Source organism: Apodemus sylvaticus, chromosome X (assembly GCF_947179515.1).
Source record: "Apodemus sylvaticus chromosome X, mApoSyl1.1, whole genome shotgun sequence".
NCBI classification, from domain to species: domain Eukaryota; kingdom Metazoa; phylum Chordata; class Mammalia; order Rodentia; family Muridae; genus Apodemus; species Apodemus sylvaticus.
Window position 1 is genome coordinate 132,572,214 of NC_067495.1, and position 144,179 is coordinate 132,716,392.

Sequence of the window (144,179 nt, forward strand, 5' to 3'; positions counted from 1 at the left end):
TTGTTTTCTTATAACTTCTATCTATCACCAGGCCAATGGACCTGACCTTCTTTGTAACCCCAAGAGCCACCAGAGCTCTTTGGGTACATCTTTGAGGGAAGAAATAAACATATAAGGAGAGTGCTTTAATGAAGGGAAAAGCACAGAGTGGGAACAAGATGGTACATGAGAGAGAAAGAAATATTGAAAGTGAAGGAGAAAAGTCATTATTGTTGGAAGTGGGCTTCCTAATGGCAATGCCCGGGAGCTCTCAGCTGAAGCACTGGAGCACAGGGGCTCCTGGAACGGACCTTAGGAAGAAGCTCTTCTCCAGTGCCCAGAGCTGGACTGTGTGAAACACTTCAGCAGTCCACTTGGAAACGATACCCAAAGCACCCAATTCTCCATGATTTCCTTCCCACAGATGTTCTGCTCCAATCCCAGGTTCCTTACAGATAGGTACTGTTCACAGGGTTCAAACAAGCTCTTTCCCAGGATGAGATGACTCCCCCTTGCCTGGAATCAAGTGGGAAAATCTCAAATTTCCAGCCCCAGTGGGCCCAGGTACCAAGAGAGAAGAGTTGCATCTGCTCCCTTCCCCACCCACTTTGGGAAGGACAAATTGTGCAGTGACCAGACAGATCCTGGAGCAAAGGCCCAAACATTCTCTGGGAAAGTTCCACCCCAATCCTGTTCCCACTGACCTTTCCAAAATTCATTTGGCTTTGTCTTGTGCTCCACAAGTTATGAAAGTAGCTTCCAAGGGAGCTGGAGAGAGGCATTCCCAATGTGGGATTTAGAATTTTTCTTTTCCACTCAAGTGCCACAGTAGAGTTTAAGGCTGTTTCTCCCTCATATTTAGACAATGACGCAAAACCTGTTGATTTGTTTAGATACAATTGTCTCTCAGCAGGACAGATGGTTTCCGACAGAATGGAATAATTAGGAAATTTAAAAGAAATAATTATGTGGAAAATATGGTTGGAGTCAAGGAAGCCTAATAATCTATATGAAGAATTCAGGTTAAAACTGCATAAAAATTGTCATTGTAAATTTATTGCCTTGCTATCCCAAAGTAAGATAGCTCCATCAAGAAGACATGTTTTATATTGTACTTTTAAAGACAAACTTTAAAAAAAGTATTCATGGGAATAGCAACACAAAATGTTCAGTTTTTAAATTTCTTCCTGTGGAAACTAAAGTTCCTGGTGACAAAATTATGTGAAGCAATGACTTCATTCCACCAAATCGTTTTTTAAGAAATAACACAGTAGGGTGTGGGAAAGTTATTTTATTAAATTATTTTGTTGTTGTTGTTGTTTCCCAACTTTGAGCTGCTTTTTTGGCTCTTTAAAGCTCAGGGTCCAAAAGATGGGTTGTTTCTTTCTTTAAATGAAAGCGTTCAGGCTCTGGAGGTGGAGCTCGGTGGTAGAGTGCTTGTCTACCATGTGTGAGGTCCTGGGTACCATTTCCAGAACCACATAAATAAACAAATAAATTCTTCATGCATAATACTCCTTTGCTCTCACAAGTGAGGGCGAGAGCTTGCCTGAAACACTTAATCCTGAGCCAGTTGACTCTTCCAGCAAACAAAAGGCCTAAATGTAGGGAAGAAGTGATTTGGCCTTCCTTACACACTTGTTCACATAGTGTACTTCTTGCCTTCCCACACCCCATGACATTGAGCTCTCTTTCAATTCTATGGTCTGTTAAGGACTATACAGCATGAATTTGGCCCAGTGTGTTGATAAAATACTTGAGCCAGAACAACAATCTGTAATTCTTTAACGTTATCTAAGCTGAATATACATACATTTAGGACCCATAAATTGCATTCCTAGGTAAACCCAATGGAAAAGTATGCCTGGGTTTCCAAGAAATAAATACAGAAAATGCTCCTAACAGCATTAGTCATAAGAGCCATAACTGAAAATAATCTAAAAGTCGTATCAAGAACAGAAAGGGCAACAGTGATAAAACACAACACAAAACATCCAGTGGAAGACGATACAGAAACAAGAATGGTGAACAGCTAAAAACAGTCCTCTACATTAAGTTTACAAGCATGATGTGGAGCAAAAAAAGCCATCCAACAAAAGAGCATATCTTATAGGATTCCATTTGTACAAAGTTCAACTTTAGAAAAATAACTAATCTGTTAGTGGCCAGGCCAATGGTGACATCTGAAAGGGGAGTGACTACGAGGACAGATGAGGACTGTAGTAGACTGATCTGTGTCTCCAAAAAAGATGACCTTGTTTAATGATGGATATTTTTAAATACAGATTCCCCAGTTGGTCTTTAACACTATGCAGACTGAGCTGGCCTTGAACTCACAGAGATCCACCTGCCTCTACCTCCGGAGGACAAAAATAAAGGTGTGTTTCACCCCACCCTAGGAAAGTTAATTGTATGTAACTAATTTATGGATCTCAGGATGAGATCATCCTGGGTCACCTGAGTAGGGCCCTTAGCTCAAACATTCAGTGTCCTTATGGGAGACAGAAGAAGGAAAGGCACAACAGTGGAAGAAGACAAAGGCAGAGAAGTCTAGAATGATATAGCCACAAGCTAAGGCATACTGAAAACCATGAGAGCTGCAGATTTTTTCCCCCTAAAGTCCCAGAAGAAAGCAAAGTAAGTCTTTCTGGAAAGTTGATTTCAATTGCTGGCTTCTAGAACCATGATAGAGTCAATATATTTTCTTTTCTTCTTTTTAGTAGTATGCACGTGTTTGTGTGTGTGTGTGTGTGTGTGTGTGTGTGTGTGTGTGTGAGTGAGAGAGAGAGACAGAGACAGAAAGAGAGACAGAGACAAAGAGGCAGAGACAGAGATAGAGACAGAGACAGAGACAGAGAGAATGTGTAGAAGTCAGAGAACAACTTTTGAGAGTCAGATTTCCCTTTGTACTATGGGAAGTACATAAGCCCAAGGCAAGCTTCCTCCCTCCCAAGTCGCCTACCCATCTGTTTTTATGGTTATTGTTGTTGTTGTTGTTTTTGTTGTTTTTTAGGGGGACATATATTGTTCAGACCAGTCCCAAACTCTTTAAGTAGCATAGCAGGCCTTGAACTCCTGGTCATTCTGCCTTGGCCTCACATGATCTGGGATTACTGGTGTGTACCACACACCCAGCTTAATTTCTGTTGTTTCAAGCCACTAAATGATAGGCATTTGGCTGAAGTCACAGCATATTAGTACAGGAAAGTTAATCCTATGTCTTGTTCTGGTCAAATGTTCTGATCATATGAGTACCTTGATTTTTAAAATTCAACATGTTAGGCAAAAACATGTTAAGCAAAATAAGCCAGACTAAAAGAGACAAATGTTGCATGTTTTCTCTAATACGGAGGATCTAGATGTAAACATAAACAATATGGTATGAGGGTAGAGGGGAGAGGAAGAAATTGCAGGGAGGGGAGAAAAAGGAATAGGAAACACAATATCATGTTTTTTTTTTTTTTACTATACACATGTGATATGAAAGCAAGTGGGGACAAGTAGGGAGGGGGAAGTATGGGACCATTAGTCGGGGAGGGTCTGGGTAGCAGAGGCATGAATAAAAGCAAGTTACCATGCCTGAAATGCCATAATGAAACTCATTATTTGGTACACCAATTTCAAAAAGGAATACACCAAGATCTTTACACTTACAAACAGTCCTTCCAGAAATGAATAGAATATTTAAAGACAAGCTGAAGAATAAGGCACAGTGCTCTGTGCCTGCAGTGCCAACTACTTGGGAGACTGGGCAGGGAGATATCCTGAGCCAGAAGGCGGAAGCAAGCCTGCACAGCATAGGGGCATTTAATGTAAAGCAAAGAAAAGTTCAAGTTGTACACTGATGATTCGCGTTCCTTTTTCTGTGTATACTATACTTCAGTGAAGATATATTTTAAAAGATGATGATTCTGTAATCTATTTTCCAAGCACTCACCACTTTGAATAAACAGAGGCTGGCTTTACGAGGTTTTTCCTTTTTCCTTTGAATTATATGAGGTTCTGTTGTTTGTGTTTGAGCCTTGCTCTACAATAGGAGGCACCCACACCCCATTTTTTTAAAGACAGGATTTCATGTATTCTGGGGGTGGGGGTGGGGGGTCACTATGTTGCCAAGTCTAGCCTTAGATTCTTGATCCTTTTACTTCTACCTCCAGTTTGTCGAGATACATAGGTTTGAACCATCATGTTCAGTTTATGTGGTGCTGATAATTGAATCCAACTTTGTGCTTGCTAGGCAAACAATCTACCAACTGAGCTGCAGCCTCAGCCTCAGCAACTCCTTGTTATCAAATAAAAAATAGAGCAAGCACATACACACACACAAACACCACACATACACACCACACACATCCACACACACACCACACCACATACATATGCACATATCACAGACACAGATATCACATTACACCATACATACAATATACCATACACATACACAGTGTACCACAGACACACACACCACAGACACACACACACACACACACACACTTACCAAATACACCACAGACACACCATACACAGTCACCCCAACACACACACACACACACACACACACACACACACGCACACCATACATTGGACTAGGGATCCAGCTTAGCAGCAGAATGTTTACTTAGCATATTTGAGGTCCTAAGTTTTACCTGAAGCCAGCTTTTCCACACAGCAGTACACCTCTCCCTCTTTAGTACAGTGAAACCAAAATGCCAGAGGCAACATGCAAACATCCCATTTATATGGGCTTTTCTCTTTCTGAAGTAGGTAACAGAATACTGAAGAGACAACACTTGTCTGGATGTCTTGGGTTGGGAATAGACATGTTCAATCAGAGAGCACTGTCAGAGTGGCCAACACTTTACTTTTGCTCAAAGTGGACCAGTTGTGAGCCAATTATGATGAACAAGTTTTTTTTTCCAAATCTAATTCTACCTAACTTCATCTTGTCTGACAGTTCTACAGTGTGTTGGAGCAAGAAGCCTTCCATAATGTTCTTAAGAATGAGATTCAAAGATTCAAAGACAGTTTCCTTATCCTGAAGAGGGGAAAAGAACACACTTGGCAGCCTGTAAACAATAAACCAGTGGAGGTTTCTTATTTTTCCAAAAGAATGAAATGCCTCCAAACTGAGCCTGTTTTCCGTCTTCACTCTCTCCAAGCCCAGGCAGATGATTCTGAACACACACTCTCCTCTCACTGGCTCTGAAGAAGTTAGCACTTGCCAGAACTGTGGACTCAAGGCGAAAGCCAAGTGCAGATGGAAGTGGCTGCGCAGAGCAGGCCCAAATTCCCTCAGCAGGGATTACTGTGGAACAAAGCTGGCGGGTGCAGATTTCAAACAGTCACAGGTGCAGAGAGGCCCAGGGTGGAAGCTCCAAGATGGGGTTTTGGGAAAGAGTGTTTTCCCACCCTTCAGGCAGCTCTCATGCGTGTCCGTTTAAAGGGGGCCATTGCTGCCTGAGTACAAGGACCAAATGTGAAAGTCCACATCACTGAGGACGAGCACACAGCTCTACTCCGGCTTTCGTAAGAAGGTTGGCCCTCCCTCCCTCACTGCTCTTGTTCTGGCACTGAGAACACAGAATGTGAGCACCCTGACTGGGACATTGAAGAGAAATGAAAGAATACAGTTCAGGCTTTAGTTTTCAACTCGGAGAGGACTTTGGAAGGCCAAAGAAGGACCAGACCAGGTGTGGTAATCCCTATAATCCCAGCACTCTGGAGGTTGAGGCAGGAGAATTGCTGCCTGTTTGAGGCCAACCCTGGCTACACAGTGAAACCTTGCCTTAGAACACTAAACAAATTAGTAAATGAAATGAAATCAAATTAAAATAAAACTGGAAAAAACTAAGAAAAATGACCAAGTAGGGGTAAGACAACCTTTGTCAGTGACTTGGGCGCTAACTTCCTTAAGAAGCTAAATTAGGTTCAAATTGATGAGTTCTCTAAGTTCTCTTGACGCCAAACTCCCCAAGTGTGTGTGTGTGTCTTGTTCTGAACAAATGTCCTGTCTTTTCCCTCTTTGAGTACGAGCAACAAAGACCACAAGGGCTGGGCCTCCTATTTCTGTTGTCACCTTTGAGCTCTTGTCATCTACGTACAGCTGTTAATATTTAAAAAAAAAAAAAGACACAAGAAAAAAATGAAGGCAAGTGAAGACAGAAGTGAAAGACCGCATGTTCCAAATTAAGTCACACTTAGATGGCCAGGACGGCGACTTCTTCAGCAAGAGGAAAAGCTGTGTTAGAGGGTGTGTGTGTGTGTGAGAGAGAGAGAGAGAGAGAGAGAGAGAGAGAGAGAGAGAGAGAGAGAGAGAGAAGTGGGGGAGGAAGAGAGAGAGGAGAGAGAGGGGGGGGGGAGGGAGGGAGGGAAGGAGGAAGGGAGGGAAAGACACAGAGACAGAGACAGAGAAGGGTGGGATAAGAGTGAAAAGTGAAAAAAAACCCTCCTCCATAGAGGGTAGGGAAAGAATAGCAATGCTTGTGAATGCAGATAATAAGTAACCAACTTGACAAGATGTCAGAATATTAGATGATGTGAAATGTTCAGCCTGAAACCTTGACTCCAGCATGTATCGCATATTTTCCCCTTAATTCGGTTTTGTCTGTGTGGCCTTCCAGCCAAATGTTCTAACTGAAAGCCCTTGAGGAAAGCCGGAACATGAGACAATGGTTCATAATTCCATTCTATCAGCATCCACTGACTGCGGACTACGTGCTCACTCTGCTTGGTGCTGTGCTGAAAGTGTACAAAGCAAAAGGCACAGTCAGGTCATGCAAGAAGCTTACCATGTGGCGAGTGCACAGTCCAACATAAACAATGAAAACTATCTGATAGGAAAAGAAAGACACTGGGCTGCGACGATGACTTAGTGGGCAAAGGCACTTGCCCTCAAGCCTAATGATCTGACTTCAATTTTCAGAACCCACAGGGGCGCTGGGCAGTGGTGGTACATGCCTGTAATCCCAGCACCTGGGAGACAGAGGCAGGCAGATTTCTGAGTTTGAGGCCAGCCTGGTCTACAGAGTGAGTTCCAGGACAGCCAGCCAGGGTTACACAGAGACAACCTGTCTCCAAAGACCAAAAAAAAAAAAAAGAAGAAGAACCCACAGGGGTAGCAGATGTGTGCACAGATTTATTAAAACACACATACATAGATGATTTATATATCGTACATAAATACACACATAAATACATGTAGTTTCTTTTTTTTTTTTTAAGAAAAGGAAGACATAGGGCCAGCAAGATGGCTCAGCATATAGAGATGCCTGTAGCCAACCCTGATGAATTCAGTTTGATACCTGGAACCCACATGGTGGAAGGAGAGAATTATATTTATTTGTTTATTATTTTCATATGAATGTGTGTGTGTGTGTGTGTTTACGTGTGCATGTGCACACACACGCACTAGCGCCTGAATCAGGTTAGTGTACCACATCATGTCTATGTAACAACCTTTGTAGGCTAGAAGAGGATGTTGGATTCCCAGGACCTAAAGTTACAGGTGATTGTGAGTAACCAGGTGGATGCTGGGAACTGAACCTAAGTCTTCTGCAGCAGCAGCGAGCACTTTAACCACTGAGCCATAGCTCCAGTTCTTTGTTGCTGTTGGTGTGGTTTTTTTTCTAATCACAAAACCTTTTCAAATGCCACCAAGGTTTAGACAAGTCCACAGTTATGAGTCTCTATGTAGGACTCAAATCAGTCTACCACTGTTCAATTAAGACATTCAGTGCTTTGCCCTTTGTTAGATCTGTGTTCTCGATATTTTATAACGTTTTAGATTTCTTTATTTGGTTTTTATGTGTATGAGTGGTTGGACTACATTTATGCATGTGCAACATGTGAATACCTGGCTCCTGTGGAAGCAAGAAGAGAGTGTTCATTTCCATAGAACTGAAGTTACAGAGAGTTATGAGCAACCATGTGAGTGCTGGCAATGGAACCTGGGTCCTTTGCATGGCCAACAAGTACTGTTATATACTGAGCCATCTCTCCAGCTTCTGTCCCTACTACCCTCCCAACCCCCAGTTTTCGAGACGGGGATTCTCTATGTAGCACTTGTTGTCCTAGAACTCACTCTGTAGACCAGGTGGCCTTGAATTCAGAGATACACTTGCCTCTGCCTCCTAAGTGCTGAGATTAAAGTGTATGCCTCCACTGCCCAGCCTTGTATGTTTTCTTAAAGACAGACTCTACGTATGTAACCCAGGCTGCCCTGCCACTCTTGAAGCTCCTCCCTCAGTCTCCCTAAAGTTAAGATTAGACTTGTACCATCAGCTCTTTCCTCCTTTGTTTTTCTTTAAAAAATATTTTTGCATGTGATGAAAGGTCTTTCCTTAGAGGCCCACAACAAATTTTCCTTTAGCTTTAAATGCTATGCACTAGGTCATATACCCATTTCTAAACTGAACCTTAGAACCAGGTAGGTCTGAAGTATCCCAGGAGCATACAATTACCAAGAATGACTCAGGCCAATTAGACTCCATCTGCAGGAGCTGGGAGCAATAGCCAAAACTATTTTGCTAAACAATGTTGAAGAGGTAAAATGGATGGAAAGTTATCAGACCACAATGGCCACCATCGTAAGCATACTGTAGCTGAGTTCCTTAGTTCTAGAGATAATGAAAAAATAGCCCTGCTACAAGCAATTGGCCTCTCCCTGAGAGCCAGCTGAAGTTAAGGTCTACCCCAGTGACCTCTTTGAAACTATAGTCATATCCGGAGTAACAGGAATGCCACTGCCTGGAAAAACAGGCTCCTTTCTAAAATGGGCTTTCCCTTCTGGCCAGACTGCTTGGTCCATAACTTCAATTGATAGGATCTTTGGGAGAGGTTTCCTTGGCCTTTTGTTCGAATGTTTGTGCCCCCTTTATGATTCTATACATGAATAGGAAACCAGCCCTTTCCAGCTATGTCAGGACCCTGATTAATGCCTCTGTAGCAAGCACGACCCAGGCCATAGGGAGCTGGGTTCCTTCCTTTCCCAGAAGGAAACTAACCCACTCTCCTTTTGTTTGAAGGTGCTGGGCTAAAAAACACCAGCATCAATTTCAGAGGGAGGTGGGGGTGAGGGACAATAACCTGCTCCCCTCTCTGCTCCTCTGTTCTTTTCGTTAACTTGAAAATAAATCAGCTTTGAGAAGGGAAGATTCATCCAAGACAATGTACAAAGGCAAAGTTGCAAAACTCAGTCACAGGCAAGGCTGCAGAACTCATTGTGACCCCTGGTTCTAGGGGATGTACAACCAAGGAAAGGCCTGTGGGCCTCAGGGTGCAACTCTCATCATCTACTTTTTCCTTGACCTGTTTCTAAATTTCCAGATTCCCACACCTCCCTCAGAACAGTTTCAGCTCCTTGTCTGCTCTCTGCCTTGTCTTTCCCGGGCAGGGTGACCTCCTCTTTCTCCTCTAGCCTGTCTGGCTAACTGCCTAGTCATCCCAATAGACAGGAAGGTACCCTTTACATCTCTGCTTTGGGTCCATTTTCACTACTTTTCTGGAGTTCACATCAACGACTTTAAAAACATTTTGGTAAATGGAGATATAGAAGCTAGATAGGATTGTGGTCATTTTGGCCCTCATTTTTCTTGCTGCTTACAGAGAAGGAAAATTCAGTGCTGTTTTTGGATTTGACCCAATACCGTTTCAGTCCAGAATGCCAATAATTCACTCTCCAAGTGACTTGTTTGGCTCCACTGACCATATCATATACCATATATTACAGATAATTTATCACAGTCATTGGCAAAGCTGACCACTGCCCAAACTCCACTCATGGGCCTCAGCGTCAATACTGGCTGAAGCAAGCATCCGCTCACATTAGGGAGATGTGGTGGGCTGTTAACCCAATCTATATTATTTGACGCAAAGGAGTGGAAGCAAAGAAACTTCCAGGGCTCTTGGATAAGTATCAGTACAATTGCTTTTGGACCGCAAATACTTTAAAAAAATTACATTTTCAACATGATTTAGAATTTGTTTTTCAGATCATGTGAAATGTTGTGTACAGACCATTTTGCTCAGTGTTGAGGGAGCTACAGGGTTGGAGTAGTAACGGGTACATGCCATATACTCTGAAGTAATGTTGAACAAGAAGTGACTATATCACAGAAGTAGGGGACTTTATTCTTCATTGATGTAGAACTTTCTAAGCATTGCCATTTGGCATTTTCATTTAGGACAATGACATAGACAGGGAGAGTTGGGGTGGAACACCACTGGTCATCTAGAGTTAAGCGAAACCTCTCATTAACCTATAGCTACTCTATACCCAAAAGTTCAGTTACTGGCTTGCTGTAGCTAGAGTTGAACCATCCAAGAGGCCAAAATAGTGTGGGCCCAGTGATTTACATGACAGCTTTCTTTTTGCTGGGAAGGGAAGATAGATGTGTACAGGGGTGGGAAGAATATGGATCAGATCTCCCTGGGAAACACCCTGCTATATTCTGAGTTCCCTGGTCACTGAACTTAAGTTTAAAAGAAGACATTATTTTGTTTGGTGACCTGTGGTGAAGCTTGCACTCTGCCAAAGAAGAGAAAATAAATGTCTGGGGAGGATAGTGGGGCCTTCCTTAAGAAAGTCTCTGCTGGTCGTGCAGCTTATTAACTCTTAAAAGAGACATTATGGGGTCAAAGGGGAACCTGAAAGTCAGGAAATTTGCTATAAGCAGATGTAGGGAGAACACTAACTTCAGGAAACCTACCAGAGACATTAATAATAACAATAGTGGTATGAGTGTTTTGTGTAATTCAACTTAACTCTTCTTCAAATCACTTTCATATTTTCTACCATAAAAACATTGCACCCCTAGCATAGGGTAGAACAGTAGAAATGATCTAATATAGTAGCATAGAGTTGTGATCAGTCTAGCACTCAAGAAACAGAGGCCAGCCTGTGCTGTAGGGAGAGAGAGTGTCTCACAGAGGAAGAATGAGATGGAGGTAAAGAAGAAAGGAAAGGGGGAAGAGAGCTATAGAAGAAACTAGCCAATGTAATCTCTAGTAAATGCTGCTCTTCCAGAGGACACAGGTTCAATTCTAGAACCTTTGAAGTGGTTCATAACCATCTGTAAGTCCAGTTCCAGAGATTCAATGTCCTCTTCTGGCCTCATTGGCCACTACATGCACGTGGTGCACAAACATGTGTGGAAAGGGGGCACTCAGGACACATAAAATAAATAAAGCCTAAAAATATATACTGAGAAGCTTGTATGTATGTACTTAGGATAGGTAATATATGCATATAACAAGTACTAGAAAAAGAGACCATGAATTTGAAAGAGAGCAAGGAGGGGTACACAGGAAAGTTTGGAAAGAGGAAAGGGAAGAGAAAAATAAAATAAAATTTAAAAATAAGGATTTAAAAATACATTCATTTTTATTTTGTGTCTGCATTTATGTCTGCATACCATTTACACACAGCACCTGCTGAGGCCAAAAAAGGTCATTGAATTCCTGAAATTGAAGTTGCAGATGTTTGTGAGCTACTGTGTTGGTGCTGAAAATTGAACGTGGATCCTTTGAAAGAGCAGGCAGTGTTCTTAGTCACTGAGCCATCTCTCCAGTCCCTTTCTCTTTTTAAAGATTTATTTTTATTTGTCTGTATGTGTGACTCTGTGTGTAATGTGCACATGAGTGTAGTGCCTGTGGAGTCCTGAAGAGGGCATCAGATGTCTGGAGATGAAGTTGTAGGAAGGTTGTTGTTAACACCTGACTAAGGGAATTTTTGCTGGTAAGGAAAATATAAATCAAACAAAACATATGTCGAGCCATAATGATCCCCAAAGCTACACTTTAGAATGAACTCTTGTACACATTAAATGAGGTTCAAATTAAATGAAAATATTAAAAGTCCACTGATATGTTAAAATCTAACAGTTGTTCAAATGTAATATGGAATCTCATGTTCTTTAAATCTATTCCAAGAAGAGCAAATTGACTTCAGAGATTATATATTCAAAAAGTTACTTTTTGTGTGTGAACTTGCTGGTCTATTCTGCCCAGTTTTATACAGGAAGAAGACTCCAATGAGATAATGGGGAGTGGCCTCTGAACAACTGAAACAGTTTTGCCTTTTAGATGAAAGAGTTTTATTCTTTATACATTAGGAACATGCTGAGTTCTACTCTTAGAAATTTTAACTTCATCTTTGAAAACTTCATTTACTTGTGGCCCCTGTAGTTACTAAGACTGCTTGACTTCTTTTTTTTCCATTATCAGGGCTTAAATGGAGAATCTTGGATAGTTTATAGCAGGTTGCTTTTCTTATCCTTTCAAATTATTGTTTTATTATTTTGTGTGTATACACATGCTTGTGTGTGTTAGTGACTTTTCTATTACTGTGACCAATACAACATATAGAAGAAAGAATTTATCAGGCTTACGGCTTCAGAGGGTTAATCTATGACCATAATGATGGGGAGTGAGACAGAGGACAGGGAGGCATGGTGCTGGAGCAGTACTAAGAGCTATATCCTGATTCATAAGTACTAGGCATAGAGAGGGCTAGCTGAGAATGGCCTAGGTGTTTGAAATCTTGAAGCCCACCCCTTAGTGACATAACAAGGACATACATCCTCTAATCCTTCCTAAACAGTTCCATCAACTAGGGATCAAACATTCAAATATATGAGTCTATAAGGGTCATTATCATGCAAACCACCATAGCATGTGTATGTATGGGCAGACACGCATGTGCAGACAGCACATGCAGAGATTAGACTTTGGAGAGAGTTTGTTCCTTCCACTGAGGGATCTAAGGTTTGAATTGAAGTCAAGCTGTCAATCTTGTATAGCAAGCACTTTTTACCAATGCAGCCATCCTGTTGCCCTGGACTGCTTTTTTTATGCATAAAATGACTGGCGAGAAAGGAAATGACTTAGGTCTGATATTGGCAAGTTAAGGAGCCAACATCTGTTTTATTTCCCTTAAAGCCTTGGCTGGAATGATAAAGAATGGAGAGGCCATGATGTCTTTTCTAACCACCAGGATATAATAAATGAGATGTGTGCTCAGTTTTAATCTTATATTGGAGGAAATGTTCTAATAAGGATTACTCATAATGGGCTTTTGACACATTTTTGCCACTTCCAAGAGTATGAGGATGCAAAGAAAATGAGAAGCAAAGACTAACAGGAAAGCCTAATTAAAAGACTTTTTTCCTGTATTTAAAAATACGAAATTGAGTCAGGCTTAGTGGTATAGACACAAATCCCACATACTCAGAAGGGTGAGACAGGAGGACTGAAACTCATGGACGACATAGACAACACAGAATGAATTCAAGACCGGCTTGATCAGTTTAGTGAGATCCTGTCTCGAGCTCAGAAGAGAGCTGGGGATGTAGCCAGTGATAGTGCACTTGCCTAGCATGTGTGTGACACTAAGTAGAGAAAACAAGAGGAAGACTGAAGAAATGCTTTTGTTTTTAAAAGAGTAAGTGTTTTAAACTTCTGTATAATTCTCAGGCTTCAAAAGAAACCCTTTAGTTCATAATTTTTAGAAAGATACAGAAAAATCTATCTAATCAGTTTCTATATGCTCATCATTTTATTTGTCTTCTTCTGTACAAAATATCCATATTGTAAAAAGTTTCTCTTGACCCTGTTTCCCACCCCAAGAACATCTACAAAAGGTATTTGTTAAATAGAAATGGATTTGCACCACACTATACTATAGTAGTATACTTCTTATGTCTATGTGGAAACCCCTGCCAGCTCTAATCCTATCACCAGAGATGGGTGGTGAGCAGCCCTAAAGCTTTGAGGAAAAGAGGAATCTGCTTAGATTTATCAGAAAAGAAAATAGCTAGGAAATGTTTAAATTATGAAACACAGCTTTTGGAATGCACTTGACCATAACTTTCTAAGATTGAACTACAGAACAACCCCCACTATATATCCTTATTTTTTAATTTTTTCTTATTTTGTAAGAAACTTTCTCTGGAATAAACACCCAATTGGCCTCATATAAATTTGAGTCATGTTGGGCCATTTCAACCACCAGTTCATGCTGCCAACTTAATGTTTACTTCCATCACTGTCCTGCCATTCTTTATATTGTGAATAGTCTAATTTTCCTCCTCAGCCCCCACTCAGTCCTCTTCCTCACAACTTGACATTAGATTGATGCAAATTTGAAACTGTGGTCAGGATCCCCCATCTCCCAGCAAGTCTTTGAGCACACCTCATCAGGTGAGGACTTTTAAAAACTTATATTGCTTGTGTATGGTTAGAAGAAAATGCATGTGTCATGGTATACATGGGGAGATCAGAGGAAAATTTAATAGGGTCTTTTCTGTCTTACCTTTATGTAAGTTCCAGGGACCTAAATTGGGTCATGAAACTTTCATTGCAAGTGCTTTGCCCACTGGTCTTGCTGGTGTCAGATGATTTTTTTCCTCTGAACATTGTTACCTCCCAGTCTGTTCTAGAATCTCTCTGTTCCCACTTTCTTGCTTCCATTTTTATTCTTTCTTTCATTTATCCTATATGGTAGTAACTTTATGCAGTTATTTAAGTGGAAGGAAATTCAAATGAATCCAATATATAAGTTCATTTTTGTTATTGTGTTAGCCACATTTTAAGTTTTCAGTAACCCCGGCTACTGAATGGGATATCATAAACTTAGCACACTATTATCACCACAGAAAATTCTACTAAACAAGTTTGCTTGGTAGGGTTCTCTGATTTCTTTCTTTTGTCATAGTCTACTGATCTCAGGAAGGCAGCATTTTTTTTATCCAACAGCGTGAGAATTCTCCTACCCTCCTAGCCACCAGATCCACGGGATGCCACCAAAGCTTTAGAATAAGTGCTACTTTCCTTTTTTGGTCTTGCAAGATCTGTCTAGTCTGCAAAAATGAATCTTACTAAGACTTCCATAGCATCCTACATGATGTTTTCAATCATCACCCTCCTAAAATGTCTCTTCTCTGGTCTGTTCCTCCCATCACATCACCAATGCTAAAAAAGTACAGGTTAAACAAGGCAGTGTACTTGCTTCCCAGGCCACCCACTCCGCTTGGAGCTTCCCTCCTACCTTTCCTCCATCTTCATGGTCTAGACTTCTGCTCTTCAGCCAACCCTCTTCTTGTGAGCTCACCTTCGCTCCATTGACTTTATCTGCTCATGAATATGGGTTATTGCTGCCCTATTCAGCAGAGGCAAGATATGAAAGCAGCCTAGATAGCCGCAAACACATGGAAGGCTAACAAAAAATTGTATATATAATATATTATTATTATGATATATGATATATGACAATATATATTAGTATATAATATATATTATATGTGTGGTGAAATTTTAGGCAGCCATAAAGAAAAAATTAAACTGATTTTCTTTTTTCTCCATAGGATCTGATGCCTTCTGATCCCCGCAGTCACCAGGCACACATGCACATATGGTGTGGTGCACACACATACGTACAGGCAAATATAAGCATAAAAATGTTGAAAATCTTTTCTAAGAATTAAAACAATTGAATAAATCTTTAAAAACAAACATACAAAACTGAGTCTCCATCTTCCCATTTAAGTGACTAATTCTCACTTAAATGACTGACGTTAGAAAAAAAGTGCCATGAGTAAATGTTTATGTCATCCATGACTGGCACCTGTGATACAGTGAGCTCTGCCGTTGCACCACCATGGGGGACATCCAACTCTAAGAAGTAGTCTGTCCTTTCTTTGGAAGCTGTGTGGAGAACTGAGACTATGGAGTGACTGAAAGAAACCCTGCAAACTGAAAGATGGAAGGAAGAGAGCTATGTTGCTTTGCTATAGTCCTTTCTTCAGACTAATCTCTCACGACAGCATGGAAATTCCTGCCCCTTTCCTTGTTTCTTCCTTTTTGAAGGAATGGGGGAAATGGTCAACAGCTTCTCTGTTGCTTCTTTCTAGAGACCCCCACTATTGCTGCAGATCGTAATGGAACACAGGTCACTTCTACCAGGGCAATACTGCGCCTGAAGCCTGAAGCAAATTAGATGTGGGTGTTAGGTGAAGAAAGCTGACAGGGCAGTGCTAGTCCCCTTCTCAAAATGCACACAGAAAGTACACGGCAGCCTTTCACAGCGCTCAATGCCGAGAACTAGCTGATAGAGAAGACAGCTGCCTTTCTCTGTCTTTGCCTCCCTGCTGCTTTCAGTATGCCTATCGCTGTGCTGATTACAAAGCTAAGCACATGGGGAGTTAGAAATACACAGCTCATTCGGCTTCATGAAAATAAAAGAAACGCTGACAATGTGGGATAAGATTCTTGGTTTTTTTACATGTAACTAAAAGACCAGCAGTCCCTGGCCAATGTTCTTAAAGTGCAAATTCAATATTCAAACCCGTAAGTGACATTAAGAGTGCTGGAGGAAAGAAAAAAACAACGGGAGAAATTTACATTGGACACATGTGGGATGTCCCAATACTTTGTGATCTTTTATAGATGTAAGGTCAAGGTAGTTTTTCACAGTGATTTGTACAGTTTGCTTATAAAAGAAAAATAGATTTAAGAGACCATTCAGCTATGTACAAAATAATCAAAGTAATAAAAATAACTCCCCAAATGAACCCTGACCGGACAGTTTAGATTAAAATTCTATAAAAGGCAGATTGCTTGGGTCAGCGACATACCTTTTGTTGTATTGGAAGAAAATCAGTAGATGAAGAGACTTCTTTTACAAATATAAAAGGAAGAAAAAGAGGGGAAAGGAAGGGAGGAAGACTTCCTGCTTCATACCTATAACGCCAGCATTTGGAAGGCAGGGTGATCATCATGAGTTCAAGGGCAGCCTGGACTAACTGCATCAGTGTTTGATACCATCCTGGGTTACAAAGTGAGAGACTGTTTCAAAACTAACTAAATTATAAATTAAAACGCTGGAAAATAAAAGTAAAAAAGAAATAGAAAAATCAATGTATTGATTTTTTTTTTAAACTTACTCTTCTAGAAAGGCTTCCTTCTCTCAGCCTTCTACCAAATACATTCTGTTGCTAGGTAAACATAAGCTAGCAGCAACTTATGTACACACCACACACACACACACACACACACACACACACACACACACAGAGGCGCGTATACATATATGTGTCTATTATATATAATTATAGCTAAGAGGAAGCTTATGAGCTTATAAAGCAGATGGTAGATTTGTGTCACAGCCTGAAAATGAATGGTTCTTTTGATCTAAGGAGCCAATGCAAGTGTATCTGACAGTTTCCTAGATAAAGAAATGCTCTGGCCATCCGTGTCTCAAAGATGGATAGAATGGAGAATCCTGCAGGACAGAAGATGAGCCACACGCATTGGCAGCACTGAGATTCTTTTACAGTGGGGATTTGAATTTTCAGCTTTGTGCTTAAACATGTTTTACCAGCAGAAAGTAAACGAAACTGGCTCATAATGCAACATTGGGCTGGCCATCTGGTTTGGAGTCAAGTTTAATAAACCCAGAGACATTAACTCTACTTGTCTAGCACTACAACTAATCAAAGAAAGGCTGGTCAAAGCAACAGGGGTGGGAACAAGAGAACATAATTTGTGAATTGTGTAACTAGAGTTTCCATTCCTGTTTAAATTTTGAGGGGGAGAGGGAGAGGGAGATGAAGATGGAGAGGGAAAGGGAGAGGGAGAGAGAGAGAGGCGCAGGGAAGGGGGGATAGGGGGAGAGGTTGATTGATTTCAGGCACATAAAGGCCCTTGCAGCTCATATTTCTCATCCACAAGGAACTGGTGTTTGTTTTATAAGCAACTGGTTCACAACTGGGCTTCAACTGTCTGACCACATCCTGGAACATGCTGTTGAATCACACTCAGACCCACACTGACATCTGCAGGTAATTGAAACAGGGCTTTCCAGGACTGGATTCGAGACTCTGGATCCTCACTCAGCCTTTTAGCTTATCACAGTAGGGTGCTACCCCATAAAACTTCAATATCCTGGATGGCAATGAGTTCCTTTCAAACATATTCTCAATGTTTAAGTGCTTTCATACAACAAATTAATTCAGCGTATAGACAATGTGCTTGCTTTCGCTGCAAAGACCACAGACAAAGCGGTTTCCAGCACTTTTTATTTTCACTTTACACATCTCCCCGCTTTTCACATAGTCTCCAAGTGGTACACAGTGCTTTCTCAGTACCTTATGGAAAGATTACTCCCCAAAATCTAAACTCAATTTTGTAGTTATCCTAACTTAAGTTCACATGCATCAAAGAGTTTAACACACACACACACACACACACACACACAGAGAGAGAGAGAGAGAGAGAGAGAAAGAGAGAGAGAGAGAGAGAGAGAGAGAGAGAGAGAGAGAGAGAGAGAGAGAGCACAGCACAATTTACGGTAATAAATCTCTGCTAATAAGCATGCTTATTTATATATTCCATCAAAACTCTAAACCCAAAATAGGAAGAAAACAGAATTGTGGCAAAAATCAAGCAGCTCCATTCTTCCTAAGTTTTTCTATAATGCCTTTCAACCTGGCAAAAATGACAAAGTAATGTTTTATTGGGTCAATTTATAATTAGCGTGTTGCAACAATAGGATCTGTTAGCAGAGGCTGCTTTTACAGTGACTATCTTAGAGAAAGCCTGTTTTTCCAGGCTTGTAAATTCCAGTGAGTCATTCAACTTCTGAGGGAAAAAAATCAACATATAAAGAAGGCCTTATTCTACACATTAAAAGCACATAATAAAAAAAAATGCATCAAAGATTTCTAGTGGTAAGAAACAAAGAAAACAAGGATGACTGAGTGTGGTTTTGTACACCCGTAATCCCAGCAGTCAGGAGGCAGATGTGGGAAGAGTGTGAGTATAAGGCTATCATTGGCTGTATAAAAACAACAAACCAAGTTAAAAAAAAATATAAAGGGGGAGCATGGCAGTGTACACCTTTAATCCTAGCACTCAAGTGACGCAGTTATCTGTAAGCTTGAGGCCAGCCTGATCTACATAGTGATTCTGGGCTGGCCAGAGTGACACAGAAAGAACTTGTCTTAAAACAACTGATTTTAAAAAGAAAGGAAAAAAGGAAAAGAAAAAGAGGGAGAAGGAAGAAATGAAAAAAAAATCTCAAAACAAAACCTAGGGTAATTACTAGCTTGAGGGCTCATTAATACATTCCATCAATGGGCACTCATAAATAGACAGTTGTCTAATTTGGCAATGTGTTCCATTTTAAACATTTATTGATATTTTTATTTTTGGTGCCCAGAATGTATTTTCTTAAAGAAATGAAGTTATAGTGGTTAGGGTTGCAAGTTAATTAGCGAAAGTTGAGATACCGTATGTCTGCAGTGAGAGGGTGGAAACAGTTGTGGCAGTAAGATAAAACATATGTTGGAACGATTTTTAGCCCTGGTTAGTTCTCAGTGTTCTAGTTTTGCTCCATGAGGACATCATTACAGAAAGATAAGAAGGCAGGGTATTTCAAAGCACTTTCTATGCTAGTGTCTGATTTCACTTGAGAAATTCCAAGCCTTCTTACTTTTGATGACGGCACATGGTTTATGCACATAGGCACTGCTGAAGGTTTTATTTAACAAATGGAAACATAAATTTGGGAAAACAGATACAAGGGAGATACTGGCATGGAAAGAGAGCAAGAACCAAAAGTGGGGAGAGAGGTGGAGAAAATATGGATTTAGATCCCATGCCTTGCCCCCATGTTGTTCATTCTTTTTCTTTTAACTAGCATGTGTTGAGCTGTATTAGTGAGTGTGAGGACCAAGTAGTTCCATCATTTATTCATTTAGTAAATACTAATTGAGTAGATTAACATTATGCATAGAGTAAAGGATACCAGCCCGAACAAGATCGTCTTGGTCACTATCCCCACAGACATGAAACAGATAGCAGATAGCAGATAGTAAGGAGTTCAAGTCTACCCCTGGCTATTTGGGGTTGAAGGCTTCAAAACAACAAAACACTAATAAGGAAAAAGAAAAGCAAGCAAATAAACATAAATTGATACCTGTAATCCTAGGTACTTAAGACGTTGAAGCAGAAGGATCACCACAAAACAAGAGTCAAGGCCAGCAGGGTCTATATAGTGAAATCTAAACCAGCTAGGGCTACACTGTAAAAAATCTGTCTCTCAGTGTCTTTCTGTCTCTGTGTCTCTATGTCTCTGTTTCTGTCTCTCTGCGCCCATGTGTGCATGCGTGTGCGCGCATGTGCACGTGCACGTGTGTGCTTGGGTGCTTGTTTGCGTGTGTGCCTGCGTGTGTGCCTGCGTGCGTGCCTGTGTGCATGCATACATGCATGCGCGTACGTGTGTGCCCGTGTGTGTGTGTGCGCGCGTGTGTGTGGTGTGTGTGTGTGTGTGTGTGTGTGTGTTTAAAAGTTGAGGACAAGTCTGGGCTACAAAGCAAAACTATATTTTTAAAACAAAGAAAAATAAATCAGGGTTGGAGAAGCCAGGCATGGTAGCACAGGTCTGCAATGTAAGCACTTGGGAAGTAGAGGTAAATGGATCAGGGGATCCAGGCCAGCCTTAGCTACATAGTTTGAGGACAATTTGGGCTATATAACATCTTGTCTAAACCTAAACCACACACACACACACACACACACACATGCATGCATACACGCACACACAAGCATGCATGCACGCACACACACGCATGTGAAGAAAAAGGAAAAAGCGAGTAAAAGTGCCATAAATGGCGAAGCCAGGTCTCGGATTGCCTCCTGGTATCGCAATAACTACTTTCCACTAGATGGCTGAAGGTAACAGAGGAGCCTGGTAATACCAGCTGGAGCCAGGACAGACCAACTGGTCTCTAAGTGACTTAACTGCTAAGTTAACTTCAGTCGAGCTGGGCCCAGAACAAAAGAACCATCAGCTTGCACACAGAGCACTGTGGAAAACAAACAATTGTTATTTAAGTCTCTCAGATTTGTAAGGGGCAGGGGGTAATGTAGGCAATTTTATAATTGGTCATACATGCTGTGCATGGTAGATCAGCCCTGAAATCTCAGTGTTTGGAAGGCTGAGACAGCAGGACTTTTTTAATGAATAAAATTTTACTGTGTATCATTTTTAAAATCTATTCTTCCATTATGACCACTTGAAAGATTTGTACTTCTTTTTCCCCCACCAAAATATTTTTATTATTTAGAAACGTCACATAATGTACTCCAATCACACTCACTTCCCAGTCCTTCAGGACGTGACCACCTCTCCTGTGCTCCCTATCCCCAACACCAGAAAAAGAAGAAAAAATACCAAGACCAATTTGTGTTGCCCACATACTCACTGGAGTATGGTCAAATTCCCAGTGGTCAGCCCCTTAAAGAAAACTGAGTCCTTCCCCACCCCCACTCTTCCAGAAACCATCAACCATGAAGAGCTACACAGCCATACCACCACCCTGACTGGTCTTCTGGTCTCGGAAGCTAAATGGGTTAGTGGGCCAGGGTTAGTGCTTGGATGGGAGACAACAGGATATTTTAGAGGCCAGCCTGAGCCACATTGCAGGCAACATGAGGCTACAGAGAGAGATTCTTTTTCAAAAATAATGTTCCCCTCCATGCCGAAATAAATATGCTTATTGTGTAAAATATTGGGGTGAGAAAAAGAATACATAGATACATTTTTTTTGTACATGCAAACTTTCTCTGCCAGTATGCACAAGAAATGGAAAACAATTGCTTCTGGGGGAAAAGGAGCTAAAGTAGATGGGGAACGTGGCAGGGAATTCATTTAGCATTTAGAATTTGGAGGCATCTGAATACATTTACTATGAATGAATGATATCTATTCTTTATACTGGGGTCTTTTTAGAACCCTCGAATAATATCTAGGGGAAACTAGGAAATCATAAACTGGTATAATCTTTGTAGTTTGAAGGCATGGCTTAAGCACTGCTTATAAAAATATGCAAATACATATGCAATTCACAGACTATCCCTGGGAGAATCTGCCAGAAGCTGTTAACATTGGTTGCTTCTGAGGAGAGATATATTATACCCTTTTCCCTATATAGCCTTTTCACAGTTTGATTTTAATTTTAAAATTTAAATATGATGTTTTATTAATTCATTGAGAAGTTCATGCATGCAAACAATGTATCTTGATCATCCTCCCCTTCACTCAGCCCCTTAAACTCCTTTCAAATTTACCTTCCCACTCTACTCACATCCAACTTTGTGCCCTCTTTTTCTTTCCTTTTTGCAACCCACTAAGGTTCAGTTTGTACTGCCCATGTGTCTCTGAGTAGGGGCTCTCAATTGGAGTGCAGTTGACCTATTAGGAGCCACGCCCTTAAAGAAAACCTAGTCTTGCTTCCCTAGAAGCCATCAATTGTCAGTAGCACCTTGGCTAGAGGTGCTGGGGGGGGGGGGAGGAGGGTTCATGACCCCCCCTCCACCATTCTGGAAACTCACTGTTTTTTCTGCAAGTTTTGTGCAGCCAAGCACAGGAATTTTTAAATACGTATTGAACGTGTGCTGGCTTTCTGAAGGCAAACTAAGTGAAAATGCGTGCCTTTTGACATAGCAACTTGTATGCACCTCTAAGAATCTCTCCTAGACATGTTAGTACACAGTTGTAATCTCAGATACTCAGCAGGCTGAGGCAGGAGAATCAGAAGTTGGGAGTCCAGCCTCTGAGACACACGGAGAATCCTTGCCTTCCCCAAATGCTTGTTACAGAAATACAGATAGAAACAAAGATAAAGATGTAAGCTCCTACAGTTATATACACTAATATGTTATTTAACAAACTACCTAATGGGGCAAGTGAGATGGCTCAGTGGGTAAGAAATTTGCCACCAAACCTGATAACTTGAGTACAATCCCCCAAGCCCACATGGTGTAAGGAAAGAACTGACTCCCTCAGGGTGTCCTCTGACCTCTACAGACATTTGGTGTCATTATTTACTATGCATGTACACATTAACAAGTAGGAAATAAATAAATGTAAAGAGAATTAAAGAAACTAAATGGCCATCAATTAAGAATTAATTAAAAATGTAGACTGTTCATAAAAGAAAATACTATATAGATATGAAAAGTGAATCCGTAATAATCCACCACCTTGCTCAACTTATATTTTTGTTTGCTACAGGGTCTCACTGTGTAGCCCTGACTGTTATTGAAATCACTCTATAGATCAGGCTGGCCTAGACCTCACAAAGACCCATCTGCTTCTGCCTCTTAGATTCTGGGCCTAAAGGCATATACGACCACACCTGGCTAACAAAGAATATTCTTGAACTCTCAATGAACACTCCTTCTAGTCATTCATTTTCTTGCCTCAGCTTCCCGCGTGCTGGGATTATAAGCACACAACACTACACATGGCATAAATCCTGCAATTCTTGGACCTTTGCCAACCAACACAGTCCCGTCTCTTTTCCTAACTCCACAGGTCCCTAAGGAAGACAAGTATCTAGAGGGCAGAGTCACCCCACTTAGAGTCAGTGTAGGTATTTTGTCATCAGAAGACTTAGGCTGAAAATTCTTTGGACCCAAAGCACCAGGCCTCAGGAACTTGGCCAGAATCTTCTCTCTCTGAGGAATCCATTCTGTTCTTAGCTTTTCTTTAATCAGAGAGATAAGTAAGTACGGCCCCTATCCCCTAAGGCTCATGTAAGGTCCCTCTTGCCTTTGAAGACAAGATGGGGGTGGTGTTTTAAGAAGGTAAGGGTGAGGTCGAGGCAAGCAGGCCTTTCTTAGCATACTTCACAAAGAGTAGCATTGCCAAAGGAGAATCCAAAGAAAGACCCCCCTAAAAGATCATTCCACAAAGATTAAACAGCTTCTCTTTTCCACACATCAACATGACCCACTGTGTTTCTGTATCAGCGTTCTTACATACATTTATCCCTAAGATCTTGGCCATATTTAAACACTGCTTAGAACCATTACTTCCCCTAGCACGTTTCTTTAGGTCAGCTTTTTCTTTGGTACTTATTTTTAAAACACAGGTCCTTAGAAATATTATTTTCTACATTTAGTTCAATAGAAAACTTCATACTATTCACATAAATGGAAAATGAGGATCAGAATCCAGAGAGAGAGAGAGAATATTAATAAATATTACCTAAGATGGAACTCCTTGACAGAGGCTCCTCATGCAAGTTCTCCTCAGAGATGTCTGAAAGGCGGGCCCCTAATGCTCCTCCTCCTAGAGGTTATAGTGTCTGGGAAATACTTTCCAGGGGATTTTGTTTCAGCTTCTCCTATAGGTTAACAGCCCCCTGTGATTTTCTTTTGGCTCCGCCTATAAGTGAGAGTGACATTCTTTCAGCTCCCTCTATAGGTTAGCCAGGGCTATTAGCCAGCACAGTTTTATTGAGTGACTATTCTTTTTCAGATACAGCGCTAACTGCTTGAGATACAGGAGAAAAAGGAAGATAAGCTGTAATTGAGCCCAGATGGAGGAAGGCGAGCAACAGGGGTGCTATTAGAAGACATAGGACAGACTAAACACACCAATAGTCTCCATCTTCTGAGCCCATCTATTTAAACTATGAGTAAAAGCACACTGTCAGGAATGTCTCAGGGACTTCCAAATGATCAGATACTGTGGGAAACTGTCAGCCCAAATGTTAATTGACCTTGGTAATCACTCCCTCCTTTGCTTCACTGAAGCAGTTGTCTGCAGGGTTTTCTCCTATCTCCTTGTCACCTTCTCTCTTCCTTAACCAGATGCCTAAATGTTGATGCTTGCTACGATTTCTCCCTTCACCGTCTCCTCTTCACCTCCCTGTTGAAGTCTGCACACATTGCTTCTACCTACATAAGCTAGACTCCCAGACTCCAAAAGAACTCAAAAGTTCAGCCTCCCTCTTATCTTAGCCTTCCTCTTAGCCTCATTTTCAGCTTTATAGCATTATTATATTTCTGTAATGGATCTTTATTCGGCCTGTATCCTAGCTCCATCTACCTAATTCCTGTTTCCATCCCATGTTTGTTCAAGGTTCAGTCTCAAGCCACTGAGATACATCAACTGTGAGAGCATTTGGCTGAAGATCCAGCTCTAGTTTTCAGTGTACCTTCTGAGAAGCCTTCTGGAACCACAGCCTTTGCTTTTTATGCCCCAAACAACACACTCTACTCAGTCCCTTTGATTATTATTATTATTATTAATTATATAAGGTCTATGTCTAGGCTTGGGGACGTAAACCTGTAATCCAAGCACCTAGGAGGTTGAGACAGGAAGATTGAATTCTAGGCCAGTTTGGGCTCCAAGGCTAGAAAAAAAATCTGTCCCAAAACAAACAACAGAAAGCAAACTTGAGCTGTAAATAGTTAAATATAAATGAAAAGGAACTTGGAGGCCTATGGGGTTAATCACTGGCACTTAAAATGAGATTTTGTTTTGTTTTAGCCCATTTCCTTCCTTCTGTAGGGACACTGATTCGGGGAGCCACAAGGTCAGTCCTAGGAGAGGGCTCTTGCTGCAGAAGCCCAAAGTGATGGCTGGCAGGACACTGGTTACACATCTTACAAAGAAATGAATTATTTTTCAGATAAAAGAATCAGGTGTCTAACTGTCAGAAAATGGAGTTGCAAATATGTTTAGTGAAAACTAGTATCCTTGATTTCAATTTCCTAGCACAAGTATGAACTCATGCTTCTTTTTCTTTTTCTTTTCTTTTCTTTTTTTTTTTTTTTTGAGTCATGGCCTAAATAGCCTAGGCTATCCTAGAACTCAAAATCCTCCTGCCTTAGCTTTTTGAATGCTGGGATCCCAAGTGTGTGCCATAACAGAACTCATGATTTTCAATTGATATATAGTCTGTACACGAGCATTTATGTGATATACATATGCATGTTCTGAGGATGTTGAACAATTTGCCATGGTGGCAATAGTGATCATACCTAGTGCCTTACCTAGGTCTCAACATCACTCTCTAGTCAAATGAATCAGAGCTCCTTGAAGAAATGGCTGATCTCAGAGGCTAGGATACAGAAAGTATGAATCTGGGATATCTTGGTTTTTTGTTTTCTTGTTTTTTTTTGAGACAGGGTTTCTCTGTGTAGCCCTGGCTGTCCTTGAACTCAGAAATCCACCTGCCTCTGCCTCCCAGAGTGCTGGGATTACAGGCGTGCGCCACCACGCCTGGCTCTGTGATATCTTGTAATCAACACACACACACACACACACACACACACACACACACACACACACACACACTCAAAACCAGCATCTGGCAAAAGGACACAGAAGGGGCTGGAGAGTCTTCAAAGTGCTTGAGAGAAGTTGCTGTTCTTTCAAAGGGCTCAAGTTGTGTTACTAGCACCCTGCCTTGGGCAGCTCATAGCTACTTGTAACTCACATTTCCAGGGGATCCAATGTTTTCCCATGGCCTCAGCAGGCACCCATGCACATTTGGCGTGTACACACACACACACACACACACACACACACACACACACACACACACACAGAGAGAGAGAGAGAGAGAGAGAGAGAGAGAGAGAGAGAGAGAGAGAGAGAGGAGAGTGAGAGTGAGAGGGAGAGGGAGAGGGAGAGAGAGAGAATGCTTAGAGTGTTCTCACTGTCCAAATCAACTACCAAAGTAATGGTGATGTATTAAAACATACCATGTAAATCAGGAGCCAGTGAATCTACACAGATGTTAATATATTGTGGCTGGAAAATTCTTTTTCATAGTAAAATACCAGGTAACAAACATTGTAGGAATGATGGGAATAGAGTCACCTATAGGTAGCCCTATGCCATCAGGCCAGAAAAGACATGAATATTCAAATAGGCAAAATTGAAACAGGTTCTCAGATTTAATGGTCATATTGATAACTGTAACACGGGAGTGGGTGGTAGAGTGTTTTTATATTTAGGAAAGTTACTCTAAAGCATTTCATAGTTATAGAGTATCATGTCTACAACTATTCCTGCATGGCTTAGAAGTTATGCACACAAACACACAAAGGATGGGAGCACATATTAAGAAAGAGTGATCAAACAAATGTGGCTCAGTAGTAAAAACTGGGAACTGAGGTGAACAGTATATGGAAAATCTTTGGGTGTTCTTACAGTTTTTCTAGACTTAAGAAATTATTTCACAATGTGCCCTTTTAAAAGTAAGTTGTTTATTTCTTTAAAAAGTACTGAAAATAAAATCAAGTATTTATAATGTGAAACATGCATTAAAGCCTTTATTTTTTGCCTGTTTATAGAGGCTTATAAAGGTTTTCTTTAAAGATAAACTGAAAGCAAGCAAGAAATATGTCACCATGGCCAAAGCCATCTAAATTGTTGAATGTGACAAAATACTCTTGAAAAATTGACAGATCATGCGGAGAGATTTCTTCTCTGCTGGGTTAGACAGCTTGAACTGGAATAGAGCTGCCTATTAGTTTCCGTGTGCAGGATAATCTTTTACTCAAAACTTGACCTACTCCCAGAAACAGAGAATAAGCTCCTGGGATATGGTGACAGAAAATAATATTATCAACAGGAATGAGAAAGGCAGACTTACGATTCCATCTTTTTATACACGTATATATACTTTATTAAATTCACAATCTTAGGATATACACCAGGTCAACATTTCACAAAACTTTCTATTATTCCAAAAGCAGTTATCATAAAACAGTGATTTATAAGTCAGTCAAGCAAAACCAGTATCTATAGGATTTTATTATGGTTTCATTTTTGTAGTAGTTTTCAAATAGAAGCTGAAAATATATGATATAATATGAGAATAGGAAGAAAGAATTTTACTTTATAACAAGAACTACATTTCAAATATTAGACTTTATATAAAAATAAAGGGGTACTGTCGACAAAGGTGCTCTGTGGATTAGCATATTACCAGTTGTATTTATTTCAAAATAATCCCTGCACAAACTTAGCTTTCTAGTCCGTTTAAACAATATAGAAGACAACAATAACAAAAGGTTAGTTTACAACAGAAAAGACAAGAATGTGGTAAAGGAATCTGTAGGAAGAAGTGGTGACTGATGGTTAAGAGAGAGATGTGGGAGGGTGGGGAGCAAGAGTAAACAGAATACATTTTATACGTGTATGAAATTGGGAAAGAACGAATTTAAAACACTCATTTAGAATCATTAGTAAAAGAGTTGCTCTAAAACAGTAAAGTGAATCCTCCTGCCTCTCTGATCTCATTATACCATTGGGACAGTTTCAATTTTCTGCCTTACCATTGAATTCAATTTACCTTACCATTGAATTAAACACAAGTTTAGATATCATCACATTTCAAAGACTATTTCTTAACAGTCCTAAATTTGGACTCTAAATTTGAACTGCAAAGTGTCCCTTTAAAGCAAATAAGACAGGAGAGTGAAGGCAGACAACTCTCCTGAAAGAAAAACTCATCTCTTATCATTATGAGGGCAAAAGCCTTTGAATATGGTTCATTAACAGAGTGGATACACCAAGTGCTATCAAAGAAATGTTTCTTTAAAATAGCACACAAGTGGGCGATTCTTATAACAGCACATTTATGTTAGGTTTAGAGGATTATGAGCTTTTCACAGGCTAAAGAAACATGGGAACTCAAGCCAGTAATAGCTGTTATGACAGTGATTACAATGTAAACTTAAGACCTGATTCTATAATGGAGCTGCAGCGAGCTAAGTGATGTTCTCTGATAATTAGAAGAAAGGTTTTGCTTCAAGCTCACTAATTTCTAGTCTGTAAATACCTTCAAACTACCTCCAAGGATTTTAGATTTCAAAAGACTTAGGTTTAATCATTTTCTGTTTGTTTCTTACATTCACTTAATATCACGATTCTGGTGGGTAAATGCAAATATTAAACAAATAGTCCATCCACCAGGTTGAACATTAAGAGAAATCTAACAACACAAACATTGCACTATTACTCTCTTACACTATTTCTAGTGTAATACATAATAAATAATGCCACAATAGATCACACTTGGATTTCTTAGATATTTTTAGTCAGGAGTTTTCTTTTGTAAAAATGACAGAGTATATGTTATGTCACACTGCATATACACTGCTTAGAGCTCAAAATACTTCTGGAAGCAGAGGGCACAGTAGCACTGGCCTTTGCAGCTCCTCAAAGCTTCCTAAACTGACACTAAGATATTAAACTGACCTCTATAGGACAACAAGGACAAGAAGAGGGTTCTGACTCTAGCACAGCACAAAAACCTAAAACACCAGGTCACCACATGACAGAACAAACTCAAGGACAAGGAATCAGGAAAAAAATCAAACAAAATAGCACTCACATACAGAAAGCTTCCATGTCCACAAGACCCTACGACACATGTTCCCTACAGGACGGCAATGTACCCCAAGGCACCTAGGGCCTCACAATACTACCCAAGACACTGACAGCTTCATGGACGCTTGCTTGCTTTTGTACAGTGGTTTGTGTAAATAACTATTCGTTCATTTGTAGATGCTCCACACATCTGGTCAAGGCAGGAATTTCTTCTCCTTGATAACACCACCTAGAAATATCAACAATATTTTATATATTCCTTAAGGCACCAGGTTTGGGGAGAGAAACAGCAATTGTGGTAGCAAAGACCTAAGAACCTGAGGTGACTAATGCAGGCATCCTGTAAGTCTAGATCACTCTACATTCTAAAATCAGTCTTCACTGCATACATTCCAGGAGCAGAGAAGCAGGAATGGTGGTGATGGAAGCGACTATGGGTTTCTTCCCCTTGGTGAGAAATGGAAAGGAAGCAGCTCAAACAGGCAAGGGAAACAAAACAATGTACTTTAAAGCTGATGCAGATGAAATGAAAATTTGATATAATCAAAACCAATTTGAATATTACCATGAAATAAAGAGATGGGAAAGTATGTAGTCAACAGAGAATTTTTTAAAATCTCTCAAGCAAGAGAATTTCTGATCAACTCTGTTTTGCCACTGTTAGGGAAAAGAACAATTATAGAGAGTATGCATGAATGCTCCCCTTAAATGTTTCAAATAGGTGCTCTTTGAGGCACTAGGGAAAAAGTCCTCCAAGCAATCAGAAATGTGTATTTGAGATTTAGTTGTCAAACGCAAAATGAGGTCAGCCCAAACAGATGTTAGTAAGGTGACTCTGCTTGCAAAATTGAACTTTAGAGGAGAGATGCCCAGAAATAGGAGCATCATCGGAATGGTTGAGATCTGCCAAACTTTAATCCCCATTGTGGATCAAAGTTCTCCGCATTCCTCACTGAATGTTTTATGTGGGAAGCAGTTAAAACACTCAATCAGAAATGGTTAAGTCACTTGGGTGAGAGATCATCCATCATGAACGAAGAGCATGAATTGGAGCATGCTACTGGAGACTCTGCGGGAGCGCTGCCTGTAGCCAGTGAGTCTGAGGACAAGCCACTGCTGATACTACTGCCATCCAAAATATCTGAACTGAGGACAAAGCAAAAAGAATTATAAGCGAATGCATGTATCAGGGTCAACATAACATGCAATGACATGATTTCAAGGACGCACACATCAGTACAGCACTAGTAAATAATAAGAAGCATAAAGGCCACAGCACTGAAATGCATACTGCATCATGTATGAGACCTGTGAAATTCATAAAACCACAGAAACCCAAAGGGAGACTTGCCACGCTGTCCTGTATAATTTGATTAACCCTCTGGAGCCAGTTGACTAACATATGATAACTGTTCCTCTTGATATGCCAGGTTGCTTGTGAGAGGGTGTTCCTGACCTCTGTCTAAAATATTTCTATCTTCATATTTATCTTCTTACCTTTCAAGCAAGAATAACTTCTGTTATTAATAGTAAGCTATCTGTTCTCAAACTTGCTGAGTGTGCCTTCAGAAATATTACTTCGTTTTTTGAGGAAAGTTTTTCAACTGCCTGAAAACTGACCATTTGGCTTGCCCACTCCCAAGAGGCTTCAAAGCAAATATTTTGAACGATTTCGCCCTTTAACTACATGCCTTTGCTATTCTTCTCGTTTTCCTATTTTCCTTTCAGACCCAAAGATCCCCTGCTATCCATAAAAGCCCCCTTTTCTTCCACCTCTCAGCTCCTCTCCAGCTAAGCTTCTGAAATCCTCTCTACTCACAGTTCCCATCACGTCTTTTTAATCCAAACAACTGGCCTCTGTTCTCATCTTCCCTCTGAGACTGATTTGGACACCAAGGGCCTCCATAAGCCATCCCAGGAATATGCTTCCCACCCAGACCAGATGCTCACTGTTCCCAGAAATGAACCGTGGCCTGCCTTGAAAATCTGCCTTCTTCATACTTTTCATGGACCCAAAACCTCTGCTTGACATCAAGCTGCCTTTGTCGCTTTGGTTCCCAGGGATTGCAGATCTATGCTCTGTGTCTGCCTTGAATGCACTCATTCACTTCCAATATTTACTAAGTGCCTGCCCAGTGTAGGAGGTATGTAGATACCCGAAGGACAATGATGTGAAGGAAGGACAGACAAGGTCCCCAGCCTCACTGAATTTACTCAAGTTCATATGAAAATAATTACACTTTGTGACATGAGTGATAAATGGAGAAGGATCCAGGGGGTATGAGAGTGTGATATATGGGTAACCTGATCTAACCTGGAATAACAGTGAAAAGATTCCCAGAGGTGAGGTGTGTGCTCCAATGGGAAAGACGAGTAGGCGTTAACTCAGGAAGGGTTAGGAAGAAGCAACGATAGTTCTGGGATTAAAAGCAGACAAATACAGAGGCAGGACAGAGTCAAGAGAACACAGTGAGAGACAAACTGAAGGAGTAATCCGGCAGTTTAAGTTTACACAGACACTTTTCTATTTTTTGAAATGGAAGAAAAACAGAACTAGAGAAGGAATTATGACTCAAGGAAATATGGGTGGGTTCTAGTCTGCCACTAGCTCCTTGGCAAAATTCCATTTTGTTCTAATAGGTAGGATCGAAATGTTACAACTTTAATATTATTTGTGTAAGTTTCCAAGTTCATTTCTTTCCATTGTAAAGAATCTTATAGTACATTTATAAGTCTCAGGCATATATTGTCCTCCTGAAAAGCAACCTTTCCTCTCCTGCCTTTCTACTTATGTGAAATATCATCTCTTTCCTTCATGATTTTACCTGCAGTGCTAAGGCTAGGGCCTAGGCTCTAATATATGCTGAGCAAGTATGTTACCACTGAAGCTAAACCACAGTCTTTTTCTGTTGCCTGTGTGTTGTTTTTAGGTGGAGAACCATTACAAAGAGGTTTTGGAAAACTAAAATTAAAAAATAGAAATAGTATCGTCCACATTTCTCCTACAGTATACACACGGCTGTCAAATGAATGCATCATTAATAATATCACTTTTAAGGAAGAAGTCTGGAAAACTAAGTTGGCTCTGATATTTGCTAAACCACACAGCCAAATGGTCCAAAAATATGAATTATTCAACAACTGAAAAAAGTTGCACAGATAATCCAAGACACTGGAAAATCAAAAGGACCTTTCTATTTGCCTTTGGAACATATGTGAATTTTCCTCTGCAGCTTTTTGCCTAGACTAATATTAAAATGAATTGACTTTCATAAAGCACATATTGGCTGAGCAGCACAAGGGCACGCTCTATGCCATTTGGCAGGAAGAAAAAGACTTAGATTAAAATTTGGCCACCATGCAGATAATCTGAAGATAAAGAAAGAATTCCTTATTGTAAGCAGCAGGATGACAGCGAGCCCAGGATGAAAAGATTTTATTTGTACCAAGACCTGTTAGCTTAGGTGACTCCTATATTCATTCCAAAACAAAATAAGACTGTGCAGTGAAATGTTTTTCTTAACATTGTTGATTACTTACTAGAAGAAAGCTGACAGAGACATTACCAACTAGGAAAAAAAACTCTGAATTTTTCAAAATGTCTTCTCCACCACTACACATGAAAGTCTCTATTTTTTCTCACTGTCGGAAAAATGACATAGCTATGCTTTGTGTCCACCACAAGTTAGCTTCAAAAACTGTAAACCTTAAAGCAGATGCTGCCACTGAACTAAGACTGGGGTTCTGTTTTAGTTAACCTGGCACAACAGCACATGGTCATGGAAGCTGAGGCTGAAGGCCACATAACCCCATCGTCAATTAGGTCCATGTAGAGCAGGACTTGTGCAACTGTGTAATCCACAGGGATTGCTGTGTGGAGACAAATTGTGTGGATCGTCATTACATCTTTGACCAGAGCTTCTAAAAGCAATGGAGGCTGGTGCAATTTGAGTTTTTTATTTTCTCTCATAACCTCTGGTGAGAGAGCTAATGGTAATAAGCCTTAATTTTACTAGGGGCTCAAAGCTAGACAATCATAGGAAAGAAAAGATAATTCAGACTAGACATAGGACTCTCTGAATTGAAAGTGAACTAATTCATTCCAGCCAGGACTGGTGTGGTGCTATGGCTCAGTGGGTAGGGGCACTTGCTGCCAAGCCTGATGACCTGAGTTCAAAGGACAGAACTAACTCCTGAGCTCTACACACACACACACACACACACACACACACACACACACGCCCCACATAAATAAATAAGTAGCTAAATAATAAATAAATAAATGTAGAAAATTATCTAGGGATTGTGACACGTCTGTAATCCAAGCATTTCAGAGGCACAAGTAGGAGCACCAGGAGTTAAAGGTCATCATCCTTGGCTACACAGTGAGTTTAAGGCTAGCATTGGATAAAGAGTAAGAATCCTACCTAATTTTTTTTTTAAATACTAATGATAATTAGAGTGTGGTAGCACATGCCTGTAGGCATAGAATTCATGAGGCTGGGGCAGGGAAATCTGAAATTCAAGACTAGACTGGGCAACATATTAAATTTCAGACCAGTTTGGGCTATATAATGAGAAAACTCAAACTATAAATGCAACTCAAAATGTTAATATTAACCACCACATTAAACACTGATGTACTGGGCATGAAAACTCAAGAATTTTCCCTCTTATGGGCAAAACAGGGTACCACTTAATCTTTACCACAGGAGCCTGAAAATACTTTAGTGCTCTGCAGTACTACAGGCACATACAGTCTTATTCCCAGTTGAATGAGGAACAGAAGGGGAATTCTTAATATGAAAAAAAAATCAATCTAAGTACCATACAGGGTATACTTTTAAATTATGCTCAAACTCTTGATGTTCACAAATACTAAATATAAGATGACATAATTTCAGCTTTGTAGTTAGCAATGTTCCCTTCATTCTGTTGACAGTGACTTCAGGATTTTGTATTTTTAGGGAAAATAAGAAAATAAAAAGTATGCCCGAATGGACACAAAGTCCAAATGGATTTATATTCAAAGTTCTAATTTAATTTATACTTCAAAGATGTCAGATTTTAAAGATTATAAGACTATAAAATATATATTTTCCTTCTCTTTGTGGTATGGGACAGGGAATAAAGAAAAGTTTAAAAAGATGAGATCATATCTGCTAGTTATCTGATCTTTGAGATAAACTCTAAAAGAAAGAGTCCTTACTTTCATTATTAAGTATACTGCCATATTTAGCAGCAGAAATAAGGACACAGGTGGTTCCTATCTCTGGCCCCATTTCTAAGAATATGGATGTCTGATTTTGACCAATTGAACTGCATTAAGAGACAGATGTTTCTGAAAATGCAGGATCCAGATTCAATATTAAGAGTAACTCACACAAAATTTATTCACTGTAGACATGAATGTCAGCATCCTTAGTATATAAGGGGCCCCACAGATCTTAACACAATTTTAAGCTTTGAGATCCTTTGAGACTTTACAAATTCGACTAAGAACATTACTTGAAAGTTAATTAACTGCTTTTGCAAGGCTTGTGTATGTATTTGTATGTGTAGTGCATTCATGTGTGTGCACATGAATATTCATGTCCATCACTGCTCATGTAGAGACCAGAGGCCACAGGATGTTGGGTGGGCTGCTTTATTACTGTGTCTTATCCCTGGAGTTTCCAGTTTCTTGGCTATGCTGGCTAATCAGTAAGAACCAGTGATACATCTGTTTCTTCTCTCTCTGCCAAGCACTGGAGTTATAGGTGTGTGTGGCGATGCCTGGCTTTTATGAAAGTGCTACAGATGTATTGTGTGTGTGGGGGGGCATGCATGTGTGTGCACAGAGGAGGCCGTTGGGTGTCATGCTTGCACGACAAGTGTTCTTACCCATCTTTCTAGTGGTTGGCTTTGTTTTGTTTGGGAGAGGTGAGTCTCCCTAGGTAACCCAGTCTAAAATTTCCATGCTCTATGATCCTTTCAACCTAGCTTCCTGAGTACCCAGGGCTCTAGACGTGCCACTAGACATGGCTAGCACTTGACAACTTACTTTTTGTGAATTGTGAAGAATAAGTTTCTTTATTAGTCAATACTTAAGCCACACTTCCACAGTCTATAAATGATCATGAATTAGGCAAATATCTTTTGGGTAATGTTTTTTTCTGTTTTGCTTTTGTTTTGTTTTTGAAACAAGGTAATCACATAACCATAGCCGTTCTCGAACTCACCATGTAGGTGAAGCCAACCATTTACTTTAAGTGTCATTTAACATTAATATCCATGTCTCCAGGACTTGCACAGCCATTAGAGGTTTATTCATGGTTTGCAACACCAGCACTGCCATAGCTAGCTAGCTAAGGCTGTGCTGCTTAAAACATGAATGCCCACACAAGGAGTGAGAACTACAAATAAATACTGTGACTTTTCCTTTTCTTTCTTGTTTCATTTTGGTTTGAATTTTGCTATTGTTGTGGATCAAACTCAGGGCTGCAAGCAAGCTGGAGAAGTGTTCAATTATTGGACTATGCCTTCCTGTTTTTCTTTTGTTTGATATAGTCTTACTATATAGCTGAGGCATTTCACTTCGTAGTTTAGGCTGGCCTCTAACATGGCAGTCTGCCTCAGCCTGCATTGCACTAGGATTACAGGCCTGTGCTACCACAACAAGCTCCCTAGCCTTGCTTTCTAATTTGCATGAACTTCTTTTGCTGTTTTGTGGTAATGTAAAAAAAAAAAGACGTAAAATATAAATATATATAAATCTCACCATGCACTTTTTGCCATGCTGGAGCTAGAACGTAAAGCCTTGCATAAGCTAAACATGCACTCTACCACTGAGTTACACACCCAGCTCCTCATTATCTTTGTTTTGTGCTTGGCAGAATGTTGTGAACTTTCTACTTGATAAGCAACTGGACACACAAATCTATTTATAGTCATGTGCCTATACTCACACTTTACCATAAAAGCCACATGCAGTTTGCAGCAGGTATATAGTTTCATTCGCTAGTCCTCTTGACCAGTTTCACAAATTGCTCTTTGCAATCTCTACATATCTGGGAAGACACTCTGTACCAAAATTAGCACTGAGCTACCAAGGACACATAGAGACAGTGGGAGATACAAATAGGAAGGATTTAGAAGGCATTGCAACAGTACCCGTCAGCAAGCCTTTTGAAAGATAATAAGCTAGGACTTGCTCACCTCGAAGTGCAAGTTATCTTAAATAAAATAATACACATGTAATTTGGGAAAGAAGGAATTGTCAACCCTTACATGAGTGAGTGGCTTTTATACTTTTTCCATTCGGAGAGTACCATTCTATTTTTAATGTGAGTGTCCCCCACAAGTTTTTAAAAGATATTCTGATCTTTAAGACCCAGGGAATAGAAAGTCCTAAAAAGTGTTATGCAATTGTATATAGAATATGGGTACTCAGCAAGTTGACTAGAGTATCCTGAAAGATTACAAAATATTACCTAGAAACTGCTACTATGCCTTCCTCCCAGATGTCTGTCAGCATCCAATTGCTCAACTTCAAGAATAGGAAAAGAAGTCAATTCTCTCATAAAATACTGCAAACCCTTACATTACAGACCTAAACTAGAATGAAGGCAACTATTAGTCATGTGATGTGGACCATAAGAATTAGTAACTGTTATTAAGAAACCTCACATTTAAGCTGGGGTTGATGGTATATGCCCACGGTCCCAGTACTCAGGAGGCTAAGGCAGGAAGGGTATAAGTTCTGGGCCAGCCTTGATTACACAGTGAGCTTGAGGTGGGCCTAGGCTATAGAGTAAGACTGTTTTACAATGCAAAGAGAAACTGCAATCTTAATGGGCATTGTGATTAACTACTATAATTTTTCTAAAAAGATTTTTACCACAATAGATCACATTACTTAGTAAATACCACAGGCATAATGTTTTGAATATGAAATGTCCCACACCAGCTCATGTGTTGAATGCTTGGTTGCCTGGGTACTGGCACTATTTTGGGTGGCAGAAACTTTAGGAGGAGGAAGCTATTTGGAGCAGGGAAGCTACTGGGGGCATGAACATGAAAGTCATCTCATGTCCCCAGTCTCTTCCTTTCCCTCTGCCTCCTGGCTTTTAGAGGGTAGCAGCCCCTGCCAGATGTTCCTAGTGCCATGATGACCTCAGAATCAACAGAGTCTGAGCACATCAGACTGAATCCTCTAAAACCATGAGTGGAAATAAAGCTTTCCTCCCTTGTTATGACAAGGGCTTTGGCACAGTGATCCAAAGTTCAACTGATACACATACTTAACTTAGAGATGAGTAGCATGGGACATGAAATGCAAGCGAAGCAGTGATAATCGATGTACATTCTCTCCACAGTAACCCAGAGGTTCTTTCTCAGAACAGTCAAGTTGATGATGCTACCGCACCCCACCCATCCATTGAGAAAGGCTGACCTAACAGAGGCTAGGAACAAAATTAAAGGTGCAAAAAAGGATACATACACTTCAAAAGAAGTACTTGGGGCTTTCAGAGAACCTGGTCATTCAAAATCACTTACACCTTTGTGGAGACCCCCCCTAAGTGAGCATGGATTATATTTTACATTATCTCAATATTCTTTCAATATGCCTTTTTTTAAATGTGAGTCATACCCTAATATTTTTTTTAATTTCATTTTTACCATGAACTGAAATCAGACAATTGTGCAGGATCTGCAGACAGCATGTTGGCGGCGCCTTGGAAGGGTCGCTTAGGCTGGCTTTCCGTCTCCATTTCCCCTACAACAAAAGAAATATAGCTACCATAAAACAGCTTTACAAACACAGGGCTGCTGCTAAAGGACAGTGATATTTGCTTAGTCGAATGAGACTACTTTTAGCTATTGTGTTAAAGCTCCTGCCTGTGCCAGGAATCCAGAGTTCCAGAGACTAAGGCAGGAAGATCAAGAGTTCAAGCCTGAGCTACATATCTACTTCCAGGTCAGCTCATACCATACAAGATCATCTCTCAAAACAGCCCCCTCCATAACAGTGACTTTCCCGTGTGCTTTAACATAAAAGAAATATACTTCTATATACTTTGGCCAAGTATTAGTAACTTTAATTTTCCTGCATTATGCACATGTACACACACACACACACACACACTTAAAAAAAAAGAACAATGATTTTATCAGACAACTGAAATAAAAACTAAAAACTAACCAATGGTAGAAATAAAATAAGTATTGTCAAACAGTTAAAACTCACAGCAAATATTTTATGACTAGCAAAGAACCTTATTTTATATCTTTTAATATCTTAATATTTCTTGAGTCAGAAACAAAATGTATTTTCTGATAGGGTCAAAAATAGAAGGTGGAGTTGGATGATATACTAAAAATAGAAATATAGTTGAAAGTACAGCTTTGGAAAGCAATGAGAATAATTCAGTCCACACATTTGGAACTCTGTTGGTTTATTCAACCCTATAGATTTTCACAGAACTATAATCATAGAACATAGCATCAATAGGAATAGTGCTTAACATTTGGCTGCTAACTACTGAGGGTTGTTTGCGTCCTCTCTCTGCCCCAAGCTCTGTTTTTATTTCAAATGTGCATATTTTTAAAATTTGATGGTGTTCATCTGAGCTCAAAAATAGAATAATAAAGACAATTTAAGATAAATGTGAATATGTCTATAATCCAGCATTTGCGAGGTAGAGGTAGGAATATAACCATTATCTTTGAGAGTAACTGGGCTACCTAGAGAGCCAGAGCCTGAACTACAGAGTAAAACCCTGTCTCAAAAGAAGCAAGGAAGTAAGCAAAAATGATCGAGCCTAAGCCAGGCAGTGGTGGCACACGTCTGTAATCCCAGCACTTGGGAGGCAGAGGCAGGTGGATTTCTGAGTTCGAGGCCAGCCTTGTCTACAGAGTGAGTTCCAGGACAGCCAGAGCTACACAGAGAAACCCTGTCTCGAAAAGAAAACAAAACAAAAATGATCGAGCCTGTCTAGACCTCAGCAGAACCATGGAACGGAACTGAAAACTATGTGAACTACTTATGTCAGAAAAAGATTCAACAAGAACACATGTAGCCTTCATTTTCCCCTATTACGAATTAAATCATATTATTTTTCTTCTGCAGCTACTATGAAAATTACTAAAGTTCATAAAAGCTATGTTTCTTAACTTGCTTTATTCAGTGCTTTAATACGCAGCTTTGAAACTACAGGGTTTTAAAGTCTAGCAAAGAACCCCTCCACCTACTGGCAAATATCGGAATAGCTACTAAACAAACACGAATTCCATGAACTTTCTGGACAGCTTTTACTTTAATAATAATAACAGTAATAGTTTTAGCTTAAAGTGTACTTTCACCTAATACTCCTGAGAACATTCCTAAGGTTATAAATAATTGCTTGTAAGATTAAATAAAGAAACTTTATTCACTAAATACAATTATTTTCACTCTTGGGTATACTTTCCAAAGCACATCATTTTTAATATTTTTTGAGATTTTATATATGTATAAAATTAAATATGATCATATTCACCCCCAATTTCCCTCTCCTACTCTCCCCGGGTCTTTTCTCCATGTCCCCAGTCCAATTTCATATCTTCCTTATTATTTTATAACCTACTAAGTCCAGTTAGTGTTTTTTTTAATATGTGTATGAGTTTGAGGCTGTCCACTGGAATATGGACAACTTACTACCGCTACAGTGATCCTCCTGCCTCTGAATTCCAAATATGTGCAACAACATGCTGAGTCTATCCTCCCCATACCCCGCCTCTGGGTCTTCGTGTCTCCCCAACCCTCTTTCTTTCATAAACAAGGTTTCATGTATCCATCCTAGGCTGGTTCTGAACTTCCCAGTTAGCAGAGAATGACCTTGACCCCCTGGGTCCCCTGCCTCCATCCACCAAGTGCTGTGATTACAGGTATGCACCAACAAGTTGCTTGTGCCACAGTAGAGAGCAAACTCCGGTTTTTGTACATGCTAGGCAAGTGCTCTACCAATTATGCCTCAGCCCTATTTGATTTTTTTTGAGACTGAGCCTCATGAGGCCGAGTTGACCTCGAATCACGATGAAGAAGAGAAATAATCTTGAATTCTTCATCTTCCTGTCTCCACTACCCAAGTGCTATGATTACATAGTTGTGTGGCACCATACAATTGTTTGGTGCCTTTAATTCTAAGTTGTCTTAAATATGGTACTTCTGAATTTGTGTGTGTGCTAGGACTAGAAAGACTTCACCAACACCATTTTCCTAGTATTACTTTATTGGTCCTGAAGGTGATCTGAATTGCTTATTTTTGAGGGTTTATAAAACAGATTTGCTTATTTTTATGTGTGTGAATGTTTTATCTCTGTATATGCATACACACAAGTGTGTCTGGTGCCTGCAGAAGGTACAAGGTACAAGGGAAGCTATCAGATCCTGTGGAACTAGGATTGAAACCAGGTCTTGTAAGAGTAGTAGTTGTTCCAACCACTGAGCCATCTCTTTAGCCTCCCATCCCCCACTTTTTGGTTTCTTGACAGTTTCACAGTGTCCAGGTTGGCCTGGAACTCACAATGCCCAGGACAGCCCAAGCCCTGGTAGTCCTATTGTCTTAGCCTTCCAAGTACAGGATTCCAGGCATAAATCTTCACACAAAGCTGAACTACTTTTTAAAAAAATTAAAGATTTACTTTTGTTATTTTTAACTATGCATGTGTGTCTGCATTCGTGTTGGCACATGCATGAGTGGAGGAGCCTTTGGAGTCCAGTGGTATCAGATTCCCCCTGGATCTGAAGTTGCAGGTGGCTGTAAGCTACTGAATGTGGGTGCTAGAAACAGAACTCAGGTCCTTTACAAGAGCAGTATGCTCCCTTAACCGCTGAACCAACTGTTCAGACCCTGCATTGCTTTTTTTTCTTAAGACAATTGTTAAAACTCTTCTTTAAAATAGCATCTGCTTATACCTGTAGCTTTAAGTGCTTTCCTCTAGCAATTCTGGTATTTCAGGTTTTATATTAAGGTCTTTGATCAATTTTGAATTGCTTTTTTTGTGCAGGACATCTCGTTACATTCTTCTGCATAGAGATGTCCAGTTTTCCCAGTAACACTTGCTAAAGAGGCTGTTATTTTTTCTCCAATGTATGTTTGGGACACCTTCAAATAATGAGGTAGACAGTGGGCTGGAGAGATGGTCTGCCCTTGCAGCACCAGCAAAAGACCCGGATTCGGTTCTTAGCATCCAGTGGTAGCTCACAGCCATTTGTTCAAACTCCAGTCCCAGAGGATCCAATGCCCTCTCTGCTCTGCACAGGCACTTCATGCATGTGATGCACATATATGCAGGCAAAAATATTTTAAAAATTATATATAAGTAACTATGTGAGTCTATGAAACCTGGAGATCCCAAATTAAATTTTTATATATGTGCATTTATGTGTAAGTGTGGGTGTGAATATAGAATATAAAACTAGGAAAGGTCTAAGAAGAAAAAAAGAGGTCTTCAGTGGAGAGCAGAAAAAGGAGGTCAAAGATACAAATAAGAAAAGCACCGAGAGAGGGCACTAGGGGAAGAAAGGGATGAGGTCGGAAACCATTACTTTCTATGTTGATCCAGAAAAGAAAAAGAAAACTAGGTGGATGTGGTTAGCACCCACATAGAATCACAAGTGGGTGGTAGAAGGCAAAGGACCAAGAGTTCAAGGCCAGTCTTGGCTATGTAGCGAGTTCATTGCCAGCCTGAGGGACATTAAGACTATGTATCAAAAACAAAACAAACCACTAATAACAAAAAGTGAAATAAAATGGTGCCTGGCCCTTCTAATCATACAGTCAAATTGCCAGGAATAATACTAAACCAGTATCAAATATCTCAGCCATGTTTAAAGAAACAGATACTATCAAGGGCCTTACATAAGCATCTAAAACTACTGTTGACTAAGAAAACTTTAGTGCTTTGGGGTTCAAAATAAGTTATTGAGACAGCACTAATATACATTAAAAACTTTACAGAATATTTGAAAACTTTACTTTGCTGATGCATACTTTTCTGATAGGGAGGTGAATCCCACCTGAGCAAATTCCATGTCTACAGATCTATCTGCTATGCCAGGGTAGGGTAGATTTCTGCACACAAGTCAAATTGTGCATCTCTTAGACTCAGATCACTGAAAGCAATTATTTTTGAAATATATAGCAATAATATGAATGTAAGAATATGATTCATAAATGAATTATAAAATGTAGACAACATAAAATGGCTAATTTATCTACCTTAGAACCCATAGAACATGTTGAAAATATTTAACATTTCTTTAGAAAAAAAGTAATTCTGTGAATTCATTTCAGACCAGAATTCTAGTTTGAAATACAAGCTTGGCTGAATTCAATGCCAGAAGCGTTAAGGGTCCTTTCCCCCAATATTACTAATATGAATGTATACAGACTTAGTAAGGTGTGCAGTGTCAGGATCTGGTGCATATATGAACACCTCTATTACCACACGTACTTTGCCCTTTTCCTGGAGGATGATAAGAACATTTAGAATCTACTCCTGTAGCAGTTTTAAACTATGTAATATATATAATACATCACCCATAGTTGCCACATACCTTTTCTCTTAATTGGACCAAGAACACTGGGCCTAATACACTTGACTGGGCTCTGACTCCTCCTGCTTTGACAAATAAACAAACATGATGATATGAAGTGCCTCCAAGATGAAAGACCAACTGCATTATAGCTCAAGTAAGTAACACGGACAGTCATATACACAGAAATACAAAGTGCTTGTATTGTGGGGTTATTTGAGTTGGCATATGGTGATATGAAAAGACATGGCATTTTAAAGCCATTTAAAAAATATTCCATAAGACAAAATACACACAATTGCTCAAAGAAAAGTGTCTTATTAAAAATGTTATTTGCATTTTGACTTATAATCTTTTATCTTTAAAATGGGTGTTAGTATGTTAGTGTGTAGATGGGTGTGTGCATTTTCCAAATATAAATCAATATAAAGCACTGGGGCTCTTGCTTCAAGTCTCAGTATCACAATCAATCCATCAATCAGCATTAAGTCTCAAGCACAGAATCTTATAAAATGTTAATGCCTCAATATAAGTGGTGAGCATATGTTTGTTCATTATGAAGTTATAACAATCTTGATGTATATCTGAAAAATCCCATAATAAAATTAATTGAGGGAGCATGAACATGGCCAAGTTCATATGCTTGTGTGGTAAAAGCTCTTGGGGGCCCAAGAAAAATGGCTTCTCACTCTCCACCTTATTCCTAGGAGATAAGGTCTCTCACTAAATCTGTAGGCTAAGCATGCAGCAAGCCTGAGCTATCCTCCTGTCTCAACCCCACCAAGTGCTGGGGCTACAGGTGGGAGTGGCCACAATGAGTTTTTCCTATGGGCTCTGCGATCTAATTGCAGATCCTTATGCTTGCAGAACAAGCACTTGCACCCACTGAGCCATCTTCCCAGTCTCCACATTGGACATTCACATTCACCTACCTTGAAAAATGTCTTGGATTAGGAACAGGACTTGGTGGCATCCCACTGCTGCTCACAAACATTTGCAAAGACGGCGACAAGCATTGCTAGAAAAAGCACACGCACTGTTACAACAGTACTTCTCATTCTCCAAAGGAGCTTTTCTTTGTTCTGTTGTTTTTCAAAAGGTTCTTTTGAAATATGCCAGAAGCAGTATAGCTATGCAAGTACCTCAGACATACAACATTTTTCCAATTTACTGACATGGGTTTTCATTGCTTCTTCAAGTCTATGGAGACTTGAAGTGAGTTGAATTGTATATACGTATTAGAATAAACAGCTCACTGTGAAAAGGACAGTTAATATCTTGTCAACAATCCTACCTTTCCAAATCCTCTGGTTGGGGAAGGCGCTGGAGAAACTGGAGTGAAGTCAATTCTCTTTGGAGAATATAATTTCTCTGGCTTTTCAAAATCACTATCACTCTGTAAATATAAAGTATTATCCCCATTCAGCATACCACAGATCTTAGGCACTACTACCGTACCATACCTACATGCTGAAGAGTACAAATGGACATGTTCAAACATTTTGCCGATTAAGCAGAGATCAAAACTAAGAATCACTGTGGAAGCAGGAGGGACCTCGGTCTATGAAAGAATCAACCAAGTCAGGTGAACAACACGAAGCTTTCTGGAAAATGACCACACAGGCCCACTGCGGAACACTTTACCAGGCTCAGGCTTTCATCCCATGATTGGCTTATCTGCATCCCTGCCTGTGCTTCCCTAAAAGAGAAAAAAAAAAGTAAAAATAAAAAAAACAGGGCATACAAACAAGGCACATTAGGGGCGAGGCCCTGCCTTGCTAACCACTAACCTTTCATTTGCAGTTTCTCTGTTCATCATATCCAGGCCTTCTTCCTATAAGGATAAGCATATGTGCTAAATCATAATATTCATCCATATGTTTATTATTCCAATAAAATTGAAATAATCCCAGGTGATCAGAACGACCATCCTTAGATCATCAGCCATGCTTGTCCAGTATTTGAGAGTACACTAAAATGTAATGCTTCCAGCTAACTGGAGCTGCACCTTTGATAATTTGTAAGATTTTAGTCTTAAACTTAAGACTGAGCTAGTAAACTAAAATGACCATTCAGATTTGATGCAGTTTGCTACTAATAGGATTAGGTAAAGGTGGCAGCAACTGGGAAGGAAATGGAAACATTTCCTACTTTTATAACACAAAGCATTAGTCACTATAGTGTATAATCTCTTCCTACATAATTCTTCATATTCTTAGAAACTTAGCTCTTCAAACCCCTAAACATTAATACACTAGAGGCAATGCATGCAGTCTTTAGAAAGTACACCAGGTGTCCAACCTCAAGGCACCATCTGTCACTAGACAGGCACTGACTTTAGCACTTTTCCCAAATGAATGGAAAACTGTGTAAATTTAAGGGAAACAAGACTGCGCCTTGGAAGTATTCATTATTCCACTAATGTAAAATAAGAAGCTATGTGAAATGGGAAAGAAAACAGTGCCAGTGCTATCAATTTTTATTACTGATGTTGCTAATGAGTAAAGATAGGCTAACAGACCCAACATAATAGTTTCTATATGATTAATGTTCTCCAAAATACTTTAAAATGGCAAGAAGGACATTTTGCTTCCATGCTGTAAATCATCTCTAAGGCTTGGTCCCTAATGCTATCACCATGAGTCATACTAGTTAAAGGGAGATCGGCTTCATGGGAAGAGTGTTTTCCTCGAATGCACTAGGATCAATGGAACAAGGCAAGATTAACCTTCAAAATAATGGCTGTTTTCACTTACATCATCTTTTCTTCTCTTTTAGACAGGGTTCCATGTAGCCCAGGCTGGCTTTGAACTCAATGTTTAGCTGAGGATGATCTTGCATTTCTGATCCTCTAGTCTCCATCTCTTAAATATCTGGTATATGAGGGCTGGATAGGAACCTAGGGCTTTGTACATGCCAGGCAAGGCCTCTTATCAATGGGTTCAAGCCCTCATAATTTTTTAGCAATTATGTTTTTAAAAATATTTATTTATTTTATGTATATGAGTACACTGTTGCTATCTTCAGACACACCAGAAGAGGGCACTGGATCTCATTACAGATAGTTGTGAGCCACCATGTGGTTGTTGGGAATTGAACTCAGGACCTCTGGAAGAGCAGTCAGTGCTCTTAACCACTGAGCCATCTCTCCAGCTCAATCCCTCATTTTTTAACATCACGAAACTGAAATGATTTGGAGACCAAATTATGTTCCTTCAAAATAATCACCATCTTGTCACAGAATGTAAGATATAATTCAAGCCAGTGGATCTTACAAGACTGTAACAGTTGTGATGTAAATAATTAGTATTTTCTCCTAAGAAATACAAATGAACTTGAAAGAGTAGAAAATCAAACAAGACAATTATTCTGCTTAAAAAGCTTTATGCTATTATAACTTAAAAACCGATTATAATGTAGCAAGTGGTATAACAATGGGCTTTTTAGGCAACAGCTAATTCAAGTAAAATTATCCACTGAGACATGATTTTACCTTAAAAGATATACGCCCATACCCACCCCTTTTGTATTTTTCTCTCCTAGGTTTTGAAACAAGAAACATTTTACAAGTAAAATCTTTTGTAACGTTTTGTTGGTGGTGATTTTTTTGTTGTAGTGTTTTGCATTATGAAAGCAGCCCATGCTTACTGCTGAACTTTTAATGAGTTCATTGAAAAAGTATAAACAACCAGGTAAGGACAGAATATAGGCTGAGGTGGGAAAGCACACATATGTGTGTAAATTCAAGAACTAAAGAATGCCAAAAGGTAGTGAAATCATCTGCAGAGCCAAAGTGTGGAGGAAGACAGAAATTCAATGGAACACTGGTAAAATATACAATTTCTCAATATTAGATAAGTCTACAAAGTGGCTCAGGAGCAGAAGAGATAGGAACAGAACTATATTTAGAACTAGAAACAAGAATAATTTAAGAGCTGAAAATTTTTTTCTACGAGCTTTAGGGAGATGCTGGCTAACGGTGTTAAAGAAAGTGAAGAGCTCAAGTGGGATACGAATGAGCCCCCTGACACTGACACTTAAGTGGGCATTAGTGACATTTTCAAGGACAGCCCTAAATGGAGTTGTGGTAGAAGCAGCAAGATTACCAACTAGCTAGAAATGAGAAGACAAGGAGTAGATACAGTCAAGGCTAGATTATTCTTTGACAAAGGCCAGAGACGGGAAAGGAGGGACAGATTTATGTGAAAGAAGGCCACTGTCCCAGACAATATGTGTAAGAAGAAGGTGGGAGCCAAAGATTTTGCAAGGATGGGACTTGTGTTTTAGATAGGGGACAATAGCTATTCAAAGTGACAGGAGCTTCAAAACAAAAGAGACAAACAAAACCCCCAAACTGTATTAACCACCAGGGAGAGGTTCCATATGTGAACACAAAGATGTTTTAAGAAGAAAACTGGTATTGTAAAAGACGGGTGTCAGGGCTGGAGAGGCAGCTCAGCAGTGAAGAGCTACTGCTCTGGCAGAGGACCTGGGTTCAATGCCCAGAACCCACCTGACAGCTCACAACTGCCTGTAACTCCAATTCCAAGGGATCCAGCACTCTCTTCTGGCCCCCATGAGGGCACAAAGGACACATATATTCACAAGGCTCACACACATTGAAAAAATAATTTTAAAAACTAAAAGACAGGTATCTGTCTCGATGAGAAAGGCCTTTGGCTGTAAGTGAACAGTGGTAAAGCAGGAAGTGGGTGGAGACTGAACAACAACTGATTTAGGATACAGCTTGGGAGAACAGCACAGAGTCACTGGGACCTTAGCCTCTGGAGAGAGTTAATCTCCCTTTCAAACTACCCATCTTTTCAACTTCTCTCTATGTACTCAAGGCTTTACCACTCCCCTGGTCACAGTGGAACAGAATTTCAGTCAGCTGGAGTCCTCCTTCTCCCAGAATTGTTATTTTAGAAAAGTTGTAACAGTGTAAGGCTGCTTAAGCAGAATAATTGTCTTATTTGGTTTTATACTGTTACACATTCATTTGCATTTCTTATGGAAAATAGTAATTATTTACATTGTGACTGCTACAATCCTGCAAACTCCATCGGTTTGAATTTTGTGACAGGACTATGATTATTTTGAAGGAATGTGATTTGGCCTCCAAATCAACTGCCAGAAAGAATTGGCAGACCTTTAACCCAAATGGATCCCTTTGGATTTGCTGCCTCTAACACAGCATGGAGAGGGAGCTTACTGTAATTGGGTATACATTTTAGATGGTTCACATATATCTAATTGGTTGGCAAATTCTGGAGGTCCTACCTCTGCTTGTTTTTTTACCATCTCAGCCCTTCCATTTCCTTTGCCAACATTTTACTCTTTGCTTGTTACTATGGGACACGGATGAGCACATTAAGATTTATACACTGTAATATTAGTATAGAGTGTCATTAATATCATGATGGTGTGGGAACGTGGACAAAGGAGATAGAAGGATTAAACTAGGTTTCAAAGAAGCAAAAGAGCTAGAAAGGAGGGGGTAGTTGATGGGTAATATAAGGACCAGTGAATTACCAGGGCCCTTTAGAAAATGAGGCACCCGAGCAAAGGATGGGGAGTGATGACAGATGAGTCTGCCCAGAGCGGATAAGAATCTTCACCTCTTAGAAAAGAGCTAAGTGAAGTGGAGAGAGGCAAATTCGTTTTTCCCCGTCTTTGCTATGCTGCTCTTATCAGGAGCACAGCTGTATAACACATAAGAACATTTTTCATATATCCAACAAAAATAAGTACTTATATTTTCAAGTATCGTCAGGGAAATAGGTGAAGCAAATCAAACCTCTAGATAGCTAACATCCCCTTTTAGTATTTTTAGCCAGTTCAGTGGAAATCTTTCCCAAATGTGTAATAGTGTTCCCTTTCTCAAACAGGTTATAGCAATCCGAGTGGCACTGGAAGATCTTTATTCTAGTGCTGCCTCTGCCATGTGCCACTGTGTGAACCTAAGCGAGTCACTTATGTCACTAGAGTCAGTTGCTGCAGCTTCTAATTGGGAAGAAATACCTTTTGCCTTGTCTCTTCTCTGCTTCATGGAGACTGTTACATGGAGTAAGTGAGTGAAAGTACTTTGTAACATGGAAAATACCATCAAAGTGTAGATGGTAGTAGAAATTAAGCAAAGGTTAATGACCACGGATCCTTAAGAACATAGCCATATGCTTCTATACTAGTGACACCCTTGGGACTATCAACAGGCTCTCAGCCCTTCTGCTAAACCACAAACTTATTGTGAGGAGGGAAAAAAACATATCTGCTTTCTGTTTCTCCCTCTCCTCTCTTGCTATCAAGTATTAGTAGACCTTTAACCCAAATGAACCCCTTCTGATTTGCTGCCTCTAACACACCACTGAGTTGGAAGCTTATTATAATTGTGTATAAATTTTAGATGATTCAGAGGTCAGAGAGGCTGTCCTATAAATAAATGGATGAACCTTTGTGCACAGACTATGGAAATCTAGTTCAGCCATTTAGAGGTCTGTGTGCTTACATCTCAGATGTCTAAAGCTGCTAGGCGAGTGAGCTCCGCATGTGAAGTGCTACTATATAAAAACCTCTTCATAATTTTCCCCAGTGCAGCTATCTAATCCAGTGATTCCCAACAGCTCTGGCTACAGAGAAAATACACACTCATCCACTCTTCTGGGAATATAAACACATATTTTACAGGGGCCTTTATTTTAAATAACCAGTATTATCTGACAGATGCGTGTCAGAAACACTCAGACACTATTTGATTTTTTTTTTTTTTTACATCCCAAGACAAATAAAGACCACTGTGCTCAGCTATATTTGGAGGTTACTCCTGATTTACCTCACGGCTGTGACGCAAGTAGAAATAAATAACAATGAATAATTTTTTTTCAAATACAAAGCCCTAGAGTAATGAAAGCAATTTTAAGCCCTCTCCCTCTCCTCCCCCCTCTCTGAACCAAAAGCTGAATGGCCCTGGCAAAACTAGTAAGCAAGATGTGTAAATTAAATCTTTTTTTTTTCAAAAAACAACTGTGCCCAGCACATAATTTCCCAGAAAAAGCTATATTTGAAAGTATTTTTTTCCGATGTAAATCACCCCACATACCTACTTTGATACTTACCAAGCTATGATGGCTCATAATTGTTGTACTGTTCCTCCCAGTTCTAAGTGGATATGGCTCAAAAACCTGTGAAAGGTCACTGCAAAGGAAAAAAATAAAATACAAGGATTAGCGTCTTCTAAAGGAAGCTATCTTTCAACTGAATTCAACACTCTCTAGTCTGTACTTTAACAATGGAATCGTCAGTGGCTCCTCATTTCCTAGCGACAAGGAACTCCTTACCTTTTACTGACAAGGAACTCCTTACCTTCCACTTGGCTGAGCCAGGCTGGTGTGCTGCAGATTCAGCTTTTGCTAGATACTTATCTCCTCAGTGGTTGGGGGACAGCTCTGAGAGGTATAGGGCGGAGCTCCAGACTGGTTCATTCCAGCTGCTTCAGGTCAGAACTACACCCCCAAACCAGTTCCTGTCAGATGTGAACAGCTCATCTCTTTACCCCAGAGAACCATGAGGATTACTTATTGCTCTGCGTGTGCTACTGAGAAGAGCTCTGAAGTCTTACCAACATGTCTGCCCTAAGCTCCAGAAATACTGTTCTACCTCTGTCTCCTGATATCCAAGGGAATAGATCTAACTGAAGAGGTTTGTGTTTTCCTTTCTCTTCATGTTTCCCCTCCAACCTCACATGCCCTCCTTCCTATCATCTGTCAAACCCTTCCTCTCCCTTCACACCTACCCCAAGAGCCTTGCCTCCATAAAAATAGAGCACAAACTTCTCCTTATTCCACAAACATAATGCAACCATTTCCTGCTTTGAAGTCAAAGAAACTGGGGGCAAGCTTCTTGAGACAACTCCTTGCTTTTCAAAGATATGATTCTGCTATGTCGTCCAGGCTGGTTTTGAACTCCTGGGCTCAAGCACACACCACCACAGTTGGGTAAACATTTTTTCTTATTTTTGTTTTCAGGGCTATAGATGGAATCAAGAACCTTGTCTATCTCCATCTAAAGCTCTACCTCGAGCTATACCACCATACCAGTATGGTAAAATGATCTGTATGTTCCTGTGCAGAAGCCATGGCTTTGCACATGCTAAGCAGACAAGAACTACCAAACAGCTACATACCAAGCACACCTTCTAATAAAAAAAGGGGGGGGGCTCCCCAGCATAACAACAAAAGTAGAAAAGCGATAAAAGGAATAAATAGAAAATAAGTGTAAATGCATAGTAAATTACTCAGGAGGGGTGCTTTATTCATTTTTGAATAATATCACTAAGTGTCTAGCAGTCTGTTCTGCCCATGATAAGAATTCAAGGATTTTCAAAACTGAACTGTGCTGGGCTCTAAGAGACCACTGACAATACCAATTTCGGTTATTCTCATTTTAAAAAGAAAACAGACACGAAAAGGTTAACTAACTCACTCATTAACACAGCTAGTTGGTGACAATTGAGACCAGGCCTGGTCTCTTCTCCCTGTGTCTGTCACATCATGCTATCTTTCAAGTAATTACTTAAATTGTGGTTCACAAAACAGTGGGTTTTTTCCTCAATTGTCTAAATGCAGGTCAGTGGGACAGCCCAAGGCCTTAGCAATTGCTTGTTTACCAGACTTTCGAAAGACAAGGAGAGAGAAGGTGGGTTAGCAATGAGACAAAGGACACAGTTTCCCCTTAAACACCCCAAAATCCCTTGATGATACCAAGAACAACATCAGAAATGCAACTGTCACTTCATCATTCCCTCAGTTTCAAAATCTCATTTAAATCTAGAAAAAAAGTACTTGCCTCTCCGTCAAATACAGATGTTATAATCAGTTCAATTGGAGGCAAAGCATTATCAAGTCTTCAACTGTGCTTGAAGAAAGGTTTGAGGCAAATTTTACTCCCATCCTCTGCTCTGTCCTGAATTAATGCCCTCTCTGTGGGGTCTTAAAATTTACCTCAGATGAATTGTCTACTTACAAAAATGAACTGCAATAGTTTCATTTAGATGAGCCAACTAGCCTTCACTATCACAAGCTTTTACTTTAAACCCCTTGGTGTCTTGTTCACACAAAAAGACAACATCTTGTCACTAAAATTAAAGGAGTGATTTTCTCCATTATTTTCTCAAACCTGTGTTTTACTGACTTAAGCTATAACCCACCCAACCCCTCCATTGCAATGCATTTTCAGGCAGCTTCAAAAACTATAAACACCGTAACAAATCCAAATCACTTAATAGGATATGACCACATCATGGAATCCCAAGTTATTAGATAAACTGTGATTTCTTAAAGCAAACCTCTGTTAATGCCACGGTTCCTAAACTCAGCTTAGAAACAGCACCTCTTAGAGACAGGCGTCAAGTTACAAGCCTAATTCAGGGGATTCAGCTTGACTTGCCCTGATGGAAATAAGCCAGGGCAAGCAACCTGTCAGCAGAGCCAGAAGGTTTCTACATTCTCTTTTAGAACTGCACAACACGGCCCCCAGGTACAGGGAGGGCTCCTTTCTCAGACATGGCCAGTGTGCGAGGTCAAACTTTCCCTCCATCTAGGGAACCAAGTCACTCTGAAGAAAACAGGACCTCAACCCCTCAGCTTGGATTCTAGATGAACTCGAACTGGCACTTTCGGGAAGGAAGACTTCTTGCCCAGGGACAAACCTGATCCCCACACTCCGTCCTCCCCAATCCAGCTCACCTGAGCACATGGATCAGGGGAGCACTGTTGGACCGTCTCAGGGTGGCCCCCTCAGATGTGTCAGCCTCAAAATCCAGCTCCATTTTCTCCTGAGCCATTCGGAGACTTGCTAGCCAACACAGCAGTGCTCTCAGCTCCTGGTGCTTTGCTATGGACTCACCGCAGGACTGAGCTGCTGGGGACTGGCAGCTGGGGGCGGGGGCTAATGGGCGGAGGCTTGGGCGCGAGGGCGGAGAAAAGTAGGAGAGGAGGATGCAGATGAGGAAGGATGTGGGGGGCGGGCGGAGGAGGATGTAGAGCTGGTGTTGGGAGGGTGACGGAATGAAAAAAGGGGATGGAGGAAAGACAAAGGTGGGAGAAAGAAAAAGAGGCACGGCTTGATAAAGGATTGATGGAAATGCAAGGCACAGCACTAATGGAAGAGGATAGAAGTGGGGGAGGAGGACAAAGGTCAGGGTAAAGGGGCACAAGGATGGGAAAGGAGGAGGACGGAGAATACAGAAGAGGAAAGCACAGAAGGAGAAGAAAGGGGAGGAAACTAGGCAGTGGCAGAACTCATGCTGTCATTTTTCCCGCCCAGGACCACAAGAGCGGCTCTGCTACATTTACAGTGGCTGCTTTTGCAGCGCTAGCAATGAAGACTTGACCGAAGGCCAGACGGCCTCGGCTGCTCCACAACCACATGATCAGGGTCTCAGTCCAGTACGCCATGCTCTGGGCCCCGGTCCCCCGGGGGCCCCTCTGCTCAGGGATGGCGCGTTTCAATCCCCGGTCCCTGCCCGCCTGCAAGACTCAGAAAAGGGATCGGCCCTCTGCGCCATCGGGGCGCTGCTTCTATCTCTTATTGGCTCTAATGACCCGCGGGACCCTCTGGAGCTCAAATTGATTTCTATAACCTGCCGCCTCTTTCGCCTCCCACGCTTCAGAAATGGGAGCCTCCGAGGGGCCAGCTCTTCCGCATCTTGTCGCCCATTGGGCACTGCGCATGCGCCTTACAGCTGCTCCAATGGGCCTGAGACCAAGGCGCAGGCGTAATAGCTTCTCTCCGCAACCCGCCTTCAAAGGGGTGGGGCGTTTCCAGGGGGGCCCGAAATCTTCCTGCGTGGCATTGGTCCGGGAACCCTGGCGCCGTATTTCGAAAAGAGCCAATAGTTTGGAGACTGAAGCCTCAGTTTTTAGTAGTTTGGACTAATATTCAACTGATAGCGATTTTCACGTTATTTCACTCCAAATTTGTACTCTGACCTATGGATACACAACCATTTAAAAAAATTCATGTGAAAGTCTATGTGTGGGTATATGCGCGTGCGTGCATGCGTGCATTCCCATGGAGGTCGGAGAGGTCACTGGATCGCTTGGAGCTGCAGTTTAAGGCCATTGTGAGCTGCTCTACATGGGTACTGGGATTGGAACTCGAGTCCCCTGTAACAGCAGCAAGCACCCTTAGCCTCTGAGCCATTTCTTCAGCCCCACTTATTTATTAAATTCCTCGGGTTTTGTGTGTGTGTGTGTGTGTGTGTGTGTGTGTTTGTGTTTGTCTACCAAGGTTTGTTATTTTTTCACATCATCTGTTTCAGCTCCATTAGACAAAAATAAAAGATCTGTTTTCTTTCCAAGGCTTATGAAGATTCTAGCAATCATAATATAATGCATGTGACAGCTGGAATTAATTTTAAAAACTAATTAATATATGACACTACATGCAAGGAAGTATTATAACAACTGAGAAAAATATTAAATCATCTCATCTTAACCACCTGAATATCCCTTCCAAGACACATCTTTTCAATCATCCAAAGTTACAAAGTATGGGAAATATAATAGTTATGAAATTGGTTGGAAAATTAGCAAAACAGAGCTAGAGAGATATTTAGAAAGTGGTTGAGACCTCTTGCTGCTCTTCCAGAAGACCTGAGTTGAGTTCTCAGTATCCATCTCAAGCAGCTTCTTAAGCTCCTATAAGTGGTTAAGAGCATTTGCTGCTTTCAATCTTCCAAGTCTGGTGGCTCGAAACCACATTGAATTTCAGCTCAAAGGCCTCCAATGTTCTATTTTAACACACACACACACACACACACACACACACACACACAGACACACACACACACACACACACATATATATAATACTTTTTTATCTAGCAAAAATAATTTCTTTGTCTCTTCAAATTCGTTGCTCCATATTAAAGTTACCTTACACAATTGTCATTTTACACCTTGACATTTATGCTTTCTGATTGTAAAATGTGAATATATGTATTTATTTGTTTGTTTTGTATATCTGTGTGCTATGGTCCACATCTGAAGCTAAGGAGACAACTGGAGGGAGCCAATCTACTCTTTTCACAGTATGGGTCTCAAGGGTTATCTCTAGTTGTGAGGCTTCTCAGCAATCTCCCTCATCCTCGTGCTGCATCCTGCTGGCCCTACTGTGAAGATGTACAAAGAGCCTTTGGATAGTTTCTTTATTGTTTTCTTGGTAAAGGTTATTTAATAGTATTTACTCTTTAATCAAGCTTATTGAAATTTGAAATTTTAAAGACATTAGGCAAATTAAATTTATAAGAGTTTATTTAACCAAAGAAATGACTCGTGGTTGTGCAAAACTCTGAACTAGTAAATGTTCAAAAAGTCCCTCACAACAACCATTTCCTTCAATCTGCCAGCTGCATTAAAGACATCATTTCAGTAGTAGGGAGGATCTTACCATCAAGTTCTAGAAGGTAACTAGGAGCAATGCCAATGGTTTATGTTTGATATTTATTGTGTGTGTGTGTGTGTGTGTGTGTGTGTGTGTGTGTATGTGTGTGTGTGTGTGTGTGTGTGTGTGTTCATGTGCCTGAACAGGCCAGAGATATCTGTTCCCTCAGGCTGAAGTTATAGTTGTGACCAGCATGATATGAGTGTTGGGAACTGAACTTGGAGCAGTACACATTTAATGTACTCCCCATGTCCAGCGTTATTCATACCATCATTATCTATCTAATTCTTGTTGCCTTTCATGTCAATCTTTTAAGAAGAATGGGTTATTTGTAGTTTTTGACCAGGGATTTACTTCTCTTTAGCTTACTCTTGTGGGAACTAAATGTTGAAATGCTACTTTAAGGTTGCTGTGACAACCCACCAAATAAAGACCTGTTTATGACACGTCTGGGGGACAACTTTATCAGATGAGGCCATTGGCAGATGGTCAGCAGACTGGGACATACGAAGAAAAAGATAGTATAAGTTTTAAGGTAAAGGTCCAAGCAAACCATTGATCTGAGACCATGGCCTATTGTAGAAGAGAAACCACTGAGGGTGAGGATACTAATATATAGGTAGAGATATAAAGAAGTAAGACTATAATCTCTTTAATGCTATCTTGGCCATAAAAGAGTACTGTATTTCTCTGACTTTGTAGTACTTGATCCTTTTAATATTCTCACCTGTGGATGTACTGGGTCCTGTCTATGTCTTTACAGGTTTTCAGTTTTGTGAAAATCTTCTTTTGAGAAAGAGAATTCCTCCCTTTGAGTAATAGAATTAATGCCACCTCATATAGTCATTTTCTATTTCTGTGCCATCCCTTCCTTTTTCTATTTTTACATATAAAACATCTTTTTATTACTTAGGAATTTCATAAATATATACAATGTCCTTTTATTATTCTTTTTTATTGTTGTTTGTTTGTTTTTAGAGACAGGGTTTCTCTGTGTAGCCCTGGAGGTCCTGGAACTCACTCTGTAGACCAGGCTGGCCTTGAACTCAGAAATCCACCTGCCTCTGCCTCCCAAGTGCTGGGATTAAAGGTGTGCACCACCACCACCCAGCTCCTTTTATTCTTCTTATACCCCACTCCTCCCCCTAACTCTTCCCAGGTCTGCCACACCCCTTCATCTCTTCCCCACTCCCCAAAACTTCATGCTTTCTTATTTTTCATAACCCACTGAGTCTAATTCATACTACCCTTATTCATATAGGGTGGGGCAGACCACTAAAATATGATTAATCTACTAGGGACCATACTGCTAAAGACAATGGACTCTCCCTCAGCCAGCAGTCAGCAACTGTCAGTGACTCTTCACTTAGGGGTGTTTTGTTAGCCCCTCCTACCTTTCCGCTGGAATGTTGACTGGCTTGATCTTTAGGCAGGCAATCCTAGCGCTGTAATCTCAAGAGTGCATCACTCTTGTCTTGTCCAGTAAACACTTTCACTCAAGCTCTTCCAGGTGCTGGCACTTACAACCCTCCCCACACCTCTTTCCCAGTGTTTTCTGAGACTTGGGTTGAGGAGTATGATATAGACACCTCATTTATGTCTGAGGACTTCAAAAACACTTAAATCTCTACATTTGAACCAGTTGCAAGTTTCCTCCTTAATTGTTGTTCACTGTACAAAGAAGCTTCTCTAATGAGAATGGAGAGCACTAATTTCCATACCAAGACACTATATTTAGAGGGTAGTTTAATACTATGTTTATTTAATAAAATATAATAAGTTCACCCCTGGCATCTATGAGCTCCACAGTCATAGGTTCTTGGTCAGAATTACAATACTATCATGATTTTCCTCTTATAAAATGGGCCTTAAATTCAACCAGAAAGGGATCAGTTATACCCATAACACTCATACTACTGTTTTACCCACAAGCATATCTTGACAGACCAAACAGTGTGGGTTATAGCATTCATGGTTAGGTAAGAGTGTTCATGTTTTTTTTTTTAAACCTTAGCATCCTATATAGCATTTTCTAGTACTATGAAGCCTACCCAGTGGGACTGAGGGTTCCCAGTCAGGATAAGCTTGGTTCTTTCATGCACTGTGACAGAAGGGCGTGGTACCTTCACCAATAGGGTCTTAATATCAAGTTCTGGTAGGAAAGCAGAAGCAATGTGTGCCACCCTTTTTCTAGAAACTCAGTCCCCGGTTCTCTTTCCTTGTCATTTCATATGCTTATTTCTTAGTGTTACTGCATTTAGATGTTTAAAAACTCTCTGAAATGCAGAGGCATATGGGATTTTGTCTATTTATTCAAAATACACTCATTAAAACATACTACCTCAAAGAATATTAATATATGACATGAAAATTAAGATGGAGGCAGGAACTTTTGCTGACATGTGTATTCTATAGCTTTCGGTTACACAGTTTTGTCTTGACCCATTCTTCTGTCTTTAAGTGCCATCCTTTTCCTGTATTCTCTCTCTCTCTCTCTCTCTCTCTCTTTCTCTCTCTCTCTCTCTCTCTCTCTCTCTCTCTCTCTCTCTCTCTCTCTCTCTCTCTGTATTTTCGAGACAGGGTTTCTCTGTGTAGCCCTGGCTGTCCTGGAACTCACTCTGTAGACCAGGCTGGCCTCGAACTCAGAAATCCTCCTGCCTCTGCCTCCCAGAGTGCTGGGATTACAGGCGTGCGCCATCACCGCCCAGCTTCTGTATTCTCTTATTACTCAACTTTAATAACCATTTTTTTTTGTTTTTTTTGGATTTGGTTTTTTGAGACAGGGTTTCTCTGTATAGCCCTGGCTGTACTGGAACTCACTCTGTAGACCAGGCTGGCCTGAAACTCAGAAATGTACCTGCCTCTGCCTCCCAGAGTGCTGGGATTACAGGCATGTGCCACCAACCGCCCGGCTAATAACCATTTTTTAAAACAAACTTTCCAAATACTCAGGGAATTTTCACATTCCTTTCAGATCATGAGTGGTAAACTGGACTTTACTGGTACCAAGATTATATATATATATAAATAATGTATATATAATGCATATATAATGCACATATAATGCACATATAATGCATATATAATGCATATAATGTATATATAATGTATATATGTATATAGTGATATATATACATATATATCATTAATCTTTTGGAATCTGTATGAACGGTAAAACATAGTAGTGTATATATTTTTCAAGACAACTATGAAGTATAGATTATTTAAATTACATGTATGTATTTATATCAGTTTAACAAATATGTATTGAGTGTTTAATAATATAGAAATTATGTTCAGACAAACATTCAGAAGTGCCTCATCTATGTTTTTACCTTAAGGCACAGGAATCTTGTCTTTGCTACTCAGTAGTTGGAACTTGAATAACCTCTCTGGGCTTTGGATTCTGCCTTTGAAATATGGGCATTGTGATGGTGCCTACCTCACAGAATTATTGTAAGCTTTAAATGTGAGCACATATTTAAAGTGATTAGGATAGTAGCAGGCACATAAGTGCCCAATAAATGGTAGCTATTATTAACCTGTCTTACATCAGGAATGGAGACTCCAAATCATCCTCATGTCTGGGATTTAGATAATTTAATTCTGCTGAACATAATCAAGTTTTTCTTCTTCTATTCCCAGAATGAATGAAAACTAAGTGATTATGATCCTACATGTCATAACTTTTCATGAACTATCTCAAGACTATTCCATTAGTTTAAGCTCACCACTGATTAGCTGAACAAGGCTGATGACTGAACCAATTGAGACATACGAAAACATTTTATAAATTCTAAAGTGATATTCAAATATTATAGCTATTTTAATTTAAAAAAAATCCCATTTCACTCTTAGGCAAATGGATGGAGCTAGAGAACATCATACTAAGTGAGGTAACCCAGACTCAAAAGGTGAATCATGGTATGCACTCACTAATAAGTGGTTATTAACCTAGAAAACTGGAATACCCAAAACATAATCCACACATCAAATGAGGTACAAGAAGAATGGAGGAGTGGCCCCTTGTTCTGGAAAGACTGAGTGAAGCAGTATTCGGCAAAACCAGAATGGGGAAGTGGGAAGGGGTGGGTGGGAGGACAGGGGGAGAGAAGGGGGCTTATGGGACTTTCGGGGAGTGGGGGGCTAGAAAAGGGGAAATCATTTGAAATGTAAATAAAAAATTATATCGAATAATAATTAAAAAAATCCCATTTCACTAGGTTTATGTATGTTTTCTGGACAATTCTGTATATGTTTCCTAAAATGTGTAGCTTTATAATATTATTAGCATGTTGAAGTTATACCTTAGCAGTCAAGCATTTCCCTGGAGTCATGCTCTAGGTGCAATCCCTAGTATTACCTCTTTATCCATTCACACACTCAAATGCAAAATCAAATGTGGGCATGGTGGCTTAGGTTGCTAAACATTCAAGAGGAGCACTGCTACAAGTTCCGGGCCAGCCTGTGCTACAGGGTAGGTCCCAGGTAAGTTTGGGCTACAGTGTGAGACTCTGTCAAACAACCTCCCCCTAATATTCCTAGATGAAGGTAAGATTTTAGCACCGAATAGGCATCATTATATGATGCTGAAAAAATCTAAATGTTAAGTGTTGTGAGCTGCGGAAGCAGTGTTAAAGCTGTGATGAACTGTGGAAGCAGTGTTGAAATGAATGCTGCATCAATACTACCTAAAATGAAACACTGATTTGGATGCACTCTGAGATTTTTGTTTTAAGAAAATAAGCTTCACATGTTACATCTATAAATCAGCTGAGGACTTGGGCTAACAGCCAATTCTAATACACTGTAAATATTCATATCAGATTATTGTAAAAAATAGTTATAAAAACGATGATTTATCTGCACATTTGGTTCACTTGGGAAACAAATTTATCAAAGCCATAAACACTTAGCATTTTGCTATTTTTTCTTTCTGGACTTTAGTGTGTTTTTTAATTACGGAGGTATACTTTGTCTGCTGTTACAGGACACATCCATGCCATTAAGCAAGCGTGTTGGTTTCAGTCATGAATGATAACAGATAAGTCCTGGAAAAACTGAAAGACAGGGATCAGTCTTAGAAAAACTGAAATATTATGGCAGAAAGCAAAGTATTCTTCTATAACTGATATCTCTGAACTCTTTCCTGAGTGCCATAGTCAGCACAGGAACAGATAAATGACCTTTAGCACAGCACTAGGAAGAACACTGGAACCATGGAAGGCTGTCCCTATAGTGCCCCTGTGCTACTCTGCTGCTCCGGTCTTGAGCCACAAGGATGGTAATTGCTTTCGTAGCTAGTATGTATCATTTGACTGGACTTGGTGAAGTCATAACTGCCCTGCTTGCTCAGGACAGTTAGTCTGTAGTTTTTGTTTTGACAGTTACTTGCTGCCATGGATTAGAAAAGGGAAAATTTACTCAGTCATTTGTATTAATAATTTAGACCCTTTTTTGACAATTAGAGGTCTAGGTAAGAACTAGGAGGTATTCAGCTGGTTCTGCCCAGGGACACCAGGGCCTTCTGCCACTATTTTCTCACTCTCTGCCATTTGCTTTTCTCCTTGAAGCATCTCCCCACCAAGACATGTCCTTTAATGAGCAAGAGCCAGATACCCTCCAAAATTTCCAACTTGGTAGAGGCTTTATCCTCAACACGGACGTGGCACAGGAGAATATGGAAGTGGATTTAGGCCTGTCAACACCTTCCAGCACTTTAGAATTCAGTCACCTTAGAAGATCCACCAGCATCCCTTTGGTCAATGGATTTGGGTGAGTAGGGTGGATGTACCTAAGGGCAAAGAGGGCGAGGGGCAGGGGTGTTGGACAAAATGACATTTAATAGAATTTCCTTGCTTTCATTTATCAAGGTCTTACAAGCATCTCCCATATTCCTGGTGTCTAATTATCCCCACCTCAGCCTAGTGGAGGAGAGGGAGTGGATGGGGCAAACTGAGTGACAGCATTCACCCCATCCTGACCCATCCTTAGCTTATCACATGTCTGAACCTGAATATTCTCTTCTGATGGGTCTACATGGACCCGACTGTAGACACCAGTAGTGTGGAACACTGCATTCTTGTAATTTCACTTTCTCTCTTAGCTTCTCCTCTGAAGAAGCTGAGCATCCCTCACTCATGCTTCCAGATTCGTTATGACTATTACTTTTTCATTTTCTCAGCTGACTTGTCACCTTTGTTTGACCTTCACCTCCTGCACACTGAAGATGGAAATTGTTGTCAAGCGAATAAATAAACTTGGACTTTTAAAAATAATTAGTTTTTTTTAAAACAAAACAAAACAAAAATTTAGGTGCTGCAGAAAGTTGACCTCTTGAATTATGCAATCTCAGTGGGTAATATCCCCCAGTCCCAGAGAGAGAGAGAGACCCAGTCCCAGAGAGAGAGAGAGAGAGAGAGAGAGAGAGAGAGAGAGAGAGAGAGAGAGAGAGAGAGAGAACACGCACGCATGAGCAAAGCACAGGTATATATATGATATATGAGCAGAGCAGATAAGTAATACATAGGTGGTTGTATTAGTTATTTCCTATTGCTGGGATAAAGCACCATGACCACAGCAACTTAAAAAAGAAACATTTGATTTGGGGTTCGTGGTTTCATAGGGTTAGAGTCCATGACTATCCCTGTCAGGAACCATGCTGCAGGCCCACAAGTCTCACACTGGAACAGAGCTGAGAGCTCACATCTTGAAGCACATCACAAAGCAGCCTTGAAACCTCAAAACTGTTTCCCAGTAACACATCTCCTTCAACAGAGCTGCACCTCTTAATCCTCCCCCAAACAGTTCCACCAACTGGTTACCAAATGTTCAAACATGAGCTGGTGGGGCCATTCTCATTCAAACCACCACAAGGGCATTAAAGTTTGCTGTCGGGGCTGGAAAGATAGTTCAGTGGGTAAATTGCTTAATACACAAGCGTGAAGATCTGAGTTCAGAGCCCGGAACCCACAATAAAAGTCAGGCTTGACAGGCCCTGTAATGCTAGCTGGCACTTGGGGTCCATAGACAGGTATATCCCAGGGACTTGCTAGCCAAGCAGACAGACTTGACTAGCTTACATGGTAAGTTTTGTAGCTTAAAGGCATACCAAATAAATTACCATTAATTCAATTTTCTATATAAATGTTAGTTACTTCATGCAATAAGACCTTGAGCGATGGAATTTATCTCAAATTGCACATTAATATTAAATAAAACCCTTCAATCCTGTGCACAACAAAGGAGACTATGGAAAAAATAACATCTCTCTCTCTCTGTGTGTGTGTGTGTGTGTGTGTGTGTGTGTGTGTGTGTTAGATAGCTTCCTCTGTCTCTCTCCACTTTGTTTTTTAAAACAGGGCCTCTCATTGAACCTGGAGCTCACCATTTCACTTAGTCAAAGCTTTTGACCTTGGTATTTTTACTAATAAATGACATTCATAAAGCGTAGCAGGATATTTGACTCATTAGTTTTTGTTTTCAGAGTCCCAGGAATGGAATTTAAGTCTCTAACATACTAGGTAAACTCAATACTACTGAATGATATCCTCAGGCCAGGAACTTCTTAGAAACAGTAAAATTGTTTTGTAGAGTTTACATTTAGGAAATTTGCTTCTGTAAATAATGCTTCCAGAAGGATATATTTTTCTATACATGGAATTTGATGTGAAAATAGAAAATCACTTGGAATCTATGTGGCATCGCTGAGCAAACTGCAGATAGAATAGTCGACTGCTAGATGTAAATTGGACAGTAGTAGGACACTAAGAATTTGAGGCATGAGTAAAGGAATATGGTGCATATGCAACTGGAAATCTAAAATGGGGAAATGAATTGACAAAGGCTCAATACAATCCTACTTTACACCAATTCTTCCTTCAGAGTAAGACTCTGACTTCACACTAGCTCATAAATACACAAACAACAAAAAGTCTTCATATAGGCAAGTCTCTGACTTCATGCATGTCAGACATGATTCCCATAGTGTGTCAAATGAGAACTGAGTGAGGTGGGTCATACTTGCAATCCTAGCATTTGGAATCATCATGAGTTCTTTATATACTCTCAATCTCTGCTTAGTTAACTTAATTTCTAATGTCAAAACTTTGGACAGAGTCTTATAGAACAGGCTGTGTTTAAACAGGTGATCTTTTGTCTCCACCTCCTAAGTGTTGGGTTACAGATATACATCATCATACCTGGCCTCAATACATAAGGCAGTTTGTCAATACTACACTTAAGGTAGCTTTTCAATACTATATTTAAAAGTGGGGTTTTAAAATAACCTTTTCTCTGGCCCTTATTTAAATGCTTAGAAATATGGATAATGGTGTGACTCTCCAGTAGAGTTCTTACCTAGCATGTATGAGAACCTGGGATTGATCCCCAGCATCACACACAAGCAAACAAATACTCAAACCTGTCTGAGCTGCAAAGTGAGTTCAAACCAACCTAGGCAACTCAGTGAATAAAAAGGGGGCTGAGAATGTAGCTCAACAGTAGATCACTTGGCTAGCATGTACTAAGTACTGGGTTCAATCTCTACCATCTACATAAAATAATAAATAAAATATTTAAATTTGTGGTCAATAATATTTAAAAGAATTAAGTACTATTAATTGTACATATTTGTCAGGTACAAGATCATTCAATACATGTGTATAATATATAATAATCAAATCAAGGTAGTTGCTATTCCTATTCTTTAAATTTTAAGTTCACATTAACACAAATAATTGCATTTCCCTATATATTCTAATATATGCTTGTAATGTGTGCTGGTCAAATATGAGTAAGTTACATCCCACACTCTTAGCTACTTTGTGTCTTTTGTCTCTAAGTTCCTTTCTTGTAGTTGGTTCAAAACTACAGAGTAGGTTGCTGTGAACTCTGCTCACTTCACTGTGCTATGCTTGGCAAAAGAAAAACAGAGAAGCTATGTTTGTGTCTAGGTTTTGTTCAGAAATTCTCCTAGTCCCTGAAATCCAAAAGTCTGTAGCCAGAGTGTGGAGGGCGTTGAATGTCATAATAAAGACATGAGTGTGGTAGATAATAGCCACTGAAAATTGTGAGCTAGAGAGCAAGCTGTTCTTTAGGAAGGTGACCCTGGCAGTCCTACTAAATAGCTTGGAATAGGGAACGAACAGAGGTGAGAAGGCCAAAGAGACTATTGTGCAGTTTGTGTATAAGGAAAAATGCTTTGAAGTGGTTTTTGGCAATGATCCTAAAAAAGAATAAGATGGATAGAAAATAGAGTTTAGGGGTACAGCCTAAAAGACTGGCTCTTGATTGGATATAAACAGCAAGGAGAAAGTGTTAGGGTTTTTGTTTTTGAGAGGGGGGGGCAGACAGACACAGACACGGGCACAGGCACAGACACAGACAGATACAGACACAGTCACAGACACAAAGAGACTAAGACAGAAGGTTTCATGTAGCCTCAAACTCCACTATGTAACTGAGACTAGCATTGGATTCCTGATTCTCCTGCCTTTACTTCCCAAGTGCTGGGATTACAGGCATGTACTACCAGTCGTAGCTAAAGACAATTTATTATAGTCAGTAGAGAAACCCAGATAAACAAACAGTATATGGGAACCATCTGTATTCTTTTGTGACTTCTTTGGAGTTAAACTGAAAAGCTACCATAAAAATGAAACATAAAAAGTAAAAGATGACTTCTTCTGGGTGACAAGGTCAAATAGTATTGAGGGCACCTGTGACGGCAACAGGCAAGCCGGGAACATAGGCTCCATTTTCAGTAGTTGGCTGCTCAACTTGTCTGCTCTTGTTTGCAGTGTGGGAATGTGGCCCAGGGTTGAACAAACTTGCAAATTTTCTATTGAAGCCAGAAATACCAAGACTGGATTTTTTTTCATGTGAAATCTTTTAGAGTTACACAATGAATTCAAAAGGATTTTAATACCCTAGGGCAAAGTTTACCTGCTGACAATGGCAGACATGTGAGCCCTACTATTGGTTATGGTTCTTTTTTGTAACAGTTCAGACATTAAGTGAGAATTTGTGCTTGTACATTGTAGCTCTGATCATAAAATTAAATCAGTTACAGGTTTATACACACACACACACACACACACACACACACATCGTATTTCCAAGGTTACAGTAAATTATGCTTATTCTCAGGAGAACAATTAGAAGTAAAATGGCGTCTCTGAGAAATTCTTACCTTACAAGGAAACTTATTTAAGCTTAGCTGAGTTAATCTCTCCTCTCTCTTTCTCTCTTTCTCTCCCTCCCTCCCCCCCTCTCTCTCTGTGTGTGTATGCATGTGTGTGAAAACATCTGCACAGCTATCTCCACCAAGAAATCATTTACATTCATAGTATTCATAGTGTTCCACTTTAACTCTAAGGTATATTTGTTTAAGAATTCAGTAATGGATTTTATATACCAAAATGTTTTCTTTTGCCTTAGTGATAATTCACAGGGATTCCAAATTGACCCCACAAGAATGAGAAGGAACAGCTCACCATTTCTGAATCAGCATGGTTTGGTAAGCAAATGCTTATTATGGCATTCCTACGTGAGACAAACCTCTTGGTCTTCAGTGGTGCCTCTCAGACTTGTAGAATATGGAAGGCTTGTTAAAACGCAGCTGGGTCTCACCCTGTAGAGTTTGTGACTTACAACATCTAGGATGAAGCCTGAGAATGTACTAGAATGTTCTAGAATGCTGTAGAATGGCTTTGAGAAACAATTTCTCTAAATATTACTAAGGGAAGGAAAACATAGTCAATGCAGTTACAATTATTTTTCTGCAGCTGCAGCTGGATTAGCTTTTAAATCCCCTATGGAAAACCATCTAGTTTGCATCTCAGGCTCTCTTAAAAGTAGTTCTTAGTCCTTTTTAGTTTAACTTTTCTCTCACATTTATCTGAGGTTGTAGTTAAAAATTCCAGTTTGTGGTGTTACCATAAGATCTCTAAATTATAACTCCTTTTCTGCTAATTAAAGCTAGGAAAATAGAAAACATTCTTATAGGTCAGTAAGTCAAAAGAATAAATGATTCATCATATAAAATTTTTTAGATGATGTAAATTGTTCACAACATTCAATGAGCTATTTTAGGGAGGTGATGAGCCATTCAGCGCATTCACCAAGTGTTTGAATCACCACCTCTCTAGTTTCAACAAGTGCGTATCTTTGTCTTACTGATGGAATGGTGGGCGGCCTTTTAGTATTCCACGAAGGACTGATCTCTGAAGGGCCTTTGTCATGCTAAGGAAGTTCCCCCCTACTCCTACCTGTTTGAATTGTTGTACTTTTTCTGCATCATTTGAAATAATTGTGTGTTCTTCCCCTTTGTGCTATTAATAGGGTATCTTATGCAGATTTTCTTATGTTGAATCACTTTGAGATTCTTAGGATAAATCTTCTGGCATTAGTCTATGGTTTTCTGTGATAGTTCTGCTGGCTTGGGTATCTCAGTAATGCTAGCCTCGTAAAACATTGGGAAGCTAGTGATTCCTCTTTGCTTTTACTAGAACTCTAATACCCTTTTCCTCCTTCTCATCTCTTATTCCCTTCCCTCCACATATGCCTTCCTCCCTTCCCTCCTCTTCCTTACTCTTTTGATCTCCCCTTCCCTCTCCTACCCCTCTTCTCCTCCTTTCACTCCTCCTTTCCTCCCCCTCTTCCTATTCCCCTCCTCACTTCCTCTCCCTGTCATTTTCCTTCCTGGTCCCACTCTCCACCCTCCTCTTCTTCCCATGCCCACTCACTCTCCTTCCTGCTTCCTTCCCTCTCTACTTCCATTGTCTCTTTATTTCCAGAGTCTGGGGACTGAAGAAGGATGAGCAGAACTGACTCCTGAAAGTTTTTCTTTGACCTTAAGATTCATGTACAATGGGATACATATACCCACACACATACACAAATAAATTAATAAGTAACCATTGAAGAAATAGAGGCCATGAATTTGAAAAAGAGTACCGGAGTATGTGGGAAAGGTTGGAAGGAAGAAGGTAAAGAGAAAAACAATATAATTATGTTTTAATCTTCAAAAATAAAATATTTAAAATCTAGGATAAAGGAAAATAACATATTTGGTGAACTAGAAGTAAAATATATGGAGACAAGAGGCTATGTACAGATTTGGAAAGAATACATTGTAGCTAGAATTGATGGGAGGTGGGAAGACATGGGAACCAGTAGAATAGTATAAGATCTTATAGATTGAGGTGTGGTAGCACATGCCTGTAATTCCAGTATGTAGGATGCTAAAGCAGGAAGATTGGGAGTTTAAGGGCAGACTGGGCTCTATAACAAGGTCAAGCTCAGTTATACTGTAAGATTTTGTTGTCTTACACACACACACACACACACACACACACACACACACACACACCTAACCAACAAAACATCAACACAGGACCTTTTTGTTGCATTCTACTATAAAGATTCTGTATCTTATTTTATGTTAGAAGACAAGTCATTGAAGAGTTCTTAAGGCTGAGGTTGCTATGAACAAATTTGCAGTTAAAAAAAAAAAAACAGCCTGAGGGCTGGGTGGTGGAGGTGGCACATGCCTTCAATTCCAACAGTCAGGAGGCAGAGCAAGGTGGATCTCTGATTTCCCAGCAGGTCTGGACTACAGAGTAAATTCCAGGACATCTAGGGCTCTGAAGATAAACTCAGTTTCAAAACAACAACAAACAAACAAACATTCTCCAGGGGGCTGGAGAGATAGCTTAGAGGTTAAAAGGACTTGCTGCTCTTTCAGAGGACCTGTAGTTCCTAGCCTAGCCCAAGTTATGTTCCCAATACAACTCCTTTTCTTGGGGGTCTAGCATCTTCTTCTGGCCTCAAATGGGGAACTATACTTATATGCACATACATACATACATACAAACATACATATACACATACATACATACATATACACACAAACAAACATACATACACATATACATACATACATACATACATACATACATACATACATACATATGCATACACACAGATACACACACCCAGAACTAAAAGTAAACCTTCATGGGCTGGAAGTATAGAGTGTGAACCCAGTATGTACAAAAGCCCTCAGTTTGATCCTCAGCACCCTATAAACTGAATATCGTGGTTCATACCTGGAATCCCAAAGCTTGGGAGGTAAAGCAGAAAGAGCATAAGTTCTAAGTCATCATCAGTTACATGCTCAGCAGCTTCAATGCAAATGCAGACTGCATGAGACTCTATCTCAAAAAGAAGTAACATATATTAAAAAAATTAAATTATCTTGCCTTTAGAGTCGAAGGTAGATTAGAAGAAGGCAAAGGTAGAAGCAAGCCTATCTTGCATCTTCAGTGGGAGGGTACTACTATAATAACTATGGCAAACTGGCTGATGGTGGGGCTAGGGAGATAACTCAGTGGTTAAGAGCACTTGCTGTCTGGCAGAGGACCTGAATTTAGCTGGAAAATTTCACTGCAGAAAAGTGTAAGATACAATGATGCCTGCTTAATTTCTGTTGAAGAAGGATGGAAAGTAAGGACAAGAAAAACACTGACTGGGCGGTGGTGGCACACGCCTTTAAGCCTAGCACTTGGGAGGCCGAGGCAGGCCTATCTCTGAGTTCAAGGCCAGCCTGTCCAGCAGACAGCAGAGTGAGTTCCAGGACAACCAGGGCTGCACCGAGAAACTCTGTGTCTCAAAAACAAAACAAAACAAAACAAAACAAAACAACCAACCAAACAAAAAAAACCCAAAATCAACCAACCAACCAACCAACCAACCAAATAACACTGTGCCCATAAACTCATTTCACTTGTTTGGAGTCAAATTACCTTTTCTATGCCTTAATTACATCATCTAGAAGATGAGAATGGGATAATATTGACATTATAGGCTTTTTGATAATTACATGCATCATAATAAAGCATTTAGCATAGCACTTGCACATATTGAATGGTCAATAAATATTAGATGGTGTGTGTGTGTGTGTGTGATATCAGTTGCTGTCCTTAATCTTTCTTCACCTTATTTATTTGAGACATGGTCTTTCACTGAACTTGGAGCTCACAAATCGTTTAGAATGGATGACCAACAGGTTGCAGGGATTTCCCTGTCTCTGTCTTTCCAGTTCTGGGATCACAGGTGCACACTTGGGATCATACCATCACACTTGGCTTTTATGTACATGCTAGGGATCTGTACTCTGGTCCCCATGCTTGCATAGAAAACACTACAAACTGATTCACCTTTTCAATCCCAAGATGTTTTTAGTACTGATAGTATGTGTAGACAGCAACCATGTGCCCAACATTTTAATGCAAATTCATAGGAATTATAGATTCTTAATTTACATAAGGTTCAATGTGTATTTAAAACACACCATTTTATATAATGGGTCCTTGTTGCAAAGAATTCAAATCATCTAATTTATTTAATGACGGAGATTTCAAGGCTTGTTGATTTAGATTGATTTAACACAAGGCATATGTATTTATTGTGTCAATGCATCAATTCATTATTAGTATAAGACATATGTAAGTATATGTTTATATTAGTACAGAAATGCTAAGTTATCTAAGAGAATGGCATGATGAATTACAGTGCTATAGGCAGAAACAGCAAAATCCAATTAGAGGAGGCTTAGACTATAAGATGTCAGATAATAGAACAGGTTCCAGGATTGGCTAATTCGATCCTTCAGTGATGTCATTAGAGGCCCAAATTCCTTCCATGTCTGCACTCTCCCTTCCTCAGTACCCTCACTAAAATCTGTCTCTAATAAGTAGACTCTGGTTCAAAATATGTCTATAACATGATCATATATGTGTTTATCAAGCTGCCATTAGTAGCTAGCTATCTCTGGAACGTACCATCACAGGACAAATTTAACTTCTACTTTCTACATTTCTATAGTATTTAAATATTTTCATCAAAGCATGAACAATAGTTTTTATTATCTGCCTCTTCGCAGACTCTCACAACCCCATTCTTTCCGTGTCTGTGGATTCTCACTATGTAGCCTAAGATGGCTTCCAACTTGTGATCCTTCTGCCTCTACCTCACTAATTTTTTTCTGTCCTCAGATAAATCATAGTTCTACTGTGTGACTAGACACTTTGTAGAGAACTTCAAACTTTGGTCATAAACTTAAAATCACCTGGTTTCACAGTATAACAAAACCTTTGTGAAATGACATGAGGAGTATGATTTTCTAAGCATCACATCCATTTTTCTTTTCTTTCTTTCTTCCTTTCTTCTTCCTTTCTCTCTTTCTTTCCTTCCTCCCTTCATTCCTTTCTCTCTTTCCTTCCTTCCTTCCTTCCTTCCTTCCTTCCTTCCTTCTTTCCTTCCTTCTTTCCTTCCTTTCTTCCTTCCTTCCTTCCTTTCTTTCTTTCTTTCTTTCTTTCTTTCTTTCTTTCTTTCTTTCTTTCTTTCTTTCTTTCTTTCTTTCTTTCTTTCTTTCTTTCTTTCTTTCTTTCTTTCTTTCTTTCTTTCTCTCTCTTTCTTTCTCTCTCTCTCTCTCTCTTCTTTCTTTCTTTCTTTCTTTCTTTCTTTCTTTCTTTCTTTCTTTCTTTCTTTCTTTCTTTCTTTCTTTCTTTCTTTCTTTCTTTCTTTCTTTCTGTTTTGTTTAAAGGTCAAGTTCTAGCTGTGTGGCCTAGGCTGTTTTCAAACTTGAGATCTTTTGTCAAATGTTAGAGTTGCAGACTTGTGCTACAACAGAGGGCTCAAACATTTTAACTATATGATCCCCAATATTTATCTGATCATCAGCTTGCACATTGGTGTCCACAAGCTCCAAATCAGTTTCTGCTCCCCTAGGAGCAAGTACATCATCTCATTTCGAGCACCATTCTGTATGCTGCCTCTCCAGCCCACATTACTTCCTGTTAAGGACTAATATAAGCTGCCTTGACTCATTATTTCTGGAACCAGGCAGAGTGGTCTTAAACATAGCCCACAACCCTTCCTTCAGGAATATCTAAACATTTTATCTGTATCAACTGTAATAGAAAATGAGTTAAAAATAGTGAAACTAGAATATTTTAAAATTAATTTTTAAATATCAGTCCATACTAGTTTTTGTTCTCCACCTATCTCTCCTGTTTCTATGTATAGGATGGACTCCAACTCAAGACCCCACCCCAACTGCCCACTGCTAGAGTGCTGGGATTCATAGGCCACCATATCCAGCTGTGCGTTTTGGGGGCTAGGGTGGGGGAACAGTCCCCAAACTTCCTTAATATCTCCAGTGAAATAACCTCCTTGGGAATAAATTTTAGCTAGCACACACTCCAGCTCCTTCCCCCTCCACTTCCCTTAAAAATCCATAAGCATGCATATACTCCGCCCTCATGACGTCATTCCTTGGCACTGGTACTCTTGCTTCCTTCCAAGGAATTTCATCCTCCTAGACTAGGAGAAAAAGACACAGTGAGAATTTATGCAAAAGACACTTAAGGAGTTTATCAATATCTCAGAAAATGACTTCACTACTGAGGACTGAACTTGAGCCTGGGCATGCTGAGTGAGCCTTTTTATCACTGAGCTTTACAACCCAGTTCTGTTTTGACTTGATATCTTGTTCCATATAAGAAAAAACACAAAGCACTTTCCTTGCCAGCATCACCAGCAGTACTTTGCTTTGGGGGAAACTTGCTTCCAGAGTTCTTGCTTTCTCTGGAAGCAAGAAAATATCTGGTCTTCTACAGTGGTACTACTAAAAGAAGCCGCTGATCAAGCATTTGAGCTATGCATCCAGTGTAAAAGGCTTCCAGTGGCTTATGGTTCTATAAATCCACTTTAGTCCCACTCAACACAGTGGGATTCATTTCAGTTGTACTGACCTCTCATGATTTCCTGGACAACATTTTCCAATAGGAAATTTTAGATCTTTGTCTCAAACTAAACTGGCTCTTTACCACCTATTTGGTATCAATTAAAAATACCTTTGAAAGAATTGCATAATGAGTTTAAAACAATTTGCCACCTCTCTCTCTCTCTCTCTCTCTCTCTCTCTCTTTCTCTCTCTCTCTCTCTCATTAATATGTAATGAATACTCAGCTAATGCAAAGTTTTCTAAATAGAAAATATGTATATATTTAAGTTCATATTATCATGACTTTTCATTTAGATTATAAACATCAGAAACATTAATGTTTCACACTATATATTGTGAACTGTCTAGTAATTTAAATTATGAAAACATGAGTGTTTGTAAGCTTTCTGTAAAATAGGTTGGTCCTGGGCATCCAGAAACTAGCAAACAGGCCAGTATGAGGGTGAGGGGGTAAAATCAGGCTTAACAGTGCATGCATATAATCTCAGCACTCAGAAAGCAGGAGGTAGATCTCTGTGAGTTCAAGGTCAGCCTGATTGTTCCTTTTAGTAAGTTTCAGGCTAGCTAGGGCATTGAGAAACTGTCTCCAAAAATCTGCCTCTGTCTCTCTGTTTCTGCCTCTCTGTGTGTCTTTCTGTCTCTGCGTGTTCTCTGTCTCTCTTCCTCTGTCTGACTCTCTTTTTCTTACACACACACACACACACACACACACACACACACACACACACATACTGTTATTAAAACATCAGGCCCAAAACATGGCTAGAAAAGGCTGGTCCTCTGGCTAGAAACTAAAGCATGCTCAGAGCTGAATATCTGCTTATGCACATCCCAAAGCTAATAAAGAGTGCTGCTGGATATAACCTGCTACTTGCTCCAGTCCTGTATTTACTGGAGTCAATCATTTTTTTTGCACTTAAAAAATTGAGTGTAGCTTATAAAACTCTCCATCATTTTAAACTCTTGGCATCAGCTCCTTTTCTTGTTTCCCTTCCTTCCTGGATACACAGCAGGTTAATATCCTTGCCTAAAATATAGCAAACATTTTCACTTTTCTGTGACATATGCTACCAAACTCCTCACTCTACAAGGCCCAACTCAAATAAAAATGTTACCTTAAGCTTTTCTCCCTGTCTCCTATTCCTCTGCATGTCTGCTCGATTTTGTGGTGTTTTTTTTTTTTTATCCCATTCTACTTTCCTTCCGTTTGACATTTGTTTCTTGTCTCTTCATTCTCTGTGTGTGTGTAAATGTTTTTTGATGTGTATATTTTTTAAACATTCACTTTACTCTTTAAGTGTGTGTGTCTGTGTATGTCTCTGTGTGTCTGAGTATAAATACCCATGTGGTTCAGAAAACAGTGTTGAATCCCCTAGGTCTGGAGTTGCAGGCAGTTGTGAACCACATATCCTGGGTGCACACTCATAACTGCTGAGATATCTCTCCAGTCTCTGTCTAAATGACTTTATTTGAAGAAACTATTTGCACTAGGTAAGATTTTTTGTCTCCACTCGAAAATAAAACAGCACAGTAGGAGCAAAATTTGTTTCAGATGGGGTTCTATGTTTCTCCAGGGTTCTACTGTGTGTTCTAGGTTATCCTGAAATGCCCATCCTCCTGTTTTAAAGGTGCTGAGTTGGTGTTGTGCAGGTGTGCATCATTATGACCAATAGTTCTTGTGGGTTTTGTTTTTTTTTTTTTTTTTTGTAGTTTTTGCTTTCATCATTGGTTTCCTAGAGGAATCATAAGGTTAAGATCTATAGCATATTAGCAGCTGTTTTTATCTCTTCTCTTTCCTTCCGACAATGAAAACAACTCCTTAAATATAATAAGGGTGTGAGTTGGTCATTCTTCTACAATACAGCCCTATGGTGAAGCAGTGATGCTAATCTTCACATGTAATTTCTGTGGGAACTCAAAGGAGTTCCCTTTAAAAGAAAAACTTCTTGGTGAGAAAGGCTTTTTCTTGGTAACCCTGCCTGTCCTGGAACTCACTCAGTAGACCAGGCTGGCCAAGAACATAAAGATCTGCCTGCCTCTGCTTCCTGAGTGCTGGGATTAAAGGTATGTGCCACCACATCTGGTGCCATGATAAGTTCTTTGTTTTGATTTTTCAGTTCATGTATGACTATTGTGTTGTCATTTTTACACTCTTCACTGTTCTTCCAGCTTTGGATAATCTACCATTAAGTGACATAATCTGCTCCTGCAAAAGTCATGTGGTAGCATTTGAAAACCTAGTAAAATATAAAATCATCTCTTTCATAAAAGCAAGTGTTTATTTGGCACACATTCATCTTCACTCTTTTTCTTGGCCACAGTATGCCAATGATTTTCTGCTTTGAGCCTTCAGCTGATCTCATCATTCAAACTCACTCCCATCATTCCAAGACCCCTTTTTCATTTAACCATGGACTATATTTTACATCCTCCTTCCTTCGCTTGAAACATTCCCCACATACTGCTGTTACATTTTTCTTTAAGCTTTCATAGCTCACAGAACTTGCTCATTTTAAAGATCTTTAAGATTTAGGAATGCCTGTATCCTTATTACATGCTGGGGAATCCTTTGGGCATATGCCCAGGAGTGGTATAGCAGGATCTTTCGGAAATGTCATGTCCAGTTTTCTGAGGAACCGCCAGACTGATTTCCAGAGTGGTTGTACCAGTTTGCAACCCCACCAGCAGTGGAGAAGTGTTCCTCTTTCTCCACATCCTCGCCAACACCTGCTGTCTCCTGAGTTTTTAATCTTAGCCATTCTGACTGGTGTAAGGTGAAATCTCAGGGTTGTATTGATTTGCATTTCCCTAATGACTAATGAAGTTGAACATTTTTTAAGATGTTTCTCCGCCATCCGAAGTTCTTCAGGTGAGAATTCTTTGTTTAGCTCTGTACCCCATTTTTTTAAATAGGGTTATTTGGTTTTCTGGGGTCTAACTTCTTGAGTTCTTTATATATATTGGATATTAGCCCTCTATCTGATGTAGGGTTGGTGAAGATCTTTTCCCAATTTGTTGGTTGCCGATTTGTCCTTTTGATGGTGTCCTTTGCCTTACAGAAACTTTCTAATTTTATGAGGTCCCATTTGTCAATTCTTGATCTTAGAGCATATACTATTGGTGTTCTGTTCAGGAATTTCCCCCCTGTGCCCATGCTCCACTATGTTCATAGCAGCCCTATTTATAATAACCAGAAGCTGGAAAGAACCCAGATGTCCCTCAATGGAGGAATGGATACAAAAAATGTGGTATATATACACAATGGAGTACTATTCAGCCATTAAAAACAATGAATTCATGAAATTCTTAGACAAATGGATGGAGCTGGAGAACATCATCCTAAGTGAGGCAACCCAGTCTCAAAAGATCACTCATGGTATGCACTCACTGATAAGCAGATATTAGCCTAGAAGCATGGAATACCAAAAACATAATCCACATATCAAATGATGTCCAAGTAGAAGGAAGGAGAGGACCTTGGCTCTGGAAAGGCTCAGTGCAGCAGTAGGGGAATACCAGAACAGGGACGTGGGAAGGGGTGGATGGTGGAACAGGGCTTATGGGACTTTTTATGGGGATCAAGGAAAGGGGAAATCATTTTTTTTAAATTCGGTGTATTCTTTATTTACTTTTCAAATGATTTCCCATTTTCTGGGTCCCCACTCCCGCAAGTCCCATAAGTCCTCTTCCCCCTTCCCCCCCTCCACCCCCCCACCCCCCACCCTCACTCCGTTCCTCCATCAACTCCTTCCCACTTCCCTGTTCTGGTATTCCCCTATACTATTGCATTGAGTCTTTCCAGAACCAGGGGCCACTCCTCTGTTCTTTTTGGACATCATTTAATATGTGGATTATTTCTTGGGTATTCCAAGTTCCTAGGTTATTATCCACTTATCAGTGAGTGCATACCATGACTGATCTTTTGAGACTGGGTTACCTCACTTAGTATGATGTTCTCCAGTTCCATCCATTTGTCTACGAATTTCATGAATTTATTGTTTCTAATGGCTGAATAGTACTCCATTGTGTAAATATACCACATTTTTTGTATCCATTCCTCTGTTGAGGGACACCTGGGTTCTTTCCAGCTTCTGGCTACTACAAATAGGGCTGCTATGAACATAGTAGAACATATATCCTTATTACATGCTGGGGAAGTCCTCTGGGTATATGGCCAGGAGTGGTATAGCAGGATCTTCCGGAAGTGCCATGCCCAGTTTTCTGAGGAGCCGCCAGACTGATTTCCAAAGTGGTTGCACCATCTTACAACCATTTAAATGTAAATAAATATATAGAATAAAAAAAGGAAAAACAGATTTATGAATGCCGGGAAGCCTATTCTTTGTTTTCTATTGAGAACAGAGGCTAAATTCCAAAAAATTACAATTCCATGTGAGCCACTTTTCATCTAATTTAGTTTCTGCCAATTCCTCCCAGTATGTTTTCAGTACCTTAAGCTTCTCTGTGCCTTGGGCATGGACCTCCACCTGAGTTGTTTTCCCCATTCATTGGAATACCTTCTGTACACATTAAGAATTCCAACCTCAGGCTGGAGCACTTAAGAGCACTTGTTTCTCTTGCAGACAACTTGGATTTCATACTCAGCACCCACATGGGGGTTGCACCATCTGACCTTTAAGGGCACCAGGCACACATGTGGACTCACACATACAGGAAAAACACTCTCACACATAAAATAATAAAATAAATCTAAAAACAGAACGAATTCCTGTCTACTCTGTGAGGCTTTAGCGCTTAGCTGGGCTTTGTTGTTTGTTTCGTTCTGTTTTTTCCTAACTAGATGTTCATTTTCTCAAGGTCAGGAAGATAGCATATTTACTAGATCCTCAGGTCCTAGCAAAGTGCTGTAACATACAGTAGGTACTCATTAGGTATTTTTGAAATGTTCCACTTATGTTCTTAATATATACGCATATATATATATATACTTAATATATGTACATATACATATATTGTCTGTATACTTGGTATATGTTATTAATATATAATGAGGCTGGGGGTATAGCTTAGTGGTAGAACACATGCCTGTCTTACACAAAACCTTAGGTTTGATTCCCCAGCACTTTAGATAAAATCAGAATGTGAAAGCCAGATATGATAAATTCAGTACAGAGCATTTAAGGAAACAACGGGGCTTGTTATCTCGTCTAGATAAATTCCGAGGGTAATTTAAGCTTTGTGTCCATACTTAGCTTTAAATCCCCTCATTGTTTCATTCTCCTCTTACATGGGCTTTCATAAGCTTTGAGACAAGACAAAAAAGGAGAAAGTAGCTCTGAAAAAGAGAAAGGATCTAGGCAACAAGTATCTTAGCAACGAAAAGGAAAATGTTGTAAACTACTTGAAAGTGTTTGCCTTAAGTCAACCCATATTATGAAAATTAGTTGTCACCGGCAACCTTCTAAGATATTTGATGAAATTATTCTGTTCATGTTTTCTTTGTATGAGGCAGCTTAGCTGCTGATTTAATAACTGTTTGAGCTTTTTGCTCTGGTAACACCTCTCAATAAGCTTTAGTGCTTAGCTAAAACCAGCAGGAAAACTGAGGTGACACTGATATCTATCTAGTGTCTTAAGAAAGGAAATTTGACCAAGGGGCTGGATGTGGTAGTGTACTTAAGATCCCAGTTTGCAGAAGTGGAAGGGTTCAGCTGTATAAGGAGTTTGAGGCCAACCTAGTCTACACGAGACTCTGTCTCAAAATAGATTAACTTCAGAAGTTAAAAAAATTGTATTGATGTTTTGTCTCATGTTTTTTCTGTTAGCAATTGTAATTCTCAAGATATATAGACTTTTGAATAACACAATATACTTCAGTCAAGATACAAAATTTTATTCATTTATTTTTGGTTTTGGTTTTGGTTTTTTGAGACAATTTCTCTGTGTAGCTCTAGCTATACTGAAACTCTCTATATAGACCAGGCTGGCCTTGAATTCACAGAGATCCACCCGCCTCTGCCTTTCATAAGCTGGCATTGAAGGCATGTGCCACTGCTGCCAAGCCCCAATTTTTTTTTTTGGAAGCTTTGAAGTTAACAGATGCCATTGCTGTTGTACACTCAATAAGTGTTTTAGACAGTATGACATTAACTTCAGATTTTAAATTTTTGTTTGTTTTCTGAGACAGGGTCTCTCTGTGTAGCCCTGGCTATCCTGGAACTTACTCTGTAGACCAGGCTGGCCTCGAACTCAGAAATCTGCCTGCCTCTGCCTTCCAAGTGCTGGGATTAAAGGCCTGCACCTTCACTGCTGGGCTCATATTTTAAATAATTAATCATAAACATTACAGTAAATCTGACTCTTATATTTTAATTTTTAGCTGTTTCTACCTCCCCGCAGTCGTACATCTGCCAACCGGATTTTCCAAATTAAACAGGTTAGAGAATTTTCCAAACTAAATTGCTCCTTTTAAATTAATTTGGGGGGAATTTACTTATTTATTGGGGGGTGTGTGTGTGCATGCACGAGTGTGTGTGTGTGTGTGTGTGTGTGTGTGTGTGTCTGTGTGTATGTATGTGTGTGCCATGGCATATATGTGGCTGTTGGAAGACAACATGTAGAATCTGATTCTCTTCTTCCTCTATGTACTTTCTGACAATCAAACAGGTCATCATCGGGAGGTTTGGAGGCAAGCATCTTCCACAACTGCACCATTTCACCATCCTCATTACTGCTGCTATTATTGTTGTTGTTGTTGTTTTAATTCTAAAAGCATTCATAGCCAATTACATTTTAATTCAAAGAGTGGTTTCCTAAAATGAAACAGATAAATGGCCAGGTGTAGTGACACATGCCAATAATTTCAGTGCTTGTAAGATGGAAGAGGGAAGATCAGGAATTCAAGATTATTTTCAGTTACATAATGAGTTTGAACCACCTTGAGATACATGGGACATTTAGAGTCCACATTATAGATCATAATCTTTAAATTTATTTATTTGCTGTTTGAATTTGAATTCAAGGTTTTATGGATGCTAAGCCTATACTCTACCATAGAGCTATATACCCGGACCTTTTAATTCTTTTAATTACACATACCATCAATAAAAACTGTGAGTATACATGTCTACAAAGTACATATAAACCATGTTTATTTATACATTTTGGATATATACCACTGTGCTAGTACATTGTATGAATTATTGGCTATATACAAAATTGGCCATGCATGACTGTAACTCTAATGTTCAGAAGTAGAGGCAAGAAGAACAGGAGTTCAAGGCCAGCCTAAGAAACAAATATTGACTTAAAGGCTGCCCTGATCTACAGGAGACTTTGTTTCAATGTTTCCCCTTTCCCTAAAAGAGAAATACTAAACAATACAATAAAGAAATGCTATGTTTAGAAATTCTTAAATATTATTAATAGTCAGTACTGATAGTAAATGTAGATTTTATTTGTAATATTTTGTCATTTCCCCAGTATTTGCTTCAACTTTACATTACTAGCATTTATTTTCTACCCAACATTTATTTGTAAAATTGTCTTTTGTCCGTCTCAAAATGGGGCCTCACTGTGCTGCCTTAGGCTGGCCTTGAACTCCTAGGCTTGGGTGATCTACCAGTGCCAGCCTCCCTAGAGTAGCAGGTACTATAGAACTACTCACATGCTAGGCCTGTTCTCTGCCACTGAACTATATACCTTGCTCCATTGTAACCATTTTTAAGAATACAGTTAATAGTATTAAGTACATTCACAATGTTAGATAACCGGTTCTGCTTCTAGGACTTTCTTATCATGCCCCCAAAGAAACAATATATCCATTTAAACAAGTTTTATATTCTCACAAGCACTCCAGTCCAAGCCTGTAAGCTCCATTTTATTTTCTGGCTTTATGAATTTTGACTAGTCTAGGTACTGTATATTCATGGAATCATATAGTATTTGTCCTTGCTCATTCTACTTAGGCATAATGTTTTCAGGATTTGTCCATGTTGCAATATAATCAGAACTTTCTTTTGAAGCACTGGTCATTGAACCCCAGGCCCTTGTACATGCTAAGCAAGCACTCTACCACTGAGCATCATGCCTATGTCATACCTTAATTTTTATATATAGCTGAATAATATTCTTTTGTATGGACATTGTACATTTTGACCCTCATCTGCTTGAAGGACACTTGATTGCTAACCTCTGAATGGATGGTGCTGTTATGGATGTTGGTGTAAAAGTATTTTAGCCCTGATTTCCATCTCTTTTAGGACTTTTCTACAGAATCAATACCATTTTCATTACTGCCAACAGTATACAAAGGTTATATTTTCTCCACATTTTCACTAATAGTTCTTACTTCTTTGTTAAATATTCTAAATGTCCCTCTGTTGAGGATAGCCCTGGGGCTAATTGTATTTTATGTTAATTCCATTCTCCTGTGAGGGGATTTGAACAAGGTGATTTCCTTCCCTCCTTAATTTATCAATAAAGGTTAGAGTCTGTGATTGGGCAGAGAAAAAGAGGGGAAGGGGAAGGTGGAGATGAAGGGTTTGGGAAAGAAGGAGAGAGAGGGAGAGAGACAGAGAGGGAGAGAAAAATGGAGAAGGGGAGGGGGAGGGAGAGGGAGAGGGAGAGGGAGAGGGAGACGGAGAGGGAGAAGGAGAGGGAGAGGGAGAGGGAGAGGGAGAGGGAGAGAGAGACAGAGAATTACGAAGGAGGGAGATAGAAAGAAAGCAGAGCAGGAGCACCTGGCCTGGAGAAACCGCAAGTTATATAGATGGGGAAGATGATAGTGTATTGGTAGATCTGCCCAATCTAGGCACCCAGCATCACAGCATGTATTCTTATTAATTGAGCTGTGTTTTCTTTGACTGGGCATATTTGGGTTGGAGATTTACGGCAACACCCCTCTTACAATTTTATATAAACAGGATCCTTTCCTCATTTAGGTAATGCATGTTTTAATTTTTTATTACATTAATTAGTTAATTGGGCCTGTAGTTATATGTTGGGGCATTCTGGGGTGCAAGTGTGCAGGTCAAAGAACAACTTTGGGGAGCTGGTTCTCCCCTTCCATCTTATGGGTCCTTGAGATAAAACCAAGTCACCAGGCTTGATGGCAAGCACGTTTGCCCACTGAGCCATCTCACCCATCCTGTAATACATATTTTGAACCCCAATAGTTTGATTGAAATCATCTTTCAACCCCATCATTTTCTTAAACAAATCCATACTGCTAGGCATTTAGTATGGTATAGACTAAGACCATCATCGTACTACTAGTAGAGAAAAGCATGTAACTGAACGTTGGTGTTCTCCTGCTTCAAGGTACAGAGTTTCTCATCCAGTCAGCTTCTGCACATTTGATATGCTGCACTGCATAACTAGTAAAATACTGTTGTGGTAATTTTAGGCTAACAAAGAGCAGAGAGCCAGACACATGTAGAGATTTGTTTATAATGAAACAATGTAGCTCTTCAATAGCCTGGAGAATAACAATAAAGTACATTTTAGTGAAAATTTGAAACTCCCAACCAAAATGCAATTTAGTAGAACAGTAGGAATTAGGAACTTGGTTTACCATGCGTTCCCTCTCTTCTAGGAAGAAGGGATGAATATAGCAAGCAGAGAAGCAATGCATGAACGGTGAGCACTATGAGTTACTATTTTCATCATTTGTATATTCAGTTCCATCTTTTCCTTCAGATAGGCTGACTACAGTATTAATTTCTTTTCTTCTTCAGGGACATGCATACTGCAATGCAGATAAGTCAGAGTTGGGAAGAGTGTCTAAATCTGGTACAGTATTCAAATTAATTTTGTAGAAAATTTCCATTTTCACAGTGTTGTGTTAACAGCACCCACATGACAGTGCACAACCGCCTGTGACGGCAGTCCAGTGGCTCTGTCACCTTTTTCTGACCTCTCTGGGTTCCTGCACACATGTGATGCACAGAAACTCACAGGCTCCCACATATGCACGGCATTTTTAAAGGATATTTAAAAAGAAACAGTTTATGGCCTTACCATTAAAAATTATCATTACATGAAAGAGGTGTTGAAATAACATAGTTTTCTGAACTTAAATGATAGATGTAGCTGGGAGTTGTAAAGTGCCTCTATAGATGAAATCAACAGTGGAAAAGCAGAGACGGAAGGATTCTTTGAGCCTAGAAATAGCAGGCCAGCGGACAATATAGTAGGAGGGAGAGAGGGATAGAGGAAAGAGAGAAACAGAGACAGAGAGATCAAGATCTAAGGACAGAGAGATACACAGAAGACAGATCCAGAGATAGATAGAGATACACAGAGAGACTGAGATAGAGAGAGGAGAGAGATATTGAGAAATGGAAACACAAAGACAGAGAGACATAGAGAGTGACAGAGACAGAGAGATATTGAGGTTGACTTTGTTGTGGACCAGTGGACCAAATTGCTCTCTGTTCTGGCTAACCTAAGAAAAGTTCAGCTGTGGCCAGCACTAGGTAGACAAAGATGGGAGGATCAGAAGTTCAAGGTTATAGTTGACTGTAAGTTTGAAGCCAGCCTGGATACATGAGACTCTTATTTTGTTCAGAAACTATAGATTAGAGTGTTAAAGGCTTTTACTGGGCTAATTAATTCAATAAATTAGAATATTTCCACAACTATTTTGACATACAACCTTTAATTTAAACATTTAGACTATAAGTATATCCTTACTTTATGTTTTTAAAATTCTATAAACATTATGGTTACTTAGTTGTGATTGTTACATGACTTTTACTGTTCTTTTCTGTAAACATCTGACAAAACAAGAGTTAAGCTGAAATTTGAATAGGAGAGATTCTGGCTAATGCCAACTTCTGGACTTAGGAGTCAGCAGATGAGGAAATATGTTGTTGGCAGAAGAGAAGAAATCTTCTTTTCCTTTCAAAGATGTCTCAGATGTGCACTTGGCTCTCATTTCACAGTAGCTTTTAAAGACAGTGAGTTGTGTGTTGTTTAGAGCTAGGCCATATAGCATAATCAGGCTTTTGGGGGAAAATAGCACTGTATGGGAAGAATGATAACAGAAATAAAAAAAAACCCGAAGTTTTCTTTAAGCTAAAAAGAGGAGCAACACATAAGTGGGTCAGATAACTCAAAGACAAGAAATAATAATGTGGAGCACTGTGACCCCTGACCATCACTGCCATTTTTGTACAGCCACAAGGAGAAGACAGCCTGCCCTGATGCACCTTGACTTTAACTGAGCTCTGTGGGAACTGAAAACAAAACAAAGCAAAACCAAAAACAAAACAAACAAACAAACAAAAAAAACACCCTGGAGTCTTGGTCTTTCTCTGACTTCACAGTACTTCAGTTTGTAGATTCTGTTAGAGTTCTTTAATTGAGCAGATTCCAATTTCTTCAGATGTTAGTATGAATGAATAAGAGAACCTGAATGTTGGGGTTTGGGAGTGGAAGAAAACACATACTGTACAAGTATGACTTTACCCAAGTTTTGCAAAAGAATATATTTTAAAATCCTGAGTTAGGGGAGAAATTCTTTGCAAGAAAGGACCAAAGGCAATTTAGAACTAAAATATAAATGAAATATTAGGAATAAATATTTTTATTACCTTATAATTTTCAATAGTATAGCAATAGGTACAACCATAAGGAAAATATTAATTTAGAGCCTGAGTATATTGTATATGTTGCTCAATATTGACTGTTCACAATGCCTTCCTGGGGCACTAGGTAAGCACCACATAGTTCTCTCTCCCAAAAGATCAAGAGTGCCATTAATGTATCTATATGAATCATGCCTCTCCCACTTGCTTCATAGCAAGATATCCTCACTGTAGTATTGTGATCCTGTACTAAGTATTCCCCTGTTCATTTATAGCTATTGGTCCCTAGTACTTGATTAGCATGCATCTAGTGCTGCAACTGTACACTTCTTTCTCTTATACACAGAATGACAACACCATGAAGTCATCCACTATAAGGAACATCAACTTAAATCCTGTTCCCCCAGTGGCTTCCCTCACCAAAAATATTGGGAAGGTAAGAAAGGAGTGCGTAAAAGTCTATGTTTCTTGTCATGTTGAAGTATATTAATAGTCACCTCCTCAAGTCTTTAGGGGAATATATTTGACTATTATATATCTGAGTTTTTGTGAAGTTTTCCTGCTGACAACTGCCTGTAATTTCAGAAAACTAGCTGTAAAATTGGAAAACTGAAGCCCAAGAATCTCAAGTGTGAAACTGTTTCAAAAAACAAACATAAAATGACTCATGAAATAATTTAACTTTCTTTTTCATTTCTTAAACATGTTACACGCATTCAACTAAATTCAGCAGTTTTTAAATGTATAATTTAATTTTGGAATAATGTACATTTCTGTAACTACAACCATAGTAAAGATATAGAGTAGTTCTCATGCTAATTTGTTGCAGGATATTTGACCACAGTGTGAACTGCAAGATTATGGGTTTTTTTTGTTGTTTTTTTGGTTTTTTTTCTCCCTGAGACAGGGTTTCTCCGTGTAGCCCTGGCTATCCTGGAACTCACTCTGTAGACCAGGCTGGCCTTGAACTCAGAAATCCACCTACCTCAGCCTCCCAAGTGCTGGGATTAAAGGTGTGTGCCACCACCACCCGGCTAAGATTGTGTTATTCACTGAAAAAAAAAACTTTCTAATTGTGATATGGCTCAGCCCTTAACACACATCTCTAATCCCTCTGGTTGGAATACAGACACACACTTAGTACACTCCTTTAATCCCAAATAATGAAGGTAAAGTTAGTTTGTAGAAGGAAGCACCATTGTTTGAAAGTGCTGTCTAATTGAGTAGCAGACGAAATGAGTCAGGGAAATATTTGTCAGAATAGGATCTGCCCAACTCTCAGGAGAAGAGAGAGGAAAGGAAAGCTACTTGAGGGTCATTACAGAGAGGAGGAGGCAGGCAGTTTTACTGGAAAACTTGTACAGAGACAGGAGAGACAAACAGAGAGAGAGAGAGAGAGAGAGAGAGAGAGAGAGAGAGAGAGAGAGAGAGAGAGAGAGAGAGAGAGAGAACAAGCTAGACACATGTGAAATCAGAACAAGGCAGATAATGAGGGGACAGAAGATTAAATCAGATTGCTAGAGTTAGTTTGAGACCAAGCAGAGAAATTCAGTCAGAAGGTGAGAGAATCCAGAGTGAATCTGTCAGTTTGGAAAGGAGTTAGAGCCAGAACAGATGTGTTGACCAGCCAGCCAGAGCTCAGAAAGAACTAGAAAGGGTGAGCTTATTCAGCAGTTAAATCTCAGAGGCTGAAAACATTTTAGGCCTAGATAAGACTGTACAGAAGCTAGAAGCTTCCAGGCCTAAGCTTAGGTTAGCAGACTGAGGCAATAAGTCTCCAAGATAATTACATCAGGAGAATAAAAGTTTCTTTACACTAATTGCCTTGGAATGTTTTGTATTCAGCCTTCTCCCATCATGCCTGCATGCCCTAGGAAGTCACTAATTTGTTTTCTGAGAAAAATATTGATTTTAAAATGTCTATTCCAATTTGGTTTTAACACTGATTTTTCTCCATCCTTACTGTGGGAATTACAGTGATTTGCTTTCAAGCCCCATTCACAGGTCCATGTGACAATTTTAGCTTTTTTGTTATTGTTTTTGTTTATTCAAAGTATTTTTCTCTAGACTGGGATTGAACTTGTGTTGATGCTCCAGACTCAGCCTCCCAAGTACTGACTCATATAAAGCCATTTCTTTGCAGTGTTTTTATTTTTCCTTTTCTTCCTTCTTTTTTTATTCTTTTACTCTGTCTGTCTGTCTGCCTTCTTCCTTTCTTTCCTAGATATGGAACTCAGGGCCTTGTACATAACAGTCTAGCAATCTAACAGTAAGCTATACCCTTGGCCTTCATTTTACATTTTATTTTGAGACAGCATGTTGATAAGTTACCAAGGGTGGCCTTGAACTCACTGTGTATGTCTGACTGGCCTTTAATTTGTCATCTCCTTGACTTGACCTCCTGAATACTTAAGATTGTAAGGCTATCAGGCTAAGTGACAATGACAACATTCAATTTAAGTTTATGATGTCTGAAAATACTTGTAAAGTAAATTTCTTTTGCAATTCTGGAGATAAAGCTCGGGGTCTTGTGCGGGCAGGGCAAGCACTCTATCACTGAATTTACCTCTGGCCCCCAAGTATTTCAGTGGCTTAAAAGAAAGTACACTCAAAGTTCTGTAAAAACAAGTTATTTCTCTTTAGTTAAATTAAAATGCCATTTTTCCCATTTATCATTTCAGTTATACTGAAAAGAAGCATCAACTGACCAAGAATATGTAATGAGGTCAACAATTTCTTAACCCTGGCTTGACCACAGTCTTTCTCTAACCGAATTTGAATTTGTTCTTAAGCATCAGCTATCAATAGCTCTTAATTTATTTACTTTTTAAATGGGATCTCATATAGTTCAGGCTATCATCAAGCTCGTTAGTCCTCGGGGTAACCTTTAATTTCTGATCATCTAACCTCCACTTCCTAAATACTTGGATTACAGACATGCACTACCATATCTAGTTTATACAGTGCTGGGTATCAAACCTGAAGCATTTACCATGCTGTCCAAACACTCTACCAACACACCTTTACCCACAGCTTTCTAAAGCACTTGAAAGAAGAAATCCCTGGGGATCTATAGCTTAGTGGTGGTACTCTGAAGTGGTTGCCTATCATGCACGAAATCAAGGGTTCAATTCCCAGAACTGCAAGAAATTTTTCATCTTTTTTTAAATCTTATTTCATATTAAAGTTTAGAGAAAGGCAAAACAGAGATGTGATATTGTATGATATTGTATAATATGCATAGTTCTCATTAGTATATAGAGTTAAATGTTTATAATGAATTGATTGATTTTTGTTTAAAAGTTTTCTTGTAATAATTATGATGGTTTTGTTTTTAGAATTCACACGAACGCCAGACCTTTTAGATCAAGTATCCTGGAAACATCAAAATGTAATGGTACCTTTACATTCTGGCAAATATAACTTTAAATTATGTTGTAAACTTAGCTAATATTAAATGTTATTAATTTTGTTTTTATTTGGTTATTGTTTTTGTTCTTTTAGACTCTGGAACTTATTATGTAGACTAGGATGGCATCCGGCTCACAGAGATCCACCTGCCTTTGCCTCCCAAATGCTGTAATTAAAAACCACCACACCTGGCTAAAAACTTACTTAATTTATTTAATTTAAATGTGCAATTTGGGGGAAGTTCATACACGAATACTATATTTACATACTTTCCCTCCCTCCCTCTCATTATATGCATGTGTATGTAACTGTGACTGGGTATATGCATGTGACTGCAGCTGTCTACAGAGGCAAGAAGAAATTGTCATCTCTCTTGGAGCTGGAGTTGCAGGCGGTTGTGAGCTGCCCAGTGTGGGTGTAGGAGCTCTTAGAAAGTGAACTCAATTGTATAGTTAAAAGGATAGTATTGGGAAATGTAGATAATTTGGTGAAGTCTTTCCTAGTATGCAAGCAAGCTCTGAGCTTAATTCCTATCACTACATAAACTAAATATGGTAGTGCATGCCTGGGGTCCCAACATAATGGTACTAGAGGCAAGAAGAGGAGAAGTTTAACGTCATCTTTGGCTATCTAGAGACTTTAAGGCAATCATGGACTACAGATTAAATAAATAAATAAATAAATAAATAAATAAATAAATAAATAAATAACTTAGGCTAAGGCTCAGTAGTGAAGTGCTTCTCAAGCATGCTTGTGGCTCTGGTTTAATGAAATAAACAAACCAATAATATGCTTAAATTAGAGGTGATTTACCGCATTGGAGTTGTTTTCTTTTTTTTCTTTTCTTTCTTTTTTTCTTTTTTCTTTCTTTTATTTTTATTTATTTATTCACTTATTTATTTTGGTTTTTTTCGAGACAGGGTTTCTCTGTGTAGCCCTGGCTGTCCTGGAATTCTGTAGGCCAGGCTGACCTCGAACTCAGAAATTCGCCTGCCTCTGCCTCCCAAGTGCTGGCATTAAAGGCATGTGCCACCACCGCCTGGCAGTTGCTTTCTTTTTGCTACAGTTCTACACAAAATATTTTATTACATGGTAATATTTTCTTAGAAATTTTTCTTAGGGTTTGATAGTATGGCTTAGGTGTAGAATTCTGGCCCAGCATGCATGAGGCCCTGGATTCAATCCTGGGCACTGCCTACAACTTTTTATCATTCCATTTTTTTTATTCTCTCTCTCTATATTATTATTTGATATATTATTATTATCATTATCATTATTATTAATATTATTGTTATTTGATATATTCTTTATTTACATTTCAAATGATTTCCCCTTTCCTGGATCCCCCCTCCCCAAAAGTCCCATAAGCCCTCTTCCCTTCCCCTGTTCCTCCATCTACCCCTTCCCACTTCCCTTTCCTGGTATTTCCCTACACTGCTGCATTGAGCCTTTCCAGAACCAGGGACCACTCCTTCCTTCTTCTTGGACATCATTTGATATGTGGATTGTGTCTTGGGTATTCCAACCTTCTAGGCTAATATCCGCTTATCAGTGAGTGCATACCATGATTAATCTTTTGAGACTGGGTTACCTCACTTAATATGATGTTCTCCAGCTCCATCCATTTGTCTACAAATTTCATGAATTCATTGTTTCTAATGGCTGAATAGTACTCCATTGTCTAGATGTACCACATTTTTTGTATCCATTCCTCCGTTGAGGGACATCTGGGTTCTTTCCAGCATCTGGCAATTATAAATAGGGCTGCTATGAACATAGTGGAGCACGTATCCTTATTACATGCTGGGGAATCCTCTGGGTATATGCCCAGGAGGGGTATAGCGGGGTCCTCTGGAAGTGTCATGCCCAGTTTTCTGAGGAACCGCCAGACTGATTTCCAGAGTGGTTGCACCATCTTGCAACCCCACCAACAGTGAAGGAGTGTTCCTCTTTCTCCACATCCTCACCAATACCTGCTGTCTCCTGAGTTTTTCATCTTAGCCACTCTGCCTGGTGTGAGGTGAGATCTCAGGGTTGTTTTGATTTGCATTTCCCTAATTACTAATGATGTTAAACATTTCTTAAGGTGCTTCTCAGCCATCCGAAGTTCTTCAGGTGAAAATTCTTTGTTTAGCTTTATTTACATTTCAAATGATTTCCCCTTTCCTGGATCCCCCCTCCCTGAATGTCCCATAAGCCCTCTTCCGTCCCCCTGTTCCCCAATCCACCCCTTCCCATTTCCCTGTCCTGGTATTCCACTACACTGCTGCACTGAGCCTTTCTAGGACCAGAGGCCTCTCCTTCCTTCTCCTTGGACATCATTTGATATGTGAATTGTTTCTTGGGTATTCTGAACCTCTGGGCTAATATCCACTTATCAGTGAGTGCACATCATGTGTGGTCTTTGTGATTGGGTTACCTCACTCAGGATGACATTCTCCAATTCCAACCACTTGCATAAGAATTTCGTGAATTCATTGTTTTTAATAGCTGATATCATTCCATTTTGGCATAAAATATTCTGGTCTCTTCCAAGTAACATGTCCTGTACCCCCCCCCCCCCCGCCCCCCAGACACCTTGTATCTGGGTTTCAGTGAATTCTCTATATGCCTTATAGTCTGTATGCTGTCAGACTCTCCAGGCATATCCTATACAAATTTGATAAAAAATTATTCCCTCATTAGTGATCAGTCTCAATAGCAGATAAGTTGAAATCTAATCTCATTCAAATATTTTGGAATATTAACATTCACCTGAGAAACACCCTCTGTCATTCTTGCAGCCTATTAACACAAATGAACGGCAGGGAATGATAGTGTAAAAGTAAAAAATAAGATTCTTGTCAGGAAAACTCTTCAAAAGATTGAGAACTCTAGAAAGTGCAGGAATATGAAATGAAGATTAGTCTTTCAAGTGTGTGTGATAAGGAGCAATTCAGTCCTGTAGGATAATCAAGAGCTCATAAGGCTTCAATTGGCCAGTCCAAGACATTTGAAGATGTTAGACAGCTGTAAAATACTACCTTTAAGCCAATACTAGGATTACCAATGCATATTTCAAAATTTCTTTTATGAGGAATGCATTTTTGTTTTTTATGTTTTAATTTTAAGTGAAAAGGGGAAAATGAGTCGTTTTTTTCTTATAGCAGTCTAAGCATCGTACGGCAAGGGACAGATTATATTATGCAAGCTGTGCTTTTACTGAAAGAAGGGCTAGTGAATCTATCTCTTGGGCACTTTTGTTGTTGTGTTGTTGAGAATGAAACTCAGGGCCTTTCACATGCTAGGCAAATATTCAATCATGGAACTAGCCCTCCAGGCCGTCTTGGGTTATTTTTAAATGGTAGCCCTAATCATTCATCATCCACATATACTTTACTTGAGTATCAGTTTTTTTTTTCTCATGGGCAGATAGTATTATAAGACTGTAAACTGCAAGCATTAATGCTTACATCAAGGTAACGATTGTAGCAATTCTGTCTTTACATATATACAACTAGGATTAAACTCAGGGCCTCAGCTATACAAGGAAAGTGTTTGGCCATGCTTAGATCCCCAGCCCAGCAGTACTGTTCTTTTCACAGGCAAATGTTTCTGGTCAGTATTTTGAAATGTGTTTATATAGTTCATTGCATGCTGTAAGAGAATTTATCTATTTAGATGTTTACAAGATATGTTTAGAAAATAAAGCTAAGTATAGCAATACGTGTTTATAATTCCAGCACTCAGGAGGGCAAAATCAGAAGATTGCCTGACCTACAGAGTGAGTTCACCCTAGACTGGGCTACAGAGTGAGACCCAGTCTCAAAATAGATAGATGGAATTTGGTTAATACTAAAAACAGTAGTTTCTTAAAGATAATTCACTTTAATTCTAATTAACTTACAAATAGAAACCATACAGCCACTTTAAAGCAAACACTCAAAACACTTGCCGAGTCCTAAACTCTACACATACAGTTAACATGGTCATTCTGAAGCAAGGGAGTTGTGCTTTAGAATTTACATTTTCACTATCAAGTATCAACCAGAAAAAAACAAACAAACAAGCAAACAAACAATAATGGAGTTGAAACTTTAAAAATCTAGCTTTATATCCACTTTCATAATTCATGTATCCAGAGCTCACAGGTTTAATTTCTGTGTGTTCCCTTTGTAACACTTTGTGTTTTTTCCAAATAAAATGTATGCTGAAGATCCAGTCATACACCTTGCAGGCACAAATACCTAGAAAATGTTTCACTTTCGTTTTTTGTTGGTTTGAGGCAAAGTCTCATGTAGTCCAGTCTGGCTTTCATGATCCTCCTGCCTCCACCTCCCAATTGCTGTGATTACAGGTATGTTCCAACACACTTACACTACCCCTTGACTTTGCTTGTTTTATCTAATTTTGTGTGATTGGAGACAGAGTCTAAGTTTTTGCATCTGCCAGACAGTAACTCTACTAATGAGCCACATTCTTAGTGCCTTCATTTGGTTTAAGAACTGAGATCTGGATTTACTTATAGGAAAAAAAATCAATGAAATTATTAAACATATAAGACCATATGTTGTTTTAATGAAGTGTAATTGTTCAATTAACCACCAAGGAATATAATATTAAAATTGTGTGCTTAAATCTGGAAGTGCAGCTCAGTGGTAAAGCACTTGCCTAGCGTGCCTGAGGACCTGTGCTTGATCTCCAGTGCGGTAAAAAAAAAAAATAATAATAGGTTCTTTATGTCCATCCCTGTTTTAAATAATGCTTTCAGTAATTGCTAGTTTCCACGTAGGAAGGAAATGTCATTTATCAAAGCAATTATGAAAATCAATGCACTTAGTTATCCTCAGATCCAAGGATTGCTTATTTTGCACAGGAATCCTTGGGTGTTTAATTTGTTGGCAAGGTGTAAATAGAGAAACAGCAAGCTGAATAAAAGCTAATTGAATAGAAAGAAAATCATAAGTAATTGGGGCTTCACTGATTTTGTGTTCACCTGATTAGCCCTGATCAACTTTACATTCTAATTAAGTGTGTGTGTGTGTGGGGGGGGGAGGAAATGTCAACAAATTGTAGCCTTTTACATTTGCATGAATTTTCTTTTGCTCATCTTCATGACTATTGCCTGACTTGATTAAATACAGGTTTACTATGTAAAGATTTTTTGAAACAAACAAATAAACAAACAAAAACCAAAAACCAAAAGAACCCTTCACATTCATAGGTGTTCATGAATGGTTTTATATTTTTTAAACCTCAACTGTTTTCTTCTTAAAAAATCTTAATGCTGGGCAGTGGTGGTGCACGCCTGTAATCCCAGCACTCTGGGAGGCAGAGGCAGGTGGATTTCTGAGTTCGAGGCCAGCCTGGTCTACAGAGTGAGTTCCAGGACAGCCAGGGCTACACAGAGAAACCCTGTCTCAAAAAAAAAACAAAAACAAAAACAAAAAAAACCAAAAAAAACCCAAACAAACAAACAAACAAAAACAAATCCAAAAAACCAGAAAAAAATCTTAACAATTTTTAAATAGGAAAAGTATCATGTTTAAAAATTTAAATCTAAAATAAGTGCTATAAGTAACTTGAAGACAATATTAGCACTTTGAACAGTAGAAATGTACCATCATGAAATGAAGGTGATAATTTGTTTAAATAGACCTAGCAGATGAAATAGAACATTGCTTAAAACATTAATGAAATATGCTTTACCTTTAAATACAATTGAATAATGAAAATCTGATGTAGGCCTGAGCAAATGATGGTGCTATTGTTTTATTTGTTCGTTGTTATTTGAGACACGTTCTCACTGTGTTGTGATGGCCTTCAACTCACAATGATCCACCTGTCTCAGCATTCCAAGTGCTAGGAGTCCAGGTATCAGCCACCAGGCCACTGCTGTTAAGATTTAAAAAACAGTGGCCCTGATATATGTTCATCTATGATGCAACTAAATTTTGAAACTTGAACCAAGGATTTTGTACAAACTAGGCAAGTCCTGTACCACTGAACTTTATTTCCAGCCTGTCAATTGAGGTATGATACATGATAGTCCCCTGAAATGAGACAGGATTTTACCAATTGGTGAAGGACAAGTGAACTAAAATATTTTCTTTGTTATTCAACTTCATTGCTCACCATATCTTTTATGTATGCCTTAAGAACATATGAAGGGATCTTCAAGGACTGAGGTCAGCTTGCCATGTTATTTCTTCCTGAAGATGTAGGGGACAGCACACATGAAAGTTCACCCATACCATTGGCCATTTAGCCTGAAAGAATTTTGTACTATAAAGGATGATAAGTTCAAGTATAAGGACTAATGATGTAGGTAAATAATGGAGACTGACAAGCCAAGCTTGGTGGCATTTACCTGTAATCCCAGTACCTGGGAGATGAAGGCAGGATAAGAGTTCAAGACCATTATAAGACCTTATAATAAGTTTAAGGCCAGTCTAGACTACATGAGATCTTGTTTCATAACACACAGATAGGCTAGAAGGACAACCTGGCTAAGGTATAGGTCCCATTGGATAAGTCCCATTGAATTCTAAGGCTTATCCAAACAATCTGACTAGCTAGGTGTACATATCCTTCCTCCCTCATGCATCCTTATGCCATTACTGAAACTATGTGCTTGGACAAAGAGTATGACATTCCCCTGCAGAGGAAGATATGGTCTTTAATCATGAGTATACAAGCAGCTGTGCTCCACTACTAGAATTACCACACAAATTCTACACACACACACACACACACACACACACACACACACACACACGGGTATGGGGAGAAAGAGAAAGACGGAAACTGAGAAATACACAGAGAAACAGAGAGCCCAAATTGATGGTCTGTGAGACCACTATAGAGTTAAATAAAGGACTTGTCTTACCAGCAGATCACTATCTTAATCACTTTTGTTTTTCACCTCCAGCAAATACACTGTAGTTGTTCCATTTCTTCTGGGGTTTGGTTTAATCTTTTTGGTCTTTTGAGGCTGGGTTTGCTAGGTACCCTTGAACTCTTGAGTCTCTCACCTTAGTGTAAGTACTAGGAACGTAGTCTTGTGACACATAGCCAGCCAGTTTTTACTGGTTTAGTTAGTGGTACAGAAGAATGCCACAATGCATTGTGATATGCTAAGAATCAAAGATAACATGGTATTTATTCTCTTTTCTTTTGAGCTTGTACATTACAAATATTTATGTCTTCTCCCTCCGCCCTCCTCCTCTCATTTTTTTATTTTTTCTCTCATTTTTTTAATTTTTAATTTTTTTGAGACAGTGTCTCATGTTGCCAAGGCTAGCTCCAAACTCACTATGTAGTTGAGGCTCGCCTTGTGTTCCTGTTCCTCCTACCTGCACCTTCCCAAGTGTTAGGATTACTTAGCTTCCATTCCTTAAATGATTTGTTGTTGTTGATTTTTCACATTACAGCAATTGTAATTTTTTCATGATGTTTTGTGTTTCAGGTTTTTATTTTTATTTACTTATTGTCTTTTTTTTTTTTGAGACAGGGTTTCTCTGTGTAGCCCTGACGTCCTGGAACTCACTGTGTAGACCAGGCTGACCTCAAACTCAGAAATCTGCCTGCCTCTGCCTCCCAAGTGCCCAGATTAAAGGCGTGTGCCACCAATGCCTGGCTTCAGTTTTTTATTTTTAAAAATTGTACTAATGTTGTATTTTGAAATCTTTGTCATCCCAAGAAGTGTCATATTAGTTTTTCACAGTGAAGTGTCCTGACAGATAGTTTGACAATGCACTAGAAGCTAGTTGGCTGAAAGTCATGCTAGTGTGGGGGACAAGAAGATAATAAATGGGATGGATGTTATCAAAGTACACTCCACACATGTATGAAAATGTTACCATAAACCCCATTATTTTGTGCAATTAATACACACTAGTAAAATGTCTAAAACAGGAGCTGGGAATGTAGCTCAGCCTAACTCTCAAATACTTCAAAGCATAATGCTTAAGCCCAATATATGTATTTAATTACATTCTTATCTTACTTTATAAATGGATAGCAATCTATTTACTCCAGTAACTCACTGAGATTAAACAAGAAAGGTCACTTTATCAATAAGTTGAATTGCTGGATCAGGAAAAAAGCAGACTTCTTAAAAAATTTATGATTACCAGCCAGACATGGTGCTGCATACCTGGGATCCCCATACTTGGGAACTAGAAGCAGGAAGATCAGATGTCAAACTCATCCTTGGCTATGTATGAAGTTTGAGCATAGCCTAAGCTACCTGAAACCCTGCCTCACAGCAAGAACAAACTTTATGACAATTAAATCAACCAAAGCAGCAATTTCAAGTAATTTCAACAAATACCTGATGACTTTCTAAAAATTGTGTGATATTCACGGAAGCTTGAGATACCGTCCCTATCTTTAGGCAAGAAGTATCAATTATTAAGGACATAAGGCAATCTATAATAATATAAAATCAAAGACATGAATGAAAAGTTCATTATACTTTAAAGACAACATAGAAGGAAAATATGAGAGTCCAGTGTTTGGTGTTCCCTTGCAATCCTAGCACTCAAGAAACTAAAGCAGTAATGTTGAAAGTTCAAGGCCAGCCTGGGCTATAGAGTGAGACCTACTCTTGAAAACAAACATCAATGAGAGAGGGAGGAGAAAAGGAAAGATATAATGGTGATATAACTCATTTCTAGAAAGCTAGAACTGTTCGCATAGACTTTGCAGGGGCCTGTAGGAGGGTGGAAGTTATTAGATTATTGAACTCATAAACTCGTTAGAATCTAAGTTTTTGTTTATGTAGTTTTCAGAGTTCCACCATCCTCCTGCCTCCAGCTACTCTTAAAATGGAAAGACTTTGGTAGTATTTTTAATCAATCTCTCAATAAAGTAACTTTTGTAAAAATTCGAGGCAGATGCCTAGCATTCATCTAGAAATGAAAGCAAAGCAAGAGAATAGAGAGTTCCAGGCAAGCCTAAGAAACATAGAAAAGTCCTGCATTTAAGGAAAAAAAAAAAAACAAAAAATAAAAAACAAGCCCCAGCAGTGACACATGCTGAAATGCCAGCAGTCTAGAGTGGGTGAAGGATGAGGACTTCCCTCATTTCATAGTAAGTTTGAGGCTAGCTTGGGCTATGTGAGGCTGTCTTCAAAAAAGCAACAAAACAAACAAAAACAAAAGGAAAGCCAAAACAAACAACAACAACAAAAAAAATCCAATGGATTCCAGAAAGATCCTCTTTCAGCCACAGCTTGAAATCTTATTATGAGCCAGCTGTCACAGCAGTTAGTTCTCTTGTTAAACAACTCACAATTAGAAATCTCCTTTCTTAAAAACTAAGGATTGGTTTAGGTTTAAAGTTTTTGGCTGGGTGGCTTGTTTCATTGGCTCCTTAGTGCCAAAGTAAATCAAGTAAGCTATTAAAAGCACAGGCGTTAGGATTCTAATCTGCATTAATCTTTGTCCCTGCTCCTTGAATTATTAGTACTCCCACAACAGGATATATTTAATCTCATCGCCTAAATGAAAAATTTTAATTCACCTAGAAGCAACTATATATAAATGCATGATGAAAATGCATCTATGGTATTGGATATCTATGGGGGAAACTAATTATGATTCCCCTCAAGTGTTTTAAATTACTTTAGAATCTTAAAAGTTGTGCTTGAAAATTCTATTATACAGATAAATTTTGTTGTCAGATAGTTGAAATTGTGCATTTAGAGAAGTCCAGGAAGCCATATGAATGCCCCCCAAAGACAGCTTATTTCCTTGATAGTCTATGATTTAAAACAAAGACAGGTATTGGTAATTCAGACCTGTAAGCCCAGCCTGTGGAGGCTGAGGCAGGAAACTGTTTAAGATCAGAGGTCAGCTTGCCCTACACAATGAGTCTAGGTCACCATAGTGAAATTCTGTCTTAGACAAAGTAAACAGAATTGCTTTTCAAAATCCTGCAATCTGTAAGTACAGAGACTCATCATCCATCATATAGGAATCTTGCAAGTGTGCTCAACCCCTTTAATAGTAGGAGACTTATGACCATGGTCTCTCAGAAAAAAAAAAACATTAAGTGAATGATGTTATTAGTTGGATCCTTAATGAACTGACCAATAGCTAATTGTATACAATTTGGAAATCTCTGTGGCTTTACTGATGTAAAAAACAAAAACAAAAACAAAAAAAAACCTGGTAACAAAGATCACATAATTCTTTTGCTGGGAGGGTCCAGCATGTAACTTTTTGAGATGGGGGTTTCAATATCTAGCCTTGGCTAATATAAACCTTGCTTTGTAGATAAGGATGACCTTGAACTCAGCCTTATCTACAAAACTCAGATATCTACCTGCTTCTTCTGCTTCCTGGGAATTTGGATTAAAAGCATGCATCTCCATACCCAACCCAGACTTCTATTTTTTTTTAAGTGTTTTGTCTGCATGTCTGTATATGCACCAAATGCATGCTTGGTACCTAAGGAGGCCAGAAGGCACAGAATTTCTTGGAACTGGAGTTGCAAGTGGTTTGTGAGCCACCAAATTGGTGCTGGGGACTAAACCTAGGTCTTCTGCAACAGCAGCGAGTGTTCTTAACCTCTGAGCCATCTTTTGCCTCCAGACTATTCTTTCTTTGTTTATTTTTTATTTACTACATTCTTTGCTTACATTCCAAATGATTTCCCCTTTCTTGGTTCTCCCCTCCCCATAAGTCCCATAAGCCCTCTTCCATCTGCCCATTCCTTGATCAACCCCCTCCCACTTCCCTGTCCTTGTATTCCCCTACATTGCTGCACCAAGCCTTTCCAGGACCAGGGCCCTCTCCTTTCTTCTTCTTGGGAGTCAATTGATGATTTGATATGTGAGTTGTGTCTTGGGTATTCCGAGCTTCTGGGCTAATATCCACTATCAGTCACTGCGTTCCATGTGTGTTCTTTTGTGGTTGGGTTACCTCACTTAGGATGATATTTTCCAGTTCCAACCATTTGCCTAAGAATTTCATGAATTCATTGTTTTTAATTGCTGAGTAGTATGTCATTGTGTAAATATACCACATTTTCTGTGTCCATTCCTCCATTGAGGGACATCTGGGTTCTTTCCAGCTTCTGGCTATTATAAATAGGACTGCTATGAATATTCCTGAACAGAACACCAATAGCTTATGCTCTAAGATCAAGAATTGACAAATGGGACCTCATAAAATTACAAAGCTTCTGTCAGGCAAAGGACACTATCAAAAGGACAAAACGTCAACCAACAAATTGGGAAAAGATCGTCGCCAACCCTACATCTGATAGAGGGCTAATATGCAATATATAAAAAGAACTCAAGAAGTTAGACCCCAAGGAGCCAAATAACCCTATTAAAAATGGGGTACAGATCTAAACCAAAAATTTTCACCTGAAGAAATTCGGATGGTCGAGAAGCACCTTAAGAAAAGCTCAACATCATTAGTCATTAGGGAAATGCAAATCAAAACAGCCCTGAGATTTCACCTCACACCAGTCAGAAAAGCTAAGATTAAAAACTCAGGAGACAGCAGGTGTTGGTGAGGATGTGGAGAAAGAGGAACACTCCTCCACTGCTGGTGGGATTGCAAGCTGGAACAACCACTCTGGGAATCAGTCTGGCGGTTCCTCAGTAAACTGGACATGACACTTCTGGAGGACCCAGTTATACCACTCTTGGGCATATACCCAGAGGATTCCCTGGCATGCAATAAGGACAGACTATTCTTAATAAATACAGGAGTCCTGACTTTTGTAGCTCAAGTTCTGCCTGGGTTCTGAGTGACTTTGAATTGATTACTTCTGTTCCCTGGACTTTAGATGTTTGATCTGTAAAACAGAGTTGGACTGGACGTTTATAAGGTCCCTTCTACCTCTTAAATTTTTATTGAGTCTGTGAAAATATCTTCCTCCATCTTTGATAGGATGACAATAAAAGTTGTGGTGGCATGAAATTTCAGACACTTAAAAATATTTAGGAAATTAGACAGCTTTGTAGTGAATAGTTTTATTCTCCTTGGCAACAAGAAACTAATTTTGTTCAGCCTCATCAATAGTCTTCTCTATTCCCTAAATTATGCATGATTTATGATGAAATACAGAAAGCTAATTTCCCCCTGGTTTCTTGTTTTGTGTGAATAAATGGTCCTCTCAGGCTTTCCTTATTAATAACAAGTTCCAATGGACAGAGCACTTGCCATAACATTTTCTTTGTGCTGTAACTACAGCTTGGTATGCCTGTTCCAGAGAGTCAAGAAAGACTTGCCCACAGTGCCATCAAGTATAAAAATGCTGCCCTGAAAAGCACTGGAAAGCACTAAAGAGGAGGCTAGCAGCAAATGAGCCTTTCCTTTTTCTTCAATAATGACTCTATGGCTAGAAGACAAGCCCTCAAAGGTTAATTTAGTTTATTTCTTGGCACAGGCCTTTGCTTGGTAAGTCTCTATTAAACATGAATTAAAAAGGACACACTTGAAAGTTGCAAACAGCTGGCTTGTGACTATGCTGAGGGAGGAAATACTTAAAAATGTCATTATCCAGCAGAGAAACCTAATTATACTTCTAGTCTCGCTGGCTCTTCTGAAGGGCTTCCTTTGGTTTGCTTCCTTAACTAGACTTGGGGGAAGCTCCTCATGCCTTCACATCAAGCCCTGCTCTTGGGTGCTCTTCCCGGGCGAGGGAGAGCTTGGAAAAAGCAAAGTGCAAGTTTAGCTTACTTTGGAATCCATTCCCACGCCCTATTAACTAGCAGAGTTTTTGTTTGTTTGTTTTGTTTTTAATGTTAAGGAAAGGCAAAGCCGTTGGGAATATGAACAAAGTGGCATCTAAATTCAGGGTGCTGGATTCCTCATGATCTTGCTGGTGGAAGTTTGATATTGCTCAAAACTCTTCAGTGAACTTCTTTTTAAAAAAACAGTTTCTCCTCCTCCTCCACTTCTTCCTCACTCTCCATAAACCCTCCTTCTCTGTTCTCTCCTCCATGCCTCCTTCATTCACTGCCTATTCTTCTTCCACTGGTACTAACAATAAACCTCAGGGATGCTCCCAAACTTAGGAAAGCATTGTGCGCAGTGTACATTACTCCCACTCTTCACTCGCCAATATGGCAAATATAGATTTTATTAGGGAAAAATCTGAGGCTGAGGCTGAGGCTGTAGCTCAGTCGGCAAAGCCCTTGCCTAACATACAGGAGATTTGGGCTTGATCCTTGGCACTACATAAACAGATTATGGTTGTCTAATACTCTAACGCTATCATTTGGAAGGTGACATAAGAGAAACAGAAATTCAAGCTCATTTCTGTCTATGTGTCGAGTTTGAGACTAGCCTGGAATACATGAGGGGAAAAAAAAGAAAATCATCAAAAAGAAAAAAAGAAAAGCATTATAATATTATTTGTAAATGTTTAAAAAAAAAAAGAAAGACCATTGCCTTCAAGGTAAGATGTTGGGTCTCTGTTGTACATTGTCTTGGGCTGTTAATCAAAGAGTTGGTGGCTGGAGGCCACCCAGGAATAGCAGCATTCCTTTCCATCTGACTTTCTATGGGTCCACTTTTTCTTAAGTGCAACCTGGAGATCTTTTAGCAGGCTGTGGTGGCACTTGTAGCAGTTGCGAGATGTGGAGACAAGAAGATTAGGAGTTCAACGTTATCCTTACTACACAGCAAGTTTGAGGATGGGCTGGAGTTTCATGAGCCCTAGAAAACAAAACAAAATAAACTATAAACAAAGCTTAAACTAAAGAGACAAGTAGTGTGGTGGAACAACTAAAAAAAAAATCTATATTCAAATAATGATGGTTGGCCACACAAGCTAATTAAGTGTTGATACAGATGACAACATTGATGAGTCTTGAAACAGTATGCTAAGGAAGATAAATCAGACATAAAGAACCAATATTATATCATTGTAATTCTATTAAATAATTCAAATAAATATTAATAATAGCGGGAGGTAGATTACATTAGAGGCTACCAGTGGCTGGGACAGGGATATGGAAAGTTATTCTCAATGAGCATAGTTTCTTCTTGGAGATAATAAAAATGTTTCAGAAGTAGATAGTACCAGTGATCATGCAACATACATGCAATTAGTGTCAGACTTTAAATGGTTAGTTTTAGGTGAAAACACAAAATGAAAACTCCCAATACCTAACACTGGCATCTACTATCAGGCTAGCATTTCTCTAGGTATTGTATAAAACATCAATAACTCAGTATCCTGGCAAATTTAGAGTCCACCCACAGAGACCAGGGTCAAGAAAGTTCATTCAACTCAGTTAAGCTCACCTGCCTCTGTTTTCTTAACAGAAAGAAAAAAATAATTTAGTATACCACAGACAGGGCAGCTGGGCAGTAGCAAGAGCCTGCAGCCTACACTCCCCTCTGGCATTGTGAAAGCCCGAGAAAGGGGATGTGGTGGAGCGCATGTTCAAACTGTCTAACCTATCCCCTTGTTTCTGAGCTCCTACTTTGTGGCATTGGTGCTATGTAGAATACACTTTGGGAAACACTGGGCTAAATAAAGTGCGTTTCGTAGAACTCTCCACACATCCAAAGAATGATGCTGCCATCATGTATCCCTTGTTGTGGAAAGAAGCTTTGACATGAAAAGATGTTTGTGACTTCAATGTTGCAAAAACACCGTGGCTAATGGAATCTTACTTTTGTTTTTAAAAAGTGTAGGGATATGCTGTATTTGTCCCCACCATGTATGGATATATATGGATGTGTTTTGTGGATGGGGTGATGACATTTCTCAAATTTCCCACCCAGAACCCCCCTATCCCATCCCCCTCCTCCTGCTTCTGTGAGGGTGCTCACCCACCCACCCTTCCTGCCTCCCTGCCCTGTCATTCCCCTATACTGGGGCACTGAGCCTTCTCAGGACCAAGGGTCTCTCCTCCCATTGATGCCTGACAAGGCCATCCTCTGTTACATATGCAGCTGGAGCCATGGGTCCTTCCATGTGTACTCTTTGGTTGGTGGTTTAGTCCCTGGGAGCTCTGGGGGCGGGGGTCTGGTTGGTTGATATTGTTGTTGTTCTTCCTATGGGGTTGCAAACCCCTTCAGCTCTTGCACTCCTTTCTCTAACTCCTCCATTGAGGACCCCGCACTCAGTACAGTGGTTGGCTGTGAGTATCCACCTCTGTATATGTTAGGCTCTGGGGGAGCCTCTCAGGAGACAACTGTATCAGGCTCCTTTCAGCATGCACCACTCCTCCTCCTCCTCCTCCTCCTCCTTCTTTTTCTTTCCTTTTTTTTTTTTGTTTTTTTTTTTTTTTTGTTTGTTTGTTTTTAGGATTTGCTTTTTTCAAGACAGGGTTTCTCTGTATAGCTCTGGCTGTCATGAAACTCATTCTATAGACCAGGCTGGCCTCAAACTCAGAAATCCACCTGCCTCTTCCTCCCAGAGTGCTGGGATTACAGGCCTGCGCCAGCACGGCCCGGCTAGCATGCACTTCTTGGCATCCACAGTAGTGTCTGGGTTTTATAACTGTATATGGGATGAATCCCCAGGTAGGGCAGTCTCTAAATGGCCTTTCCTTCAGTCTCTGATCCATACTTTGTCTCCATATTTACTCCTGGGAGTATTTTGTTACACCTTCTAAGAGGGGTCTAAGCACCAACACTTTGGTCTTCCTTCTTCTTGAGCTTCATGTGGTCTGTTAATTTTATCTTGGGTATTCAGAGCTTTTGGGCTAATATCCACTTATCGGTGAGTACATACCCCGTGTGGTCTTTTGTGACTGGGTCACCTCACTCAGGATATTTTCCAGATCAAACCATTTGCCTAAAAATTTTGTGAATTCATTGTTTCTAATTGCTGAGTAGTATTACATTGTGTAAATATACCACATTTTCTGTATCCATTCCTCCTTAGAGGGACATCTGGGTTCTTTCCAGCTTCTGGCTAGTATAAATAGGGCTGCTATGAACATAGTGGAGCATGTGTCCTTATTACATGCTGGGGAGTCCTCTGGGTATATGCCCAGGAGTGGTATAGCTGGATCCTGTAGTAGTATCATGCCCAGTTTTCTGAGGAACCGCCAGACTGATTTCCAGAGTGGTTGTTCCAGCTTGCAATCCCACCAGCAGTGGAGGAGTGTTCCTCTTTCTCTACATCCTTGCCAGCACCTGCTGTCTCCTGAGTTTTTAATCTTAGCCTTTCTGACTGGTGTGAGATGGAGTCTCAGAGTTGTTTTGATTTGCACTTCCCTGATGACTAAGGTTAAAGAAATCTTCGGGTTTTTTTTCTTCAGTTCTGTTATCATTCTTCCCATACAGTAGCTCCCCGCCCCCGGAAAAGCCTATTTAAACTATATGACCTAGCTTTAAACAGCACACAACTCACTGAACTTCCACCAAGCCTGTGCACTAAGGATTTCCAGAGTAGCTGCTTCCTTACGCTGACCACATGTTGCTACACAGCTTATACAGAATGCTTAGTACAAAAGGCTTACTTAATAGAAATAAATTCCAATCTCCAACTCCTTAAGATTTTCCCAGCATGCATAGTGGCACATGTTTGTAAATGCAGACCCTGGGAGATGAGGTCAGGAACATCAGGAGTTCAAAGTCATCCTTGGCTGCCTAGTTTGAGGCCACCCTGGACTCACGAGAACCTGCCTCAAACAATACAACTAAACAATTGCACCAATTTGAAGCTTGCAATCAAAATGCAGACCATTTCCATGGCTACGTAACATTTCCTCTTGGGTTTATCCTCTTGTTTGTCTACCACTGGCTCTAGGCAACCAGTTATCTCTTTTTCATCGTGTAGAATCTAATGTATGCACTCATCAAGTATATCATTTTTGTATCTTGTTATTTTTATTTGGAATAATATCTTTGGAATCCATCTGTGTTGCTTCCTGTATCTGTTGCTCATTATTTTTTATCACTAAATCTGTGTAGGGTAAAATTGGTCTCTTGGTGCACTTCAGAGCTAGTCCTGGTAAAGCTGCTGTGAACATTCATGTTTAAACCTTTTAGAATGATTATTTGTGTGTGTGTGTGTGTGTGTGTGTGTGTGTACCTATGTATAAAGGGACAGGTTATTTCTGTGCCAAGGCATGTACAGAGAGGCCAGAGGACAACTTGCAGGAGTCATTTTTCTCTATCCACCCTTGTGGTCCCCGGAATTGAACTTAGATCATGAGGCTTGGCAGCAAGTGCTTTTACTTACTGAGCCAGATTGCAAGCCCATGGATGTATCTTGTAGCAGAATGATTACATGATGAATGTGTGTTTAACCTTAAAAGGAATTGCTAGCCGATTGTTTTCAATATGAATTTACTATTCTTTGTTCCCATTGATGGTGAATGGTTAATATAGTTCATATGCGAATTGTTTAAATAGCAGATTTTAGTTTTGTTAATTTTTTGTTTACTTGTTCTGATGTTGTTGCTTTCTTTTATTTTGTTGGGGTATTTTAGAGAGATTCTTTTTGTGTATTCCTGGCTTGCCTGTAATTCCAGACTGGCTTCAAACTCCCAGGAACTCTGGCCTTCATTTCCTGAGTGTTAGAATCATAAGCATTTGCTAGCTAAACAATATTTTTATTCTGAGGTCTAAATTTAAAAGTTGTGGTATCCAATATTCCTCGGGACAAGAAAATTATCAATGATGGCAGAAAAATACATTTCAGTCTATTTATTTTATCAGAATTGTTAATCTAGTTATATTTTTGGTCAAATAATTTAACTTGCATGTGTTGAGTTTTAGTATTTGGTTAAACATAGTTATCCATCACTGTCCAAAATGTCTGACTAAAGGGATTTTGGGGTTTATTTGGTTTGGTTTGGGGTTTTGGTTTTATGAGACATAATATCTCAGGCAGGACTCAAATTGTTGGTTCTTCTGCCTCAGCCTTCCAGATTTACAATGATAAGCATGTGCCACAGCAAGTTGTATTTTTTGCTTGTTTGTTTGGGTTTTTTGGCATAGATTTTACCATCTAGTCTAGGCTGGTTGATATCACCCAAATTCTAGGATAACAGGTATATGCCATCATTGTTGGTGTAGGCATACTTCTAAAACAAACATCCAAGCTTGGGACGATACACTTATAATTCTAGCACATGGGAGGCTGAGGCAGGAGAATTTGTAAGCTTAAGCCCAGTCTGTGCTACATAAAACCCCAACTCAAAACAAAAGCAGAAATTCAAGGTAGGTCATACCTAATTAAAGATGACTTGTGACTTGTTGAAGTCCCAGTAACATATTCAGTGTGCTCATGGCTTTCTGAACTCTCTAATTTCCTGACAAGAAAAGAATCTGACTTCATAGAAAGATACTTGCCAGTGTCTCATTGGTTATCTGGAAAGCTACCAAGCATAGTATTACCATTTGGATCTCAGTGACAAAAAGAAAAAAAAAAAGCTAAATAAAATAGCAGATTACTTGCTCTGTGTTGACTATAGCAAAGATCTAAGGGTTTACATAGAACACATGTTACCTGGTGACAAGCCTCTTTTAATCTTGCTTTACAAATAGAAATGATAACGTAAGTGCCAGGGTTGTTTGAGTCTTGTGTGGGACTTCCCCATTTGTGTTCTAGTGTAGTCACACACGAAGCAGGCTGGTAACTGAAGGAATTGTGGCCTAGCCTCACTTATATGGTGAAATAATTTTGGGGGGATTTTCATCATAAACTCTTTTGTTTTCTTCTGTGATATAGGGTCCAGACACCACATCACATCTGGGACCATTAGGCAATGCCTCCTCTACCAGAGATTAACCCTTTCTACTCTTAGCTTTTTTCCTTTTACAATGAGAGGCTTTTGTTTAGTCTCCAGTTTCCTCTGAGAAATTTAAAACTATTTAGTATATGCAAAGCGTATCTTTCTCTTTGTAAACGGACTATTGGAGGACTGCCTGAAAATCCCATTTCAGGCTTCCATTATATTGAACTTTGGTTGGGAACCAACCTTTGGTAACAATGGAATTCTCATTATGCAATAATATGTGGAACCAGGGGAAAATGTCCCTCTAGTTAGGAGTCTTTGCTTCAGTATGGCAAAATCTAATATTAATTTCATGAATGAAAATGACTTTCTTGTAAGATGTAGAACCTGTGCCTGTAATCCCAGCACTTGGAAGGCAAAAGTAGGAAGATCAGGAGTTCGAGGCTGGTTATAACTGCATAGTGAGTTTGAGGACAGCCTAGGCACTCGTGTGGCCTTTAAAAAAAGGCAACTTCTACAAAAATGCCCAGTAATTAATGATGCACACCATTACTACCAGCATTTCATGAAACCCACACAAACAAATCGCTGTGAATTCAAGGCCAGCCGAGGATACATAGTGAAATCCTATCTCAAAACAAATAAACCTCCAAACAGGAACATTAAGAGATCATGGCCAGCTTCTGCAATATAGTGAGTTCAAGGCCAGCTTGAACTATGTGAAATCTATCAACAAACAAACAACTCTCCCTCAAAATGAGTCTTTCTTTTTACCCTATCAGGCTGAATTCTCAGGAAACTGAAGAGCAGTACATACACCTTGTGAGAATCAGGAGGTAAATAGGACCTCATTCGGGGCTCTCTGTCCTCAACGAACTTGAACTAGAGACAAAAGAACATGACAGTTTATCTTTAGCTTCTCCCTCCGTTGTTCTTTGTTGTTTCTTTCCTTCCAGCCCCTCACTCTCCTCCTGAATCAGTATTTACCCTGATCTGGCCTCTCCTCAAAGGAACCCATGTCTCTGTTCTTCTAATCAAAACTCCCATCTCACAAAGCTGACATCAATTTGGACATGCTAATTAGCCTATTCAAAGGACAATTAAAATGACCAATAGATGTAACTCTGTGGGGAGGCATTTGTGTTTTTTTAATCTGTATTCTGGCTCAAATCTTAGCCACTGGGAGAGTCAGTGGTTGGGTGTAGCCGAGAGTCTCTGTCATCTTTCTTCCCCACCCCCACCACAGAAAGCTTCCCCTAAGCTTGGAAGTGGGGCAGGCACTGGCTTCTCTCCTAGATCCCCATTACTATTTCTATTTGTTTGTTGGAAACAGTGGCAAGGGAAGGTTAAATAGAACCCAGGTTTTTTCCTAAGAAAACAGGAACAATGCAATGATGTTACCTATTTCGTAGGTTATTGTAAGGATGGATTCATGGTCTCTGTGTAAAACAGTAGGCTGCCTAGGAAATAATAAGCATGCAATTTAGGGAGCATTTGTGATTTACAAAGTGGTCTCTGAGAGGGAGAGAATAGACAGCTACCAAGTATCTTTCCTTGTGTCCCTTTCTAGACTTTCATGGCTTATAATTCTAGGTTTTTATTCACGGGAGTGTTTTGAAGTTCCCTTTAAAATAAAGTATAGTAGGAAATTAACATCTTTAGGTACTAGGTATCCATTCATATGTCAAATATAATGATAAATGTAAGCAAAATGACTATTTGATTTCTCGTGTAGAATAAGTTTCAATTTGTGGATGCTGCTCACTGGCACAGATTTGCCTAACAGTGACACGGTCCTTGATCAAGTCCCAGCACACACACACACACACACACACACACACACACGCACACAGAGAGAGAGAGGGGGGGAGAAATATGTCGAAATGATCCTGTCAGGCACTGTACGTACTACTGTCACCACTTTCATCCCTGTCTCTATTCTCGTTCATTTTTGTTGGTTTGTTTGTTTTTGTGAGGGTAGTTATTGTATGTTTGTTATGGTTTGTTTTGAGTCAGGGTCTCATACATCATCCCAAGCCGCTCTCGAATTCTATGCAGACATGGCCTCAGACTTCTGTCTGTGCCCTGCACATGTGGAAAGCAGAGGTTAACGTCAGATGTCATGGTAATCGCTCTCTACCTTACTCTTTTAGGGCCTCTTAGTGAACAGGCAAGCTCATGAATTTGGTTCAGCTGGCTGGAAAATGAGCTCCAGGAATCTACCTGTCTCTGTACCCCAGGCCCAAAAGTGGGGTTACAGGTGTCTACCACTATGCTCAATTTGAGTTTGAGTCTAGCCTGAGGTACATTTTGAATTCCAGGATAGCCCTGGCTACAGGTGAATATCAAGACCAACATTAAATGTGCCAAATACACACTGCCTTTTATCATGTTCTTAGAACTTTGTGGCCCATTCATATGCTTGCACGGGTGCCAAGCCTGTGTCAGAGAATGTGTTGGAGAGTTGCTGGGGTTGCTTTCATCTCTTCTGTTGGACATCGTGAGGACATGACTTGTTACTGTGTAGAGATATACTATTTGCTGTGGAAGGCCATGCAGCCAATATCAGTCCAACTTGTTAGATGTCAGGTAGTGCAATATGTTTTATCTCATCTAATTTTCATAAAACTTGGTAAAAAAAAAAGTTACTATAACAGTCTGTGTCTTGCGCAAGAGAAACTGGACTCAGTCAGAGAAGTTAATTTTCTTAATTGAAGCCAAACAATTAGTAGCAAGGCTTCAATATGCTAAAATGTATTGTGATAAAAACTTTGCATATATGGTCCGATTTGTGTGTGTGTGTGTGTATACACACATTATATGCATAAGAAAACTTTAGAAGAAAACATAAGATGTTGACAATTGGTTGATGTTGTGGTTTCGGGTTTTTTTCCTTTTTTTCTATTTTATGTATTTGTTATTATTTTCTGACATACAATCTTAACACGTGCCCCAGGCTGACCTTAAGTTCCCAATCCTCCTGCACTTGCCTCACCAATGCTGAGCTTACCAATGTACACTACCATGCCTGGTATGGTTTCTGGGCTTTGTAGCAAACAGGACAAGGAAGTAAAGCCAGGAAACAGATGAGTTACTTGTGTAATTTTAAAGATTGCTAAATCTGAAAAGTCTGGTGGTAAGGTGGTAATTGTTCTTAAGTAAAGAGGAAAAAAATAATAAGAGAGTTAAGGCTAGTCCAAAAGGAAGGGAGATAGATTCTGGAGCTGAGTAAGGAGAAGACAAGGGAACCTAGTGGCAAAGCTATAAGGGGAAGGGGTCAGCTTGAGCCAGAAGTCGCCGCTTCGGGGAGGCTGGAGGTGGGAAGGTGAAAGGCATGGGTGAGTGGGCAGGTGAAGAAGGCTATGACCTAATGACCTATGTAAGTTCGTTAAAATCCAAAGCTAGGTGCTGGATGGAGGACTCTGAAGGCAAGAGTCAGGTAGTGGATATGAGGAGATAGGAAGGATTTGGAACAATCGCTGGGAGAAATGTGATATGGATGTATAAAAGGACGGCCTCACAGCCCTTGGGGCCCAGCGGGGGCTGGCTGGCCAGGCTTTGTAGTGGAGCCAACTTCCTGACCTTCTCCAGCAATAGCAGGCTGCTGAGAGAGGGTGAGGGCAAGAATGCACACTGTGCTAGGGTTTTCACAAGGCTGGGGAATGACTGGCAGAGCAGGTGCTGAAGAGAGGGAGTCAGTCCAAGCAGAGCTAAAATGGCTGGCCATGGGCTGAATTGGAAGTTGCTGAAAGGAAGCCAGGAAGGTACTAATGGCTTCTGGGACAGGAGAGGGGAAGAAGGGCAGAGTGTGAGCTGCGAGGGCTGGCCTGGGAGCAGGGGGTGGTGGTGGCAATAGAAGGCTAAAGTCACAGAAAGAAGTGTCTCTGAGGTTGAGATGTTGAAGTGGGCCACTACGGGACCCAGATAGTAAGCGTGCACAAGCAGTCAAGACGTGACAAGAGAGCATAGGCAGATTTCAAACACTTACCTGAGCAAGGATAACCTAGCATTCATTATCAGCATAATACAACATTCGTTCTATTCTGCAACTCCGCCATAAGGAGCTTTGTTTCCCCACATGCTTCTGTGCAGGATGACAGACACTGCACCATTATCTGTAACTGCATCCTGAAACCCAGTCATTAGTGCATTACGTTTAGTCCATAAAGTGGAACACTATATGATGGTGTAAAGGGGTGCAGTTCATGTGCTGATATGAAACAATCGCTGTGTAGTGAGTGGGAGACACAAGGCACAGCAGCGCGTGAGTAGTGTGCAGTGCATTTGACAATATCAGCCTAGAACAGTTGCAGAGAGAGACACAAACATTAATATTGTTTTCTCCAAAGACAGCTGTTGGCAAATGGACTGGAGTCGGGAACTTTGGCCTGGGAACAAAGATGGAATGGAACCCGACACACACTTTAAAAAAAAAATAGCCAGGGTTTTACTATACAGTCATGTCTAGCCTAGGATTCAGTCCGTAGACCAGGCTGGCAGATATGTCTGCCTCTGCCTCTTGAGTGCTGGGGCTAAAGGCTTGAACCTTTATGTCTGGCTTTTTTTTGTTGTTACATTAGAAAAAGTGTGTGTGTGTGTGTGTGTGTGTGTGTGTGTGTGTGTGTGTGTGTGTGAAGAACAAACACTATTGGGTACATACTATGGTATACCAGTGGAAGTCAAAGAGTAACTTGTGGAAGCTGGTTATCTTCCTCCACTGTCTAGCTCCTGAAAATCGAAATCAGGTCATCAGGTGGTGAGCAAGCCTTTTTATTCACAGAGCCATTGCACAAAGCCTTTCTTTCTCCTACTTTCTCCTACCTTTTGTATTTTGAGTCCTGTGAATATATTACTTGCTGAGAAAACAATTTAAAACAGATGAATTTAATCCCTCAAACTCAGTTTTATGCGTGTATGTAATTTGTATCCACTTTATAGATATAAATCATTAGAATAAAGGTACAACAAAAACATCCACTAGAATTTTGCTTCAAACCAGTCATTTTGCACGGATATTTGGTCAGGGTTTGGCTGAAATAAAACTGACCATATGTAGAAGTTAAGCAATGAATATACGGGCATTTATTTTCATTTGAAACATGAAATTACTTATATATACATATATGTGTGTGTGTGTGTGTGTGTGTGCAGTTTCACCCTGTAGCCCAGATTAGAACTCAAAGGTGGCCTCAAACTCCCCTGCCAAATGCTTTATTACCAGGTGTGACCTGCTAAAATGGCCATCTTTTGAGAGAGACAGGGTCTTATTATGCAGCCCTGGCTGACCTGGTACTCAGAGACTTGCCTGCTTCTATTTTCCAAGTGCAAGGAAAAAATTAAAGAGGAACAGCAAAATGGTTCAGTGAATAAAGATGTTGCTGCTAAGCCTGCCAACCTGAGTTCTGTCCCCAGAACCTCATGGTAGGAGAGAAGGTACTCCCAAAAGTTGTCCTTTGGCATCCTCAAGTGCACTATGGCACTTACCTGTACACACACACACACACACACACACACACACACAAATAAAAACTTGAAAAAAAGAGAAAACATTTCTGATCAGGCTCACTCTAAGAACATTCAGGTACTTTCTCATCCTGGACCTTGTATCTCATAATTGAATGGAAATTCCCATCCCCCGTTGACTTCTCAATCAGCATCATTACCTCACTGATTTCCCTTTATTATGGGGCCTAGTACTGTTCTCAGGATTTTTCCTATTAATGACAATCTCTCCCTATTCTGTTGGGTGTTAATTGGCTACTACCTTATTCTTATTGCTTGCAAAGCTCATCTTGTTCTCAAAAAATCACTTCATTAGTTTTTTTTCTTAATGACCACTTGACATTTTCTTTCTGTCCCAGTTTATTATTAGCTACCCTAACTAATTTATGGTCATTCTCCTAACCTGATTATCTATACTTATCAATCTAGGGGATGATATGTCTTTGGCATTCAATTCCACTCACAGCAAAGGTCATGGGTGAGCGCACTTGTATTCGACCTTTCAACCTCGAGTTGTTTTGCTTATGTCTAGTCTTCTTATGTTACCTCAGAGGCTATAGTGGACTCAGCCTGGCTGCCCACAATCTGTTAATCCTTGCCTTGTTGTCTGTCCTCAAGAGGCAGGTGGCTTCCTTCTCCTACAGGCTCAAGTGTCTTCCCTATATCCTAATATGTCAGTCACCTCTGTACGCATGTCTCATCAGCACCCAAAACCTTCACAAGGTTTCCCAACTGTTTGAGTCTGGAGTACCCTCCTCCCCTACTCATATTTTGAATGTTTGTTTCCCAGCTGGTGACACTATTTTGGGAGGAGGCTGGGGACATTTTAAGAGGTGGAGCCAACTAGCAGAAATAGGTCAGTAGGGGTGAGCCCTTAAAGGCGCTGGTCTAGCCCTTGGTCCATGGCTCACCGTGATGTGAATAGCCTGTCCATCATTCTCCTTCCCTCACAGATGGTACAGAACTACCCTTCTTTGCTCACTGTGCCTGATGGAAATCCTGCCTTAGATTATTTCTTTCAAGTACTTAGTCACAGAGATGCAAAAAAGACTACTGCAGCTAGCCTAAGCCTCCTCTCTTATTTGTCAAATCTCTTTGTTTTAGATTCAGTCCTATTATATAGCTCAGGCCCTCTTTGAACTTCCTGAGATGTCTCTGCCTCCTGTGTTCTGACATTACAAGGGTGTGCCACCATGCCTGGACCAGGCCCCCTCTTTATATCCCCTGTAAAGAGCTTCTCTGACTCCTTTCCCAGACGTCTGAGCTTAGCATGCGTCCTCAAGCTCTTGCATAAGCCTGTAATGGTACATATTTGTAGGAGGATATCATGTTTGAGGCCAACCTGAACAACACAGCAGGAACATAGCTCAAAAACAATAAAGAAAAGTAAAAAGGAAAGAAACAATACATTGTAGTACACAACCTATAGTTCATATTCTAATTTTACTTGTCTCGTGACCTATGTCACTGCATAGTGACCTATGTCTGTCTAAAATCATATATTTACTTGTCGTGACTCTTTTCTTAATATTTTTTTTTTTTTTTTTGGTTTTTCGAGACAGGGTTTCTCTTTGTAGCCCTGACTGTCCTGAACTCACTCTGTAGACCAGGCTGGCCTTGAACTCAGAAATCCGCCTGCCTCTGCCTCCCGAGTGTTAGGATTAAAGGCGTGCACCACCATGCCCGGCTCTTCTTAATACTTCTTAACCCTGGACTGATCCTCCACCTGATATTGCCATTTTGAATGAATCTAGGCAAATTACTTTGCAGACTGTGCTTCAGTTTGGGCTTGTCTGCTATGTCCTCCTCATGAGAGTCAGGCTATTCACATTTGGCGGGAACAAAACTGTCTTCTAGGCTGGAAGAGGTAGAGTTTCTTCTAGAGGCTGGAGCTTGCATCTAGGCTCTAAGCCAGAAGCTCTGGCTGTCCACCTGTCTCCACCCCTCTGAGAGCTGGGCTTACAGGCATTTTCAGTGATGGCCAGCTTGTTTCGTGGGTGTTGTGATCTGGACTCAGGTCCACACAATTAGATGACAGGTACTATTAGTTGCTGAGACAGCTCTCCAGCCGGGGTCTTGCTATTTTCTATCAAATATGAGAGCAGAGAAGGGAATGGAAGACACTCTTGCCTTTTCACTTTATGTATATAGGAGCTGAGTGTGGCAGCACATGCCTGAAATCTTAGTGCTAGGGATGTTGAAACAGGAGGATCAAGGGAAGTCTGAGCTACATAGTGAAACCATGTCTCAGAAAAAACAAAACAAAACAAAACAAAAACGTTCAAGTGAAACTATGGGATTTTCGTTGTTGTTTTATGGTTTTTGGATTTTTTAGATGTGAGATGACGTTCAGGGTTCTATCTAAACATTTCTTCTACCCAGAAGACCAAATGAATTAGATCAAGGCACAGTTCTCAGGTTGTACTTATGGGTAGAAGAGGAAAAGCCACCATAACGACACTGTGGGCAGAGGGAAGTATGTGGTAAGGATTGTGTTCTTTCCTGGAATTGCTGGAACACAGCACTATAAGCAACAGATATTTACTGTTTCGTGTTTTTAGAAGCTACACTATGAAATGAGCATGTTGGCAGGGCTGTACTCTGCATGTTATAAAGGAATATCCTCCTTCAGCTTCAGGTAGCTCCAGGTGTTCATTTCCCAGAAGCCGCACAACTCCAATGTGTGGCTCCATTTTCATGTGACCTTCATCCTTTCTCAGTTTATACTATTGTGTGTTATGGGATCCTAAATTACCTTGTTATACATGGGCTAGATAACAGATAAGGACCACCCTGATGGCCTCTTCTTACCTTGTCATACTGTCTTCATCTGTTGCACTAGTAGTTGAACTACCTGTGTGTTCTGTATGGTAAGCAATCTCTCCACCACTGAATTATATCCTGGGCTCTCTATTTTTTCTTTTAAGAGAGAATCTCATCACAGTGTCTAGACTGACTGCAAACTCTCGATATATCTGAGGAAGCCCTTCAACTTGTGATCCTCTTGCCTCAGCCTCCCAAGTACCTGGCTTTACAGGCAGGGACTACGACACCCAGCTTGTAATAGTAATTTTATGGTGGAAAGTCCTTACATCAGCATGTTTTCCCACAGGACTTCTTTTAAAGGAAATATTATTCAGTACATTTGAGAAGACAAGTGGAGCTCTGTTCCCTATAACACTTAGAGTTCTGCAGAAGAAAACTCTAACTCCATGTCATATTTACTTTAGCACACCAGGATTTTTTAATTTTTATTTATTTTTATGTATATGAAGAAGAGGGCATCAGATTCAATTACAGATGGTTGTGAGCCACCATGTGATTCCTGGGATTTGAACTCAGGCCCTCTGGAAGAGCAGTCAGTGCTCTGAACCACTGAGCCATCTCTCCAGCCCCAGAATGTTTTCTTTCTTACTCCTTCTAGTTTTGCTTGGCTTTTCCACAAGTAAAGAAGGAAAACAAAGCTAGGCAGTGGTGGCGCACGCCTGTAATCCCAGCACTTGGGAGGCAGAGGCAGGTGAATTTCTGAGTTCGAGGCCAGCCTGGTATACAGAGTGAGTTCCAGGACAGCCAAGGCTACACAGAGAAACCTTGTCTCAAAAAACCAAAAAAAAAAAAAAAAAAAAAAAGAGATAGGCAGAGTATATCCACTGTCCTTGAAATAGACATAGGACCATAGGACATAAATTTTAAATGACAATAGCAGCTATTCACACACCTATTACACAGAGGGCAATCACAGAGAACACTCAAAGTCTGCAGAGGTCTCACCCCTGTGGTCCTTCCTACAATTCTAATAATTGCTTTAGAGTATAAATAAATATGTCACCTTTTAACAGATGGGGAGCATGAGATCCAGAGACAGAGTGGCTTCTTGTAAGCTATACAACTACTGACAGTAAATTTCATGCAAGAGAAGGGACACGTCTGAAGGTTATTCACTATGGTATAGTCATTCACTTGTTCAGCCAAAAATATGGCTTGAAGGCCTGCCATATCTAACCAGATGAATCGATAATCAAGTTGAATGAATGAAAAAATCTGATCTATACCTCTCGCCTTCATTTCCTGACCCATTCCTCTAGCCATTGTACCTCATGATTAACCACAGCCTGAAATATGGGACATTGAAATACCAAGGCAGAGGACAGGACTTTGGTGGAACTTGATCCATTTGAGATTCTCTTGCTCTATTTGATAACACCCATCATGATAGTCTTGAGTTGATTTTCAGTCTTCTATGCCTGTTAAGCTGAGCAAGAAGCCATTGTTGTCAAGATATTAAAAATCCTTTAGTTTATGGTTTTATTTGACACATAACATTTGTCTGAAATATCTTTGGACAAAAGGCAGGCTTTACCACATGAACAGTTCTGTTGTGACAGTATATCAAGGAAGCAAAGAATTAAGTCTGTTGGCTGCAGATATGCATCAGAGATAGAATGCTTGCCTAGCATTCCTTGGGTCCAATCCCTAGAGCAACAAAAAGAAATTAAATATTGAAATAAAATAATTCAGTATGTTCCCTTCTTATATCTGAGATGGAATGTTGGCATCTGTATTAGTTATTTTTCTATTGCTGTGATAACACACTGTGACCAAGGCAATTTATAGAAGGATGAGCTTATTTGGGCTTACAGTCCCACAGGGATAGAGTTTATTGTCATCGTGGTCGGGAAGCGAGGCAGCAGATAGGCAGAGAGGCTGGAGCAGCAAGCTAAGAGCACACATCTTAAAACAGCAGCAGAGAGCAGAGAGCAAACTGAGAATGGTGTCTTTAAACTCTAGAAGCCTGCCTTCAATAATACACTCCCTCCTGCAAGGTCATACCTCCTTAGTCTCCCCATACAATGCCACCAACTGTGGACCAAGTATTCAAATGCTTGAGCGTAAGATACATTTCGTTCAAACTACTACAGTATCCCCTCCTGCATATTCCAGGTTTCCATCAGCAACACCACAAGATCCCAGGCATTTAGCCTTGCCAACAAGGCTATATCAACAAGCTACTGTGTCTGGCTTGATTCTAGATAACTGGAAGACGAAGAACAGAAGCTTCCAGAGCAAAGAGCAATGTAAAATCCATAAAAAAAAAAAAAAAAAAAAGAGCAGAGCAAGGAGAAGGGTAACATGGATTAGCAACTATTTAGTGCCAAACACTTTTGTAAATTCCGTAAGGGCAGGATTTACCCCTATTTAATGTATGAGCAAAGTGACAGGCAGAGAGTTTTAAGCCAGAGCTTCTCTTTTTCATCTGAAAATTTTTACAGGAGCCTAGGTATATAAAAGAAGTATACAAATTAAACGTTTACAGATAATAAATCATAAAGAAAGAGTTTTAAATAATCCCTTGGTAAATATATCATTTTACCATTTATTAAAGAAGGCAAATTTGCATCCTAATAAGATGGATGCCTTTGTTTATTTTTACATAAAGAATTAAATCTTGCCTTAATATTTAATATAATAAGGCATAGAGCATCTTTGGTGTAATAAATGCTTTGGTTTTATAATCATCAGTCCTGAGAGAACAAGTTTCCAATGATACTTAGAGAGAAGTGGCAGAAGTGCACTTCTGGCAATTTTAGAAGTTGTGAAAACTTCTGTCTTAGGGACAACAGGACAGCTCAATGGATAAAAACATTTGCCACGCAAACACAACCTGAGTTTAATTCCCAGACTCTACATGGAGATGGAAGGTGAGCACTAACTCCATAAAGCACTCCTCGTACCGCCACAGATGCATGTGTGCTCCACCCTCCACCATCACAAACAGAAGCACGTCTACACATTCATGTCACAGACACAGACTTTTTAAATGTTTTTCTTTTATTTATTTTTTTTTATTTTTAATTAGGTATATTCTTTATTTACATTTTGAATGTTGTCTCCTTTCCTGGTTCCTCCCTCCCCCAAAAATCCCATAAGCCATCTCCCCTTCCCTAATCAACCCACCTCTGCTTCCCTGTCCTGGTATTCCTCTACACTGAAGCATCAAGACTTTCCAGGACCAAGGGCTTCTCATCCCTTTTGACAGCTATATCCAGCTCCGGTCAGCAAGCACTTGTGGGCATCCACAATAGTGTTTGGGTTTTTTTTTTTAACTGTATATAGGATGCATCCTTGGGTGGGGCAGTCTGTGGATCGTCTTTCCCTCAGACTCTGCTTAACCTTTTGTCTTTGTATCTCCTTCTGTGGGTATTTTTACCCCTTTCTACAAAGGACCCAAGGAATCCATATTTTGTTCTTCCTCCTTCTTGGGCATCATTTGATATGTGAATTGTGTCTTGGGTATTCCAAGCTTCTAGGCTAATATTCACTTATTAGTGAGTGCATACCATGATTGATCTTTTGAGACTGGGTTACCTCACTTAGTATGATGTTCTCCAGTTCCATCCATTTGCCTAAGAATTTCATTAATTCATTGTTTTTAATGGATGGATACAGAAAATGTGGTATATATACACAATGGAATACTATTCAGCCAATGTTTTTGTTTTAAAAAATCTGTCCTAATCCCAAGACAGAAATTCATTTAACTTTTTAAAATATAAAGCTCAAGTCAGCAACTCAAACAGAACTATTTTTATTTATTTAATATTTATTTCTCACATGTGTGTGTATGTGAATGTATCTTCACATGTGTGCAGGTGCACTCAGATGCCAGAATTCTGTTGGATGTCCTGGAGTCAGGTGTGAGATACTTACGTGGGTGCTAGGAGCTAAACTCTGGTCCACTGAAAGGCTGGCAAGCACTCTTAGCCAATGAACCATTTTTCCAGCTCTTCACACAATTTAAAAAACCAAACATTCTAACATAAGTTAATACAAAAATATATTAATATGATAATTATAAGCTGAAGAATGGTGGGATAAAAAACATTTAAAGGCTTTTTTCATAATTAAACAATTACGTCTGGCTAAGTATGGTGGCACTCGGGAGGGAGAAGCAGACAGATCTCTGTGAATTCAAAGCTAGTCTGGTCTACACGGTGAGTGTCGTGACAACACAGTGAGATCCTGTCTCAAGCAAACAAAGCTATTTTTCTGTAAGAAAAGAAAAACCTTGTATTTAGTAAATCCACAGCAATCCATAACATATAGTAGACTTATATCAGAGAGAAGATGTTTCAGGCAGGAGTCAATGGTATTGCCTGGAAAGGCAGCATATGTATGTAGAGCAAAATGTGCCATTTGTACACACAGAGAGAAACAAGATTCAGGAAAATTGCTGATGCAATATAGGCATGTGTTTCCAGACAACTCAAACACATTTTATGTTTGATTTTGAGCTTGTTTATCTTTAGAGCCAGGTCTCATGTTTCTAAGGCTGGCTTCAAATTTACTCTGTAGCCCAAGATGACTTTAAACTTCTGATTCGCCTTTCATCTTGCTAGTGTTAGGATTACAGGCCAGTGCTACCAGGTCTCATTCTTAAAGTAATTTATTACTTACTTACTTTACATCCCAAACATAGTTTCCCGTACCCCTCTTCTTCCAATCACCCCACTTCCCCTCCCCAACATATCTATTCTTGTCTTCCTCTTTTTCTATTCAGAAAAGGGGAGGCCTCCCGTGGATATCAACCCACCTTGGCATATCAAGTTGCAGTAGGTGCATCCTCTCTTATTGAGGCTTGATGAAGCATTCCAGCAGGAGCAAAGGGTTCGAAAAGCAGGAGTGAGAGTCCGAGACAGCCCCTGCTCCCAGTGTTAGGAGTCTCACAAGAAGATCAAGCTACACAACTGGTACATATTTGCCCATGTAGGCTCCCTGGTTGCACTATGCCTTGTTTTATGCAGTGCTGGGATCAAAGACAGGGTTTTGTGCTTGGTAGGCAAGCACTCTACCATCTGAGCTACATCCTGAATCCATGCATTCTAGTTTTGACAGTTGTATGTTCAGAAACTTTTTACTGTTGGCATCCCCCCCGCCCCAAAGGCTCATATTGGGCTATGACTAACAGTTTAAGGAACTGTGGTTTAGACAACTTATCCAAAACCATAGATCAAATAAATAAATGACAGAATTACTCAGGTTACCTGAATATGATAACCAGAATATAGATAAGACATCTTCTTTCAACTTCTGGGTTGCATCAACAATATGAGAGGTGCTGAAGACATTTCAGGGAAGTACATGCAATGTATCAAGATGGGGCCTCCAGCTGGGAAGTGGTGGTGCACACCTTTAATCCTAGCACTTGAGAGGCAGAGGCAGGCAGATTTCTGAGTTTGAGGCCAGCCTGGTCTACAGAGTGAGTTCCAGGACAGCCAGGGCTACACAGAGAAACCCTGTCTGGGAAAAATCAAACAAAAACAAAAACAAAAAACCCAAAAAATAAAAACCAAGATGGGGCCTCTGACAGGTAGCGTATGTCTGGTATCTGACAGCCTGTGACAGACATTCCCATGCTATGCCCTTTCTAACCTGCACAGTACAACTAGTTGTTCCCATTGAAAGGGTTGGACTCTGTCCGTGTCTTCTGGTGTACTTGAGGAAGTGACCTAGAGAATTTGTTTTAGACTTCTGGCTTCTATTCAGACTACACTCTTTGAGGCCAGCTGACCTGCTATTCCTCTAAGAACGTTATTTCTGGAGGCAATCTCTCATGGATCTTGACCTCTGGATCACAGCTGCCTCTGGGCCCGGAGGAACTGCAGGCTTTGTATGGTATCCTGGTGCGAGTCATCTCAGGACCCTAAGGCTTCACAGCTCCCTGGCCTGCCCCCATCTTCCTACTTTATGCTTCTTTTCAGATTGAAGTGTTAAAAGAACTTAACCTCTTTCTGCTCTTTTTTTTCTTTCTGCCATGGCAGGGAGAAGAGTTGCCTTAATCAAATACAGAATCTTCCCAGTCTGTTCAAGTCACCATCAGTGGATAGTTCCAAACTAAACCACATATCCATAGGTTACAATAAAAGAAAGATGCATGCATTCACTGACTCCTCCTTCCCTAGTTCTGGTTTTGGATTTTTGTTTTGTTTTGTGGTATTAGGGACTGAACATACCTCAACCTATTTATTTCTTTACCTTTTTACAAGATCTTTACAAGTTCTGCATTGTAGTTCATTTCAGATATAGCCAAGTTGACACCCAAGAATAGCCACCACAATCCATCCTTGTCAATTTGACATACAACCGTATCTTCTTACATCCAACTAAAAAAATAAGCAGGCCATAATAACACCTAACATAATATAAACTATCGCTTGTTCAACTGCAAACACATAAACTACAAGCTTGGCTGGGTGGGTACTAGCCCTGAGGCCACCAATCCCTTCCACACACAAATTTCCCCAACATCCCTGCCACTTCCCAAAGCCTATCCATAGCAGAGCTATGTTCTGCCTCCAACAAGGTCACACCTACTCCAACAAGGGCACATCTCTTAACAGTGCAAATTCCCATGGGCCAAGCATATTCAAACCACCACAGACTTCCAACATATAATGGCACAGAATAATTAGTCTTGTTTAAAAGTCAAAAGTTAGAGCAATACAAGAAATGATCAGATCAAAACGAAGCTAAAACCCAGCAAGGAAAATACCAAATCTTGTAGCTCTAATGTCCAGCATCCGGGGCTCATAATGCAATCTACCCACCAAACAGTTCGGGTAGCCCCATCCCTCCATATCTACCATGAGCAGTACACACAGCTTCTCTCTTGGGCTTAGGCTAGCTCCACTTTACACCTGAAGCTTCACTTAGTGGACATCCCATGACCTGACTTAATCATCTCCAATATCCTGAGTTCTCCATTTAAATTGAGGTTTTAACTTTATAGCCCTCTGCATTGACTTCTTAAGGCCTTCTCCACAAAGATTATGACTAGGTCACAGGGCACACAGCCTCAGATGTTTATCACAATGTCCTCACTCTTGTATTTCCCATGTCTTCAAAACCAGTAACATGTTGAAAGTGCTTACATTGCTATGTTCTGCTGCTAGCTTGAGATGTAGTCCAGCTTCCTTAGACAACTACAAGAGCTTGTGGATGCTGGCCCTGAGAAAACACTTTTCTGTAGTCCCAGTACTGGTGGCTTCACTTTAGGGATGCAGATCTTCTTGACAATTGCAGCTGCGTATTCATCCCCAGCATGCTCAGCACACACACAGAGAATGTGGCCAAATTATCATACAAATAGCCTCTGTTCTTTTCCAGGCATGTTCCAGACTCAAACGTTAATCCTAGTATCCGGGAGGCAAAGGCAAATAGATCTCTGAATTTAAGGCCAGCTTGGTCTACTCTCGTGTGTGTGTCTGTGTGTGTGTGTGTGTGTGTTTCTGCATGTGATGTATTCATGTGTGCACAGGTAAACTCATCCATGTGGGTGCATGTGGAAGTTTAATGTAAGGATGTCCTCCTCAATCACTTCTTCACTTTATTATTTTTCTTAAATATTTATTTTTGTATTTTAATCACATGTTCATGTGCAAGCACAAGTGCCCAAGGAGTACAAAAGGGGGCACTAGACCCCCTAGAGCTGGATTTCCAATAGCTTGTGAGCTACCCAATGTGGCTGCTGGGAACTAAACTCAGAACCTCTGCTCTTTAAAGGCTGAGTCATCTCTCTGTCCCTTTACCTTATTTTTGAGACAGACCTTGTGACTTAACTCAGAGCTTGTCATTTTAGCTGAACTGTCTGGCCAGCAAGCTCCCAGTATCCACTGAGCTATCTTCCTGCATCCTCTTCTTAACATTTAATCTTGAAATAAAGTATAGATTTCCAAGAAGTTTCCCTTTACTCAGTCTTCCTCATTAAATCCATTTCTTATAACTGTATACTAGAAATGATAGAACACTTGACATTGACACAATATGCATTCACCTTTATCCCATCTTCTTATTACATTTATACTTTTGTGGACCTACCAATGTAATCAAAATATTGAGCTATTCCCTTGCCACAAGGATCTCCTTCATGCCCCTTTGTAGTGTTCCCCCATCTCACCTCCACCATTCCAAACCCCTGGAGAACTTTATCCTCCATTCCTCTACTTTTGGTACTTTCAAGTAAAATTCCTAGTGTGATTACACAAACCTATCGCCCTAGCACTCAGACTGAGCCAGCAGTACAATAAATTTAGGGGCGGCATGGGCTATATAATGATATCCTATTTCAAAATCCAGCACCTTCCCCCACACACAAATACAAGGTTAGCTAAACACCCATCCCTTCTGCAATGTACATGCTGAATGTACAGCCAGGTATATACACAAATTGCAAGTGTCCTGTCAAGAATGAAGAAGTTCTAAACAGAAACACTTGTGCCCCCTCTGTGTGTGTGTGTGTGTGTGTGTGTGTGTGTGTGTGTGAGAGAGAGAGAGAGAGAGAGAGAGAGAGAGAGAGAGAGAGAGAGAGGTGAGAATTTTATGCCGGATGGAATAAAGTAATAGATGAGACTTGGGTACTGTAGTTCTGACAATTAATCCAAACAGACTGAGGAGAGTCAGCCTAGACAATGAGTGGACATTGAACAGAAGAGGACCACATCTTGATCAAGACTGCTTAATTAGGAATGTGTCTTGTCTGGGATTAAACCTAAACCTTGCATCAGTGACTTTGAAATTAAGGATCATTATTTGTACATCTTTCCAGTGTGAGCACACTGAATAAATCTCGCTCTGCTTTTCAATATTAGTTCTACCATGAATTGGCATGTTGGTGAAGGGTGGCCAAGCCAAGTTTGCTGAGGTTAGCAGTGCCTAGACCTTTACCCTAAGAGCTCCATTTACAAAGCCAGAGCCTGCTCAGACATTCTAGGATTGTTGATGAGTTTCATCAAATGTTTAGAGCAAGGACACTCTTCCTGTCCATTTCCTCTCTAATTAGCAAAACGCTTATCTTTATTTAGCTTAACTGTTAGAAATGCCTTCTCACAAGCTGGTATTCTCATCTCACAGAGTCCTTTTGGAGCTGGAGTTTAGAGGGGACAAAAGCCTGGGATCTGGTAGCCTCTCCCCTGAAAAACAAGCTAGATATAGCCAAGGATCTACAATATGTAAACTAAAGAGATGGGGCACGGTGAAAAGTAGAGAAAGGGTATTATTCCGGATGGATTGGAAGGAGGAACAGATAAAGGAGTCTAGGGATTCCCAGGCCTATCCTTGCTGGGGGTTGGGGGGAATGTGAGCTTTCAGCTTCAGTAGAGGATGAAGTGTGACAGGGGGCATGTGGAAATGAGCTGTCCCAGTCAGGCTGACGCCTGGTTGATCCTTGTCGCAGTTCTGGGTCTCCAAGGTGCTCAAAACTCCTGTTGCAATCTCTGCTTGAGGGCAGCAATCTGGTCCTTCTGCCCCAGAAGGTCAAGTCATCAGGAAGAATTGTCCCTAACTGGGCAGAGTTCTGTTCTGTGAGATTTTTTTTTCCTTCTAGAATCCAAGGTGATTCAAGACAAAGCTCTGTGACTTCAGCCTGAGTAAGGCGACAGACACAAAATGAAGGTGGAAGGTGTCAGGCTCTTATCAAGTATTTGGTTCTTGTTGAGGGTCTCTGAGGAGTGAATACTGTTTACTTGCTTGCTTGCTTGAAACTTAGTTTCATGCAGGCCAGGCTGGCCTGGAACTTACTATGTAGACAATGATGACTTGAACTATCAATCCTCCTTCCTCTTCCTCCTCTCAGGTGGTAGAGTGATGAATTTCTGAGTAGGTGTCTGTTATCTCAAATGGCTCCTTTTCTGTTCCTTTTACGTAGTGGAAAGGTTTCAGAATCAGGAACCCTGGAAGGCTCACAGGAAATTCCAGAATTTTTTCAAAAAACAGGCAAACTAATCTGGCCTCCAGCAACTGGAGTTTTCGAGAATGACTGACTAAGGGTCCTGAGGTGATTTGCATTCCCAGGTGTTCTGTGAGAGTGTAAGAGTCATCCTCTGAGGTAATCTAAGTGGAACAGCACCTTGTAAGGAATTGTCTGAGTAGGACAGCTTACAGGACACTCGGTAACCAATTGTATCAAAATCATGAAAGAACCCGGAGTCATGCAAAGACAGGAAGGAGAAAGCCAAAGGGAAGCTCTGGCTATCCCATGGTTGGGATGAATTTGGATTAACTACCTGCTCTCTCTTGCTTGGGCTATTTTTTTTTTGAGACAGGGTTTCTCTGTGTAGCCCTGGCTGTCCTGGAACTCACTCTGTAGACCAGGCTGGCCTCAAACTCAGAAATCCGCCTGCCTCTGCCTCCCAAGTGCCGGGATTACAGGCATGTACCACAACTGGCTTGGGCTGTTTTTTGTTTGTCTGTTTGTTTCTTTTTTATTTTATTATTATTTTTTCTATATTCTTTGTTTACATTCTGAATGATTTCCCCCCCTCCCCATCGGTCTCATAAGCCCTCTTCCCTCCGCCGGGTTCCCAATCACCCCCCTCCCATTTCCCTGTCCTGGTACTCCCGTACAATGCTGGAGTTCTCTTTTCAGAACCAGGGTCCTCTCTTTCCCTCTTCTTGGGTATCTTTTGATATGCTACTTGTGTCTTGAGAGTCCAGAGCTTCTGGGCTAACTAATATCCACTTATCAGTGATTGCATTCCTTGTGTGTTCTTTTGTGATTGGGTTACCTCGCTTACACTTGATCCTACTTTATTTATCTTTCTTATCACAAAGAACTCCAAGGTTTCCTTACCTTAACAGCAGTGCATACACAAAGCCAGACTTAGAACCTTTAAGATGTGCTGGCTGGAGAGATGGCTGCTCTCCCAAAGGATCTTCATTAAATAGCCAGCGCCAACATGGTAGCTCCCAGCTGTCTATACCTCTAGTTCCGATGGATCTGACTCTACCTTCTGGCATCTACTAGTGTTATATACATGTGCTCACAGATAGACATAGCTGTAGGCAAAGTGTCTGTATGCATAATAAGTTTTCAAAATTAAAAAACGTGTTACCCTTTAGAAAAATGACTTCAGACTACTGGCTCCCTCCATAGCCAGGACTAGAGGTAGAGGAGCCAGTATCTGCCTCAGAGGAGACTTCAGTCCTGGCAATCAGGCCCAGTTCCCTCCTTTCTCATTAAGAACTCCCTTGCCTTCCAGAACAATGCTCATTTCCTACTTCCTGAGCTGCCTTGGTTTATCTGGGATCCCTTGTGTGGCTCTTCCTGCGCTGACATCCTAGCCAGTTTACGAGCATGGTCAGCCTGTTGCTTTTGGCTTTGTTCTGCACTTGCTGTGAGGCCCTCTTGTGGAGAACTAGTAAGGTGAATTCTTAGAGCCTTGGTTTCCTTACCTCCAAAGATGGACAGATAATAACAGCTTTTCTGTCTTTACAAAGAAAATCATTGCAATCAAAGGGGAACTTACAATGTCAGTGTAAAGGTTTTAAAGAGAAAATACAGTGATCAGGGCATTGTTAAAAAACAATGTTCACAATACTCGGTTTTGAAAGATTTGTTTTATTTTTAAATGCGGTGTGTGTGTGTGTGTGTGTGTGTGTGTGTGTGTGTGTGTGCACGAGGGCACAGTGTGCCTATGCACAAGCACCAAGGGCATCAAAGTAGACCAGAAGACAGTGTTAGATCCCCTGGAGCTGGACTGACAGGCAGTTATGAACTGCCCAGTGTGGGGGCTAGTACACAATGCAGTCCCTTACCAAGAAGAGTAAGTACTCATTTTTTTTTTCTCCCTGTTTGACTTCTTGGTCTTTTAATTAATTAATTTTGAGACCAAGTCTCATTATGTGGGAGTTACTGGCATGGAACTTGGATTTGTACAAGAGGTTGGCTTTGAATTAGCAGAGATTTGCCTGCCTCTACCTCGGGATGTCTGGGATTAAAGGTGTTTAGCTATTGCACCCTGCTTGAAGTTTTGTTTATTTAAATTGTTTTTACTTAATTTTTATTATGTGTATGGGTATTTTGTCTGTATATATCTTTGTACTTTGTGAATGCCTGGTGCCCACAAACACCAGAAGAAAATATTGGATCCCCTGGAACTGGAATTTAAGAGGGTCATGGGCCACCATGGGTAGAAACCCAGCCCCAAGAACAATTAATTACTTTTAATTGCTGAACCATCTCTCCAGAATTAATAATATACTGAAAAGTGATTCTTGCAAGCACCTCTGACCTGAGTCCCATGGGCTGCATGCATCCCAGGACAGCTCTGAATCTGGCCCAACACAATTTAGATGACACTGCCATATAATAAAGAGCTGACACTGTTTCATTTTGTTTTGCTTTTCTCTGATACAAAGACTCATTCTAGCCCAAGTCCACCTGGAATTCACTATGTAAACAAGTCTGACTTCAAAGTAAGGATGCTCTTCTGCCTAAGCCTCCCAAGTGCTTCTGGGAATATCAGCTTGCACCAGCACTCTTACAAAGTCTGCAGTATTTTGCCTTAAGGGGTTCTTTGTTGTTGATTTGATTTCATTTGCTTTTTGAAAAAATTTATTTATTTATTTATTATATGTATGTGAGCACACCAGAAGAGGGCATTGGATCTCATTACAGATGGTTGTGACCCACCATGTGGTTGCTGGGATTTGAACTCAGGACCTCTAGAAGAACAGTCAGTGTTCTTAACTGCTGAGCCATCTCTCTAGCCCTGGTTTCATTTGGTTTTGATGTTCTTTTTCTAGCATGTTGGTTTAATTTTTAGTATTGTTCATTATATTTGGAAGTACAGGGAAAAGACCATAGGATATTAATAAATAAATTAAAATGTGGCACCAAATTATCCAAGTATCCATTTAAATTGCAAAATAAGATACATTAAGAACTTAATTTTGGGCCAGCCAGACGGCTCAGCAAGTATCTGCTACCCAACCTGACAACCGAAGCTCCATACTCAGGACCCTCACAGTGTAAGAAGACAGCCTGCTCTTGCATGCTAGTCTCTGACCTTGATACCCATGCCCAGGCATATGTATGTGTGCATGGATGTACCTACATGCATCTGTATATGAACACACATGTACAAAATATAATTTAAAATCGATTTGACCTTGTGCTGGAAATACAGTGGTTAGAATGCATAGTTAGTATTCACACCAGACTGAGTTCAATTCCTAACAATGCACAAAACAAATGTGGTGATTTGTGTTTATAGTCACAGCACTAGAGACCTAGAGATGTAGACGCAGGAAGTTCCAGGTCTTCCTTAATACATAGCAAGTTAAGGACTAGCCTGGACTACATGAGAACCTGTCTTCAAAGAAAAAAAAAAACAGAGTTTTATCTCCTTCATAAGGACACCTAAGCATGGGGTGGTGGTAAGTTTGAACTGCATAGTGAGACTCTGATGTCTCAAACAAAGTAGGATTGGGGTTTTACAACCTTAAGTTATGTCCAGGTTACTTGATTGTAAAAGTCAAAACTCTAGTGGTGGCCTATAACCAATCCAATTTTCAGGGTTCATTACCTAATTGAGCACATGAATTGTGTGTATCTGCCCACGCATAAATGCTGGGATGCTTTTGAAGGCAGACTGCCTGTACTGGGTCCCTGGAGCTTTGAGCTGAGAACAACATCAGAATCCTGATATAAGGTAGTGAATAATCACATCAGTTCATTGCAAAATCAAGTGGCCATGCTGATGCACTAATACAGGCCTCCCAAGTCATTAGTGCATCAAAAGAGAAGGCAAGGCCTGATCTCCTACTATTAGAAGATAAAGGTTCTTGAGATCTAATAAGTTCCAGAAGTATGCTCCTAACTCAGTACTGTTTCTACCTTTTCCAGTTTTATATATATATATATATATAGCTACCTACCAGTTGTGACGTGGTGGTGCACACCTGTAATCCCAGCAATCTGGGAGGCAGAGGCAGGTGGATTTCTGAGTTCGAGGGCAGCCTGGTCTACAGAGTGAGTTCCAGGACAGCTAAGGCTATACAGAGAAACACTGTCTTGAAAAAAAAAAAAACAAAAAACAAAAAACAAACAAAAAACCTACATACCCACAAACCAAAGGGCCCATTGTATTGGCTATCCAGGTTCAAGCCTTTCAAATACCTTTCTCCCTGTAAGCAATTTTCAAGTGGTTGGAAAAAACCGTCATTCAACACATGCCCTTCCTGCCTGTATGATTCCAAACTAGCCTGATAGCCTTTTAAATGCATTTACCAATTATTTGAGTCGATAGCAAATCTTCTCTTTCTCCTTGGGTAGCATGTAGTTTGCAGTTTGATTCATGTTTGGTCAACAGTCACTGGTAAGAGGGAATAACTTTCACAATTGCTCCATTTTTTTCCCTGACCACTGAAATATTTAGCTGTCTACAGGATCCCATACACAGTAAGTGGTTGGCTGTGCAAAGGCTTCTCAGCAGAATAAGTAGTCAAGAGTTCAGTTTTCTGCTGTTGTGTCTGAGCGGACTGGCTGTTGCATAGATGTATATCATTTTAGTTTCTTTTTACAGAGTTGGCACTGAATTCCACTCGCTAACTGAGAGAGACACGTCATCAGTCCTACATGGGTATGATAGACAGGTCTAAATTTGTTAACTGTGGGATCCTAGAAAAGTCAAATACTGTCTCAATGCTACTCAACATGTTTTGTTGTTGGATTTAAATTTATGAAACAGAGTGGGACTTGCCTTGCCTCTACAGCCAAGGATGTCCTTGAATTTTCAAACTCTTGATCTTCTTGTTTCCACCCACCAAGTATTCATTCATAGGTGGGCAAATACCTGCATTGTAGAATTGCTGCAAGCTTTTAGAAGGCCATGCAGTGTCTATACTCTGAGAGGCAGACAGTGCTTCTCAACCTTTACCCCACGTCCAAATCCCTGAAGATCTTGGTAAGATTCTGACCCTGAATAAAGTGGTTTAGGAGATCCACATTGCTAAGTTTCTAGGCGATATATATGCTGCTGGGAACACACCTGGAATAGCAAGAGTCTCTCTGTCTGCCCGCTTGCTTCCTTGTTTGCTTGCTTTGAGATAGGGTCTCATGTAGTCCAGGCTGGTCCTGAACTTAGTATGTAGAAGGATGAGCTGGATCTCCCAACCTCCTGCCTTCACTTTCTAGATGCTAGGATTATAGGCATGCGCAAGCACTCCCAACCCCAGCAAGGTGCCTGTTATCATTTGAAAGAGTAACATGGTTAGTGCTTAGTAATAGGCACCATGAAACATTTCAAGCCCACACTTTGTTTATTTTTCCAGACAGTGTCTTTCAGTGTATCCTTGGAGACAAGGAACTTATGATTTAGATTAGATTCACCATAAATTTGCTGTAATCCTCCTGGTTTTGATTCTATCTTAAAATAATATTTTCAGCATAGAATTGTTTTGCTAGCATGTATACCTCTGTGCCAGATGGATGCAGTAGCCACAGAGGCCAGAAGAGGGCATTGCGTCTCCCTGAACTGAAGTTACATATGATTGTTGGTCACTGTATGCTTACTGAGAATGAACTCAGGTACTTGGGAAAAGCTGCCACTGCTCTTAATGGCTAAGCCATGTCTCTACCCACCCCATGCAATTGCCTCTCGTGTCCTGGGACAAGTGTGAGCCACAGGTTAAATCACTCATTTTAAAAGTAGCAAAAAGAGAGACTTGAGCCCAGATATTCAAGACTGGCTTGAAATAATACAGCAAGGGTTCCTATCTCAAAAAAAAAAAAAAAAAAAAAATCAAGTACATGTTTTGTGGATTGATTTAAATTTATAAAACAGAGTGGACCTTGAATTGAGTCTATAGCCAAGGATGCCTTGAACTCTCAACCTTTTGATCTTCTTGCTCCCCCATCCCCACCCCTTGCCACCAAGCACTGGTAGGTTATAGGTGCTTGTTGCTGTGCCTGGCTTCGAAAGATATATTCAAAAAACAGCATTTGTTTCAATATCTGAATAAATTCATTCCTAACTTTGAGTCCCAAGACCTACAACTGTACAAAATAATTTATTGTGGGCTTTCATTTGCATGCGTATGTGTGTCTGTTTCTGTTTTTCTGTCTTTCTGTGTATCTGTCTCTCTGTATGTCTCTGTGTGTGTGTTGTGTGTGTGTTTACCTGTATAATTTTGCAATCTACATTTCATGTCAAGATTTAGCACAGTTTCTTCACACATAGAAACAATTTATACTGTGTTTATTTAAGACAGAATTATATTGTCTTTCTTTACCTTGATGGACTAAAATCTGCCCACCTCCTCAAGAAATCATTTCTTTTTGCTTTATTGAAACGAACCTGTCTGCCATCTACCCTGATCATATCCTAAATGCCCGCCACCTCATGTATTCATTAAGGCAGTGACTCACAAAGCAATTACCCAGCTAATTAGAAAATGCACTTAGTGAGCTGGACATTCCCCACAACCACCTCCCTTCCAGTGGGCAGCTTTTATTAGGTACTGAAGCTGTCATAACTCCGAGTAGGTGTCTCTTTAATGTGTTGAAAAGCTTTTGACTAATCAAGCAATCAGCAAATCAGACAAAAACTAAAAGAACAAATCGGGGGACACAGCCAGACTTATAGGGTCCCTTAGACCAGTGCTGTAGCTCATTCCATCATTGCCTGTGACTGACTTCAGGCACCTTTGATAGTGTAACTGGATAAGGTCTCATTTTAATATCCCATAGCTGGGTCTACTTCCATACTTAATCCTGGAGACTAACGTTCTGCTCCGGCATGTTGTTTATCACTTCCAGAATATAAGTGTAGCACAAATATTTTCTTAGAGCAATAATCCATAACTTGGCATTCAGTAGCTGGGATAATGCAGTGAGGCTCCGGTGGATCCCTCCATTTTGAATCTTGTATCACAGCAGCACAGTCACAGCACCTCCCCCAACTTTCTTCAGTTCTAAATTGCTCTTTTTAGGCATGCTCTCTCTAAATGTCAGGGCATTTGGTACCACTTGCAATCTTCAATCTTTTTCATAATAGCAGTTTCTAAATCCCACCGCCTGGTTCCCCGTGTGCGCGCAGGCACCGCCATAGCTATCTCCTTAGAAGCTGCTACCGTCTTCCCACTTAATCGCTTGCTTAAATGAAAATATCTAGACCTTGTTCCCAGAATCCTTCTCAAAATCCCAAAGTTTATATGCCGACCTTGCACAGTTCCTTTTGAAATGAACTTGGATGACGGGATTCTACTATCCTAACCATTTTGAAATGGCAGACACACCTGCAGTGACAGATAATTGCAAGCATTGCCCTGTATCTTGCTGCAGGTTTCCCGTTTGGTAGGTCCTTTCAGGATGAATCACACTTGTTCTTCCAATGACAGCTTTGCTTCTTCCTTCATTGAACTTTGGAAGACACATGGCCCCTTGTCTAGCAGGGTGCTGTCCTCACTTCTTCATAATCACCTCCTTAAGTCACTGATGGTGAAGCTTTCTTCAGAGTGCACTGGAATGGCTCAAGCATCAAGTATCTTTCCTAGACAGTGTTTCAAAACAACTCTTCAGAAGTTGTGCTCAGCCTGGCCCTTTCTGTGAAGCCTTCTCTGTATAGTAACCAGACTTACCTGAAGAGGGCTGGCTCCCTTCTTTGAACACCCACAATTCTTAATTTTTACCCAAAGGAATACTGACTCTGTTTTTAAGTATTTTTTACTCCAGCGCCAGGGGACCCAACCCTCTCTTCTCCAAACACATGCAGTTCTTTGTCTGTCTGTGTCTCACACACCCACCAGACATAAAATGACTGCTCTTACAGAGGACAAAGGTTCGATTTCCCCCACAGTAGTATACAGCCATCTGTAACACCAGCTCCAGGTCATATAACATACTCTCTAGCCTATGTGAGTACCAAGCACACACGTGTACATATTCATAATTAAATTTATACACATAATTAAATTTATACACATAAAACTGAAACACATAAAATTCTTTTAAAAGACAGTCAACTGTTCTAGAATGTCAAGAAGCTCAAGATATTTCTATCTCATTTATTTCAATATCTTTTTCTTTTTGTATGATACAGGTAACTGAACCCAGGGCCTTATATATTACCACTGTGCTGTAACCACAGCTATTTCAGTTATTATTTTCCATATTTAACTCAAAGAAATATGAACCAACTTGGAGAGGACAGATAATCCCTTTGGTGTTCCCCAGAGGTGACACAAATAAAATCCTTAAGTCAGTAAAAGTCAAGACTCCATTTTCTTTTCTTTTTAAAAGTACTGTATTTTTTCTGATGTATTATCAAACACACGTGCATGTGCGCATGCGCACCCCTACACACCTCCACACACACACCTTAAGAAATGAACAGAGAAATAAGAGAGCCTCACAAACATGTTTTCTTTATGAGTTCAAAGTCAATTCCATTTATGTGCTTTTCAGTTATTACACAATGTACAGACATGATCCATTGAATGATTTATGCTCCACAAATGGTTAAACAATGATTTATGAAATACTAGACAAAACGCTTCTATAAGCAGAGTATTGTTTTTTTTTTTGCCAAAACAATCAACTTCAGGCATACATTTGTGTTTACATATATTCCTTGAGAATGCTCCATTAGCAGTGCATAAAGTTTATTCCATAAAAAGAGCTAAAAGAGAATTCGATTTTCAAGAGACTCGATGCATTGTGCTTTTAGATAAAAATCTTAAGAGGAAAAAGATCAGTTGCTGTGACAACAGTTAAACACAGATGTGAGACGCCAGAGAACACTATCAAGAAATGGAAGATCTTGTGCTTAGGGGGCTTTTTTTGGTAAATTTATCTGAATAAATAAAAACTTAAAAAATGTCCCAGTGACCAATACAAAATAGACACGGGTATCTAGGGCTTTCTCTACTTGGCTTAAGAGTTTGAATGTAAAAAAATCATGTTCTCAGAAACTACTTGTCATCTGACATTCCTAACCAGGGCAAGTCACTTACACTCAGGCAAGCAAGGGACTTGGGAGAAAACCAAAAAGTGATTTTCCCCTTAGTATATTAAGGATTAACCAGAATTAAAGCCAGGACAAACCAATTCATTTTAAAAATGCCTACCTTTCATTAGAATTCTCAGGGCAACTATAGAAACCAACCTACTTCTGTGAGGTGCCTGTTGTCTGAACCACAACCTGTTGTGTAGTTAGTTAACAAGCTAATTTAAATACATCTTGTCTTCTTTGAAGAGTCCAGGGTAAGCATGATCCCTAAGTACCTTATGTTTTCAACCCCTCACACACTGACTGTAATATATTCGTGTTAGAAACACCACAGCAACTCCTTGTAATGCTAGGAGGAAATCTATGACTTACATAGTAATGTTGGTGCTTGTGTCTAGGCAATAAATGTCATTTTATTTTCAAGTTGGTCAGTTGCTCATTTAGGTTTTAAACTTTCAAGGACCCATGACCCTTATCAAAGTGAGTTAGAAATAAAAAAATGAACAATAACATTGAAATTATTTGCACAACAGGTATAGATTTTAAAAGAATGTCTTCAAATAATTTCCTAGGTATCACTCAGAAGTATCTTTGTTGTCTGTAACATAAAGTGCTACAGTCCTTCAAATAAAATTATAGACTAATTGAAAATATATATTATGCATTTGCAGTTATTTGAAATCATTCAATAATTTGTAGTGTGTTAATGGAGTGAAAGATAAAAAGCAGTCCACATTCATATTTTAAGATAAATTTGCTTCAGAAGTCACTTTCAATCCTTGCTCATGTTCTAAGTATAGCCATTGTGATAAGACCTGAAAGAGAAAAAAGGGAGGACAGTTAGAGAAAGACATTTTATAAGATCTTTCATTCAATAAACAAGTGTTTGGAGCTCAACCAGAAGATAAAATACAGTGCCACAGGCAGGCACTCTACCAAGAGCTCAAAGTCAATTTGAATTTAGTTGATATTATACAGAAGAAATTCAATTTACAACAATCGGCAGTCACTGGATAGATTTAATGAAATCACTTATGTCTGGTCATAGCTAATTCCACCATCTAACATACCTCCTACTTTATCCAGTCACATCAGCTGTAATAACAGCAGACATGCCATTTTAAAAGTGTCTGTAAAACCAAAGGGGCTTCAGTGGCCTCTTTGTATCAGGACCCTAGGACCAGAAAGACATAGCAATATAGTGTTCCCACTTTCCTTGAGAGACTCCACATATAAAACCATAACCATCCAATAGCATACTCCATCTTCTGGCTTGTTTGGTTTGTTTGTTTGTTTGTTTGTTTTTGAAACAAGATATCTCTCCCCTTCCCTTCCCTCCCCTCCCCTCCCCCTAGCCCTGGCTGTTCTGGAATTCACTCTGTGGACTAGCCTGGCCTTGAACTCACAGTGATCCAGCTGATTTTGCTTCCCAAGTGCAGGGATTAAAGGCACGTGCCACAACGCCAGCTTTCACACTCAGTCTTAATGTTTGGGGAGGAATTAAAAAAAAAAAATCGGTGTGAAGGAAGATGAGTACTTGGGAAGGACAGGGTCAGAACACTGTCTCCAATCAGAAAAGCTGAAGCAAACCTTGAGAGATGGGCAGGAATTCAGAAGGAAAGTGGGCATTTCGAGAAAGGGCCTGACATGAGCAAGACTCTAGAAGGAGTCCCAGAATCCCAGAAGACATTTTCTAGAATCAACGAATAGTTCAGCAGGCTCTGTTTGAGGATTTATAAAGCAGAATAGCTAGAGATTGGTTCTGTGAGATTTGTAAGACAGCCCCGTTGTAAACACCACGCTATGGGGTTCCACTCTATTCCATGGACTGTGGGGACTGAATGAAGATCTTTAGAGCAGGGAGACATCATGAACCTGAAACAGAAGGGAAATCACCCTCACGACAGTGTGATGGATGGTCTGAGAGGTAAGGTCAAAGGGGAAGAGACAGGGAGAGTAGGGACACAAGGAAGAACAGAAAGGGCAATTTTGACATTAAGAAACAAAGCCAGGCATGATGGTACATGTCTGTAATTCTAGCAAATGGGAGGCAGAAACAGGACTCCTGCTAACTTTGAGGCTAGCCTGGGGTACATAATGAGCTCCAGGGCAGCATGGAATGGAGATACTGTTTCCAAATTAAAATAAATAAGCACATACCTACATCATACATACAAACAAATAAAAGTTAGAAAAAGGCAGCCTAGTATGGTAGTACATGCTTGTAATCCCAGTACTAGGGAAGTGAGTACAGAAAGGTCAGGAGGTCAAAGTAATTCTCTGCTATACAGAGTTCAAGGAAAGCCTGGGCTACAGGAGATCCTGACTCAGAAAAAAAAAAAGGAGAACAAAGGCACTCCAGGGAACACTGAGCACAAATTCAAGAAAAAATTGGCATCATAGAGGTGCCAGGAGAGCATCAGCAACGATGGACGCTGGCCTCAGACTCACTGGGCAGCCAGATGACCTTGAACTTCTAATCCTCCTTTCTCTGGCTCCCACTTACACCTCTATAGTCAACTGCATTTTGTACATATTCTGTAACATGAGAAATCAGTAAGCCCCTACAGGTAAGTACCAAAGCATCTTTAAAACCCTTACCTAAAATATAAGCAGCCACTAATTTTTGATTCACACTTAAGTGGAGGTAGAGAGGCACCAGCGATTCCATATCCCCTAGAGTAGGCAGCATCAGGGCCGCAATACATACCACTCCCAGGAAGACAGTTAGCAGACTAGGTCCCGAAGAGACCACTCTGTTTTCTGTTTTGAAAAAAAACAAAACAAAACAAAAAAACAATAAGAATCTCTGAGCTTGCTTCTAAGATCAATAAGGTAAGGTAAAGATTCTGACATAAATAGTGGCCACCATGCATGTGTGTTTTGGCTCCGTCTTCACCACCATTTTAATTCCATGAAGACTTACATCTTGCACACATATAGAAATCCATCGTGTAACCTTTAGTCATTTTCCTCTGGCTTGTTTAAATGGCTATGGGAGGTAGTCAAAGAACAGTATTACAAACTCCCCACTCTACTGTAGTCTACAGTAGAAGATAGTTTTACAAATATGTATCATAAATCCCCGAAGGGTTTCATTTGTTTGTTTGGTCTCTACATATACTTCTGGCTGTCCTGGAACTTGTTATGTAGAGTAGGCTGGCCCTAAACTCAGAGATCCACCTGCCTCTGCCTCCCCAGTGCTAGGATTACAGGCATGTGCCACCATACCCAGCATGGTTTTTGATTGTATGCATGACTGCTGGACTAGTACAAAACACAAAATAGAAAGCATGCAGATAGTTCTAAAAGAATGTGCTAGAGATGAATGGATATTCATCTTATTCCTTATGTACCTTATTCCTGTACACTAGAGGATTACTTAGATATCCCAGCAAGTCCTGGTTTAAGATGGCTCAACTCTACACTGATATGAAATGCAATGGGCATTACAGAAATGACAGCCCAAATTGTAACTTTTGATTGTTTTCAGGCTTTCCTGACATATGGCGTGATAGTTGGGATATTAGGCTTCAGTAGTGAGCTGTAGCACCCAATCTGCAAGCAACCACAAGAGAAAAAACCCCAACACCTTCAAGTAGACTGTGGAATCAATGCTTTCTCTACAGATAACATGTATGGTTTATAATGGGATAATTGGGACAGATTGGGGCTTTAAAACAGTGAAATTCATAGAATCAGATCTGTGGCTTTGAGGACCTGGAAGAAGAGTTGCAGTTCAGTTCACACAAGTCTCAGTCATGTGAGATATTTATGACTATGTCCAAAGATACACTCTACCACATGGGACCTATATTAAGTGCCCGCGGTGGCACACACCTTTAACTCTCGAACTTGGGGAGACAGGGAGGGAGATCTCTGAGTTTGAGGCCATATGAGTTTGATCTACATGGCAGCCTACCTGCTACAGGCCTGTCTCAAACAACAAACTCCAATAATTAGATGCGACCCTGATGTAGTGGTTCTAGCATCCCAGAACTCAGAAGGCTGAGGTCAGAGGATCACAAGGTCAAGACTGGCTTGTACTAGATAGCAGACTATCTCATGTTGAATATGCTTATGATAAACAAAATGAACTACAACAAAACATGGTGGCTTGCAGGTGTAATTCCATCTATTCCAGAGGAAATGGTGCCCCAAGTCTGTGATACCATCTACTTCAGAAGTTGAAACTAGGAGGCCAGCTTGGACAATTTAGTGAGGCCCTGTCTCAAAATTAAATATAGGGTTAGAGAGATGATTCCCAGGGAAAAATGCTTGCTGCATAAGAGGACTTGAATTTGAGCCCAGCACCCATGATAAATTATCAATACTAAATATATGCAAAGTAACTCTGTTGTCACGCAGGCTGGATGCATATCTACAGTATATACCCATCTTTTAAAGAAACCCAGTGATGGCTAATTCATGGTTGTCAACTTGACTACACCTGGAAGTAACTAAAACCCAAGCAGTTAGGCATACTGTGAGTTAGCTTTCTTCGTTAGATTATTTGAAGTGGGAGACTCATCCAAATTCCTGATCACCAAGGTCAGAAAATCCACCCTAAACCCGGGGCCAGACCTTCTGGTGGCAGCCTACATAAAAGGACATGGAAGATGGGAGCTTGTCATTTCTGTCTGCTTGCCCTCACTCTTATTGGCAAGCTCGTGTATCCTGACCCATTCCTTTGCTGGTATCCTGAATTATAATTCAGGATTCCAATGTGGACCATAAACTGGCAGCTCTAGGATGTCCCTAGGACTCCAGCATCAGATTGCAACAGCTGAGACATCCAGTTTCGTGGACTAAACAACTACAGGATACTTGGCTTTTCTGTCAGGAAACAACTATTGTTGCTATACTATTAGGACCCTAGCAAGCCATTCTAAGTAATCCTAATATATGTATTTTACGCTATAAAATATAATAGGTTGCATGTGCGTGCATGCACACAAGCACACAGACATGCACATGCACACACACACACACTTTCTATCAGTTCTGTTTCTTAGAGAATCTTCCCTAATCACCCAGTAACCACATTTCTACTATGTATTTTTCCCCACTAATCTTCCTTTCATTAAAAGGAATAGCCAAGAGCTACACAATTTGTGTTTTATTAATGAAATAATGCTGTTCATTCTATTATTAAGTGGAACTTTTCTAAATTATTAATACCTTAGCTATTGTGAAATTTAATTGAACTTAACCAAAGCCAAATAGGTAAAACAAAGTCAGATTTCCTAGTGATCATTGCATGGGATGAAACAATAGCATAAATAACTTTAAAACCTAATATTTATATTTGTTGCAAGATTGATTTTAAGGGAAATGACAACTACACCATGTACTGAAAATTGAAGATAATTTCAAAGAGCTGGGTGTGGTGGCACACACCTGTAATCCAAGCAATTGGGAGGCCGGAAGATTGCTTAAAATTCAAGGCCAGGCTGAGGGCTTCATAGAGACTGGCCGGCAGTTTGGATTACACAGCAATCTCATAGTGAGTTTGATGCTAGCCTTGAAATTCCAAGCTGGGTGTGGCAGCCCACAGCTCAAATTGGGAGATAGAGGGGTCAGGAAATCAGGAGTAACTTGGGTCTTCAGAGTCAAACCAAAAATAAATAAATAAATAAATAAAGGAAAAAATAGTAAAAATAAAATCCTAGAAAGCAAACGTCCTCCCTCATCTCTTACAGAGAGCATTAGTAACAACTTTCAGGTCACATGAATGCCCACATAATCCTGCAAACTAGGGGTTGGAAAGATGGCTTCCTGAATAAGGTGCTTGTTGTATCAAGTGTGAGTGCTTGGAATTTGAATCTCTAGAACCTACAGGGAGTTGGACGCAGCAAACTTCTCTGTGATTCCAACACCAAGGGAGAATTGATGAACATGATATACTGCTTCAAACAAGACAGTGGCCTAGAGTCTGACCTCTACACTGCTGTGTCCCTAGAAGAGAAACCCTCTCTCTCCCTCTCTCCCTGTCTCTCTCTCACCCCTCTCTCACACACACACACCTTACACATGCAAAATAATGTTCATAAAGTTGTACATAAATAGCATTGTTATATAACTTCTTCTCCCATTTACCAATGTACTTAAAATGTTTTTTAAAGATTTAATTATTTTTATGTTATGTATATGAGCATTCTGCTTATGTGTATGTGTGTGCCTGGTGCCCATGGATGACAGGGAAGGTGTCAGATCCCCTGGAACTGGAGCTACAGTTAGCCCTGAGCTACCATGTGGGTGCTGGGCATGCAAATGGGGTATTCTATAAGAGCAGGAAGTGCTCTTGACCACTGAGCCATCTCTCGTCCCACTACCTGAAGCTTTTTTCACTCAGTATACAAGCTTCGTTCTAACAGATCCTTGCTAGTGCCTGCATGGCCTCCTACCACATAAGCAGCCATGATCGAATCAATTCCCAACCGGTGGCCTTTCAGATCATTTCCCCTTGTTTTGTTTTTTATTATTATTACAAATAACAAAGAACATAATTTTCTGAAGCCAGAAGGCATAGGCTCAAATGTGTGTGACAATGCTTTGCAGTTCATTATTGATAGAACTAATGAAAATAAATCTACCAATATTCAGCTGTCTTCTAAAATGTGTCTTGCATATTTTGTGTTTCTCTTAAATTTGCAGTTTCTTTCTTTAGCGAGGACTGGGGTTATACTTGCCCACCATGCATGAGAACTCAGGTTTTAAGATTTATTTATTTATTATATGTGAGTACACTGTAGCCATCTTCAGACACACAGAAGAGGGTGTCAGGTCTTATGGATGGTTGTGAGCCACCATATGGTTGCTAGGATTTGAACTCAAGACCTTTGGAAGAGCAGTCAGTGCTCTTAACCACTGAGCCATCTCTCCAGTCCCTAAAATTAATTTCTGTTATACAAAAATATTCACAAAATATAAAACCATTTTTATATTCAGGTGGCACATTAGCCAACTTAAGTATATGAAACTGTAGGTGGTTTTTTTTCCGCTTTAAAATTCATCCTTGCTGTGTGGTTTTAGGTGTTCAGGGCAGCAGGCAGGTTATCATGTAGGCCAGGCATGAATTCTCTACGTAACAGGATGACTATCAGCAAGAACAGGTGCTTGCTACCAAGCCTGGTGACCTGAGTCCTGTCCTTGGGAGTCGCATGATGGAAGGAGAGAAGCTGCTCCCATGTGTTGTCCCCTGACCCATATGTGTCTCAGAATTTGAGGGAGGTCAGCCCCCTTCCCATTAAAAAAAAAGTCATGCAATATCTTTTTAGTATATAAACTGTAGATAGGGCATTGCTTTGTTTCCCTGGCTGACATGGAACTCTGGAGCTCAGGCTAGCCATGGGGTTGTAGTATGGCCTCCTATGCCTCCTGCCTTCTGAATACTTGGATTTTAAGCATGTCTCCATGCTTAGCCTGCTATATGTTTTTATACATTACATTTATACAATTTCCTACTTACTTTTATATTTTTGGCACAGGGTATCCCTATGTAGTCGAGGCTGACCTCAGGCTTAAGATCCTCCTGGGCACTAGGATTACATGGTGTACTTACTCCTCTGTGTAGCTCTCAAACATTTCATGTTGTGCCCTTCGACCCATTTCCAGTTAACAGTGAGTCACATTGCACTGTTTTACTTATAACAATTTGCTTTTGTTGAAATCTTTAAGTTAGTAGCTTGCAGAAAGTAACATTTAAAAACTTCCCAGGGAATTTTTTTTTAAAAAAATCAACCTTAATTTGTTTAACCTTTCAGTTTAGTAAAAACTTTATGGGCTTGATCCCTACTTCCTTCCATCCCCACAAAACATTTTTACTGTATTTACTGGCACACAGTGAGATAAAGTGGGGGTGCCTAACCACCAATGAGACCATGTGTTTTCATGTAACCATTCCATGCACATAACGCTGAAGATCAAAAGCATCTGCTCTCAATGAGCATTCCGACATAACCAGAGAGCACCACATATCATGCCAGCCTCCCTATAATTCATCCACCTGCAACAAGGTTACAGTTAGATAACTGTCTATACTTTAGATCCTAATGTTCATACTAAAAAGAAGGCTGAGATCAGTAGCGGATGCATATAAAACCTTACCCAGGAGTAGGCTGATTTAACAAGTCCGAGCGAGGCCAGCCCTGTCTACATAGTTCCAAGACAATTGGGGCTACATTATGAGACCTTGTCTAAAAAATAGTGTCAAACTATGTAAACATAAGTAACTAATCAATTAAGTAATTAAAATATGAATCTAGGTACAGTAGCACATACCAGTAATCCCTGCCCTTGGAAGGCAGAGGCAGGATTGCTATAAGTTTCAGGACAGCTTGGGCTACGAAGTAAGATACTATCCAAACTTCCATCCAGCCATACACAGATACATACACAGACATACACAGGAACATGAACACACACACAAATACACACCTATTGTATTTAGCTTTTGGCGTATGTATGTGTGTGTGCCCACATTTGTGTGAGTGTAGGTACCCATGTATAATTGTGTGCGTGGAAGTCAGAGAATACCTCAGGTATCAGTCTTTTGCTTTTCACCTCTTTTCATACATTATCTCTTGGTTGTTAACCATTCTATATCCAGGCTAGCAGGCTTGCATGCCTTTATGAACTGTACTGTCTCCGTCTTTCAGCTCACTGTAAGAACACTAAGATTGCCAATATACATTATTGTATCTACCTTTTACACGGCTTTGGGCTATTCAAACTTAGGTCCTGACAATTGTATGGCAAGTGCTTTACCCACTGAACCATCTCCCTAGTCAGTCTGTCTGTCTGCCTGCCTGCTTCTGTCTCTCTGTGCATGTGTGTGTGAGTGTGCATGTACTTGTATTTAGCCCTTTGGGATGATTTTACCCTTCTAATAAAGAAATAAAAAGACTAAAGTTAGGGGATAGAGAGGTCGCTCAGCAATAAAGAGCACTGCTAGATGCTCTTTCAAAAGACAGGGATTCAATTCCTAGGATACAGCACCTCACAACCATCTCTTTAGTACCAGAGGGTTTGATGTACTCTTGCCTCCGTGGGTACTAGGCATACATATGGCATACAGATACATATGCAGGCAATATACCAGTACATGTAAATAACTATGTAATAAAAAAAGCAATAAAAATTGAAAAATATCTCAGTGTTTTTAAATATAAAAATGAACTCCAATGACTTTATTTCTAATCATTAAATGTCAAGAAAATGTATTGAATGGCTTTTCTTATTCTGGAAGTGTTTTCAAGTGGGAATACTTTATCTCATTAAGTAAACACCTGCAAAATATTGATTTGACAAGATGTCATTTCAAAGAGATTCTTCTTTTTTGGTTTTCTCTTTCCTTTGACTTTTGAGGAAGGTTCTCTCTCACTTAGGCCAAGCTGGTGTCCAGCACTCTGCAGTCAAGTATTACTCTAAACTCCTAATCCTGCTGCCCAGCTCCCACCCACCCAGGGCTTAGGAGTAAAGGGCCGGTGCAGCACCAGTCAAAGTTTCCTGTCATTGAAAGAGAAAATGAGGGTCCTGTCAGTGAATAATTTCTGCTAGGACACTAAGGCCTAGTCAATAATCCTAGCATTAAGCAGAAAGTCTAGGCTGGAAAAACTGCAGGACCACACCAGAGATAGCCCGTCCTGCCTTCTTAAAAAAAAAACATTTGAAGACAAGCACACTGCCACGGATTCACAAGCTTCAAGTCTCTTCCTTTTTGCCTTTAATTTACTTTTTTTTAGTTTTAACTTATTTTAATTTCATATGTGTACCATATTTACAAAATGTTTTTTTCTTCATTTGTGTTTGGGTTGGGACTTAGGGCATAAGTCAGGCTAGGCACACACTCTACTGCTCAACCCTTTCCCTGGCCTCTTTTCTGTTTGGACAGAGTCACATGGCCATCCTCCTGCTTCAGCCTCTAGCATGCTGGGATTACTAGCATGCACCACTGCTCCTAACTATACATTTCGGTTTCAGAGACAGCCCTTTGTTTTTCTATGGAAAATTTTCTCTCTCCTCTCTCCTAACAGGATTGGAGGACAACAATTACAAGTTCGGAGGAAGGAGGAATGGTGTCTGAAAGTTGGAGTTGAGGAGAGTGTCATTGTTGAAAGTATATAACATAACGATTCTCAGTATCTAAGCTGGAAGGAAATGAGGAATGGAGAGGGATTCAATTAATAGCCCCCAGGGGATATTATAATCTACTTAGTTTAATTAACTTCAACTTTAATGAGATTTTTTTTCAAAATAATATGAACAGCACACTAAGCTTGGCCTATTGCCAAAATGAATTTCTCTCCTCCTTCAAACTAATTAAATGAGAAAGGATATGGGAAAGTCATAGAAACAATAGTACATAATTGTTAAATTGTACTGGTATTATAAAGTATGGTACCTGCATTCTTTAAGTCTCTCTCCATATATATTGGAGATATATGGTATTTGGTACATTTCAAAGTCTAGGATGGCAATTTTCTACTCCTGCTACCTAAGGTAGGAGTTCTCCTTCCTTCCTTGAAGGCCAATGGCCAGTCTCTTGCTGTATATCAGGTAACGTGTTTCTCCAAGCTCCACTTTGCTGACTAAGTTTAATGTTGTTATCGTGTTAGTGTTAGCTGCAGCTCTATGACTCAAGTTGGAAGTGTAAGAAGGCTTTAAGAGGCTATAAAATCAACACTACCTGGTTGACTTGACTGCTCAAAAAATACACTTTCAGTTAAGTGTTCCTTTATTCTCTTCTCCTCCTCTTCCTTTTGCTGTTCTTTTGCAGATGGCAGAAGAGTGGCAATAACCTCTTTCCTTCCCAAGGCCTTCCTCTGGCTTTGTTCCGAAACCTGAAGGCGGAATTTGTCTATCACACCATAGTGACAGGATCGAACATCTCTATGACGAATCACACTGAAAACAACACAATAATAAAAATAAAATAATGATAACGGCAACAAATAATGATAATAGCAGCAAAATCTGTTTAGGTTTCTGGGGCCAAACAAGCAGAAAACATCAAAATATTCCAATTGGGTAAAAATAATCATGCTGACTATAACCAAAAACTAAAAATTTGCTTAGGACACTGAGGGAAAAATTATCTTATAGCCTAAGAGAGAAAATGAACAACTGTGAAATATTAGATGAATACATACAATAAAAATTTTTCTGTGTGGACATGGCTGAGGATTGAACCCAGGGCCTCAAGCATCTAAACAAGCGAGCAGTCTACTATTGACTTATGGCTCTGGTCCAGAATCGAAGTCTTTGGTAAAAGAATGATAAA

The 144,179-nt window shown here is 40.0% G+C and overlaps 3 protein-coding genes across 7 annotated transcripts in view; 1 reads left to right on the forward strand and 2 right to left on the reverse strand.

Moving 5' to 3' along the window:
• Positions 1-27,452: 27,452 nt before the first annotated feature.
• Pabir2 (PABIR family member 2) lies at positions 27,453-53,442 on the reverse strand. 4 transcript variants are annotated; one of them, XM_052171023.1, is made up of 9 exons: positions 52,478-53,442; positions 49,850-49,928; positions 44,528-44,571; positions 44,382-44,436; positions 44,032-44,133; positions 43,670-43,755; positions 42,759-42,820; positions 37,838-37,934; positions 27,453-29,405 (listed from the first exon to the last, which is right to left on the reverse strand). In XM_052171023.1, the coding sequence occupies exons 1-9, from the start codon at positions 52,573-52,575 to the stop codon at positions 29,336-29,338; spliced, it is 693 nt and encodes a 230-aa protein (XP_052026983.1). In that variant the 5' UTR covers positions 52,576-53,442; the 3' UTR covers positions 27,453-29,335. The 4 variants fall into 4 exon arrangements, with proteins under 4 accessions (XP_052026983.1, XP_052026980.1, XP_052026981.1 ...); XM_052171020.1 differs by having other exon boundaries at positions 27,453-30,322; XM_052171021.1 differs by having other exon boundaries at positions 42,759-42,823.
• Positions 53,443-60,767: 7,325 nt separating this feature from the next.
• Positions 60,768-86,907, forward strand: Pabir3 (PABIR family member 3). Its single transcript, XM_052170338.1, has 7 exons — positions 60,768-60,952; positions 65,618-65,696; positions 78,331-78,387; positions 81,547-81,590; positions 81,689-81,743; positions 83,889-83,978; positions 86,881-86,907. The coding sequence occupies exons 1-7, from the start codon at positions 60,768-60,770 to the stop codon at positions 86,905-86,907; spliced, it is 537 nt and encodes a 178-aa protein (XP_052026298.1).
• A 45,378-nt stretch (positions 86,908-132,285) lies between these two features.
• The window catches only part of Mospd1 (motile sperm domain containing 1), a 26,285-nt gene continuing 14,391 nt past the window's right edge, over positions 132,286-144,179 (reverse strand). The window contains exons 4-6 of one of the 2 annotated variants that reach the window (XM_052171264.1): positions 143,586-143,803; positions 135,497-135,658; positions 132,286-133,710 (exon numbers count right to left, since the gene is read on the reverse strand). In XM_052171264.1, the coding sequence (XP_052027224.1) occupies positions 133,679-133,710; positions 135,497-135,658; positions 143,586-143,803 (412 nt within the window). In that variant the 3' untranslated portion in view covers positions 132,286-133,678. The remainder of the gene's footprint in view (positions 133,711-135,496; positions 135,659-143,585; positions 143,804-144,179) is intronic. The other variant, XM_052171265.1, reaches the window with a different exon arrangement.

Coding starts and splice junctions, on each gene's coding strand:
- Pabir2 (XM_052171019.1), bottom strand. CDS start 52,575: ATGGCTCAGGAGAAAATGGAGCTGGATTTTGAGGCTGACACATCTGAG. Junction 44,134..44,381: donor GGGATGAAAGCCTGAGCCTG/GTAAAGTGTTCC, acceptor TTATATTTACAG/AGTGATAGTGATTTTGAAAA. Junction 30,323..37,837: donor TTGTCTGATTTCAGTTCATG/GTAAAAATGAAA, acceptor CTTTGTCCTCAG/TTCAGATATTTTGGATGGCA.
- Pabir3 (XM_052170338.1), top strand. CDS start 60,768: ATGTCCTTTAATGAGCAAGAGCCAGATACCCTCCAAAATTTCCAACTT. Junction 65,697..78,330: donor TTCTGAATCAGCATGGTTTG/GTAAGCAAATGC, acceptor TTTAATTTTTAG/CTGTTTCTACCTCCCCGCAG. Junction 83,979..86,880: donor TCACCAAAAATATTGGGAAG/GTAAGAAAGGAG, acceptor TTTTGTTTTTAG/AATTCACACGAACGCCAGAC.